The 124,577-nt window shown below is 41.6% G+C and overlaps 2 protein-coding genes and 1 pseudogene across 11 annotated transcripts; 1 reads left to right on the forward strand and 2 right to left on the reverse strand.

Annotated features, from left to right (window-relative positions):
* Nucleotides 1-22,438: 22,438 nt before the first annotated feature.
* On the reverse strand, nucleotides 22,439-25,328 carry LOC124409027 (annotated as a pseudogene).
* LOC124409036 (venom acid phosphatase Acph-1-like) lies at nucleotides 25,168-27,185 on the forward strand. The gene is made up of 7 exons (XM_046886431.1): nucleotides 25,168-25,519; nucleotides 25,587-25,697; nucleotides 25,756-26,000; nucleotides 26,061-26,214; nucleotides 26,332-26,458; nucleotides 26,639-26,847; nucleotides 26,960-27,185. Exons 1-7 carry the CDS (start codon nucleotides 25,439-25,441, stop codon nucleotides 27,107-27,109), a joined length of 1,077 nt encoding a protein of 358 aa, XP_046742387.1. The 5' UTR covers nucleotides 25,168-25,438; the 3' UTR covers nucleotides 27,110-27,185.
* A 6,267-nt stretch (nucleotides 27,186-33,452) lies between these two features.
* LOC124405513 (glutamate receptor ionotropic, kainate 2) lies at nucleotides 33,453-121,660 on the reverse strand. Of its 10 annotated transcripts, XM_046880545.1 has the most exons (21): nucleotides 121,555-121,660; nucleotides 117,471-117,912; nucleotides 77,395-77,556; nucleotides 69,644-69,895; nucleotides 68,214-68,389; nucleotides 67,343-67,396; nucleotides 64,855-65,019; nucleotides 63,742-63,894; nucleotides 59,307-59,510; nucleotides 57,571-57,774; nucleotides 54,598-54,702; nucleotides 53,337-53,594; nucleotides 52,002-52,156; nucleotides 50,072-50,174; nucleotides 46,130-46,327; nucleotides 45,830-46,055; nucleotides 45,518-45,682; nucleotides 41,442-41,542; nucleotides 40,047-40,251; nucleotides 34,689-35,007; nucleotides 33,453-33,579 (listed from the first exon to the last, which is right to left on the reverse strand). In XM_046880545.1, exons 2-21 carry the CDS (start codon nucleotides 117,541-117,543, stop codon nucleotides 33,573-33,575), a joined length of 3,285 nt encoding a protein of 1,094 aa, XP_046736501.1. In that variant the 5' UTR covers nucleotides 117,544-117,912; nucleotides 121,555-121,660; the 3' UTR covers nucleotides 33,453-33,572. The 10 variants fall into 10 exon arrangements, with proteins under 10 accessions (XP_046736501.1, XP_046736435.1, XP_046736426.1 ...); XM_046880479.1 differs by lacking the exon at nucleotides 53,337-53,594 and having other exon boundaries at nucleotides 50,072-50,209; nucleotides 51,977-52,156; nucleotides 67,343-67,387; XM_046880470.1 differs by lacking the exon at nucleotides 53,337-53,594 and having other exon boundaries at nucleotides 34,689-35,004; nucleotides 50,072-50,209; nucleotides 51,977-52,156.
* Between the last annotated feature and the right edge of the window lie 2,917 nt (nucleotides 121,661-124,577).

The raw sequence follows: 124,577 nt of genomic DNA on the forward strand, positions 1-124,577 counted from the left end.
TTTTTTCTGGCCGAAAAATCTTTTGTCTGGGAATCGATCCGTATGACGCTTTCTAGACTAATTCGACGCCCAGGAACTCAGAAAACACATGAAAAATAGCCTAGGACCAGCAGCAGAGAAATGACGATGAAAATCTGCAGTTTTTCGGCTGTAACTTTGCAGGTGTTGCTCGCAGCGTATCGGGACTGCGATTAATCGATTCCTCTCGCAAAATCACGTCGAAATAGTACCCTCAAGAATTAATTGCAGCACTTTTCAAAGTCGTCGAAATTTTCGCCAAAAATGCAAAGGGGTTAGCCTTGGATTTTTTTTGGCCGAAAAATCTTTTGTCTGGGAATCGATCCGTATGACGCTTTCTAGACTAATTTGACGCCCAGGAACTCAGAAAACACATGAAAAATAGCCTAGGACCAGCAGCAGAGAAATGACGATGAAAATCTGCAGTTTTTCGGCTGTAACTTTGCAGGTGTTGCCCGCAGCGTATCCGGACTGCGATTGATCGATTCCTCTCGCAAAATCACGTCGGAATAGTACCCTCAAGAATTAATTGCAGCAGTTTTCAAAGTCGTCAAAGATTTCGCCAAAAATGCAAAGGGGTTAGCCTTGGATTTTTTTTGGCCGAAAAATCTTTTGTCTGGGAATCGATCCGTATGACGCTTTCTAGACTAATTCGACGCCCAGGAACTCAGAAGACACATGAAAAATAGCCTAGGACCAGCAGCAGAGAAATGACGATGAAAATCTGCAATTTTTCGGCTGTAACTTTGCAGGTGTTGCTCGCAGCGTACCGGGACTGCGATTGATCGATTCCTCTCGCAAAATCACGTCGGAATAGCACCCTAAAGAAATAATTGCAGCACTTTTCAAAGTCGTCGAAATTTTCGCCAAAAATGCAAAGGGGTTAGCCTTGGATTTTTTTTGGCCGAAAAATCTTTTGTCTGGGAATCGATCCGTATGACGCTTTCTAGACTAATTCGACGCCCAGGAACTCAGAAAACACATGAAAAATAGCCTAGGACCAGCAGCAGAGAAATGACGATGAAAATCTGCAGTTTTTCGGCTGTAACTTTGCAGGTGTTGCTCGCAGCGTATCGGGACTGCGATTAATCGATTCCCCTCGCAAAATCACGTCGGAATAGTACCCTAAAGAATTAATTGCAGCACTTTTCAAAGTCGTCGAAATTTTCGCCAAAAATGCAAAGGGGTTAGCCTTGGATTTTTTTTGGCCGAAAAATCTTTTGTCTGGGAATCGATCCGTATGACGCTTTCTAGACCAATTTGACGCCCAGGAACTCAGAAAACACATGAAAAATAGCCTAGGACCAGCAGCAGAGAAATGACGATGAAAATCTGCAGTTTTTCGGCTGTAACTTTGCAGGTGTTGCTCGCAGCGTATCGGGACTGCGATTAATCGATTCCTCTCGCAAAATCACGTCGGAATAGTACCCTAAAGAATTAATTGCAGCACTTTTCAAAGTCGTCGAAATTTTTGCCAAAAATGCAAAGGGGTTAGCCTTGGATTTTTTTTGGCCGAAAAATCTTTTGTCTGGGAATCGATCCGTATGACGCTTTCTAGACTAATTCGACGCCCAGGAACTCAGAAAACACATGAAAAATAGCCTAGGACCAGCAGCAGAGAAATGACGATGAAAATCTGCAGTTTTTCGGCTGTAACTTTGCAGGTGTTGCTCGCAGCGTATCGGGACTGCGATTAATCGATTCCTCTCGCAAAATCACGTCGGAACAGTACCCTAAAGAATTAATTGCAGCACTTTTCAAAGTCGTCGAAATTTTCGCCAAAAATGCAAAGGGGTTAGCCTTGGATTTTTTCTGGCCGAAAAATCTTTTGTCTGGGAATCGATCCGTATGACGCTTTCTAGACTAATTCGACGCCCAGGAACTCAGAAAACACATGAAAAATAGCCTAGGACCAGCAGCAGAGAAATGACGATGGAAATCTGCAGTTTTTCGGCTGTAACTTTGCAGGTGTTGCCCGCAGCGTATCGGGACTGCGATTAATCGATTCCTCTCGCAAAATCACGTCGGAATAGTACCCCAAAGAATTAATTGCAGCACTTTTCAAAGTCGTCGAAATTTTCGCCAAAAATGCAAAGGGGTTAGCCTTGGATTTTTTTTGGCCGAAAAATCTTTTGTCTGGGAATCGATCCGTATGACGCTTTCTAGACTAATTCGACGCCCAGGAACTCAGAAAACACATGAAAAATAGCCTAGGACCAGCAGCAGAGAAATGACGATGAAAATCTGCAGTTTTTCGGCTGTAACTTTGCAGGTGTTGCTCGCAGCGTATCGGGACTGCGATTGATCGATTCCTCTCGCAAAATCACGTCGGAATAGCACCCTAAAGAATTAATTGCAGCACTTTTCAAAGTCGTCGAAATTTTCGCCAAAAATGCAAAGGGGTTAGCCTTGGATTTTTTTTGGCCGAAAAATCTTTTGTCTGGGAATCGATCCGTATGACGCTTTCTAGACTAATTCGACGCCCAGGAACTCAGAAAACACATGAAAAATAGCCTAGGACCAGCAGCAGAGAAATGACGATGAAAATCTGCAGTTTTTCGGCTGTAACTTTGCAGGTGTTGCTCGCAGCGTATCGGGACTGCGATTAATCGATTCCTCCCGCAAAATCACGTCGGAATAGTACCCTCAAGAATTAATTGCAGCACTTTTCAAAGTCGTCGAAATTTTCGCCAAAAATGCAAAGGGGTTAGCCTTGGATTTTTTCTGGCCGAAAAATCTTTTGTCTGGGAATCGATCCGTATGACGCTTTCTAGACTAATTCGACGCCCAGGAACTCAGAAAACACATGAAAAATAGCCTAGGACCAGCAGCAGAGAAATGACGATGAAAATCTGCAGTTTTTCGGCTGTAACTTTGCAGGTGTTGCTCGCAGCGTATCGGGACTGCGATTAATCGATTCCTCTCGCAAAATCACGTCGGAATAGTACCCTAAAGAATTAATTGCAGCACTTTTCAAAGTCGTCGAAATTTTCGCCAAAAATGCAAAAGGGTTAGCCTTGGATTTTTTTTGGCCGAAAAATCTTTTGTCTGGGAATCGATCCGTATGACGCTTTCTAGACTAATTTGACGCCCAGGAACTCAGAAAACACATGAAAAATAGCCTAGGACCAGCAGCAGAGAAATGACGATGAAAATCTGCAGTTTTTCGGCTGTAACTTTGCAGGTGTTGCCCGCAGCGTATCCGGACTGCGATTGATCGATTCCTCTCGCAAAATCACGTCGGAATAGTACCCTCAAGAATTAATTGCAGCAGTTTTCAAAGTCGTCGAAATTTTCGCCAAAAATGCAAAGGGGTTAGCCTTGGATTTTTTTTGGCCGAAAAATCTTTTGTCTGGGAATCGATCCGTATGACGCTTTCTAGACTAATTCGACGCCCAGGAACTCAGAAAACACATGTAAAATAGCCTAGGACCAGCAGCAGAGAAATGACGATGAAAATCTGCAGTTTTTCGGCTGTAACTTTGCAGGTGTTGCTCGCAGCGTATCGGGACTGCGATTGATCGATTCCTCTCGCAAAATCACGTCGGAATAGCACCCTAAAGAATTAATTGCAGCACTTTTCAAAGTCGTCGAAATTTTCGCCAAAAATGCAAAGGGGTTAGCCTTGGATTTTTTTCGGCCGAATAATCTTTTGTCTGGGAATCGATCCGTATGACGCTTTCTAGACTAATTCGACGCCCAGGAACTCAGAAAACACATGAAAAATAGCCTAGGACCAGCAGCAGAGAAATGACGACGAAAATCTGCAGTTTTTCGGCTGTAACTTTGCAGGTGTTGCTCGCAGCGTACCGGGACTGCGATTGATCGATTCCTCTCGCAAAATCACGTCGGAATAGCACCCTAAAGAATTAATTGCAGCACTTTTCAAAGTCGTCGAAATTTTCGCCAAAAATGCAAAGGGGTTAGCCTTGGATTTTTTTTGGCTGAAAAATCTTTTGTCTGGGAATCGATCCGTATGACGCTTTCTAGACTAATTCGACGCCCAGGAACTCAGAAAACACATGAAAAATAGCCTAGGACCAGCAGCAGAGAAATGACGATGAAAATCTGCAGTTTTTCGGCTGTAACTTTGCAGGTGTTGCTCGCAGCGTATCGGGACTGCGATTAATCGATTCCTCTCGCAAAATCACGTCGGAATAGTACCCTAAAGAATTAATTGCAGCACTTTTCAAAGTCGTCGAAATTTTCGCCAAAAATGCAAAGGGGTTAGCCTTGGATTTTTTCTGGCCGACAAATCTTTTGTCTGGGAATCGATCCGTATGACGCTTTCTAGACTAATTCGACGCCCAGGAACTCAGAAGACACATGAAAAATAGCCTAGGACCAGCAGCAGAGAAATGACGATGAAAATCTGCAGTTTTTCGGCTGTAACTTTGCAGGTGTTGCCCGCAGCGTATCGGGACTGCGATTGATCGATTCCTCTCGCAAAATCACGTCGGAATAGTACCCTAAAGAATTAATTGCAGCAGTTTTCAAAGTCGTCGAAATTTTCGCCAAAAATACAAAGGGGTTAGCCTTGGATTTTTTTTGGCCGAAAAATCTTTTGTCTGGGAATCGATCCGTATGACGCTTTCTAGACTAATTCGACGCCCAGGAACTCAGAAGACACATGAAAAATAGCCTAGGACCAGCAGCAGAGAAATGACGATGAAAATCTGCAGTTTTTCGGCTGTAACTTTGCAGGTGTTGCCCGCAGCGTATCGGGACTGCGATTGATCGATTCCTCTCGCAAAATCACGTCGGAATAAGACCCTAAAGAATTAATTGCAGCAGTTTTCAAAGTCGTCGAAATTTTCGCCAAAAATACAAAGGGGTTAGCCTTGGATTTTTTTTGGCCGAAAAATCTTTTGTCTGAGAATCGATCCGTATGACGCTCTTTAGACTCATTCGACGCCCAGGAACTCAGAAAACACATGAAAAATAGCCTAGGACCAGCAGCAGAGAAATGACGATGAAAATCTGCAGTTTTTCGGCTGTAACTTTGCAGGTGTTGCTCGCAGCGTATCGGGACTGCGATTGATCGATTCCTCTCGCAAAATCACGTCGGAATAGTACCCTAAAGAATTAATTGCAGCACTTTTCAAAGTCGTCGAAATTTTCGCCAAAAATGCAAAGGGGTTAGCCTCGGATTTTTTCTGGCCGAAAAATCTTTTGTCTAGGAATCGATCCGTATGACGCTTTCTAGACTAATTTGACGCCCAGGAACTCAGAAGACACATGAAAAATAGCCTAGGACCAGCAGCAGAGAAATGACGACGAAAATCTGCAGTTTTTCGGCTGTAACTTTGCAGGTGTTGCTCGCAGCGTTCCGGGACTGCGATTGATCGATTCCTCTCGCAAAATCACGTCGGAATAGCACCCTAAAGAATTAATTGCAGCACTTTTCAAAGTCGTCGAAATTTTCGCCAAAAATGCAAAGGGGTTAGCCTTGGATTTTTTTTGGCCGAAAAATCTTTTGTCTGGGAATCGATCCGTATGACGCTTTCTAGACTAATTCGACGCCCAGGAACTCAGAAAACACATGAAAAATAGCCTAGGACCAGCAGCAGAGAAATGACGATGAAAATCTGCAGTTTTTCGGCTGTAACTTTGCAGGTGTTGCTCGCAGCGTATCGGGACTGCGATTAATCGATTCCTCTCGCAAAATCACGTCGGAATAGTACCCTAAAGAATTAATTGCAGCACTTTTCAAAGTCGTCGAAATTTTCGCCAAAAATGCAAAGGGGTTAGCCTTGGATTTTTTCTGGCCGAAAAATCTTTTGTCTGGGAATCGATCCGTATGACGCTTTCTAGACTAATTCGACGCCCAGGAACTCAGAAAACACATGAAAAATAGCCTAGGACCAGCAGCAGAGAAATGACGACGAAAATCTGCAGTTTTTCGGCTGGTACTTTGCAGGTGTTGCTCGCAGCGTACCGGGACTGCGATTGATCGATTCCTCTCGCAAAATCACGTCGGAATAGCACCCTAAAGAATTAATTGCAGCACTTTTCAAAGTCGTCGAAATTTTCGCCAAAAATGCAAAGGGGTTAGCCTTGGATTTTTTTTGGCCGAAAAATCTTTTGTCTGGAAATCGATCCGTATGACGCTTTCTAGACTAATTCGACGCCCAGGAACTCAGAAAACACATGAAAAATAGCCTAGGACCAGCAGCAGAGAAATGACGATGAAAATCTGCAGTTTTTCGGCTGTAACTTTGCAGGTGTTGCTCGCAGCGTATCGGGACTGCGATTAATCGATTCCTCTCGCAAAATCACGTCGAAATAGTACCCTCAAGAATTAATTGCAGCACTTTTCAAAGTCGTCGAAATTTTCGCCAAAAATGCAAAGGGGTCAGCCTTGGATTTTTTTTGGCCGAAAAATCTTTTGTCTGGGAATCGATCCGTATGACGCTTTCTGGACCAGTTCGACGCCCAGGAACTCAGAAAACACATGAAAAATAGCCTAGGACCAGCAGCAGAGAAATGACGATGAAAATCTGCAGTTTTTCGGCTGTAACTTTGCAGGTGTTGCTTGCAGCGTATCGGGACTGCGATTAATCGATTCCTCTCGCAAAATCACGTCGGAATAGTACCCTAAAGAATTAATTGCAGCACTTTTCAAAGTCGTCGAAATTTTCGCCAAAAATGCAAAGGGGTTAGCCTTGGATTTTTTCTGGCCGAAAAATCTTTTGTCTGGGAATCGATCCGTATGACGCTTTCTAGACTAATTCGACGCCCAGGAACTCAGAAAACACATGAAAAATAGCCTTGGACCAGCAGCAGAGAAATGACGATGGAAATCTGCAGTTTTTCGGCTGTAACTTTGCAGGTGTTGCCCGCAGCGTATCGGGACTGCGATTGATCGATTCCTCTCGCAAAACCACGTCGGAATAGTACCCTAAAGAATTAATTGCAGCACTTTTCAAAGTCGTCGAAATTTTCGCCAAAAATGCAAAGGGGTCAGCCTTGGATTTTTTTTGGCCGAAAAATCTTTTGTCTGGGAATCGATCCGTATGACGCTTTCTGGACTAATTCGACGCCCAGGAACTCAGAAAACACATGAAAAATAGCCTAGGACCAGCAGCAGAGAAATGACGATGAAAATCTGCAGGTTTTCGGCTGTAACTTTGCAGGTGTTGCTCGCAGCGTATCGGGACTGCGATTAATCGACATCTCGCAAAATCACGTCGGAATAGTACCCTAAAGAATTAATTGCAGCACTTTTCAAAGTCGTCGAAATTTTCGCCAAAAATGCAAAGGGGTTAGCCTTGGATTTTTTCTGGCCGAAAAATCTTTTGTCTGGGAATCGATCCGTATGACGCTTTCTAGACTAATTCGACGCCCAGGAACTCAGAAAACACATGAAAAATAGCCTAGGACCAGCAGCAGAGAAATGACGATGAAAATCTGCAGTTTTTCGGCTGTAACTTTGCAGGTGTTGCCCGCAGCGTATCGGGACTGCGATTGATCGATTCCTCTCGCAAAATCACGTCGGAATAGTACCCTTAAGAATTAATTGCAGCAGTTTTCAAAGTCGTCGAAATTTTCGCCAAAAATACAAAGGGGTTAGCCTTGGATTTTTTTTGGCCGAAAAATCTTTTGTCTGGGAATCGATCCGTATGACGCTCTCTAGACTAATTCGACGCCCAGGAACTTAGAAAACACATGAAAAATAGCCTAGGACCAGCAGCAGAGAAATGACGATGAAAATCTGCAGTTTTTCGGCTGTAACTTTGCAGGTGTTGCTCGCAGCGTATCGGGACTGCGATTGATCGATTCCTCTCGCAAAATCACGTCGGAATAGTACCCTAAAGAATCAATTGCAGCAGTTTTCAAAGTCGTCGAAATTTTCGCCAAAAATGCAAAGGGGTTAGCCTTGGATTTTTTTTGGCCGAAAAATCTTTTGTCTGGGAATCGATCCGTATGACGCTTTCTAGACTAATTCGACGCCCAGGAACTCAGAAAACACATGAAAAATAGCCTAGGACCAGCAGCAGAGAAATAACGACGAAAATCTGCAGTTTTTCGGCTGTAACTTTGCAGGTGTTGCTCGCAGCGTACCGGGACTGCGATTGATCGATTCCTCTCGCAAAATCACGTCGGAATAGCACCCTAAAGAATTAATTGCAGCACTTTTCAAAGTCGTCGAAATTTTCGCCAAAAATGCAAAGGGGTTAGCCTTGGATTTTTTTTGGCCGAAAAATCTTTTGTCTGGGAATCGATCCGTATGACGCTTTCTAGACTAATTTGACGCCCAGGAACTCAAAAAACACATGAAAAATAGCCTAGGACCAGCAGAAGAGAAATGACGATGAAAATCTGCAGTTTTTCGGCTGTAACTTTGCAGGTGTTGCTCGCAGCGTATCGGGACTGCGATTGATCGATTCCTCTCGCAAAATCACGTCGGAATAGTACCCTAAAGAATTAATTGCAGCAGTTTTTAAAGTCGTCGAAATTTTCGCCAAAAATTCAAAGGGGTTAGCTTTGGATTTTTTTTGGCCGAAAAATCTTTTGTCTGGGAATCGATCCGTATGACGCTTTCTAGACTAATTCGACGCCCAGGAACTCAGAAAACACATGTAAAATAGCCTAGGACCAGCAGCAGAGAAATGACGATGAAAATCTGCAGTTTTTCGGCTGTAACTTTGCAGGTGTTGCCCGCAGCGTATCGGGACTGCGATTGATCGATTCCTCTCGCAAAATCACGTCGGAATAGTACCCTAAAGAATTAATTGCAGCAGTTTTCAAAGTCGTCGAAATTTTCGCCAAAAATACAAAGGGGTTAGCCTTGGATTTTTTTTGGCCGAAAAATCTTTTGTCTGGGAATCGATCCGTATGACGCTCTCTAGACTAATTCGACGCCCAGGAACTTAGAAAACACATGAAAAATAGCCTAGGACCAGCAGCAGAGAAATGACGATGAAAATCTGCAGTTTTTCGGCTGTAACTTTGCAGGTGTTGCTCGCAGCGTATCGGGACTGCGATTGATCGATTCCTCTCGCAAAATCACGTCGGAATAGCACCCTAAAGAATTAATTGCAGCACTTTTCAAAGTCGTCGAAATTTTCGCCAAAAATGCCAAGGGGCTAGCCTTGGATTTTTTTTGGCTGAAAAATCTTTTGTCTGGGAATCGATCCGTATGACGCTTTCTAAACTAATTCGACGCCCAGGAACTTAGAAAACACATAAAAAATAGCCTAGGACCAGCAGCAGAGAAATGACGATGAAAATCTGCAGTTTTTCGGCTGTAACTTTGCAGGTGTTGCTCGCAGCGTATCGGGACTGCGATTAATCGATTCCTCTCGCAAAATCACGTCGGAATAGTACCCTGAAGAATTAATTGCAGCACTTTTCAAAGTCGTCGAAATTTTCGCCAAAAATGCAAAGGGGTTAGCTTTGGATTTTTTCTGGCCGAAAAATCTTTTGTCTGGGAATCGATCCGTATGACGCTTTCTAGACTAATTCGACGCCCAGGAACTCAGAAAACACATGAAAAATAGCCTAGGACCAGCAGCAGAGAAATGACGATGGAAATCTGCAGTTTTTCGGCTGTAACTTTGCAGGTGTTGCCCGCAGCGTATCGGGACTGCGATTGATCGATTCCTCTCGCAAAATCACGTCGGAATAGTACCCTAAAGAATTAATTGCAGCACTTTTCAAAGTCGTCGAAATTTTCGCCAAAAATGCAAAGGGGTCAGCCTTGGATTTTTTTTGGCCGAAAAATCTTTTGTCTGGGAATCGATCCGTATGACGCTTTCTGGACTAATTCGACGCCCAGGAACTCAGAAAACACATGAAAAATAGCCTAGGACCAGCAGCAGAAAAATGACGATGAAAATCTGCAGTTTTTCGGCTGTAACTTTGCAGGTGTTGCCCGCAGCGTATCGGGACTGCGATTGATCGATTCCTCTCGCAAAATCACGTCGGAATAGTACCCTAAAGAATTAATTGCAGCAGTTTTCAAAGTCGTCGAAATTTTCGCCAAAAATACAAAGGGGTTAGCCTTGGATTTTTTTTGGCCGAAAAATCTTTTGTCTGGGAATCGATCCGTATGACGCTTTCTAGACTAATTCGACGCCCAGGAACTCAGAAAACACATGAAAAATAGCCTAGGACCAGCAGCAGAGAAATGACGATGAAAATCTGCAGTTTTTCGGCTGTAACTTTGCAGGTGTTGCTCGCAGCGTATCGGGACTGCGATTAATCGATTCCTCTCGCAAAATCACGTCGGAATAGTACCCTAAAGAATTAATTGCAGCACTTTTCAAAGTCGTCGAAATTTTCGCCAAAAATGCAAAGGGGTTAGCCTTGGATTTTTTTTGGCCGAAAAATCTTTTGTCTGGGAATCGATCCGTATGACGCTTTCTAGACTAATTCGACGCCCAGGAACTCAGAAAACACATGAAAAATAGCCTAGGACCAGCAGCAGAGAAATGACGATGAAAATCTGCAGTTTTTCGGCTGTAACTTTGCAGGTGTTGCTCGCAGCGTATCGGGACTGCGATTGATCGATTCCTCTCGCAAAATCACGTCGGAATAGTACCCTCAAGAATTAATTGCAGCACTTTTCAAAGTCGTCGAAATTTTCGCCAAAAATGCAAAGGGGTTAGCCTTGGATTTTTTCTGGCCGAAAAATCTTTTGTCTGGGAATCGATCCGTATGACGCTTTTCAGACTAATTCGACGCCCAGGAACTCAGAAAACACATGAAAAATAGCCTAGGACCAGCAGCAGAGAAATGACGATGAAAATCTGCAGTTTTTCGGCTGTAACTTTGCAGGTGTTGCTCGCAGCGTATCGGGACTGCGATTAATCGATTCCTCTCGCAAAATCACGTCGGAATAGTACCCTAAAGAATTAATTGCAGCACTTTTCAAAGTCGTCGAAATTTTCGCCAAAAATGCAAAGGGGTTAGCCTTGGATTTTTTTTGGCCGAAAAATCTTTTGTCTGGGAATCGATCCGTATGACGCTTTCTAGACTAATTCGACGCCCAGGAACTCAGAAAACACATGAAAAATAGCCTAGGACCAGCAGCAGAGAAATGACGATGAAAATCTGCAGTTTTTCGGCTGTAACTTTGCAGGTGTTGCTCGCAGCGTATCGGGACTGCGATTGATCGATTCCTCTCGCAAAATCACGTCGGAATAGTACCCTCAAGAATTAATTGCAGCACTTTTCAAAGTCGTCGAAATTTTCGCCAAAAATGCAAAGGGGTTAGCCTTGGATTTTTTCTGGCCGAAAAATCTTTTGTCTGGGAATCGATCCGTATGACGCTTTTCAGACTAATTCGACGCCCAGGAACTCAGAAAACACATGAAAAATAGCCTAGGACCAGCAGCAGAGAAATGACGATGAAAATCTGCAGTTTTTCGGCTGTAACTTTGCAGGTGTTGCTCGCAGCGTATCGGGACTGCGATTAATCGATTCCTCTCGCAAAATCACGTCGGAATAGTACCCTAAAGAATTAATTGCAGCACTTTTCAAAGTCGTCGAAATTTTCGCCAAAAATGCAAAGGGGTTAGCCTTGGATTTTTTTTGGCCGAAAAATCTTTTGTCTGGGAATCGATCCGTATGACGCTTTCTAGACTAATTCGACGCCCAGGAACTCAGAAAACACATGAAAAATAGCCTAGGACCAGCAGCAGAGAAATGACGATGAAAATCTGCAGTTTTTCGGCTGTAACTTTGCAGGTGTTGCTCGCAGCGTATCGGGACTGCGATTGATCGATTCCTCTCGCAAAATCACGTCGGAATAGTACCCTCAAGAATTAATTGCAGCACTTTTCAAAGTCGTCGAAATTTTCGCCAAAAATGCAAAGGGGTTAGCCTTGGATTTTTTCTGGCCGAAAAATCTTTTGTCTGGGAATCGATCCGTATGACGCTTTCTAGACTAATTCGACGCCCAGGAACTCAGAAAACACATGAAAAATAGCCTAGGACCAGCAGCAGAGAAATGACGATGAAAATCTGCAGTTTTTCGGCTGTAACTTTGCAGGTGTTGCTCGCAGCGTATCGGGACTGCGATTGATCGATTCCTCTCGCAAAATCACGTCGGAATAGTACCCTAAAGAATTAATTGCAGCAGTTTTCAAAGTCGTCGAAATTTTCGCCAAAAATGCAAAGGGGTTAGCCTTGGATTTTTTCTGGCCGAAAAATCTTTTGTCTGGGAATCGATCCGTATGACGCTTTCTAGACTAATTCGACGCCCAGGAACTCAGAAAACACATGAAAAATAGCCTAGGACCAGCAGCAGAGAAATGACGATGGAAATCTGCAGTTTTTCGGCTGTAACTTTGCAGGTGTTGCCCGCAGCGTATCGGGACTGCGATTGATCGATTCCTCTCGCAAAATCACGTCGGAATAGTACCCTAAAGAATTAATTGCAGCACTTTTCAAAGTCGTCGAAATTTTCGCCAAAAATGCAAAGGGGTCAGCCTTGGATTTTTTTTGGCCGAAAAATCTTTTGTCTGGGAATCGATCCGTATGACGCTTTCTGGACCAATTCGACGCCCAGGAACTCAGAAAACACATGAAAAATAGCCTAGGACCAGCAGCAGAGAAATGACGATGAAAATCTGCAGTTTTTCGGCTGTAACTTTGCAGGTGTTGCTTGCAGCGTATCGGGACTGCGATTAATCGATTCCTCTCGCAAAATCACGTCGGAATAGTACCCTAAAGAATTAATTGCAGCACTTTTCAAAGTCGTCGAAATTTTCGCCAAAAATGCAAAGGGGTTAGCCTTGGATTTTTTCTGGCCGAAAAATCTTTTCTCTGGGAATCGATCCGTATGACGCTTTCTAGACTTATTCGACGCCCAGGAACTCAGAAAACACATGAAAAATAGCCTAGGACCAGCAGCAGAGAAATGACGATGAAAATCTGCAGTTTTTCGGCTGTAACTTTGCAGGTGTTGCCCGCAGCGTATCCGGACTGCGATTGATCGATTCCTCTCGCAAAATCACGTCGGAATAGTACCCTCAAGAATTAATTGCAGCAGTTTTCAAAGTCGTCGAAATTTTCGCCAAAAATGCAAAGGGGTTAGCCTTGGATTTTTTTTGGCCGAAAAATCTTTTGTCTGGGAATCGATCCGTATGACGCTTTCTAGACTAATTCGACGCCCAGGAACTCAGAAAACACATGTAAAATAGCCTAGGACCAGCAGCAGAGAAATGACGATGAAAATCTGCAGTTTTTCGGCTGTAACTTTGCAGGTGTTGCTCGCAGCGTATCGAGATGCGATTGATCGATTCCTCTCGCAAAATCACGTCGGAATAGTACCTTAAAGAATTAATTGCAGCACTTTTCAAAGTCGTCGAAATTTTCGCCAAAAATGCAAAGGGGTTAGCCTTGGATTTTTTTTGGCCGAAAAATCTTTTGTCTGGGAATCGATCCGTATGACGCTTTCTAGACTAATTCGACGCCCAGGAACTCAGAAAACACATGAAAAATAGCCTAGGACCAGCAGCAGAGAAATGACGACGAAAATCTGCAGTTTTTCGGCTGTAACTTCGCAGGTGTTGCTCGCAGCGTACCGGGACTGCGATTGATCGATTCCTCTCGCAAAATCACGTCGGAATAGCACCCTAAAGAATTAATTGCAGCACTTTTCAAAGTCGTCGAAATTTTCGCCAAAAATGCAAAGGGGTTAGCCTTGGATTTTTTTTGGCCGAAAAATCTTTTGTCTGGGAATCGATCCGTATGACGCTTTCTAGACTAATTCGACGCCCAGGAACTCAGAAAACACATGAAAAATAGCCTAGGACCAGCAGCAGCGAAATGACGATAAAAATCTGCAGTTTTTCGGCTGTAACTTTGCAGGTGTTGCTCGCAGCGTATCGGGACTGCGATTAATCGATTCCTCTCGCAAAATCACGTCGGAATAGTACCCTAAAGAATTAATTGCAGCAGTTTTCAAAGTCGTCGAAATTTTCGCCAAAAATGCAAAGGGGTTAGCCTTGGATTTTTTTTGGCCGAAAAATCTTTTGTCTGGGAATCGATCCGTATGACGCTTTCTAGACTAATTCGACGCCCAGGAACTCAGAAAACACATGTAAAATAGCCTAGGACCAGCAGCAGAGAAATGACGATGAAAATCTGCAGTTCTCCGGCTGTAACTTTGCAGGTGTTGCCCGCAGCGTATCCGGACTGCGATTGATCGATTCCTCTCGCAAAATCACGTCGGAATAGTACCCTAAAGAATTAATTGCAGCACTTTTCAAAGTCGTCGAAATTTCCGCCAAAAATGCAAAGGGATTAGCCTTGGATTTTTTTTGGCCGAAAAATCTTTTGTCTGGGAATCGATCCGTATGACGCTTTCTAGACTAATTTGACGCCCAGGAACTCAGAAAACACATGAAAAATAGCCTAGGACCAGCAGCAGAGAAATGACGATGAAAATCTGCAGTTTTTCGGCTGTAACTTTGCAGGTGTTGCTCGCAGCGTATCGGGACTGCGATTGATCGATTCCTCTCGCAAAATCACGTCGGAATAGTACCCTAAAGAATTAATTGCAGCAGTTTTTAAAGTCGTCGAAATTTTCGCCAAAAATGCAAAGGGGTTAGCCTTGGATTTTTTTTGGCCGAAAAATCTTTTGTCTGGGAATCGATCCGTATGACGCTTTCTAGACTAATTCGACGCCCAGGAACTCAGAAAACACATGAAAAATAGCCTAGGACCAGCAGCGGAGAAATGACGACGAAAATCTGCAGTTTTTCGGCTGTAACTTTGCTGGTGTTGCTCGCAGCGTACCGGGACTGCGATTGATCGATTCCTCTCGCAAAATCACGTCGGAATAGTACCCTAAAGAATTAATTGCAGCACTTTTCAAAGTCGTCGAAATTTTCGCCAAAAATGCAAAGGGGTTAGCTTTGGATTTTTTTTGGCCGAAAAATCTTTTGTCTGGGAATCGATCCGTATGACGCTTTCTAGACTAATTCGACGCCCAGGAACTCAGAAAACACATGAAAAATAGCCTAGGACCAGCAGCAGAGAAATGACGACGAAAATCTGCAGTTTTTCGGCTGTAACTTTGCAGGTGTTGCTCGCAGCGTACCGGGACTGCGATTGATCGATTCCTCTCGCAAAATCACGTCGGAATAGCACCCTAAAGAATTAATTGCAGCACTTTTCAAAGTCGTCGAAATTTTCGCCAAAAATGCAAAGGGGTTAGCCTTGGATTTTTTTTGGCCGAAAAATCTTTTGTCTGGGAATCGATCCGTATGACGCTTTTCAGACTAATTCGACGCCCAGGAACTCAGAAAACACATGAAAAATAGCCTAGGACCAGCAGCAGAGAAATGACGATGAAAATCTGCAGTTTTTCGGCTGTAACTTTGCAGGTGTTGCTCGCAGCGTATCGGGACTGCGATTAATCGATTCCTCTCGCAAAATCACGTCGGAATAGTACCCTAAAGAATTAATTGCAGCACTTTTCAAAGTCGTCGAAATTTTCGCTAAAAATGCAAAGGGGTTAGCCTTGGATTTTTTTTGGCCGAAAAATCTTTTGTCTGGGAATCGATCCGTATGACGCTTTCTAGACTAATTCGACGCCCAGGAACTCAGAAAACACATGAAAAATAGCCTAGGACCAGCAGCAGAGAAATGACGACGAAAATCTGCAGTTTTTCGGCTGTAACTTCGCAGGTGTTGCTCGCAGCGTACCGGGACTGCGATTGATCGATTCCTCTCGCAAAATCACGTCGGAATAGCACCCTAAAGAATTAATTGCAGCACTTTTCAAAGTCGTCGAAATTTTCGCCAAAAATGCAAAGGGGTTAGCCTTGGATTTTTTTTGGCCGAAAAATCTTTTGTCTGGGAATCGATCCGTATGACGCTTTCTAGACTAATTCGACGCCCAGGAACTCAGAAAACACATGAAAAATAGCCTAGGACCAGCAGCAGCGAAATGACGATAAAAATCTGCAGTTTTTCGGCTGTAACTTTGCAGGTGTTGCTCGCAGCGTATCGGGACTGCGATTAATCGATTCCTCTCGCAAAATCACGTCGGAATAGTACCCTAAAGAATTAATTTCAGCAGTTTTCAAAGTCGTCGAAATTTTCGCCAAAAATGCAAAGGGGTTAGCCTTGGATTTTTTTTGGCCGAAAAATCTTTTGTCTGGGAATCGATCCGTATGACGCTTTCTAGACTAATTCGACGCCCAGGAACTCAGAAAACACATGTAAAATAGCCTAGGACCAGCAGCAGAGAAATGACGATGAAAATCTGCAGTTCTCCGGCTGTAACTTTGCAGGTGTTGCCCGCAGCGTATCCGGACTGCGATTGATCGATTCCTCTCGCAAAATCACGTCGGAATAGTACCCTAAAGAATTAATTGCAGCACTTTTCAAAGTCGTCGAAATTTCCGCCAAAAATGCAAAGGGATTAGCCTTGGATTTTTTTTGGCCGAAAAATCTTTTGTCTGGGAATCGATCCGTATGACGCTTTCTAGACTAATTTGACGCCCAGGAACTCAGAAAACACATGAAAAATAGCCTAGGACCAGCAGCAGAGAAATGACGATGAAAATCTGCAGTTTTTCGGCTGTAACTTTGCAGGTGTTGCTCGCAGCGTATCGGGACTGCGATTGATCGATTCCTCTCGCAAAATCACGTCGGAATAGTACCCTAAAGAATTAATTGCAGCAGTTTTTAAAGTCGTCGAAATTTTCGCCAAAAATGCAAAGGGGTTAGCCTTGGATTTTTTTTGGCCGAAAAATCTTTTGTCTGGGAATCGATCCGTATGACGCTTTCTAGACTAATTCGACGCCCAGGAACTCAGAAAACACATGAAAAATAGCCTAGGACCAGCAGCAGAGAAATGACGATGAAAATCTGCAGTTTTTCGGCTGTAACTTTGCAGGTGTTGCTCGCAGCGTATCGGGACTGCGATTAATCGATTCCTCTCGCAAAATCACGTCGGAATAGTACCCTAAAGAATTAATTGCAGCACTTTTCAAAGTCGTCGAAATTTTCGCCAAAAATGCAAAGGGGTTAGCCTTGGATTTTTTCTGGCCGAAAAATCTTTTGTCTGGGAATCGATCCGTATGACGCTTTCTGGACTAATTCGACGCCCAGGAACTCAGAAAACACATGAAAAATAGCCTAGGACCAGCAGCAGAGAAATGACGATGAAAATCTGCAGTTTTTCGGCTGTAACTTTGCAGGTGTTGCCCGCAGCGTATCGGGACTGCGATTAATCGATTCCTCTCGCAAAATCACGTTGAAATAGTACCCTAAAGAATTAATTGCAGCAGTTTTCAAAGTCGTCGAAATTTTCGCCAAAAATGCAAAGGGGTTAGCCTTGGATTTTTTCTGGCCGAGAAATCTTTTGTCTGGGAATCGATCCGTATGACGCTTTCTAGACTAATTCGACGCCCAGGAACTCAGAAAACACATGAAAAATAGCCTAGGACCAGCAGCAGAGAAATGACGATGAAAATCTGCAGTTTTTCGGCTGTAACTTTGCAGGTGTTGCTCGCAGCGTATCGGGACTGCGATTGATCGATTCCTCTCGCAAAATCACGTCGGCATAGTACCCTAAAGAATTAATTGCAGCACTTTTCAAAGTCGTCGAAATTTTCGCCAAAAATGCAAAGGGGTTAGCCTTGGATTTTTTTTGGCCGAAAAATCTTTTGTCTGGGAATCGATCCGTATGACGCTTTCTAGACTAATTCGACGCCCAGGAACTCAGAAAACACATGAAAAATAGCCTAGGACCAGCAGCAGAGAAATGACGATGAAAATCTGCAGTTTTTCGGCTGTAACTTTGCAGGTGTTGCCCGCAGCGTATCGGGACTGCGATTAATCGATTCCTCTCGCAAAATCACGTCGGAATAGTACCCTAAAGAATTAATTGCAGCACTTTTCAAAGTCGTCGAAATTTTCGCCAAAAATGCAAAGGGGTTAGCCTTGGATTTTTTCTGGCCGAAAAATCTTTTGTCTGGGAATCGATCCGTATGACGCTTTCTAGACTAATTCGACGCCCAGGAACTCAGAAAACACATGAAAAATAGCCTAGGACCAGCAGCAGAGAAATGACGATGAAAATCTGCAGTTTTTCGGCTGTAACTTTGCAGGTGTTGCTCGCAGCGTATCGGGACTGCGATTGATCGATTCCTCTCGCAAAATCACGTCGGAATAGTACCCTAAAGAATTAATTGCAGCACTTTTCAAAGTCGTCGAAATTTTCGCCACAAATGCAAAGGGGTTAGCCTTGGATTTTTTTTGGCCGAAAAATCTTTTGTCTGGGAATCGATCCGTATGACGCTTTCTAGACTAATTCGACGCCCAGGAACTCAGAAAACACATGAAAAATAGCCTAGGACCAGCAGCAGAGAAATGACGATGAAAATCTGCAGTTTTTCGGCTGTAACTTTGCAGGTGTTGCCCGCAGCGTATCGGGACTGCGATTAATCGATTCCTCTCGCAAAATCACGTCGGAATAGTACCCTAAAGAATTAATTGCAGCACTTTTCAAAGTCGTCGAAATTTTCGCCAAAAATGCAAAGGGGTTAGCCTTGGATTTTTTCTGGCCGAAAAATCTTTTGTCTGGGAATCGATCCGTATGACGCTTTCTAGACTAATTCGACGCCCAGGAACTCAGAAAACACATGAAAAATAGCCTAGGACCAGCAGCAGAGAAATGACGACGAAAATCTGCAGTTTTTCGGCTGTAACTTTGCAGGTGTTGCCCGCAGCGTATCGGGACTGCGATTGATCGATTCCTCTCGCAAAATCACGTCGGAATAGTACCCTAAAGAATTAATTGCAGCAGTTTTCAAAGTCGTCGAAATTTTCGCCAAAAATGCAAAGGGGTTAGCCTTGGATTCTTTTTGGCCGAAAAATCTTTTGTCTGGGAATCGATCCGTATGACGCTTTCTAGACTAATTCGACGCCCAGGAACTCAGAAAACACATGAAAAATAGCCTAGGACCAGCAGCAGAGAAATGACCATGAAAATCTGCAGTTTTTCGGCTGTAACTTTGCAGGTGTTGCTCGCAGCGTATCGGGACTGCGATTGATCGATTCCTCTCGCAAAATCACGTCGGAATAGTACCCTAAAGAATTAATTGCAGCAGTTTTCAAAGTCGTCGAAATTTTCGCCAAAAATGCAAAGGGGTTAGCCTTGGATTTTTTTTGGCCGAAAAATCTTTTGTCTGGGAATCGATCCGTATGACGCTTTCTGGACTAATTCGACGCCCAGGAACTCAGAAAACACATGAAAAATAGCCTAGGACCAGCAGCAGAGAAATGACGATGAAAATCTGCAGTTTTTCGGCTGTAACTTTGCAGGTGTTGCCCGCAGCGTATCGGGACTGCGATTAATCGATTCCTCTCGCAAAATCACGTCGGAATAGCACCCTCAAGAATTAATTGCAGCACTTTTCAAAGTCGTCGAAATTTTCGCCAAAAATGCAAAGGGGTTAGCCTTGGATTTTTTTTGGCCGAAAAATCTTTTGTCTGGGAATCGATCCGTATGACGCTTTTTAGACTAATTCGGCGCCCAGGAACTCAGAAAACACATGAAAAATAGGCTAGGACCAGCAGCAGAGAAATGACGATGAAAATCTGCAGTTTTTCGGCTGTAACTTTGCAGGTGTTGCCCGCAGCGTATCGGGACTGCGATTGATCGATTCCTCTCGCAAAATCACGTCGGAATAGTACCCTAAAGAATTAATTGCAGCAGTTTTCAAAGTCGTCGAAATTTTCGCCAAAAATGCAAAGGGGTTAGCCTTGGATTCTTTTTGGCCGAAAAATCTTTTGTCTGGGAATCGATCCGTATGACGCTTTCTAGACTAATTCGACGCCCAGGAACTCAGAAAACACATGAAAAATAGCCTAGGACCAGCAGCAGAGAAATGACGATGAAAATCTGCAGTTTTTCGGCTGTAACTTTGCAGGTGTTGCTCGCAGCGTATCGGGACTGCGATTGATCGATTCCTCTCGCAAAATCACGTCGGAATAGTACCCTAAAGAATTAATTGCAGCAGTTTTCAAAGTCGTCGAAATTTTCGCCAAAAATGCAAAGGGGTTAGCCTTGGATTTTTTTTGGCCGAAAAATCTTTTGTCTGGGAATCGATCCGTATGACGCTTTCTGGACTAATTCGACGCCCAGGAACTCAGAAAACACATGAAAAATAGCCTAGGACCAGCAGCAGAGAAATGACGATGAAAATCTGCAGTTTTTTGGCTGTAACTTTGCAGGTGTTGCCCGCAGCGTATCGGGACTGCGATTAATCGATTCCTCTCGCAAAATCACGTCGGAATATTACCCTAAAGAAATAATTGCAGCACTTTTCAAAGTCGTCGAAATTTTCGCAAAAAATGCAAAGGGGTTAGCCTTGGATTTTTTTTGGCCGAAAAATCTTTTGTCTGGGAATCGATCCGTATGACGCTTTCTAGACTAATTCGACGCCCAGGAACTCAGAAAACACATGTAAAATAGCCTAGGACCAGCAGCAGAGAAATGACGATGAAAATCTGCAGTTTTTCGGCTGTAACTTTGCAGGTGTTGCTCGCAGCGTATCGGGACTGCGATTGATCGATTCCTCTCGCGAAATCACGTCGGAATAGTACCCCAAAGAATTAATTGCAGCACTTTTCAAAGTCGTCGAAATTTTCGCCAAAAATGCAAACGGGTTAGCCTTGGATTTTTTTTGGCCGAAAAATCTTTTGTCTGGGAATCGATCCGTATGACGCTTTCTAGACTAATTCGACGCCCAGGAACTCAGAAAACACATGAAAAATAGCCTCGGACCAGCAGCAGAGAAATGACGATGAAAATCATGAGTTTTTCGGCACAAACTTTTCAGCTATCGCTCGCAGCGTTTTGGGACTGCGATTGATCGATTTTTTTCTTAAAATTACGTCGGAACAGTGCCCTCAAGAATTCATCTCAGCACTTCACAAAATCATCAAAATTTTCGCACCAAATCCAAAGGGGTTAGCCACACTTTTTTGGTCATTTTCGTAGCCGAGAATTTTCGTCACGGAATCAATTTGTATGACCCTTTTTCGATCAATTGGACGCCCAGGAACTCAGAAATACACAGAAAATGAGAGTCGTATCAGCAGCAAAGAAATCACAACGCAAAGATCAGCAGCTCAAAAATGGAGGAAATATGTCTTTCGTTCTTTGGCTGTAACTTTTGACCCGATGCTCGTAGCGTATTGGTACTGCGCTTATTTCAAAATTGGTAGACATAGAGTGAATATAGAATGATGTTTAGTTTTTCGTCACGCGGGCGCATGTATTAGATATTTGCTCTTCTTGTCACAAATGAGTATCCGTAATTTGTATTGATCAGGTCGTCAGAATCATCTATTGATGACAGTGAAAGCAGTCCAAAAAAATTAAAGAGTTTGTGTAGAGAAAAAATGAATGCAAGTGATCAACCAGCTGAAATCTCAAATGTTCCTTAATCGTTCTTTCTCAACATTTTATCAACCAACAGTTGATCTGCATTCGTGTAATGCTAGCAGTCGTCAGTGACACGGTTTGGCGAATAAAATTATTGAATAATTAAAAAAAAATATAAGGAAAATACCGTCTACGATTTCGGACTTTGGAGGTTGTTCGCCATCATCGAGAGAATTTTTGTAAATCTTTTCAGAATTTACAAAACGCTGCAAATTTTCGGCCTAAAAAAAATCATCACTCATATAGGGTTGGTCCAAGAAGTCCGAAAAAATTCCGAAAAATATTTCAGACGTGGAACGATAACACATCAAAAAATGGATCGAATGGGGGACGGTGAGGTCTGGAGGTGTACCGTATTGAGGTGGACAGCCTCATATCATGTGCATGGAGGGCACTGATAATATTTTACTACCATATGACCAAAAATGATAAATATAGATTGGAATATTCGTGTGCCGTTGATATCGAGTGAAAAAACAATGTTTTAAAGGAGAGAAAAATAAAATTCTTGACGAATACATAAAAAATGCGATTAATTAATTTACAAATCTGAAAAAAAAAATTCGTGTTGCAGTCTTGATTTTGAATAATTAGTCGTATTGATTTTGCGGTATCTAATCTTTATTCATGAAAAATAAATCAAACAGACTTTTTTGACAGAATTGATTAGCTTTCCATTTTTTTCTTAAGGTTTCTTATTAGAATACTAAATATATTATAAAATTAGGACAAATGTGATGTAACTAATCTTATCGTTGGGTCAAAGTTCCGTTTTGAATTGAACGAAACCGAATCATAAGTAAGACGTCAATGTTACGCATTATTCTATTATCTTTATCTCAATAAATAAATATATTACAGCATTACATTCATTATTCTGATAGTATTAGAATCACTCCGGGTATGGGGTCGGTTAAAACATTTTTGCCCAATTTAAAAAATTGCCTCCAGATATTTTTGCAGTGCAGATAATAATGCCACTATAGCCTTTCTGCATGAGTGGTCAAATAAGTAAGGTTCAATTAAAATATATTATGAATCGTGCTTAGTTGAAATTGTAGTCGAATATAGTGATTTTCTGGAAAATGTTTCAACCGACCCCAGTCTCTCGTACTTTGGTATTTTAGCGCCAATTCTTGAACCTCATGTGTGAATTCAATCTACTGACATTTTAGCGAAGTCGTTTTGAATAGCGTAAGTAACACGTGAGACACGTGACAAAAATGGATTTCAGATCAGAAAGGAGGTTCAGATGCTGAGTAATTTTATATTAAATTTGGAAATGGATGTATCATATAACAATCTTCGACTATTCAATGCTTCTCCTCCATTCAGCAACCGTCAGTTGTTCGTTCATCGGTGATACCACGGAGCTTGCTAGGACTGAGTCGCCTGTAATGACAGTCAAGTTCCTCCTGTGATGGAATAACTTCTCGAGTCAGCTCTAAGTACCTCTCAATTGGGCAGATGGTTTCACAGCCGGGTAACTGAAGTGTTTTTAGCTGTTCGGTTACGCCAGTCCACAGGATCAGCTGAGGGCAAAAAGATACTTTATGACGTTGACGCGACTGTCGAGAAGCCTCGATAGAAGCGGAAGTACGAGAGAGCTTTAGCGATTAGAATGTTGAAAGGAGAAATTTTACCCTGATGAAACGCTTTCCGCTTTCGTTCCGGAGCATTTCGATCATGACTGCGGTACCGAAGAGCGGAATTTTGGGTTCGCGGATTCCGTGAGCTGCCAGAAAAGCAGAAATAGTAATTCCGTGGCCACTGTAAAGGTAGATCTTCCGTGGATTTCCCTGCGTTCTGTTCAGCCGCATGTTCTCGATGAATTTTTTGACCAACGGTCCACCTTCCAGCCTCCTAATCTCTGGCGTGTAACTTCTAATATATATGGAAGACGAGATCAGCGAACTCGCTCATCTGGTCGAAGACAGCTTGCGTACACCATTCGGGCCAAGCAAGGTTCATTGACTTCTGCATGAGTAAGAGGATTGGTTAGTCCCGGTTACTTATATCTCACGCCTGATTGATTCTTACTTGGATACTCAGAAGACTTTGGATCTCGTAAATCGGTCTCGGACTCGTAATGTTGCGGCCAGTTTTTTCCGTGAGGAATTCAAAAAAATTTTTGTTTCTTGCAAACTGCTCTTGGAATTGTGGAAGTCACTCTATCCGAGAAAACGCCTCTTCAAATTTAAAGCAATCACGTATTATCTCGTTAAATGTTAAAGGCTTACATTTGGGGACAGTATGGATACGTTATACTAACTGTGGACATCTGTGGGCCTGGAGCAGGATGTCGATACTTAGCGGTGCGTAGTGAATGGGGATAGGCATCCAGAGCAAATCGGGGTTCCAGACTTGATTTGCTGAGGGGGGGAAAAGGGCGGCCAGGACCAGCTGAAGTGACGTCTTTGTACGATCGCAGTCTGAGCTTACGGCATGAACGTCAGTAGATACATGAACAGAACCCAGAAAGTCTTTGTACCGATCTTTCAGCACCATTCCGATTCGATATTCCCGCATCTTTCCCGTCTTTAAAGACAAAGCAATGTTCTTGGCGCAAGTCATATTCGTTTTATGCTTAGCAGGAGTACGTGGAAGATTGCAATAATTTGAACGCGTTTCATAAGTTTTTTTTCTACTTTTTGTGAGCGGTTTTGCAACTTACGTTTGTCAATTAGCCAATGCCCCACTCTTCGTAGGTGGAAATATTGTAGATGTCGTTTGGGTACATCTCCGCAACAAGTGGAGTTCTTTCCCCATGTCTGAATAGCTGAAAGAGAAATAAATACAGGATTTAATCATAGGAATAATTTGCTATCTTCGAGAATGATTGTATAAAAAAATATCTAAAGCAGATCGAATCAATTAGAGTTCTGATACTAATCGTAAACGAAAACACAACTGATCAGACAATTTTCTACTTGTTAGATTTTTTTCGTCTTGAATTCTAGTTAAAAGAAGAAGATAGAAGAATAATTAGTTTCCCTGTTTATATGGTCAACTCTTTACTCACCACCTGCACTTGGGTCACCTCTAGTTCGGCCCAATTTGGTGTGATAATTGAAAGCACGATCAGAGCGTTCGCTGCAATGATATTTCCTCGCATCTTGAGAAGCTGAAGTGTGATTAAAAAGCTCGTAATATAATCTCCGATAGTTGGTGGATACATGCTCGTTAATATCTGGCTTCTGAACAAATATTTTTCTACAATGTCAACAGTTCGATCACAGTGCTATCTGGTTGAGGTTATCGCAAAATATATTCATACCAATATTTTGTATGGCAATTTGATATGAAACTGACACATGTCAGCACAGAAATACGGAACCGCGTAATTACGTAAATACTCTGAACCTTATCGTTCAGCAGTGATTTTCTCGAGATCATTTCAATTCACTAACAATGACAAAGTAATTTTGTGTGTTACATAATTTGAAAAATTTCAACTACACCAAATAATTTACCAGAATTTTAAACAGATATGAACATTGCCGTTCAAGATCACGATAATTATAATAATAACAAATCTTTATTAATTTCATTATCAATGTTTGAAGTATGAGGAGTAAGCAAGGAAGAGTAGAGCTTTAATGCGATAATGCGATAACGAGGTGGTGTCGGGCAGCACCGTGAATCATTATATGCATTATCTCTCTTTATCTTCTTGATAATAGTCATCGCCTCGAAATTTCTTTGCAAAAACTGCCCGCAACTTGTCATTGCGAATTATAGGCTTTCTACAAAGTCCCATGTGCGGCCAACCATCTTTTGAAACTCGACCAAACAGCATGCATATAGACTCCGTGATCTCCTCAGGAAGTGCATGTACGTAATTTTGGAACGTCCCCAAGGCGACGTAAAGCCAGTGGCGAGAATACATTTCTATTTCTGGAACTAGTCTGTTCTAAGGTTTTATTGCGCCGGGGTGCGTGTTGAAGGACTCTGAAGAAGTCCCTCAAACTCCAGTTGAGGGAATCAGTTTCCCAAACGATGTACCACTGGAACGTTTATTTTCTTACCTTTAACATAGCGCCGGTTGTTCTTTGCTTGGATCTGAAACTTGTGCAAGTAGTGAGTGCCCCACAATGCTACAAGATCATCCCTCTCCAGAAATGTTTTACCAGTGTTTTACTTTCAGCTATGCAGACATGGCGACCGCGCGCCTCTCGAAAACTCCGCTAAGTGGTACCCAACGGATCCTTACATTAATGAAAAGTACGAACCAGGAGGATACGGTGGATTGACAGGGGTGAGTACAGTGTCGTTGATCGTTTTTCAAAATCTTTTACACCATTGTTTTGCAACAGGAGGGTCGTAACCGGTCCTTCGCCTTGGGTCAGTTCCTTCGACGAAAATATTTTCAACAATTGAACTTATCCGAGTACTCGGAGAGCCTGTTTAAGGCCCGTTCATCGAGCTCAGAACGATGTCTGCTGTCAGCGCAGGCTGCCTTACTTGCTCTGTTTCCGGACAATCAATCGATCCCGATTCATTATCAACGATTTTCAAAGGATCTGCTTTTTCTAGGAGTTTATATCTGTCCGCTAGTTGGGTGAGATTGATCAGGAATAATCTGAGAGGATTCGAGGATACATAAGTGGTGATACTTTTTTTGCAGCGCAGACAAGACTCTAGCCGAAAAAACTATTCAGGAATTAGATGATACGGGAAATTGGAATTCTCTGCGTGAATACCTCAGCCAACATTTGGGTCTCAATGCGACCAGATATCACGCTTTCATGCTTTACGACACGCTGACGGCTCAGGTAAAGCCTGAAAAGAATGAAAACATTATTTCAAGTTTCTGGTCTGTCGTCATCGTTAAATAAACGATTTCGTACTTTCAATGGTTGGCGATAGTTGTCATGAGTGCTTGTCTTCAGAGATCAATGGGGCTGCAACTGCCTACCTGGACGAAAAAGATGTACTTATCCGAAGAGCTTGAAATAACTGCCGCCTACGAATACCTTGTGCAAAGCTACACTTGGAGGCTTAAAAGGATAAATGGAGGTAGGCAGTGAATTCCGTTTCATCATCCCTTCCTGTACTGAAACATTGAAAGTAACGGAACTCACCCATATCAGTCGGAGCTTGCTTCATCTTCGAACAAGTTCCTTCACAATTTTCTCATATTTTCAAATTACATTCAAACAGTTCCATTCGCTTACTGATTGAATCCCACGTTCACAGGCATGTGGATCAGAGAGTTCATAAAAAATATGGATGACGCGGCGAGTGGAAAGAACTCGACCAAGATGCTTTTCTACATGGGACACGAGATCAATATAGCCGGTCTTCTTAGCGTGCTGGATAGTTTTTACCCCCACGTGCCGAGCTTCGGCAGCTGTGTTATTGCCGAGTTACACCGAGACTTTCGAAACGATCAGCACTACGTGCGAGTGGGTACATTGCTATGTACCTTGAAATCCCTTCTTCTCTATTATTCGTCATAGTTCCATTCTCTTCACTTCTTTATACTGCTTGTTTGACTATTTCCCCGTGTTGTTTCAGCTGTTCTACAAAAAACCCGAGGGACTTGCAGAGCTTTACATATCAGGGTGTTCGAACCCCTGTTCGTTGGTAGATTTGAAAATTCTTACCAGACACCTCACCCTGAGGGATCCATTTGTAGAATGCGGATTGACTGTTGATGAACCGTAAATTCATCTTGAGTAATTTTATATCCGTAATTTATGCGACTTATTTTTTACATTCATTAAAGGAAAATTGAGGGAATTTCTCACATACGTGTACATTATTAAATTTTCGTTAAGGAGCCGTCATTTGTAGACGGTCTACTGTTGAGCCTGCGTTTCCAGAAATGAAGACGTTGTAGCTCGATACAAAGCAAAATTGTCGAATGCGAGGAACTGGATTAAAATTCGGAATGTAGAACGTTAGTGTACTGTAATGATAATATATTGAAGTAAATATTTCCGTAAAGGTTTCGGAATATTTGTAATAAAAATTTGATACCAGAAAGGTCTTTCTTGGATTTATTATAATATAAATGTTATTGAATAATATCTTTTGTTATTTGTTGTGCGAGTTTATAATTATCTTCAATCTAACTTACAATAAATTGAATTGGTAAAAAATCAATCCCGACGAAGTAAATTATTCAAAAACCTTTCATTATAAATAAATTTTCCACCTTTTCTATGGGTTAGTGTATCAAAAAAATCATTCACTGTACGTTAATTAAAAATTTCTTAAACACTGATGCTCATGTGCGCCTTATTGCTTGCAACACACAACTGATATCGATGATCCGAGTTGCCTCAACTCTGGCGCTTTGCAATGCAACAATTATTTGCACCAAAGAAAATGATTTTGTTTGTTAACATTAGAGGTGGATTGTGAAAACCAGGTAAAATTATAAAAGGCGTTAGAATGTTTTTGCACTTAAAATAATAAGTAACAGCAACGCTTGTTAAGAATGTCGAGGAGCATTTCTTTTCAGATAAAAGATAACAAGAAGTTATACAATTGCAGGTTGTTAGAGTGCGCAGAGACGCATAGATCCACTGCCAAAGAAGGTAAGTCGTTATAAAAGTTTACCTTCGCGAAATGGTATTGCGTCTGAATGATGTCGACCGGGGTGTCGAAGGGGAGAAAAAGCTCTTAGAAAATATCGAATCTTTTTCCGACATCCTGAGTCTGACGTTGATGCCTTATTATCGGTTTATATATTTTATCTATTGGCCGTATCGCGACTTTTTCAGCTGCCTGTCTCATCGTTGGATACAATTTACGTCGCATTTGTTGTACTCATACATATACATTTGCAAAATGTCTGATAAATGAATGAATAGCGACAAAGGAAATTGTTAAATCAAGAAAAACGAATTCAAATTTCGGGAAAAGTATCGCGTTTCGTTTTTGTTTATCACTCAGTGACTTCGTAGATTGAAGTATGTGTATTTCGTCAGTATAACACAACGATCAAAATAATCTTAAATAGAAATGTTGCAGGTAAAAGAATATCTCTAGGTTCCGGAAACTACTTTTCTGCCTGTTAGTTTTTCTCAGATTTTTTTAATACAATTTTTTTTCCCTTATAATAATATACGATTTGTCGAATGCAAAGAAATCACTTTGCGTGGGCGTTAAATCGATGTACAATATGTATAAAGAAAAACATTTCGGGATATTGAACTATGATATATATTAGCTCGATTTTATTAAATATTTTTTTTTCTTCAAAAGCCATTTCTCACCCCGTCGTCTTGCTTGTAGCGTAAATTTCAGTTCCCTTGAGTTATGAATTATTAATTGGTAAAAATGACTGCGCTGCTACCACAGCCATGATCCATCAAAGGATATTTGAATTTTCGTATTTTTTTTCAATTCAGAGCGAAGAAAGAGGCACCGAAAAATCGAAACTTGATATTCAATAAGATACTCGTCAATTTTCGAAATTACTCATTTGTTATTAATGTTTATTAGTCCCTTGTTTTTGGTCTGAAATAAAATTTCAGCTCGATTTTGTACGAATTATGTGACAATGCCTCCCAATCTCATAAATTAATAATAATAAAATCACATGATTCGTACAGAATCGAGCTCAAATTTTATTTCAGACCGAAAAGAAGTTCACCGGAAGCCCAAGGCATTAATGAACATTATAGTACAAACAGATTCCATTCAACGTGTAAATCATCGGCGACGCATCTTGTACATTCCGTATAAGATTACGCAAACTTCTGTCCCATTCATCAGGATCCGATTTACTCTTGGGTAATAATTCAAAATGACGTGGCGCCATGACGACAGGACGATGAATCGCCGGGGCGGGAATTTAATTGTTCGTAGTCTCGGAGATAAAATTGCACAAGAAATTGCGCCGAAAGTGACACATTGAATTGAGCGATGAGAAGAAAAGCAAGGGAATTAGAACTCAGAAATGGCAAAAACAGACGAGACGAGATGAGGGGGAGACGCCGACGCATCGCGGAGGAAAAAAAGTTAGGAACAAGTAAGAAGTAATAGGAGAAAACAAAAATCGGGCTTCTCTTGTAGCGTGCTGATTTTTTTTTTCACAAAATTTATTTCACTCATTTTAGGGCTTACAAAGGATTATTTTCCAGTCTCACTGCACGCGTTGCCTTACAAGATAAGCTTTTTACTCCATTCCTGATAAATTGATTGACTTCAAGGAAAGGATAACTTGAAGGAGTGTAAGAGAAAGAAAAAAAAATTATGTAACAAAGTGAACATGATTTGACGATGACGGTTAAAAATTCTGCTACACTATAATCAGAAGCGTCATTATAAATTAATTTGATTCCGGTTGGGTTAGTCCTGGCTTGGGTGGATAATCGCAAAGAAAAAGATTGAGGCAACAGACAAGATGGGCTCTGCTCTAGTTTATATACGAGACGTGGGTAGACGTACAAACTAGACAAACTCGAGATGGATCTACTCGGAGTCACCGTATAATACGCTCTGCGATATACCGGGTGTCCGCAACAGAAATTTAACATTCGATCCAATTGAGCGTGCAAAAATATGCAAACAGAACATTAGATCAATGCGAGAGACAAACAGCTGCTGTAAATAACAGAAAAGTAGAAATCTATTATTCAAAATTAGCGCGTATTACCCAGAGTGCAACGTGAGGTGATTGATAAAATTTTTGGCCTCAATTTCAGCGACGTTTCCGTTTTTTTTTGGGTTTTTACGAAATCGGTAAGTTATGTGACGAATTTAAGGGAGGACTCAGCATCAATGGGTCGTTAGTGCCAACCGCCTGCAGTCTTTTACAGACCCTTCGTTCACCTTTATTCAGAGTTTTTCATTCGTCCTGTTATCCGCCCTCCGTCTTTTTCGGCTTTTCACTTAAGTTCTCAAGCGGGGTAGGGTAATCAGGCAATTAACGCGAGCAATCAAATATCAATTAGCATCGAATTAAGAACCTTTTCTCGAAGAAAAGATGCGAGTGAAGGAGAAAGGGATGGAGGAGGAACTCACCCCCCTTTGAAGATAAATCCATTGAATTTTTTTCACCGAGTTCCTGCTTTCACCTTTCGCCCTTCGCATTTCTCGCTTTCAGGCATCGATTCCTTTTCTTCCCACTCGATATCCTTACTCGCATATTTAGCATCTCCAAATTGTACCTACAGATATTGATTTTAGGCACATTTCTGTGCTAAGAGAAAGTACATTTTCAAAGTCAATACGTGTGATATAATAACATAATGTAATTAAATAAAGCTTCAAGTTTTCTCTCTTCAATTTAAGTTTACCTTCGCGTTCATTAAAACGATTATTAAACCGTTTATCACTCTGTATAAAAGTAGGAATAAAAAGAAAGAGCGAGAGAGAGAAAGAGAGGGAAGAAAGAAGAAATAACGTCTCGTAACTTTCCGGTCATTACGCAAGGCAGGTACTTTTATACAATTCTGTGTTTTTTTTTCTTCAACCTTATAATTAATTATTCCTTTTACGTTTAATAAACCAGACATTCTCGTTACAGCGGAATAATTTGATTGGCACATGCCTCGCCGTGCTTCAGTTAGGTAACAAATTGTTAATTAATTTTTTGTTTGCTCCCACCAGCGTGAAATCTAGCTGAAAAAGCACGAAAATATTTGAGACCTAATTTGTCGTCTTTCCGTCGGCCGTAACAATGTTCAAAATACAGATTAAAACACACCTTTCATTATTGTTGAAATTCTTTATTTTGTTATAGACAAAGTATCCAGGATCTCCGCGGGAGTTTTCGGCGAACATTACACGACACCCTTCACACAAACGAACGTATAAATTTTAAACAAACGTAATCGTGGAAATGGAGAATTGAAATTATCCAATTGAATGTAGGCCGGTTTCATATAAATTCTCGAATCTCTATCCTCTTTGCAATGAATTTCATAGAAGCCTTTTGAAAAATGTGCCATCGAAATGCATTGAACTTTTTACCTTCCCGGTCACAGGACTGCAAAACTTCACTTCTTTTTAGGACTTTTTTGCAGCTATTTTCCACCAATTTCCTCTCAAACTTTCGCTTGAAACGAAGAAGAAATTGTTACCTGCGTTATCGGTTTATTACGTTATCCACACGCAGCTGTTTTTGCACCCTCCTTAAATCTCAATCATCTGTCAAGTCTTCTTATTATTCTTCGATTCAGATTTATCGACACACGTGTCGGATTGTAAGGAATTGTTTTGTTGTTATTTTTTTTTATTTTTTGTCGTAACTTTTGTCACTCGCGGAGTTGAACAGCTGGAGTTAAAAAATAATCGACTTAGTTAAATTTTCACCAGAATTTTGATATCTCTTTTTCGTTGCACGAATTATTTTTTTTCATTTTACTTTGCGTGTGCGCGAGTTAATCGATTATTATTTTCTTCAAACGTTCGAGTTATTTATTAAATTTAAAAAAATTCATTGGCATCATAATTATTTATTACACTCACATGTGTAGGTGAAAATGTGAAAATAATTATGACGCGTGGCAGATCGATCACACGTAATTATTTTATAAATAAATCCTGATTGAATTTTGGCAAGATTAATTATTATCTGTAAACATTTTATGATCTTACTCTCGGATCGGAAATAAAATGATGACGTTGTGTGTGTGTGAATAATTTTTGAACAATATTATACAATAATAACTTTGATATAAATAAAAATTATTTCATCGGTATAACCTACGTAACAAATTTCATATACATATATATGTGTGTATATTATATATTATATGTACATATATATGTATATAATATATATATATATATATATATATATATATATATATATATATATTTATACATCATACTATATAATATAAATAATTTATTTTATGAATATCACTCAACACTGTAAATCGCTTACAAGTATTTTCTTCCTCCACGCCGTGACAATCATTCAACTAATTGAATTTCGCAATTGTGTCAAAATACTACTAAAACACTCTTCGTTTTCACCTACGTCGTTAGCTAAACAAATTATCGTCTTTTATACGTCTATACTCAATTCTCTCTTTTATCAACTTACTAGTTACCTTACATTTCATAGAGTTTCATTATACATATTGTTTATACAACGTTACAATTACTGTACAAGACACGCGAATTGGAAAAAGACCAGCCTTACCGTTCATACAACAATATACGCTGCAGCAAATTTTTTTCCAAAACCAGTTTTTTCAATTTTTGTATTTTCTAAAATGTTTTTCAGTGTTCGTTGATTTCTTTTCTTTCTTTTTCCTTTTTTTTTTTTTTTTTTTTTTTTTTACAAATTCACGTGTTATTATTATTATTATTATTATATTCATCCACTTCCTAACCCACATTATCGCACATTATCCATTTTATACAACAGGTAAGTGTATTATGCAACGTAATACACGACGTTATTATAATTTATTTTAACCAATTAGGTGCACTGAAGTTCGTTGCTAGTGTCGTTTCGATAATTTTTTACACTGTATTATTTGTCGTAAAGAGAGAGAGGGAGAAGAAACGAGAAAAAAAAAAAAAAAACAACAACTTTGACTAGCTAATTATGAGACTTCGATTTTTGTTACAATATTTGTCGTTTCTGTATTTGATTTCTCTTCACTTTCACTTCCAGTGTCTCTGATTTTCTTTATATATCCTTGCGTTTCTTCCAATTTCCATTCATTCACCATTATCTTTTTTCTGTTTTTTTTTTCTTTCTTTTATGTTCACAACCCTGCGGTTGATTATCCGTGCAATAGGCATTGAGCATACCTACAATAACAATGCCGAACGAATAGGAAGAGTCTCAACCTTCACCCCGCAAATTACGAATGAACGAGTTCAACACTTCGGGGAGGATTCACCCCCGGTTCATTGCGAATAGTCCGAGTGTTTAATCGGCAACGTTCCCGACTCCTCGCCACCGATTTTCACCATCTGCTATAAGCACGTCTCCTTTTGGTCCACGTTGACGACAAGGGCCGAGGCGCTCGAGGGGATGTTTTTTTGGACGGGAACCCCGGTGGGCACCTCCTCCAGTATTGGTCAAAGGGTCGTCGTCCGCGAGACAGCGGCCGATGGGGGTGGTGGCGGGGGCGGCGGGGGCGAAATCACCACGTCGGGTTCACCGGCCAGGTCGCAGTCGAACCTCCAGAGAATGCTCTCAGGGTGGTCACCTCCTGCGGAAATTATTCGAGGGTCAGTAAGCGTCGAACCGACGTTTCGTACTCTCGCTCTGCCAACTTTGGATTGCTTTTGCTCTGCGGGGGGCGGCGAGAAGACACTAGAAAGCAACTATGCAAGCTCTCCGATGAGACTTGAGGGTGCAGAGAACGGTTCAAGTCGGAACTCCGAAGCTCTGCTAGCAAGCTTGTTAAATTTTTTCGAGTGCGAGTGCATCCAATTTTTAATCGACGATACCGAAATAAGTTTTGAACAAAAAATATGTTTTACGAAATTGGAAAAAAATTCGACTGGACGAATAATTTTAATTAAATTTTAATATCATTTTCTAAAAATTTCACAATTTCACCCCTGCATCCAAATCGTAATTTCATCTAAGAGCATGCGTTTCAAAAAAACTGACGTGGGTGAAAATTTGGAGAGATCAGACTGTAGACGAGTGACAAAATCAAATTTTCAAAGACGTGAAAATCTATTTAACAGTATTCAAAAAAATTCTATATTCCATTTGTAAAAAAGTAAAATTGTAAAAATAAGATCTTAGTATATATTATTAAAAAATAAATTCTTCAGAATTTCGAAATACTCTTAATTATTTTGACGATTTTATATTATTAAATCTTTCTACACTGTACAAACAGTTTACATATTTCATGTTTATATACTTGAACTTTCTCCATTTCAAAAGTTTGATAAAAACATTATCCCGTTTTCAAAAACTCGATATTACGACCCTCCTATTTTCGAATCTTCCAACATTTTCACCCCCGCCTTAAGAGATAACTCGAGGCTGTAAGAATCGGCGCTATATCGCAGCTGAGTGGGTATTTCTCAGGTTTGCAGAATCCACAGGGTGTCTCATCTTAACCAATCCAGTAAAATCTCAATCTCAATCCAGTCAAGTTCAATCAAATCAATCAAAAAGTAAAAAACAAAGTATACCGTTAAGTTTAAAAAAACCCCAAATTGACCTTCCTTCCACCCCCCTTCTGACGTTGCAACATTTCTCCGCAATTACTTATTGTTAGTCACTCAGACTTAGTGTTCTCGATATAACATTTGACTGGATTAATTGAAATTAGACACCCCGTATAACATAACTGACCTTGAGCCAAGCCGATGCCGGAAGAGTCCCGCCTCAGCCTCGGGGGTGGAGGCTGATGATGCTTGTGCGTGTGAGTGTGAGAGTGGCCGTGGGCGTGGGTGTGATGCCCGTGGGTGTGGGGCGGCGGGGGCGGGAGGAGGGGGGGCGGCGGGTGAGTGTGCGTCGAGGGGGTGGTTCTGGTGCAGGACTGAGGTTGCAGACGAGGTGGAGGCCTGTGCTAGGTGTTGCCCCCGACTCGTCCAACCCCCCTGCATGTGTCCGCTGCTTCGAAGCTCAATGACTTCTTCATCTCCGTCATCGGCAACGCCCCAGCCTCCTGCTGGGAATCATTTACCAGTGTTAGCCATATCGAGCCGTTCGTTAGATATTCGCGGGGGTAATCTGGTTATTTTTCAATTGATAATTAATTGTCACCGTGAAAGTTACCGAGAAGCGTGTTTATTAATTAGGGTGTCTCTTATTTAGGGTGTTGACGAATTTTTGCTGCCCTACTCTTCAGATCAATTCCAAATAATTGGAAAATAATTACCTAATTTTTTCCAGAATTTCACCTCAATTCTAAGATAGTCCATTTTGTGGTCGAAGTTTCTTATGGAAATAAGATGGGATAAACTTTTTTTCTCAGTATATATTTTATTGTAAAAGTAATGATGTTAAAAAAAAATTTGTAACCGTGAGGTTTTAGTCGGCATTAGTGCTACTGTCGTCTGGGAAAAAATTCCCATAATCGTAACACGCAATCTCAACGAATTGCACACCCTTGAAATCTGACTTTTTTTTGCATTTAGAGGAAGTGCAATTTGTCTAGATTTGCTGGTATCGTGATTTCAAATTTTTTTAAAGATATTAGTACTAACGCCCACTAAAACCTCGGAGTTACAGATTTTTTTAAATATCATTACTCTCGCAACAAAATATATACCGAGGAAACAACTTTTCCTCATGTTACTTCCATAAGAAACTTCGACCATAAAGCGGACTTTTCCAGAGTTGAGATAGAAATCTGAAAAAATTAGGCAATTGTTTTCGAATTATTTGAAGTTGAGGGTGGGAGGGCGAAAATTTGTCAACACCCCAAATAAGGGACACCCTAGTGTTTACGGTTAGGACGTACAAAAAAAAAAAAAAAAAAAAAAACAACTCTCCCTCGGTATTTTAACTTTTTGTCTTTGCCAATAATTACGCTTAGTTTTCGTGAACGGAGCAACGAGAGGGTGGAAAAAACCGAAATCGATATCGGTTAGAATCGATGATTCATCCGCAGTTGAAGGATCGCGGTTTATTCATCAGGGTGGAAGATTCTCTGGGAGGAAGAAAATTTCCATATGAATCTGGCAACGACGCGACGACGCGACGAGTAGACGGGATAAAAAGCGGCGTAAACCGACGCCCGAATTTGCTAGGATCATCTTCTTAGTGACACGTGTTTCCGTTGTTCGATGTTTCACAAGTACAAGACACAGTCTCCTGCGGTTATCCCATAAATATCTTTATATCCTTCACCGTGAATGCGATCTTGAAAATTTTACCTTCCGAATGATTTTCAAACGAAGAGGAAAAACGAATTTCTCCAAGAATCTTCTTCGCAGGGATCAAACCTGAAGAATATTTACAGTTAAATCCCTACTGAGCGTAGTTTCTAAAGGTATTGTGTGAGATTAGTCTGGTTCTATCGACGTCGATGAATTCCGTGAAGCGAGGCACCTATACATACACACACACACACACACACACACACACACACACATAGCTAACAGGGAAGAAAGGATAAAGAAAACTTTGATCTCTCTTTGCACTCGTCCTAGCAAGGCAAGGCAAGCAAAAATAAACAAAACAAAAATACAACCACCCCCACCCTCCCTTCCGCCATCTAAGAAAAAAAGAAAAAAAAAATGCGAAAAGAAAAGAAGATACCAATATATACGTCGTATATTGCGAAAAGAGCGAGAGTGCGAAAACGAGACAATAAAATTGTGCTGAATAAAAGCGAAACGCTTCGAGGGAAGTTCTCTTATATATATATGTATATCTATTGAAACTTGATAACATTTAACGCTTGACGGGGTCCAAGTTCACCCTTTGTTCTCTGCCCATGGTACTCATTGTTCTCTTGTACTTTATATTTCTTTTCCCACCGCGGCCCGTATTATCGCAAAGACAAACACACAATACGTGAGTACTTCACCCGCTCGTTTGCTGAATATATGTATATAAATACATGTATGTATATATGTATATTTCAGCACGTTCAGAATTATCCCAGGCCTGAAACCCTTTGCAGAATTTTGGAAGAGAGATAGAAGCTCGTATACTTTATGGGTGAAACTTTTCTCGTCTTTGCCAGGAACGTAGCTTTTATGTATGTATGTATGTATGTATAGAGAAATCAATCGAAGGGATCAGCTGCCTTTTTTCGAGGTTGAAAAATCGCCTCTGGTCTTCATGAGAAAATTTTTTACTCTTTTTTTTCTCACTCTCTCTCTCCCTCTCTCCTTTTAAATCTAATAAATTTACCCTGAAATTTTTTCACCGCCATTTATATTTTCCATTTTTAATTCGCATCTATGAATATGAATAATAGTAGGTTGAACAGAGAATAAAAAAAGATAAGAGAGAAAAAAATAAATAAATAAATAAAAATAGAACTTGGCGCTGAAACGTGTATTTTTCTTTCGAATTTTTTTTTCATGAATATAAACTGTTTCTCTTAAAACTTGCGAGTGCCGGCTCCTTGGCTCTCATTAATTTTAACCGTAAACCATAAAGCGCTCTTTCTCCCGTCAGCAAGGACTGGCGCCTCGACTTCATCAGGTTTTTTTTACTACAACGCGACTCTAAATTTCATCCCTAAACTGGGGGATCTTGGCTTCCGTATTTCGTTAGCCTACCTCTAATTCCGGCGGAAGATTACTCGCACTATTTAATTTTCTCCTGTTCCCGTACTATTCAGATCAGTCGAATGGATTAGAATTTCGGTGATGAAATTTTTCTCTCAATTTTCTTTGTTCCCAGGTTCGCTCCGTCAAATTAGCTCAAATATAATTTCAAAAGGGATGATAGAAGAATATGTTTTTTCTCACTCTTAATCAATCACCTGCAAAGCTCGCAATTTTGACAAGAATAGAATAACAAGAATTTTCAAGGTAAAAGGCAATTCTGCGAGACGAAGCTTTCGGCACACATACAAGAATTCGCGGTCGTGTCTTCCTCAATTTCCGACTTCATTTCCGTTCCTCTCTCTCTCTCTCTCTCTCTCTCTCTTTTCCTCGACTTCGACCGTGTTTCGTCGAGCAAGTAAGTAAGTAAGTAAGTAAACGCCAACAACAATTACTTCGATCCGAGCACCCGGCAACTTCCTCCGCTGCACGCCTTCTGTTAAGCTATGCAAATTCCTGCCATTTCGAATATCCTCCTTCGCTCCTCCGCGCTTCCCTCTTCCGTTCAGCTGAGAATGCAGCTTTCCACCTTGCATGTGCAATTATCAAACTGGAAAAGGCGATCCTCGAGTTATTTCAACCGAGAGCCACGATATGAGTATCGCAGCAGCGAAAGCCGTGCAGCGCAAGCTTTTCTCCGTTATCATAGGAGAAAATTCGAAATGTATAATCAGGGCAGCCGCCCATTGTTTCGCCAAAAGGGTATACCTACTCCGTCTGGGAAAACAACCCTCCGGTTTAACATTTCCACTATTTTTATACCTCCCTCTACTCTTTTTTTTATTATTTATTTTTAATATGCAGAGGCAAGAAAAGAGCGAGAGAGAGAAAGAGAGAGAGAGAAGGGGGGGAGGAGGGGAGGGGGGAGGCAATTCTTTTCAAATTTTATCCTTGGCCCCATTTCTTCTCCGCCGTTCCGGATCCGGATTCTACGACGATTTTCCCCGAATCTGTCGACTCCGCAGCTGCCGGCCTGTTTTGAGGCTGACAAAGCGTTTCCTAATAGCCTGGCTGCAGGCAGTGATTTATTTGCAGCTTCTCGATTTGTCTGGATTTTCAAAGGCACCGCGTTAAACTCGAGTGGCGAAAAACGACTTGATTTTCAAATACATCTCGCAATTTTCTTCACGTTCGCAAGTTGAAATTAAACCTGTTAAGTTTACACTTCTCGATAACTTTGGCAAGTGCGACAAGTGAGTTGATTAAATACGTGTTCTAGTTGCAAGTAGTTAAATCAATTCATTTCCAATCTGTGCTTCCAAAAAGAAGTTAAACAAAAATTTCATCAAACACGGATAATTTCTGTGTAATTAATATATAACATCATAATTTTTTTTTTTTCTCAGCGCATGCAATCGAGTCGCGATTATTACTATGATGCAAATTCAAGCTGCACACCGAATGTTCCATGTGTATGTAAAAATGCAGCACGGGATAAATCGAAACAAAACAACAACAAAAAAAAAAGGTAACTCATACCGTGTACGTATAAACTAATGGAAAATTTTAATTCTTGTTGCTAAATTAAATTGCCTCGATAACTTCTGTAATTTCATATTTGCCAATTCTGCGGTAAACAGTGTCTGCCTACTACGTTATCCCGTTCTGCATGATTGGATAAATTAATCCATCGCTTACACAAAATTTATACATTTACATATATGTAGCCAATATTTAGTTAATATACAAACGACAAGTTATATTACACAAAAAAAAACAAACAAAAAAAAAACGAATATCGGAACGAAATGCGAACAATCTATAATATACACAACCCCAATATGCAATAAAATATAATATATTGAAACATATAAATATATATATATATATATATATTGTAAACGGTTACTTTCATCGTGCAAAATGCAAAATAGTAGAATAAAATTGACTGAAAACTTTTTTTTTTCCATCCATACGCATAAAAAGTGATGCGTAGTATGAAAAAGAAAGAAATAACAGTCAAAATGCAATATGCAAGTTAGAATAAAATTGCGTTCTCTCATTTCTTGCGAGGTAAAAACTGCTTTTTATTTTCCATTCTCGCAAGGTGAATCAAGCATCAAAAAAATTTTAAAATAAAATCATGGAAAAACGGATCCAACGATGCGCTTAGGCACTCTTCCATCGCGATAATACTCCCTTCGTTTACTCTTCCCGTCATATCCGCGACGAGTTCCCGTGGATCCGACGACTCGAGGTAGAAAAAAAAAATCAACGACCGCGAACAAACAAGGATCATGTCCAAGTTATACGTGCGTAGGTACGTACATATGTGTGTACGCATACGTGCAACACACTCATCCGTCTATAAAGTAGTATTTGTAGGTATGTAGGTATATGTAGGTACGTGTAAAGACGGGCGAAGGGATGCGGATGACTCCCACGGGAACTCGCTGCGGGTCGGGCAGGACGCGACTTACACCATTTAGTCGAGGCAGCTCGATGCTGGGTACGTATGTGGTTTCTTCGCGAGCGCAGTATCTTCCTCTTCGAATCGAAGCACCAGGGCTGCACCTCGGACATGGAAGATGGCCCTCGCGGGATATCCGCTGTTTCGTCGCAGGCTTCTGACGGGAACCGCATCTCACCGCGAATCTTAATTCCGAGGCCATTTCGGCGCAGAGTGACTGCGGTTTTTTTAATTTTTTTTTTCGGTGGGTTTTTGTTGTTGTTTTGTTTTTTTTTCATTTTGTTCAGCAGCAACAGCAGAAGCAGCGGATGCGATGCAACGATCAGGAACACAACGATATATATACACGTACACATACACATAAATTTCAACAGTTACTATCTCATTAGTAATACACATGTGGGGTGGGGTTGGAGTTCAGAATTTGAAAAGTTCCGAAAGCGCCTGATTTCTGATTATTTGGTGGCGAAACTTGAAGTATAAGGAAATCAAATCTTTGAAAAAACGACAGAGTTTCGAATGGTCGGAAAATCAACGGGTTACAAAGTTCTGAAATGCTAGATTCCAAAAATTCAAGTTACGATGGAGCGAAAATGGGAAAAATAAAGTTTCGATAGGGTAAAATTGCGAAAATTGAAATATACTCACACAGTGTAGTTTATTCAACGAGTGGGGGTAAAAAATGAGGAAAACCGGAAATCAGAATCACCAGGATTCCGAATGTAAAAATATCGAAAATCCAAAAGAAAGAAAATCAAAGTAACCGAGCTAGAAATTCACGGAACTGAAGATCTTCGATCACTCGGAATTTCGATGTTTCGGGTTTTCAAATTTTTTTTTGAATTGTCAATTTGAAACCATTCGAAATTTCGATCTTTCGTCAAAGTTTGATTTCTTTACTTTAAGTTTAGCCACCAAAAAATTCAGAATTCGGCACTTTTGGAATTTCAACCCCACCCCACACACACACACATATATAATATATATATATATAATATAACGATACAATTTGTATAAGAAATAATGATAATACGGACACGGCACAAGACGATATTTATACAATTATTTAAACAGCGAGACGAAATTTATGAAAAATAAAATTGAATAATTATCGTGCAAAAACATATCGTGTATTATCATTACAAGGGAACTGAAACTGTCTTCATTATTTTTCTCTCTCTTTTTCTCTGGATGTGTACTCACAAGATTATCAAATTAAATTAATAACAGTTCCCCTGTAATATATGTCGACAAAAAATTGGCGATTCCTGAATTCATTACGATTCGATAATAACTCGCCGATTTTGGGTCTTGCATTTTTTTATTTTCACATTTTGAAATTCACCGATCGGGCTCAACCTAAGTTGAAAACGAAGCAATCGTGCACTTCCGGGTTTTGATACTCACCCTGTCGGACTGGGCGTGCTTTTTCGAGTTCCAGCAGAACTCGAGAATCGCAACGAGAATCGCGAGGGCGAGTCCGCAGAGCAGAACGACGAATACTCCACCTGGAACAAGGTATCTCGGGTTTAATATTCGGCTGCAGCTCACGCAATCCTTACTTTCGTGCGAACCGTGAACCAGGAATAAGGAGAGAGAGAGAGAGAGAGAGAGAGAGAGAGAGACAGAGAAGTCTGCCTGGTTCTAAGCTTGCGGGGGAGGATTCCCCGCCATTAGTCAAAATTTACAAAGACGTTCGGACCTCACGATTTGCATTCAAATAACCGCGTTCCGGCTCTAAATTCCTCTTCGTGCCTGCACCCGGGGTTCAAACAGGCCCAATTTCGGCGTCAAGGGTGCTCAGGCATTGATATTATAACTTGAAACAAAACTCGGTGTAATTTGCGAGTGCACACGGGATCGGTGAAGGTTTCTAAAACTTTCCCCGGAACGTGAAATTTTGTTGTTGTCGAAAAAAAGGGAAAAAAAAAAAAAAATTAAAAAATTCACCCATTTTTCGGCTTTTGTATCAGTTTCATAAATTCATGTATTATGTAAACTAGGAAAAATTGCTAAAACAGCGATATTTTGTAGGTCGAGAAGAGGCGTCGACGCGTCCCTTTAATTTCGGAGACCCTAGGGTCCAGGGGTCGCGGATTAATTGAGTTATCGAGTGAGGGGCGACGGTGGGTCTCTCTTATACCCCGTCGAGGCTTTTCATCCCTTTATTGAGGTGCGGCGGTCTCCAGGAAGTCGGCGTCGTCCGTCATTCGGCGATGATTCGAACGATTTACTGCCAAGCTTCGGGCTCGCGGGGGTGGCGTGGTAAAAAATATATAGGCGGCTTTTACCCGAGCGCGGTTATATTCGCGATTGAGATCTGTTAATGCCCGTCGTTGTCTGCGAAGAGGGAGGGAAAATGGAAGAAAGGCGGGAAAGGTAAAAATAGGCGGATAGAGAGAGAGAGAGAGAGAGAGGGAGAGAGAGAGAGAAAAGGGGGTGGGAGTGGAGAAAATTGTAATATGATACAGGTGCTGATATCTCCAAGTGCGCGTGGCTTTCCCCGGGTATAAAAAAAGCAGCAAAAAGAAGAAGAAGGGAAAAAGAAAACGGCGAGAAGAGCAAAAAAAAAAAAAAAAAGAGGGAACTTATGGTACTTTGAAAGATTGAAACGTCGGCTTTGCCCGGAGGATTTCCGTACACCGGAGGGGAAAATGATCCGTGTTAAAAGTACTTGTGTCTATATCATGGGGGAGGTAAATTTTCACCGCGTATTAAGGCCACGTGCAGCCCGGATGTAAGATTCGATTTCGCCATGGTCGAGAGAGCCTGCGAAACCTCCGATCGATCCTTGTTCCTACATTATTGTAAACCCTTCGTTCTATGCCTTACACGCTGTACCTTATATACTTTAACCTTCCAGCCTGAAACGTCAGTTTGGATTTAATCGCGTGTAAAAGCTTCGTCGGTTTGTAGGTACACGCTTTTTGCCAACCGTTAGATTGTTCAGCGTCGTACGGATTTTCAACAATTTTACTTTTTCTCTTGAACGACGTCCCCGGTTTTCGGTGAATAATATTTCACTGGAAAGGAGAAAAAATATATATTCAACCAAGTATATGTATGCGACGTTTCATTCCAACTCAGTAAACGATTGACCCTGACATTTTTTATTTTCAACGCGAATTTGATCCTAGGAAGGTACAAAACCTCTGAAAACCTCCCACATAAATATAACGGAAGTGGTGAAAAGAAAAAAAGAAATAAAAGTCATTTCCACTCCGAAGTTTGTGTGACGATTTTATAAATCGAAAACCAAATAATTTCATCAGTGGTTTTTGAGAATCAAATGTTAATTCGTTCGAAAACGGTTCGTTCGAAAAAAAGAAGAGAAAAAAGATCGCAAAAATTTTTGTGAGAATTCAGGCTTTTTATTATCATAAGAAAAACCCTTGGAGAGAGAATGAATATTTTATGGTAAATCCTTTACTGAGTTGGATCAAATTACCGCATAATATATACTTGGTTAAATGTTTTCTACAAAAAGAAAAAAAAAAAGATCGACCGAAGCTTGCATGAATAAATCTCACAACGATTTTTTATAATTTATCGAATACATCTAAAAAGCAAAACTTTCGTTAAGACGTTGGAATTCGAATTCCGCGAGTCAAATCTCGCCGCTCGATTTGTTTGTTCGAACTCGCGACGGTTAATTATCGGCAAAACGTTTGAATCCGCGAGTCGAAGGGGTAGAAATAACAGCATTGAAAGCCGTGTAAATCGAGAGGGGTGATATTGGCGAAAATGTCGAGTTTGTAATATCTCGGTGAGTTTAAACGGGGAATAGGTATAAAGTACGGTTCGCATGGCGCGGAATTCGCGGTTTGAATATAAATCCGCGTCGCCGGAAATCACGGTACCTACTGTAGGGGTGAAAGATTTTACCTCGGTCTTTGGCCCGCCCTTCGGGACGAGTTCCGCGCCCTTTGACCCTGCGGAATATTTTAGGCTCTATACCTATACAGTCTCGACGCGTACCCCTAAGCCGGGAGAAAACCGTCAGGCTCCACCCGCTGGTTGCCACTATGTATTCATGGTGCGGGCGGGCCGCGACTTTATCAAAAGTTGCCCATTTTTCCGCCGTCCGGATCCGCGACGCCGTCCCCCCGCGGCGTCGCGATGCGACCACCCCTCCCATGCATCCGGGTGAAACCCTACCATCTTCGTGTCCCACACCCTCGGCGCAAACCGCAATCGATATCGTCATTCTTCGTGGACCGAATCGCAAACGTCGATTCTGTTGCTCGTGGTGAAATTATAGGTAGCGATGTGTATTGTTGCAGGTTGTATTTGTGTTCATTTTCATATTGCGGGCTTCTGATTGCTGTTATATCGGTGAGTGGAGAAAAGTTAAGGGTGGATCGGGATCGTGTTTATGGTGCAGGAATTAAGGTGACTGTTTAATCATGAGGGGCGTGAATTTTTTCGCCCTTTTTATTGAATCGAAATTTTGAAATTAGGGTTTCCACGCCGCACATCACGTATATGAACGAGAAATTAAGAAATTCGAAATGGATAATATTTCGCAATCGTTATTAAAAATTTTTTACATTTTTTACCGTTAAACTGATGGATGGGTACCGTTTAATTTCGTCAATATACGTGATGGAGAAATTTTACTTTTAATTTGCTAATCTTATTCTTCATGCGCAACACTCTGTGTAACTAAACGGAAAATTTTCTTTTCGACAAATTTTTAATACTAAAATGATGATTTCAATTTCATCCACACATATGCTAACGATTTTACGTTATTCACAAAATAAATAATTCAGTTATAATTTCATAATTTTTTCTTTCAGTTAAAGTAAGAAAATTTAATCCACAAGTAGAAAAAAAACCAGAAACAATAATGTATGTCCTATAATTCGAAGTTCCAAGGAATCAGCTAAAGGATGTGCAGGAAATATCCCAGAAAATTCAGAAATTTATAGAAACAATTTCAAGTTCTGTCGCGGTAAGTACAAGGTGCGAAAAGGTTGGGTGGATGGGTAAATTTGCATAACTTCAGGATGTCGTGATTTAGGCGATTGTCATCGCGAAGCCGGAAGTGGAAACTTTCACTTCCGTTACCGACGCCTGACCGAGCGTACGAGCCGAGCAGGTACCTGCACATCCTGCGACAAGCGGTTTTCCACATCATTAAAGGTACTTCAGACCGTTTCCGGTTCACCAAAAGGCTTCAGGGTTTCTCCTCATTGCGCGAAAGACGAGCAAACAATTATTAAAGAATTTGTACGTAACGAATACGAGAAACAAAATGCCGTGTAGCGTATGAATAGAAATCGCATTTTAATTACAGAAAATAACAGCGATGATGATGATGATGGTAAAGTTGAATATCAAGACTGTAACACGTTCCTTAGAGAAAAGATGGAAGTAAGGAAAGAAATGAGTAGAAGACACGTCGACGTGCATGCGTGTTTACCCACGTGTGTAGGTATAGATATGGCATAAAGTTGAAGGTGCAAGTGTCTCCTCACCGATGTTCTCGACGCCAAGAGCGTTGGCTTTGCTCTCCTTGCTCTTCTCGTCCCGATTGCAAACGTCGCCGGTGTTTTTCCACCACTTGTCGTAGAGTATCTGAATCACTCCCTTTTCCTGTAGCTCCAAGATGGCCAGAGATATTTTATCCCGCCAGGGCGAACCTGCGGTTGAAAGATCAGTCGTGAGGGGAGCAAAAAAAGGAGGACAAGAAGCGGTAGCAGACGGCAAAAAAAAAAAAAAAGAAAAAAAAAACCAGTAAGAAAAGAAAAAGAAAAACTGCCGCCGGGGTGCGGTTGGAATTAGCGAACCTTTCGGCGTCGCGATCCCGTATCCTTTGCTGTCCAGGAGGCCACCGATTTGCGTGAGATTGCAATCCCTCTGGACGGCGTAGTCGAGCATCGTGGACTCCATGAGGAAGGCGTAGTCGCCCTCGAGGACGCGTTTCACCCCCTCCTCGTACGTTGAGACAAAAACGGCGGGCTTCTTGGACTCCATGAACCGCCACATCTTCTGGTAAATACCGATCTTCGAGTCCTGGAAGAGAGAGAAAGAGAGAAAGTGACGTAAGTGGAGTGCAAACCGCGATTCGATTCACGATCGCTACTCACCCTGAAGAAGGTCATCGTGCTTCCACCCTCCAGGGTACCGTAAGAAATCTCAGTCTGCTCGGCGAGGTCGGCGGCGTTCTCGATCGGGGTGATCATCCTCTCGACCGTTAGAAAAGCGGCCAGATTCGCCGTGTAGGAGGATATGATGATGAGGGTGAAGAACCACCAGATACCACCGACGATCCGAGTGCTGGTCGCCTGTCGTCGCGGAGGAAGAACAGAAAAAACTGGGATGCAGCAGAGGCCGAATTCTTGGTGGAGAGGCGCGATCCACGGACGGGAATTACGTCATCAGCGACGTACAAGGACCGTCTTTAAAACGCGTCCAGATAGTCGTGACGATGTTCGACGATCAATCGAGGGACATCGGGAACGATATTAGGGAGACTCCCGAGGGGAAATTCGGGTCGAGGAATGCCAATAAAAGCTACCGCCGTCCGTGAATCGAGGACGGTTTGTAAGGAGAGGACAAGTTCCTCGCGAGCTTCGAATTAAGAGGAATTTTTCGCAGATAGATCTATTCCGATCCTCGTCCGCTCGCGACGATTCCATTCACAATCTCGAGGTGTATGGACGACTCGCACGAGGCCTGGCAGCCGAAAACACTCCAGACTCAAATCTTGGTGAAATAACGACGAGGGAAGAAGTCAAGTCGACGATAGCGAGCAGCCCGCAACCCTGCATGTACATATCCAGAACCGCAGAGCCGGCTTGGCGAACTTTAAGGTTGATAAATTCACTGAGAGTAGGTAAGTTGAAGGGTTGACTCGTTTTTATCTGCTGAAATTTGGCGTGGCTATTGCATGTTGATGGTTGAGCAGTCTTCGTGATGTTCGTCTGTTTTAGGGGAGCTTGATGGACGCGAGGATCAAGGAGCGGGATGGGGTTGAAGTTCCGAATTTGAAAAGTTCCGAAAATGTCTGATTTCGGATTATTTGGTGGCGAAACTTGCGAAGTGAAGATATTAAACTTTAAAGAAACAACAAGTTTCGAATGGTTGGAAACACGATGGGTCAAAGTTCCGAAATTCAAGATTTCGAAAATTCAAATTACCGCAGAGTATAGTTTTGAAAAGTAAAATATACTCACACAGCGTAGTTTAATCAACGAGTGGGTGCGAAAAATCGGAAAAATTGAAAATCAGAATGATCAGGATTCCGAACGTAAAAATCCCAGCCAGAAATCCACGGAACCAAAAATCTTCGATCACCCGGAATTCCGACGTATTATATTTTTTTCCCCATTTTTACGCACTTTCGGATGTTCGAACGTTGGGTTTTGGACTCTACGAAACTTTGACGCTACTTCAAAGTTTTATTTCTTTACTTTGAATTTCGCCACAAAAAAATTGGGATTTTGGAGCTCTCGAAACTTTTGACATCTGGAATTTCAACCCCGCTCCCAGAGAGCATCTCTCCAGTGATAAGGACCCGAATCCCGGCACCGTTCCGTCGATAACGAGAAACAAGTTCCGAAATTCATATTCCAACATAGCGATACCTATTCAACAAAAAGGAGGGAATGTGGATTTTTTTTTTTAAACATACGAAAAACGGACGATCAGATAATCGGAGATAAAGTGACACTGACTGAATGCATGAACTGCAACTCGAGGTGTATAACATTAATGTATTCCCTCTGGGAATCGTTGATTCGTTTTTTTTCTCTAATAGGTACGTACAGTATTCGCGGGAGCGTAAATACAACTTTGCAAAAACGATCCAAGCAAGGCGGGTGTTTGCAGCGTTAGCTTGCAATCACGGGGGGAAACTTGGTCTGCAGTAGTTCGCGAAACGCGCCAGCTTCTCCTGTCACTTCCAGACTGAACGCGTCCCGTTTCATTTGGTTTATTTTTTAGTAAAAACGCGCTTCGCGCGGAAAGCCTGCCGGCAAAATGCGCTCCGAAGTCACAAAGCTATTGTATAACAGTGTTGCAGTGCGAGAAAGTCGGTATAGAAAGTGCATAGACACGCGGGGATTTTATTCTTTCGCAATTCCATCAGCAGCTCGGCTCTCCTCCTCCTTCTTTTTTCGATTCCGCGTTTCTCTCCCCCGGCTTTCTGCGATTTTGTTAAGCTCGTTCCGCCATTTATTTCCCGTTTCCCATTTTCTTTATAACATTTTATCTCGAGGTATTATTACAGAATAGGGATGGATACAGACGTACGGATAGATAGAGTGGAATTAGATAGATATAGTAACTGCGAAATTGAACAACGCGGAGACACGGAATTGCGCGTGAAATTCCCTGCATTTGGATTTTTACCTCATCGCTGAGTCGAAGTAGAGGAAAAGGGAAATAAATTGAAAAAAACAAATCGTACGAGTAAATCATACGGATGGTCTGTACGAGAGGAGGTGTAAAATAAAAACGTTTATCACTTTTTATCGACCAGTGCTTGTTGGTTCGTTCCTTCTCACCACGCCAATTTACTCGTGATTTTGTTATGCACATACACCGATAAAACAGAAAAAGATAGAGAGAGAGAAAGAAAGAACACAAAAAAAGAAAATAAAAAATATGCATCGATATAGTGGCTGCAGAATTACCCCAACAACGATTCGGGGGAAAGAATGAAAGTAAATTTGAAAAAACGTGTGGCTCAAGGCGTTTTCGTTTCCCGATCGAATATTCATCGTCTAATTTGGTGTCTGGGTTCCATCTTGTTTTTTTAAACCGCTGAAGATTCCTCTGAGAAAATAGGATCAGGTGAAGAATCGAAGATAGGAAAAACAAGGTTGAGAAAAATAAGCTGTCCGATAGACAAATTTAGAAGGGTGGCTCGGTCCGTCATCAGCTGGTACGTGCATGCAGGGCGTTAAATGTGACATTTCGAATATCAATATAAAATTGAAATTCGTTTAAAAAGCCATAATTCGAATTCCACGATTCTGGAGGAAGTTATGAATTGTAATTTGGCGCCGGATGAGGATCGGCGATCGTTCGGTGTTCCTTATATTGCAGAGTGCAGCGTACAAGCAACCGGTGCCCGGATCCTGGAGGAGAGACCAACTGGCGCGTCGTGAGTTTCCACGAGGAGCATTGAACGAAAGTTTCCGTATTGAAAATTTGATGCTCGGCTCTATCTTATTGTCTGCATTTAGATCGAATCACCGGCGCGTAAGTTCAGCGACTTGCAGGTATAATAACGTTTGATATGCGAAACAACGAAGCGGATAGACATACCTTATATGCATATTGTGTTATGGTATACATATAACTGCAGAATATCGAGCGTAAATGCTGAATCGACGATATTGTACAATACATACGTGATATTGTGTACCGATATATGCATATAAGCGCGACTACAACAACGTATAAACGGCGGAAATAACGAAGGATCGAGAAATGCGAAAATGGCAGCTGGTCTGGGTGAAGTAGGAAGTCGGTGCATCGGCAGAATACTTGAACACACGTGTTGTGAAAATAGATATTTGATTGTTGAATTTCATCCCCGTATGTATAGGGAGGTTGGCGAGAAAAACGCGTCGATCGAACGTCAAACTGGGGTTTGTCAAAATTTCTAGTATATATGATACGCGAAACGGCAAAAAGGTTCGAGGTTTGAGTGAAGCGAGACTTCAAACGGCGTCGAGCAGAAAAAATTTCACGTTGAGGTAACTTTTTGATATCTTTCCCCCGAAGCTGCGGTTTTAACAAACGTGGAAAGAAAATTTGTTCCAAAGAATAACGAGAAAAAAGATAAAGAAGAACAAAATGCCGATGGATTTAGAAAAGAAAAAAAGTTGCCAAAGCCTCCTTGGCGAGACTCGCATTTGAAGCTGACCGGAGTGAGTATCAGAAATGGGCGGATGTCGAGGGGCGAGGACCGGATGAGGAAAGTTCGTCGAAGGGTGTAAAATCGAGTTGGTATCACGGATATTAGCCGACTCCGCGGTGCGGTGTTGTACGCTTGTTACACGCTACGGCTGCATTACCTTAGGGTTGAGGTCGCTCCCTTGTTGCATTAGCGTCCCGACGGTAAACCAGAAGCTGTTCGCCAGGGTGAAGTCGTTCACCGTTCTCGGCAACGGGATGTCGTCGCTGTCCGGTTCCAGAGCGCTCACATGACCGCCCTGACAATTATTTTATAATCTTAACTACGTCAAGTAGTTCATCGTCAGAGATTCGCGGCAGGATAACGCTGTTTCATATTATTTTCCATCAAATTTTTGCCGAGTCTAACGATAATGAAAGTTGAATGGGAAAATACAGGCACATAATAAAATTTGGGTGTAATTATTTTTTGGTGGAAAAATTAACGTTATTATAATAGTATTTTGGTATCGAATTCGATTTTCAAGATTTACAAAAATTTTTCGTTTCTTTTCACAACTCGGATTTAGGGTGAATAAACGACAGGAAGAAAGCTTGCAGAAATTTCTTTGGTGTTTGTCTGTGAGTTGGATGGTCGATCTAAAAAAAAGTGAGTTTACCCAGAAGGTAATTAAAACGAAAGCGAACCTGTATTTTCCCAATTAACCCAGTTCCGGAAACACATAGCAGACGCGTTGATCCGGTTTGCCCACGTGTGGTTGAGATTTTACTTTGATGCTTCTCCTCTGTTTTCGTTCCCATTATCCCACCGCATGAGAAAGCTTGAGGTAGAATGACGTTACCTTGTAACGCGAAATGGATTTGAAAGTAAGAAAAGTATACGAAGAACTAGGGTTCCAAAGTTTCTTGCAGTTTTCGAACACCCTGAGGTTACCGGAATGCAGACACGCGATGTCGAATCACACGATCGTGCAGGTGTGAAAAGTGAAAAACAGGGATGAAAGTATATAAGGAACGCAGAAGTTGAGAGATCGGGGATGGATTCCAGGGTGAAACTCGTACGGAAAGAGATGTCGTTAGGATATCGGGTCGAACACGAGTTCGATGGACCGTCGATATTGCTCCCGGAAAAGTTTTAACGAACCAAGAGGGCGACGTACGCAGTGTATAAGACGTGTGTGTGTGGGTGTATATAAAATACAAAACTGTCTTACAGTTCCGGGAAATACAAGAGCGGTGTGTGGATAGACAATGGAAAACGAGGAGAATAACGATAGAAGCGAGATGCGAAGCATTCGAGAGGTCGAAGCCTAGACGTAAATGGAAAGAGAAGAAAAATAAGGAAACTCGAAAAACGAAGGGTAACGAACGGTGTAACTAACTCCGAGTTGAGTCAAGAGAGAGAGAGAGAGAGAGAGAGAGAGAGAAAGGAGGCTGGGATCGAAATTAACTTCGCCCACGATCATAAGCTCCGGGGGAATCCTGGTCCTCAACAAATTTGAATTATTCATTCGTTCATTCATTCGTTCGTTTGTTTATTATTTATCTTTTTCTCTGTCTCCTTTAATCTTTTTACCAGATTTGTGCCTTTCCCTTTTCATCCCTCACCTCCTCGCCTTTCTTGTCATCTTCCCGTCTCGATATCGAAGCTTTCATCGTCAATTTGTATCTTTCAGTTTATCCCCCATGCAAAGTCGAGCTGGATTAGGGTGAAAACCGACTTGGTATCCCCGGGGCGTGATAATAATAATAAAAGTAGAAACAGAAGAATAAATAAACTTGCAGAGGCGTGAAGAGAAATCGAAACAGAAACACCCACACAGAGAGAGAAAGAGAGGTAACGAGTGACAGAAATATGCGAAAGTGGAAAAATCGCAAAATATAAAAAACGCCTATTTCGACTTCCTGTATCTTCAGCCCCAATTTCTCGGGATTAACAATCCGTGTCACGTTGTTGCACAGGGTGTTCGAAAATTGTGAAAGTCTTCTTTTGTTCGGGATAAATAATCGCGAGCAAACCGGATTCGGGGGGTGAAATTTTTGCAAACTAGGGTCATCCCGCCTACCTGTAGAGGGCATTTGCAGCTCGGACATGGCGGCGGCTCGACCCATTCATAGGGTGAAAATCTCGCCACGATCCAAATGGTGAGTGAAACAATGACGTAGGCGCCTAGCATGGAAAGCCATATTTCTACGGCGAGCGGATTCATGAAGGAGAAGAGACGCGACGGCATTCTCCCAGAGACCTGCGACAATTTTAAGGACTCTGGATCATCGTGTGCAAGCATTCTAGATCTCGATCATTCGATCTCGCAGCATTGTATTGGCTGCAAGTATGTTTGAAAGACAATTTTCACGGGATTTTCAAGGGAAATTCGCTGATGACGATGCATGGATTCGCGCGTTTCGATCCGATCTTCGGTTCGGCAGGAATTTAACCCCTGAGCTCTGCCGCCTCTGGAAATTGTATCAAATATTGAAGGGCGCGTTAGGCAAACTACCGGAGGCTGGCTATTTGCATTATAACAACCGAAGGTTCGCACGCTAAATAGGGATTCGGTTAGCCCGAGGATCCTTGAGAAATAATTACCCGCCTCCACAAATACCCAAACCTGAGTTTAGTGCTCCGCGAGATTATAATCGCGACCAATCGAAACCTGAGGAGCCGAATCGCGCCGGAAATAGCAAGTTGGATTATTGACAGATGAGTGATGTGAGTGATAAAATGAGGATTTTGTTGGTTAATCCAAAGTGGAATGTGAACGCACGCTGTTTGCGTTTCAAATTTACGTTTTATTTATGAGCTACGATGATTTTTGTAACTGAATGAGAGTAAAAATGCTCCGAAATTTTCAAACCGAGTTTATAGATATCGATTTTTAATTTCAAATCGCTTCGAATTGATGAAAAAATCTATTAAACACCCTCTATTTCATTACAAGATGGATTCTTTTTTTTTTAACACTTATTCGACACAACGATTTTTCAATCAATATCCACGTAAAGTTGAAAACTGTAATATTCAACGATATCAACGTGGCGATAAAAATAAGCAAGTGCCTTTTGATTGGCAGGATTGTAAATAAAGTGAGCAATCGCGAGGTAAAGTTACAGAAATAATTTTCAAGCAATCTCAAAACAAAAATGATCAGCTAATCTCTCTCTCGAATTCTATTATCACCATTTTCTTCCTCTCAGATTCTGACTCGCCGAGCCTCCAGCAACCGATCTGTCATCTTTCAAGACTGAGAAATCGTGCTTGATCGATCGGATCGAGACGCGGATCGAAGAATCAAGATCGCAATGTCACGCAGCTTCTGGTTACCGATTCTTATCGCGAGAACCTGAAATACAATCGACACGGAAAACGTTGGACGGTTTTGACTGCAGGCCTCGTTGAGTGTCGGCGGATGTCGTTGAGTGTACCTTTGGGTTGAGCCCACTTCCCTGCCTGAGAAATGTCCCAGTGATGAACCAGAAGCTGTTGCTGACGCTGAACTGGTTCTCGACTACGTCGCTCTCGGCGAGGCAGGGGTGGGGGTTGTTCCATTCGTAGGGGCTGAACCTGGCCATTACGAAGAGGGTGAAACTGACCAGCATGTAGGCGGCCAAAACGTAGAGCCAAATCTCGACCGCCAGGGGATTCATGAACGAGAATAACCGGGTCGGCTGGCTTGTGGGCACCTAAATTTTCATCAACTAAAATATTTTAATTACAAAACGAAGCACACCGACTTTTACGCGATCTTTTCTACATACATTCGTGGATCTTCAACCCCGGATAATTTTTTCTTCATCAAATCTTCGTTATCGTGATTGTTTGAATTAATTTTCCCCCCACCCTCGACACTGTCAACGTTGTTATACCTAATCCCGAAGAACAACACTCGTGGTTTCAATTTCCAACGGTGTAATTCCGGACGACCGCAATAATCGGCTGAGTTGGTAATTAATATCAACGAGTCAATTTGTCATTTAAATGTCGTGTATCCAACCGTGAGGTTGTATCGTATCGAGCGACGTCGTCTGCAATAAAACTGCACTGAATATAACCGCGCATCGAGTTAGCAGCTGACATATTAACCAACCCGTCACGATGTGCAAGTGAATTATCATCGCTCGGTTTGTTCCCTGTCATTTGCAGAAATTGATGATACCTAGCTTAAGAATTTAAAATTAACAAAAGTGAAATAAAAAATTTTATATACCTAAGTATTTCGAAATTGCGATAAATAAGTTTTTGTTTTTCATGTTAAGAGAAGATCTTATTTAATCGATAAATTTATTTGTCACTCGTGAACCTTGATTTTATTCACGTTTTTACCTTATCCTGCAAATTCTTCAACAAGTTTTTCCTATTGTTAATCGCGACGGACGTTGAATCGGGGAGTTGAAATTCTTTTTCGAAAACATTTTTTCACGTCTCAGACAGTTAAGAGAATTGTAGAAAAAGAAAAGAAAGTTTTCCTAAGTTCAGGGAGACACGGTCGTATCTTTTCCGATTCTACATCAATAACAAGATCATGACGCCGCAGCTTCATCCCCAGCTGAAATACGTGATCTCAATATTCACAGTCCAACTCCATGTCTGACCCATGAAATTGGAATGGAATGATTGAAAAAGTTGCTTCGTAGGATAAAATTTGTAAAACGAGACGAATTCACATACGTGCCGAGTTCAACTCACCTTGAACAATATTCCGATCCCCAGATTCATGAACGGCTTTGTAAAATCGATTACACTTTCCCTCGCGTAGTTGATCGTCATTGAAGCTACGGCCAGATCAGCTCGCTGAAAAATATGTATAGAAAAAAATCGACGATCAGTTAAATTTCGACGAATTATAATCTAGAGAAACAACGATACCCCAAATTTTTTTATTCTTTTTCTTTTTTTTTTACATTCTACAGTTTTGTTCTAGTTAGAATTGCAACATTGTGCAACGCCCAGGTGAAAAAAGTGCTGCAGCTGCACCAGCTTATGCAGTTCTATTTACGCGCAAGGGAAACGCATTGCAAAAATTGTAGGACTGGAAACTGGAGCTTGCAGGGCCTTTCAAATTCGTTCTTCACTTTTCTCAGTTTCTTCGGTCTAAGAATAGATTGCGGAGCGAGTGAAGAGGCGCTTTTCATACACGCTTGTATTCATTTTTTATTCAAATTTCAAAAACTGGAATGCTCGACTGCAGGCGGAGAGACTGTAACGTAAGGTAACACACAGCTGAAAAGTAGCAGCGTCTCTATGCCTGCTTTAATAAAGTTATATTTCCCTCGAGTTATTTTTTTATTTTTTACGGATAGAAAATTAAAAGTAAAAACCGTCAAAAAAGGCCAATTCACTTTTGCCAATTTACACACATACATGAGTAAGTAATGGGGAGTTTTTCTCGTTCCTCGCTCCTTTCTTTGATCTCGCAATTAGCCCTGGTGTACCAACGCAAAGAGCCCCGACTTTCAAAGTCTCGGGTACAAACGCGGAAAAAAACTGTCGTTTAAAAATTCAAGAGCCTTTTCATACCCCGAAGCAGCACGTGATTACAAACGGTGAAAACAAAACCTCTCGATTATCACCGGCGAGTGGCTTGCGTTTAATTAATTAGGTATTATTATTTCAATAGCAGGTGTCAAAGTTTTCAAGTACTTACTGGTATTCTTCGATCATGAATTAGTTACCGAATACTAACAATTATTCAATTAACGAAGATAGAATTCAGTATTCCAGATCGTTTTTTCTAATTCCGGAAAGTGTGAATTTTAGTTTTCAAAATTTATGCATTTTTATCTGTCAAGATAATTTGCAAAAAAAAATAACCATAACTGGTAATTGTAACATGCATTGTTGCAAAAGTTAATCACCAAGAGATTATATAATTCGTCGATTAGTAATCCGTGTTTATTATACCTACTCGCTTCATAGATGTTAATTATAAATGGTCGTGAAATTTAGCGAGAGAAATTTTATTGAAAAAGCTTCTCAGTGCGAATACAGAGCCTTGAGTTACCTCGAGTTTTCTTCGCAGAGTTCCCTTTTCAAAGCTTCTAAATTTTCGTTTTTCATCGCAAAGTAGTTGGTTATACACGCTGCGCAGCGCTGAATGCAGCGCCTAGTGCAAGTGTCTCTTATATAGGGAAAATCTCACAGTTCGAGTTTTCAGATCTTGAAGGGTATTCAAGATTTCAATGGTTGCGCGTCTGGTTCGTGTATTTATGAATAAAAAAAAAGGCAGCATACCGATTTTCGTTTCTGCAAGGGTTCGTTTTTTTGATCCTAGATATTTTGTAAATAGATATTTTCAAAGGATCACAGCTGGTGATTCGAACCTCGTGTTATATTTCTTGTTCGTCCTGAAAGTCAGCGCGATTCTTTTCGAGAACTTCTTTAACGATACAAAACTAAGGATTTCTCGTCCCCTTAACTTCTCGCTTTCGCCATCACATGCGTATACTAGCGACGGCCACTAGGCTAAAAATAATCTCTGCATTGATTAATTGAGTCGAACAAAATAATCGAACACAAGTCGATTGAATCGGTTAATATTAATCGATCGATCGATTATTACGTATTTTTTTTTTAAACGGTGCATATGAAACTAAAATTTCGTAAATTTCAGCGCGTAGTCTTAATAGTGGAAAAGTGTTTTGATAATTCATAGTTTCATTAAAAATATTTTTCAATTTCAAAATAATCGATTGCTAAGCAGTGTCAAAGAAAGTTTTCCCCTTTTTTCGCCTGTTCATTCTGGACAAATTTTTATCATTTTCACCGTATAAATACCGAGCGTGAACTTTCAAGCGTCTAATGTTAAAAGCTCGAGTTCGGTCGATCGGCACAAGTCTGATCGTCGCGGCAGGGCGCGCTTTAGAAAGTTCATTTTAAAAGTTTTCAACGTTTTCGACTGGGTGTTGAACCTCCCGCATACATATCTATGACACTTCCCGTAAGGGGGAACAAATTTAAAAAAGAAAGACGAGCAATTTGCTTGCGGCAGGTGGTCAGAGATCTTGTTTAATAACAGAGAGCTTTTACAATTCAAATGAATCTCGTTACGAGGGAAAGGATCAAGTGAAATTCGTGAACCGTAGCCAATGAATCGTCTCCCTTAAATTTCGTCGAATATTTTTCCATTCTCTCTCTTTTTTTTTTTTTTTTCTAACTCTCTTTTCGTGGTCGATGCGTTTTACACGTAAATCAGATAATGTAACACGTGAACGAGGCGTGTATATAAGCTGTACCATTTTTACAAGCTTATACCGAACGTTTTGCATAACGAATTTAATATCGAGGAGAGAAAGAAAAAGGGAGAGAAAGAAAGAAAAGTGAACTGTAAAGGTAGGAAGAGAAAAAAAATTTATATCAGCTTCTATCACCGAGAGTATTTTGCATGCGAAATTAAATCAGATTGCTTCAATTTTACTCTTGTTCACGTTACATTATTTATATTTGTCCCCCTTCGTTCCCTCCATAGAATTTCGAATATCTCTTTACTATCTTCATTTTTCTACCCTTTTCTACTCGTTGTCTAGAAATAGTCTCTACAGAGATTCGTATTATTGTACACCGTATAGAATTGATCGTTGCCTGATTTGTGGTCCAAGTTGCAAAGAGACGAAACGACAATAAAAAAATACAAAAAAAAAAAAAAAAAAACACCACACGTACCTTTTCCATAAGCTCGCGAACGATTCCATTCCACTCCTTGGTTTCCGGATCGTATACTCCGTACATGTGATCGGGAACGAGTCGTATTGCATATTGGAATCCGACCTGGCCAGCGATCCACTTTAGAAGGTCTATGCAGAAGCCCTCGAACCTGGCGTTTCCGGTCAAATTCTTGTCCTCCTTGACCATGACGTATGGCTTCTCCTTGAACGAGAAAATTGGCAATTCGAATGTTGGATATTTCGAATCAAATCCAGTCAATTATCGATACATCGGAGAAAGAGGGGCAAAAAATAAGTAAAAAATACAAAATAAACCGTATTTCGGAAATTATGGATAGCGAGAAAGTGCACAACGACAAGTCGATTTTCCTCTCATCCTGTCGTCGCGGAGAAACGGAGTTCGAGCTAATATCGAGTTCCACCCCTGTGCCTTCGCCTTCTACCTCTCCAAAGACGACACATCCTATCCACTTACGTCTGTATTGGTTTCCCTCCAAGTGTCACCACTTCGCTGGTAGCATATCGAGTTTGAATTTCGAACGCGAATAAGGAACGAACGACGGAAATTCCGTGTCATACCTCCGTAGGTATAGGCAGGCACCAAGTTTCGACTCAGGACTGCGGGATTTTACCCCAAATTGAGTTACTACAACTTAAATTACCTCCAAGCGAATCGACAGCCCATCAGGGACATGGGAGAGATTTTAGTAGGTATCTGGGGGTTCTGGGTTTCACCGAATTACTTCGACCAGAAACAGTCCTGTGAATTGATATACTTTGAGATTATTTATTAAATGATAATTTTCAAGTCGGTAATCGTTATTGTTATTATTTTTGTTACTTTTCTTTTTTTTTTTCTTTTTTTTTCTGAATTCAGAAAATAAGTGCGATATAAATAAGAAGCGAGATGTTTAACACGACTCCTCAAACGGTTCCGCGTAAGTAAAGCAATTAGGAAACTTTCCCCGTTACTCCTTCTCACCGCGGTGATTACTCCACTGAATTTTCTGACTCAAATCGGTTAGTTTAATTCGTTAAATTCTATTAGCTTTATCATATTATTATGCATTGCCAAAGTTACAGAGCGTGTAATAATAATGTCGTTGAAAATTATAGTCAAACGTACAGTGTGGCAAAAAAAAGTAAAAAAAAAAAAAACGAAAAAAAAGGGAATTACAAAAAATACAAAAATCATTCGAGCGCGTATCAATCTCGCCGATTGGAGAGAAGCCCTGTGATTAGTTACAGCGTCCGTTGGGAATCGTAATATTTTCGGCAAAATAGCGGCGGTAATAAAAACGGAGGCAAAAAAAGAAAGAAGGGATGGAACCAAGGTAAATAATAAAAGAGAAAAAATATTCTTTCTATTTTTTTTTTTTTTTTTCAACGATCCACTCACGACATGCGAGCCTCGCGTATATACACGTTAATTATAAATCCAATTTCACCGGGATTATTTTGGAAAACCGCGGGTTTTTTTTCCCGGCTGTAAATCCCCCGTTTCATCGAGGCCAGTCTGTAGCTTGAGTTTCTTCGCCTCGGCGTTTTTTAAAATTATAAATCCAACGAGGCGATAAATTTATCGAAACCGTGGGTTGCAGTCGGATGAACGAAATTGGATCGGAATCGCCGTGTAGAAATTGTCGAATTTCTAAAGTCGGTGGATGATTTAAATGGCTTTAAAGAAATCGCAATGAATTGTCATCAATCAGTAAATTTGAAATGCGAAAATACCTCTCTGGTCATGACGACTAAGGTGATGTTGGTTGCGGTTGTCTCGTAGAAGGCTCCGACATCCGTTACGTTGACTCCGCTGCCCGGCTTCCATTCTCCAACCTTGACCAATTCCTCCCTCTTCAATTTTAGAAGATCGAGTTTAAAGTTGTTCCGCTTACCCTCGTTGAATTCGACGTGCCCGGTCAAACCGTGGATCCCTGCCTGCAAATCGAAAATCCAATCTCTGTCAATGCGGGTCTTCAAACTTCCTGCAAGAATTTTTAATGCGACGAAGCTGAGGTTGCGCAGATATTTCATTGCTTTTTTTTTTGATTAATTGGCAATCAACCCCGAGACACAATATTAATATCGTTTCCTCTTCCTCTTCCAATATCATACCCTATATATATATATATTTCTTTGCCACAATTCCTCGCCAATTTTTCATTATAAATAATATTTCACTGCTATGTATATATATATTAGTTATATATATATATAAAAGTTGCACGATTGGCCGATTCAGGGAGTTGAAAAAGTGGAGAATTACTGAATTCATCGACCCGGTATATTTGGTTTGCATAAAGGGACTCGTTACATTCGTTTCCCCCAGCTGCTGGGCAAAGGATCGAGGTTTAATTGAAAATCCGCACCTTCTCTTCTCCCCGCGAATCGGTTTGTACCTTTTCATTAAGTTTTTGACCTAGGCGTGGAAGAAAATAGCGAAAAAGTAGAATCAAAATATTGATCAAAGAGAAGATAAAGATGAGCTAAGTGGTTGCGGGTAACGGTTCGATTTCAAATGACAAATAAATTAATTGTGTTTATCGCGAATTTCGATTTTGGCGGCTTGAAATCGGCAAAGCTTTCAGAAAAAATTCGTGACTCAATGTTATTGTAAACCGACGATACAACGAAAGTTTCGTATCTTTCGAGGCGAGGAAGACATCGAATGTTTTATAAATTTTTGGCAAAGCTATCCTTGAAATACAATTTCAACGCATACTCCGAGATTAAAGCGCTAAGTCACAAGGTTGTGTTAATAGTCTTGCCGGTTGCGGAATAGCTCATCTTCACAGCTGTGCAAATCTTTGTTTAATTAAACCAAGACGACGGTGTTTACCGCGGTTCACAAGTTACACTTGACCCGCGTACAACTTCCGCGCAGGCATATTTAACCTCTGGTTTATGCACTCGAGTCAGTATTTGCGTGTCTGAAATTCTCGAAAGTCAAAATTGCATCACATTCTTCAACGCGTATGACAGCGTGGAATTTTCGCCACTTTATTAGCTGAACAAAGAAGAAAAGCAGTAAATTGAGATTGTTATAAAATACTGATTATCTCAGTTAAATGAATCGGTTGAAACTAATTCGTACATCATTACATAAAAATTTTTCTTACCTCATTCAAACTGAAAGAAGCTTCAATTTTTTTTTTATAAAAACATAGAAATACTTCAGACAGAGAGAATTCTTTTAATTAAAATGCTAATATTCGCATTCACATTCTCACGGTAATTGCCTCGTACGGTAATAATAAATAATAATAATAATAATTCAACGAAGCACCGAATAACGAGAGATAAAATTAATCAGCATCGCCGCCGCATCTGCAAGCACCGCAAGGATTATTATCACATATCGTGCGTTCTACGTATAAATTTAATAAAATAGCGAAGGAGACAATCATTTTCTGCTTTTCATATGCGGTGAATTTCCCTGAACAATGTATGATTCTTCCTTCTTTTTTCAATTTTTTCTTTTCTTTCAACTCGCCGAAATCCGAAGCCAATTATAACTTTTATGAAAAACCCTTGACGGCTTTCCGGTTCGTCCACGCGTTTCAATCCATTCCCGCAATTTTTGTTTTCGACTTTCCGCTGAATTCTTATGGCTTGTCGTTCGGATTCAGTTTCCTCCGGATGATTCGCCCGAAATACGTTTCTTTCTTCTCGTATCTTCGATTTATATGAATTCCGTTCAGTCGTGTCTAGAGTCTTAAATCTTTACGATTACATTGTTCACTCGCAGAAAACAATTTCAAACACACACACACGTGTGCTAAATTTCTTGTACCTAGAATTTTCCTTATCCGTCATACTTTTGTCTGAACTAGAATACGAGTCAAGGAAAACTTTTTTCCCGCTCATTTATATTCCTCAACGATGGCTTCTTTACGTTAAACGATTTTTACGTCGATTTACACGCTCGGGATAAAATTTCTTCGCAAAATACAATGAAAAAAAAAACGAATAAAAAAAGGTCAGCCTGCATATCATTCAAGGATAATCCGCTTGTTACAAGTCTCGAGAATTCCCGATTCGCTTGCAAATTTGTCGTCTTTTTTTTCCTTTGATTTTATCGCATAACGCAGGATTTCTGTAAACAAAAAAAGCTCGGCATCGCGGTTCTTTTACCGCTTTATACGACGAAGGAAAAGTTTGGAGAAAGATTTGGGAAGCCGGGAGGAAATTTCCGTCCTCGAAATTCTCCCGCGTGGTAAGTTGCATGGGATTTGATCCCGTTTCCATCGGGAATCCCGCCGCCGGCTTCCCGTCTTTGACAATCAGGATCCAGCCGTCTCTCGACATTTGACCCATCGCCCGATCCTCTCGAAGGATCGACTGCCCTGCAGAATGTAAACGGATGAGGAGCCACGGCGATGCCAGGATTTCGACTACCGAGAGAACCGGCTGGGAAACCGTAACGACCTTCAATTTGCGTATTAATTATTATCGCAAGCATCCCCCGTGTCGCTTTGGGGAGAATTTCAGCCTCTTCTCGCTCGATTCGCTTTATTAGATTACCCAAAATCCCTTTCGTGCCATCCAAACAGCGGGGAATAATTGATTCCCTCGATTACAGATCGCATAATCTTATCTCCCGATCGATACAAAGATTCGGGATTTACTCCAACCGAATTTTGGGAGCTACGAAAGGACTATACTCGATGAGGAATATTGTCTACAAAAAAAAAAAAGAAAAAAAAAATTCAGTAAAATTTAGAATTTAATAAAAATTCAGTTGGAAAATGAATTCTCGAATAATATGACACACGTATGTACGTATGTATGTATGGCGGTGTATACATACATTTATATAAATAATTGAATAATTCGGGGAGAATTTCGTTGAGTACTCGGTGCTTTTTCAGAAATTACATGTTGCTGAAGAGTGCGGGGGGGGGGGGAGATTTTTGTACGGTGAAATATCATTACGGAACTTTGAAAGGTATTGCGAGCGAGCAAACGAGCAACTCGACGTCACGTCTCGTCAGTGGAGCGAGTGTGTCGACGTAAAGTGAGTACAGAGTAAAAGAAGTAGAAAAAAGTAAGCTATGAGGAAAAAAAGTGAAAGAGAAAAAGAAAAACGATGCCGAATGAGGCGAAATAAAGCAAGTAGAGAAGAGGAAAATGCCGTCTCTCGAGGACGTCGAGGTAGAGGACGAAAAAGGTTGCGGATCTCAAGAGGCTGTTAAATAGGCCTTGAAAAAGTAGAAAACAAACTTTTCCCGGTGAACAAGAAAGTAAAATAACCCCACGGAGCTAGACGAAGTGAGTGAGTGAGTGAGTGAGTGAGAGAGGGTGAGACACGGGGGAAAGGGATAAAACTGAGAAAGATAGTGGAGCAAATGAGGAGGAGAAAGAAAAAGAAAAATAAGTACCCACCATCGAGTGACTCGCGAAGCGATTCCGGATCCCCGTAAAAGACTTTCTTGTTATATTTTTTCTCCCGTGTTCTTGATTTTACTTTTGTCCTTTCTCCTTTGACAGCAAAGGGAAGAAAAAGGTAAGAAAAGAATAAGGAAAAAGAAAGACAGTTAGTGATTGAAAATTGCGATTCTCGAACTTTCAAGGCAAGCAATAAGAGCCAGGTGACTAATTGGCAAAACGTAGGCGACATTCGTTCGAATCGTATTTTCACGTCTCTCTGTATAATATAATTATTATACCTACGCAGATTCGTTGATTAAATCAGAGGGTAAGATAAATAGGCTTGAAAATCTGAGCTTCGGGAAGATTGTTATAAAGCTGAGCGAGGATTTTCAAGGCTGGCTCAGATCTCGCGTAAATCTCAGCCCGATTAAACTTCGTCGTTTCTCGGCTTGCCGAGCTGTTATAGGCAGATGTAAATAAGAGAAACCTTTCAGACGGATGTGGAAGAGAGGTTAAAGGTACGGAGAAGGAAAGAAAGAAAGAAAGAAAGAAAGGAAGAAAACAAGGGTCGACCCCTTCCTCGAGCGATTCTCAGGGGAAGTTATTCGCCATATTTTCATCTCCTATACACGCATGTAACATCCTTCGCCGTTTCAGCCGAGTTTTGCATAGCGTTTCAAACATGCAGCATACATTTCCATTTATTTTTCTTCTTCGTCATCGCATCTCGAGAGAAAACGATGCAAAAACGATAATATTTGAGGTGTTATTATTTTATGTATATAAGTATACGTACAGCGTTTATGTAGTTGTAGAGCGAGAGACCATCGTCCCAAGGCTCTTCCTTATCGCAGGACAAATTCGCCGGCCTAAGGACGTGGCTGCGATCCAAGGAGGCCAGACCGTGGGCAAAAACCTGAACACTGTCGTACATGAGCGCTGGTTCTGCCTGAAACACAGGTTAACACTGAATACATCGACCGAAAGTAAAGTAAGAAGAGTCTGTTCGAGAGTGCAGAAAAAAATCTGGACGATTCATCGTCCTGTGAGTGTGAGAATAACGCCTCGAGCTTCCAGGGAACATGAACGAAATATGCGAGAAGTTCGGATCCAGTGCAAGAAGAACGGCGAGCGTCGAGTGCTCAACGCTTGTTTCGTATTCCCCGGGTGTGAATTCGTGCTGATTTAAGCGGAAGCAACGAAGCATTGTCACCAGACAGACGGGGATGCTTTATGGTTTGAACAGGTTTGGAATGGAATCCTGCAACGGTGGTGGAAACTGAGTTAATTGTTGAGGTCGGTAGGACGAGTCGAGGGTGTTTAGTAGCTGCAGTGATTATCGAGGCGAGTCCTTGCGTCGATTCCCGATTCCGTTCGGAGCTTTTGAGCCGTTGTCTGTGCAGGGAAGCTCGGACTATGCAAGTTGGTTGGTTGGTTGGTTGGTTGGTTGGTTGGTTGGAAACGTGATGCGAATGCAGAGCGAGTTGCGGGCGCTTCGGAACGAGAATAGGAAATCGAGGGTACGGTTCAAAATCCAGTTCAAAATCCAGGCTGCGGTCATCGACGCCTGCATTGGGATTGGAGACCTCCGGCACTCCAGGTTGCAGCTTAACCGGGACTCGCGAGCTTTCCACCTGGAGAGCTGCGCGCTCCAGGATTCCGCAGACTTAATTACAGCGAGGAGAACAAAGGAGACGTCGCTAGAAAGTTCCGCCCCGTGAAACCCCTGCGCAATCCACCCTTAACGGGTCTTCCTCGTCTCCTCGAGTAGCCGAAAAATTATCTTAGTAGCAGGAGTAAGGACGACTCGAGAGCGGGATTTCTTGATCTTGATGATATACGATGTAGGAAATTTCTACAAATTTTTATACATATATACACATCAACGTGTCAGATTGTACAGACTGACCTGAATGACTCCGGTTTTGTTTAAAATCGCGTGACCAACCGGCTGGAATCTCTCCATCTGTCTAAGGACTTCGGCTACTCTGGGTTCCTCGACGTCTACGAGACGAAAGGCAGTCATGTTGACACTGTTGTATTTGAAGTCCTCGAGGTCGAAGGTTTCTATATCCTGAAAAATGAGATATATACATATATATATATATATATATATATACAGATAGAATGAATAACAAAAAAAATAAAGCTTCACGAGATGTTGGCACATTCTGACGTGAGTTTCCAAACAGATTTAAAGGGGAGGGAAAGGGATATAATAAAATTCGTCTGGTGGGAGTTTCACGAGCCGCAAAGGAAAAAAGTGGGACAACAAACAAACAAAAAAAAAAAAAAAAAGAAAGAAAAAAAAATGTATTATTCAATATTCAGAGATGAAGAGGAAATCTGGATGGAAAATCTCAGTTATATAAAACGGTGCGTACGAGTATTTCCGAAAAGGACGTCTCTCCGAGTATTTCAAGGATGAGTCCGACTAGCCTGCAACGAACCCTCATCCCATTTCACCCCTGCACTAAATAAATAAGCGGTGACAAGTTGGCGTGAAATATTTTGCGGCGAAACCGATTCCAATAAGGTAGCTAGCCTCTGAGCTTGTGCACAGCTCGTAGATACCTCGATAGCATCTATCGAGCAGTTCGACCACTGCACAGCAGTTCCACCCCTCCACCCTTTACCTAAATTCTCTATTTCACCCAGGAATTCGTTTTATCGGCTCAAATTTTCCCTCCCTTTTCCCTCCTGGAATGATCAAGAAAAAATATACCGCCGTATTAATTCCTCTCAGCTCCCCCCAGTCAGATTATAACCAAAGTCTAGCCAAATATTTTCCACAATAGAAAATGTCTGACAGGATATTTCCGCGATATTTTCGAGGTTTAGTACGCCGTAGATTTTTTCTCGTACCTCCGGGTGCGTTTTAAGACTGGATGGATGCCCCGCGGTGTACCAACACACTCGAATAAACCAACATAAGACGTCGTTACAGGTTCCTTTATTTTCTAGCAAGACGGTCTGGATACGTGGAGGCTTCGCGAGGAGTCGTGAATTCCACTTGTTTCCAGGTGCAATAAGCTCACCGTTAACTCTGAGGAACCAATGAAGATAAGACAGTCCTGCAATGATCTCCCCCTCCCAGGACTTATTGTTAATGATATATAAATAATTCGTATTAGGTACGAATTTATAAAAAAATTTTGAGATTTTTTTTTCCTCTGTTTTCTTCCTACTACTAGAGTTGACTTCTAATCTCTGTGTTAAATATATGTATTAATGGTCGTCTTAATATTTGTTTATATATTTATTTACCCTGATAAGTTGTTGTTTATCATGATTTTGAGTATATTTAGAGCTACGAAAGTAGAAGAGAGAAATATTGAACAAGAGTTTTGAAAAAAGTAGAAAACGCCACGATAAGTTTAAGACGAATTCTATTTATTTTATACTGAGAAATTCAGTTTTATATTCATTATATTTATTTGTTTATGCATCATAAAAATTGTTGAAAAAAACTGTGAATATGCGTATCTCGTATGAAAATAAATCTCAATGTACTGTAAAAAAAACGCTATATTTTAATTCAACATACTTAAATTGCTAAAAAAAAAAAACAATCACCATTATTACTCAAGGGGGAGATTAAAAGTTATATTTCTCAGGCCTGTGCGATTAATCCAAGATGCGAAAGTGACGTAGAGAAGCCTTTGGCCTCCGAGTTTGCACGCGCAGTATGCAATTTTGGCATTGTATCACAGATATTCAGAGTTCGATCGTTCTGCATAGATCAAGCACAATGGATATGCTTGACGGATAATCAGAGCTTGCATAGGCAATGCCGCGGGTGAAATAACTTGAGAATCGCGATACTCAATGGGGCTTGAATCAGTGGGTCAAGTATTTTACATTCTTTCTTTGAACCTCTTTTCAACCGATTTCCCGCCTTACGGTGATCAGGACAAGATAAGAGGAAACCGAGCTTGACTCTGAAGACCCACTGCAGTCAAGAGGGAGTAAATTTCCATCTGATATCCTTCTGCAGGAATGATAATTATAACCAACCAAGCTTACGTATTATATAATATTGCTACTGGCGCCTCCTGTGCAGGGAAATTAAGACCGGGTTTTTACTCCGTTGATATAAAAGAGGGAAAATAATATTCTGAAAAGGGTGTTCAATTCCAGATTGTACCTTTTGTTCGCAGAGGGATGGGAAGTAAGAAATAAAAAGAAAAAGAAAAATAAAAAGAAAAACAAGAAAAGTTCCTCAAGGAAAACTCGCAGTCTGGGCTCTTGAGTGATCCGGAAATTCAAGCACGCGAGGAAAGTGAATTCGAGAAATTGGGAGGAGAATTTTTTTTTTTTTTTTTTCCAATTACAATTCGTTCGGTGTATATTATATATACATATACATACATATACATATATATGTATATACTTACAAAGGTTGTGAACATGTAGTGGTATCTGTAGTCGTTCATTTGCAGCTGAAGTATCTGAAGCAGAGAAGAAAACAGAAAAAAGAATACGTAAGCGTGAAAAACGAGAGAGAAGAAAAATTCGTACCTATACATATATATACAAAAAGAAATTGCCTTGCCCCCCCCCCCTCCCCCCTTTCCCTCTCCCTCGTCCTTTCTTCAGTAATTAATTAGTATGCGAAATGGTATTATATCATCATTGTTTTCAGTGCTGCCGATCAGAGAGGAATCGAGACGAGGCAAGGGAGAAAATGTTGACTGCAGGGCGATGGTAAGTAAGTAAATCGAGTGGATAAAGTTGAATTAAGACTGGGTAAGAATAACACCGGGATGATAATAATAACAAGGAGAAAGGTGATGGGCTGGAGAGGGTGGAGGGGGTGGAGATAAAGAGGCTGCAGCATTTTCGTCGGGGATCGAATTATCACCGAATCGTAAACGGGGCGTTACTCGATCTCTTCATTAATCTCCAGCAACATTCGCTAACCGTCCTGGCAGCCGGCCTTAGAAGGACTTTGAAGAGGGCGGCGATCCTTGGTGGATAACGAAGAGGGGACGAAGTGAGAGCGAAGGTACCGAAGAGCCTCCGGTCAAAAAGCATCCCTTGAAAATAGCGGGCGGTTTATTTTCCCATCTATTCGTCTGCTCGTCCCGTCGTACTATCCAAAAACGAAATTTGCCGGCGCTCTTTGAATCTCGAGTGAGCTGGCGAAAAAGCTCAAGTAGGGATTTCGTAGCTTGGTGGGAAAAAAATTTTGTGTGTCTAAAACGGGGAGGAGATTTTTTCAAGTGAAAAAAAAAAAAAAAAAAAAAAAAAAGCGCGCGTTCTTACCGCTCTGAAGAATTGCTGCATGTGCGCCGGATCCGTGTCGACGATAAGCTTGTAAATCTCCTTGTGACGAACCTCCCTGAGAACTTGTCTGTACGAGGATGGTCCCGCCTGTCGGATGTACATCTCCGCCCTCGTCGACGGCGGCGACTTGACAAGGTCCTGGAGCTTGAACAGACCTGTAAAAGCGAAAAGAAGCAAGAAGAAGAAGAAGAAGAAGAAGAAAATGAGAATGAGAAAAGAGGCTCCCCGCAGTTTGGACGTCTACCAGAAAATAGCGACCCGGAGAAAAGCCACTTTGCTGTTGTCATATCTCGATTAGTTTTCCACATCCTCTCCCGGATCCGAGGGATATAATCTAGACGTATGTATACATAAACCTCGAGCCAATGCCCGGAAGCTCTTCGTGCCGTCATTGGAGCATTCGGACTTGATCGATGGTTTTTTAATCAAACCGGAAGCCGGTATTCAAGCCATAGACTCGCGGTCGAAGAAGCGCAGGGCGAACAGTCACGTAGTTTGAAATCCCCTCACGTTCTCCCCAGATTTTTCTGTCACGTCTTATTCGGCCAGCTTTAGTGCCGCTAGTTACGAGGAGCCGCTTCGTACTCTTCCTGTTTCATTTTCAAGACGACGACGTAACTTGCCGCACACCTTCGGCAGCAATTCAACCACCTCCGGCATAAGGAATAGTGATTATACTAATTATCGTCGTCGTTGGCGGAAGTTGCAATCGAAACGTCCTGCAGGACCTGATCCTGCGGGATAGGAACCGGAGAAAGGACATCGGGTGAAGAGACTACGTCGAAAAGAAAGCGGCAAATTTCACACTGGAGAACCTCGAGGGATGCGAGGAACTCTCAGGGCTGTTAAAAGAGCATCGAGATTGAAAAATAATAACCATTCGCCGCTTCGGTCTCCGACCAAACCCGTCCAATATTTCTCTGGTTGCTCTCGGGCGCGATAACTGGGATGAACAACTATGTGTCCCGCTGAGCAAAGACCAGGAATGAGGGGGAGGAAGGGGAGGATGAGGAACGAGACTCCCCCACGTGGGGGATTTCGAGTTAGTGTCTTGTTGCGGCGAGATTTATGACGGCGACCTCATCCTTCCAGCAGCGACTCCCTTCATGACTCTCCGAACCTTGAGAGCCCGGGAAACCGCTTCGCCGGTTCCATTTTCGTGCAAATTTTCCCCTCTGCAAATAGTCGGCGAAAAGCAGTAGGACGCTGCAGGATCACAGGCGTGGGAAACTTGAGCTCTCCGTTTTTGGTTCCGTTGCATTGATTTTTGATCAGTTAATACAGAACTAAGAGCTCGGTTGATTGATAAGGAAAAACTTTTTGCATCATTTGCAGTGAGTTTTCGAATCCACCAGAGGCTGCTCGGAATATTCCAATATGCGGTTGATTCGGGATTAGAATCGACTTACCGTAATCTTCCTCGTATATAATCGCCACTCTCGTCCAGTTCAGGAAGGACATTAGGTCCTTGAACGCTCTGTTCAGGTGATCCTGGGCTGGGTAGAGGTTTATACTGAACTCTTTGAACGTCGGCTCGAAATCGACTCTCGCCTCCAGGTGCGGCACGTCCAATGCCTCGCAAATACTCTGGATATGAGCTCCCAGGAGAGGATCGGACGGGCCGAAGATGCCCTGCACCGATCTTGAAAGCTGTTTGCAAGCTGCAACGGAAAGAGAAAAAAGTGTTTAAGTTTTCGTTTCGTAGTAAAATGGTCGCTTTCGTTAAATCCTTTTTTTTGTGATCCAATTACGACAGCAGGAAGTCATAAATCGAATCAGGTGTTCAAAGAAAAAATTGAATTATTTTCTAAAAAGAAAGAATCCTGGCGAATGAATTTCGCTTCCACATCCTCGATGTTAACTCTTTCGTTTCAGAAAATCGAGGATCCTTTTTTCCAGCGTTACGCGCCCGGCACTCGATTCCACGTGTTCGTCTATTCGCGGTTTCGCGATTCGCCGAGCTGATAGGGCAAACGCAGTTGGTGAAAATCGATGATAGTTACGCGGGTTCATCGTAGATAAGGTCGGCGAATTCCGGTCGTCGGTTCTCCTCAGCCGGACGTGAACCAACGACCCGGCGCGAAGTCGATAAATATTTTATCATCCCGCAGGAGAAACGCGCGGATTGACGGTGGTTTTATGCGGCTTCTTCCGGTCCATTCGTGACCTTCGCTCTCGACTTCACCAGCGGAGGAATCCCTTCGGTTCTTTCTTCGGATAATCAATTCAGACCGTCGTTGCGATACGACCCTCGAGAATGAAGCTCCCGGGCGTTTCAAGGAGGGTAAATATTCTCGGCAGACAACAGCAGCATTGCCGCTGCCTTTCATCGAGAGTCTCTGTTTCCCGCAGGTGGCCAAAAGGCGCTATTAAATGCGCCATCATGGTCTCCCGGAATTTATCCCGCTAAAGTTCCCTTTTCCCTGCAGAAAATCCCGATTCGTATCCAATTTTCATACCCGTTGTTGGCGAGTTTTGCGAGAGAATGGCCAAGTTTCGGATGGCTGAGATGCTCGCCGTTTCTGAATTTCAGGGGGTGGGGGGGGGGGGGGAAACTGTTCGCTTCCCTCCCCCTTTTTTTTCATCTCCTTATTCTCCATAATCATATTTTCCATCTACTTCCTGAACCCGCGCCTACTCGGTTCGAGGAATCCGAGTGTGGATATTTTATTTGGAGAAAGTTTAGACTCTTTCTTTTTCTCTCGCATAAAAAGCACGTATCATTTAATTTCTTTATTCCATTTCGAGGAATGAATGGGATAGAAATATTCAAACGACCCTCGCTCGTCTGGCGAATGAAATGCACATGAAAAGTTTCACGCTATTTTTGAAATCGAGCAAACGCGTTGTCGTTGCTGCAGAACTTCTTTGCAGCCGAAATTTGCGCAGTTTTGCTTAATCGGAAATGATTGTTTTTTGTCAATTGTATTTTTTCAATTGTACTCCGCACGACTAGAGATTCACGATCCAAAATTTCTCGGGGGTTGTTAGGCTGCCCCTTTACTACATGGTAATAATCTTAACCCGTCCTTCGTTGTGCAGACCCAAAAGTTTCCAACTTGTAATAACAGTAAACACGAGCTAAGAGAGCAGATAGCAGAGAAACGCCGGAGAAATAACAGGATTTAGGCTCGTCGGGTAAAACATGGCGTTAGTATGAAAAGGAAAGAAGGAATAAAGGATGTTGCGACGTTTTCTCATCCTTGAGCTGCATCGTCGACAACACAAGAAGCCTGAGAAGTTGTTCGGCAAAAAAGGGCCCTTTCAATTCCGCGAGATCTAAGGTGAGCAAAAGTCGGTTTAAGGTTCACAAGATGTGAGAATTGAAAGGAGAAATCCTTTGGAGGACGAAGGAGTGGACGATTCGCTTTTAGCAAGGACTCGTCGGGAATAATGTATAAAATAATTTCCATATCTCACTTGGAATAAGGATGGGAAAAGGAAAGATATGTAGGTATGTATATTGTAGGTATAAGGGCCGTAGGCTGAACGTACAAAACTCGAGAAAAACTTGTGTGTTTCTTATCTTCCTTATCCCTTCTTTCCCGAGGCGTTTAGAGACGGTCTCTCGTCTCGAAATCTCTTCAAATAATATGCAAAATACATTCAATGCGAAATGGAATTTTAACTTTTTTTCCAATTCTTATAATCCACAGCACGAGCAGCGACTCAACTGTAGATGAACGAAGGATCAACCGCTGCACTTACTTCAGGATACGTAAAAAACTGTCACCAATTAACCGAAACACTAGACTTTTCGATATCAAAACTTTGGAAGAGCTTAATAAAATTTTTGAAAAAGCTTTTCGATTAAAAAACATGCATGAATCTGTATTAAATATAAATAATCACGAAGGGTCATAAATTGTGGGATGCAAAACACTCGATTCGTCTCAAAAAACGATAAATATTGTATGTACAAATCGTGTAATGAACACAGTACCTAACGTAAACTCTTTATAACCGAATTTCTAAAAACTCGTAAGTTTTTCTGTTTCATCTCAATAAAAACTTCCTGGCGATTGAGAATCGGCGTTCGGTTTATTTCCGAGGAAAGAACGGCTGATAGTGAACGGATTTTCTACGTCGAGTACATTTTTATTTACCCAAGCCGCCGTATTTCAGGGGTTGGGGGTGGTGGAGGGTCGTTACACGAGCTTGCGATCCGCCCTAAACACACGCGAAACGTAGGGCAAACAGCACAGGGCCGGGTAACTCGAGTCCCAGCATCCTGGACCACGTAGATTTGTGCAACAAGAATCCTTCCGAGACTTCCCTCGTATCTTCGTCCCCGGAACCGGCCCACGAAGCTCCTGACTTATGCAAAGGATACGCACGCAGAGTAGAGAGTAAAAGCGTCGCCGGGCACAACCCGGAAAGTAAGCTCACCCCGTTCTGCAAATTTCATATCTCTTCTCAGCCTAGCTCCGAGAATTTCTCGGGATATTTCTAGGCGGAAATGAGCGTATATAATTAATTACAGCGACACTCTCGAGTGGAAAAGGTGACGTGGAATCAGTCGAATGAAACCTTATTATTGCGACATACCTACATGAAAAAATAAACAAGCATGTAAGAAGAAACACGGATCCAATTTATTTCCCCTAGTTCTTTTCCCATTTTCTTTTACCACCAAACATTTTCCCCCTTTACACCATAACCTGTCGTATATAGCAAACTTTGAATTTGCAAGGTTTTTTTTTTATTTCTACGAAACTTTCTCCCTAAGTGTGTGGGATTCTTTTTTTTTTTTTATTTTTATTTAGGTTTTTTTTCCTCCGCTTCTGTGCTTTCAAACGAGATATTGCAAAAATCTCCCCCATTTTTATATTCATCCCTTTTATATTTCTACATCCATTTCGTCACGACTCGTATATTTACATCTGGGTTTAGAATTTCGGTTGCATAGATACTTTGCACCTTGTTTATCTATAGCCTGAGTAGTCATGTATATAGATGTCTATCTATATTCGGTTTTTAAGCGTTCCCTTTGCTCCACGGTTCTGAAAATAATCTCAAGTTGAATTTTTGGTGAAGAGAGAAAACAGAAATTATTATCACTGAAAACAAGGCTCGTCCCGAAGGATGAACCGAAGCTGGTTATTCAGAGAAAGGGAGGAATACAGGGGAATGGAATTTACTCTCGGCGCTTCGCGCTCACTTAGTCTCTTCGAACGAGCTGCAAGCTCCGAGCTTTTACCCTCAGGTTTCTGGGCAATAGTGACTAATTTAGAACGCCTTTAAAGAAGGGCCCGCCCGGGCCTTCTACGTCTGAGAATATATCTCACCTGGGATAAGCTCAGGTTCCATTTTCCACCCGACGTACAAGGTCACCGACGTCGAAGAGGCGCTTTTGGTTAGGCCTCTCTGCAACGGCATGAAATTTGTGGGCGTATCTACGTCGGGCTCAAATGAGACTCCGAGCACTCAGCGTATTAACTAAAGTCACGCACAATTAGCCACCAACCACCAGATTCTGCAGTAACGGCTGCCTCGTGGACCAAACGTGTATATATATGTATATATATATATAGGTATGCATAATTTTACGACCCCGGAAAGTCCCAGTTTCGCGTTTCCGACAATCTCGGGACTCTAATCATTCCGGTTCTTTCAACCAACGACCGAACAACCCCGCGGTATCGTTAATTATTTTCCCCTGGCGGTTATGACGCTCGTTTTTTTTTTATTCACCATTTCGCATGCACTGTTTCCAAAAATTTCAAAAACGTCAAGTACGTACTTCGGTGATTTATATTTGCGGTCAAAAAGATTTTTCTCACCCTTTATCGAATATGATCGGACACTGATTTTTTAAATCTGTCAATAATTCGAACCAGAGTGAAGTGCACTTTGGAAGCGTTGAAATACTGTCGAGTTTTTTTTTAACTATTCCTTTTTGGATCCTTTTTTTATTGCTGTATCGAAAGTTTCGCTTGGCTAAAGTCGAGAGCTTGGATTCGAAGGAATAGTAAATTTCACGCTTTTCTTGGACGTGTAATATTAATATTTAATGATAATAAATTAATCAATATATAAGGCAGGTATGTATAAGTATTCGAAAGCTCTCTGTTCAGCTCTTGACGGGAGCAGAATCCACAAAGCTTTTCCGCGAGGTTGAATGTAGGTAAAAGTGAAACCCCCGATGGCGGCTTAAAAGAATCCTGCATTTCCGCACGCTACCCTTCGTTATATTTCGATCCGATGCTTATATTATCTCCACCCATCCGACACATCGAGTTATTGGTCGAATTTTATAAAAATCAATAAGGGAACTCGGGTTACGAGTAGGTTATAAAAAACACTTTCGTCCCACGTATATACACATACACACGTCGACAGGAAACACTATAAAACCGGCGATAAATTCGGAGATAGTAAATAAAGTACTAAACAAACAATTATATGATGAAATGGCAAAATTCCCCGAGATTCAGACGTCTACAATAATGAGTCATAAAAATTATAATCATGCCTGTAATAATATCTCTTCGAAATCGATCACCAATAGCGAAGGTAAATTTGCTAAAAAATATCGTTGCTAATAAGACGTTCGTAAAAAATTATACATATATATTAATATTTTTTTTATTAAAATGACGAGAACGAAAAAAAATTCTGTAAAAGTTTGCGCTTCGAATATTAGTTCTTCATCATCTTGAACAATATTTTCACGTTGACTAACGAAAAAATAAATATCCATTTTTTTTTTTATCCAGCCTAATATGATGTATATGTATATGTATTATCTCTATAGATATAATGAATAGATGTAAACCATAGGTGCGGTGAAACTTAGCACTCTACTTGGAGCAATAACGAGGTTACGGTCGTATAGCTATAGCAACTGGTATCGTGCAGGGGTTCGCGCCACGCGCTCATATTACACCGAAGTACTGGGTTAATTTAACGATAATTATGCATCGTCTATATAATAATGATAGAATAATTACGGCTTCGTATGTACTATACAGGGGGTGAAGAGGGGTGGTGGATATTGCGTTTCCCCGTATGATATACGGTGAATTATGTACAGTGTTTAAGAAAGAATCGACTCTGTTTAACGATGAGAAGTAGTTTTTTTCCTTGGAATCATCGAAATATGCAACCTGTGTAGAGTTTTTTTCTCGATAAAATGAGTAAACGAGGATGGATGAAGGAAGGAAGTGAAAGAAAAAAAAAGGCAATAAAATATTGAAGAGGCTCCATGAATAAAATCAGGATTTCGCTCTGAGGCGTGTCAGGACCACTCAAATCTTGCTCACGTATTTCCCTCTGCTGGCGCGGGTTTTTGTACGTTTTAAAGAAAAAATCGAGGGTGAATTAAACCCCGAGCGAACCAGGACTGCTCTTGTTTACTTATTTTTACTTCGTTTTACTTTTTATCATCTCGAAATCCGCGCGAATATTGCAGACGAAAGAACGGATGTGTGGGGGTGGGAATAAATCTGGTCTCCAGGATCCTGTCGGGACGAATCTGGAATTATCCTCGTTTTACTCCTGCTGCAGATTTTCTCTCCTCGAAATCAGGTGCTCGGGTGTATCATCTTGCTATTTATCGTTTCTTTGAGCCGCAATAAAATTATCCCCAAGCTGGCAATTTCGAATCGGTTATAAAACTTTCGAGGCAAAAAGAAGCGAAGAAAAAGGGGCGTTAAGGAGAAACCGGTGGATAAAAGTCGTTAGTCCGAAACTCGGTGAGAGATAAAAAGAAAAAAAAAAAAGAAGAAAAATAAGCGATTCGGTTTATAAGGTGATAATTAATTTTTTAAACGAAATTGTAATTAATTTTTTTCTGGCTCAATCTTACCCGCCTCGTCTTAGGAAAATTCGCTTTTCATTTGACGTGAGATAATCAAGAATGGATTCACCCTTTCTTCTCTTACTTTTATTCAAATCGTTTTCACTCTTCGACACGGTCCTTTTCGTCCCTTGAAATTCCGGGTTGAAACCGTTGAACTTTTCCCGCTTAATGATATTCGTCAGAGAAGCGGTTGGGCATTTATTATTCTTTATAACAACCACGATCGCTGTTGTTAACCGAGGACATCCCGCAAGCCCAGCCTTACGGCTTTTTATCGCCGTTATTCCTGCCCGTTATAGCCCGAGGGTCCGTTTTATACATTCCCTTATTGCGAATATGGGGCAGCGACGCGGTTTGTTACATTTTAGTTTATTATTATTCCCTCGCAAACGTGCACGCATACACACACGATCGTAGTTTCGAGTCCTGAACAGGCTCGACAGCCTTTCACCCCGAAGTGAAAAACGTCATGAACCTTTCTTCGCCCCTTTTCAAGCACCTATAATTACCTTCGAATAGCGTCAAGTGCAGGGACGAGCTTCAGTGAGTTTTTCCACAACGTCAGGTTTCGTTATTACAGTATACCTGAAGAAATCGTTCGCAATTAGCTTGACAAATATCTCGCGATTTATTCTAACGCCGGGGAAATAGTTGTCCGCAATTTAGTTCACCCTGTAACCGTCGGCCCTGTAATTGACCGTTACTACTGCGCCCCTGATGTTCCTCAATTTTTAACTCAGTCAAAGATTATGCGTTCTCGTAATTCTTACTTTCACAACAATTTGTCTGTCTGTTTCCTCTCAGTTGGTATATAATGCGAAAACAGTCCTTGCAGTGGTATATAATTTAAGTGAAAAATACATCAGCTTGCGAAGTTTTTGTCGGTAGAAAATTGAGGCGAAATTGTTTCCGCGCACCTTGTTGTTGGTTTATTATTTTATTTGTTCATTTATTTATTTTTGTTGTACTTTCCATCCAGGCGAGTATCTCTAACCAAACAACTATTGTTAATTATATCATTTCTCTCGCGCAATTCATGCATAGAAATTGATAATCTCATACCTCGAGTATATAGTTAATAAAAGAGAAGAGAGAAAAATAACTTTGCTTCCGAGAGAGGGACTTTCAACATCGTTGGGGGTTTGAACAGCAGTTTAACTAACTTGTGGAGTAATTAGTAGCCGAGCTTAGCGACTGACGTGCCGCCATCTTGCAGCCCCGTGGCATCGGGATTTCAAGATCTTGGCGGTTTTGCCTCCGACCATTTATAATTTCCCAGTTAAAGATTTTTGTAAGATTCGAGTGATCACGTGACCGACTTTTTCGATAAATCGATTCGAGACAGGACTGACTTACCCTTCTTGCTGGTACGGAATGAGTCGTCCTTCGGGACGTATTGGATGTCATAAACCAGCGTCGTGTTCGGCAGGACACTTTTGTCCTTGTTGATCCTGTAGACAGCGTATTTGAACGCCAGCTCCGACGGGCTGTCCTTTTGGTCCTCGGTGAAAATCGCACCTGTAACAGTGAAACTCGCATTAGTAAAATGAAAATGACGAAATCCTTGCGAAAAAATCCCTCGCGGTGAAACAGGATTCCCTGGGGGAAGTGATAACCCTTCGTGGTCCGAAGCCGAGGGCAAGACTTTTACGGAGAGAGAGAGTTTTAATTGAATAAAATTAGCAATTACCAATGAATGTACTCCAACAATTTTCGGGCTGCTGCTGCTGTTCATGCCCCTTGTTACGTAGATATCTACCCTGCGGCCAGTAGACTGTGAATTGATAATTGATTTCCACCCCTGACTTCGCTCCTTAATTTTAAGACGAAGAAAAGAAATAAAGAAGCGAGAAAAATTTGACCAAATTGGATGAGATGAGTGAAAAAGAAATGAGAAATTGCGAGGATAAAGTGACTCGGTTTTAGTTTCCAGCCCTGAACGAGTTGATTCGCATTTGGACCCCTACAGGTAATCATGTCCAACCGGAAATGAGGGAGGAAACGTACAAGGAGCGGGATAATCGGGGAACGAGCTAAGAGTGAGACTATTTGTGCGAGGAAATCGCGATTGTATTGGTGCAGGGTTGAATTCCTAGAGTATTTCTGCAGCCCTTAGAAGAAGGTGAAATCGATTCGTCTAAATTCGCGTTCCCCTCGAGCTTCGGAGAGTCCAGAATGTGGAAATAGGGAGGAAGAAAAACAACATAATTCTCTGCCCTCGAACAATTACTTTATCGTTATGCGAGTGGTCGGCTATACTGCAGCTATTGGTCTAATTTATTTATTGCATTTTTGTTTACTCCGTATCCTTATCCCGTTTCCTATCTCTCTCGAGAATTGCGTGGACTCGTTATTTACCTCGCGCGATATCCCGACAATTTATTTTTCTCATCACCCTAGATTTTTTTCATAGAAAACTCCAGCAGACTCGTTATCACCTCAAAAGTTTATCCAGTTCCGAGTACTTCGAAATTCCATTTCCTACAGGGACGACGAGTCCAAGAGAAAAGGCGAGTCATTATAATGATGAACTTTTGCACAGTTTGTCGGGGATTTCGAAAGTGGATATTCCGATGCACATAGGCAAAATATGGTTGCCGGTGAGTTCGCGAACTGCACAGCGAGAGAAATAGACGTTTCCACGAGTAATTCGATGTTATAATGGTCGGTAATACTCTACGGTGAATTCCCATCTCGGCTTTCGTACAAGTAAAATGCAAATAAACCTTAATGGAAAATGTAGCTGTGAAAATGGATTCAGAGTTGTACTAACATAAATATATATATGTATATAAATTTACGTAGAGTAATTCGTGAACTTGCACGTCAGGTGTTGAAAAAAAAAAAAAAACCTCACGAATCACGTATTTTTCCTCAAAAGAAAAACAGTGTAAAAAATGTAGAGGAGAAAAAAAATAAAAAATAACAAGAATAACGTAACGTTCGTCACGTCTTTGACACAGCTGTTTGACATCTGTAAACGTGTGTCTGTGTGTGTGTAAAAATATTTGACTCACCGCCAATTGAGGCAAAAATCGTGAGCACTTCGCGAACCTCGAGTGTAAAAAATATGCAAAAAGCGGTATAATCGTTGTAGCTTTGAGAGCTTGTAAACCCGCGTCGTTAATGACCCCAGAGAGAGAGAGAGATAGATAGAGAGAGAGAGTGGCATCGATCTATCCATCGTTAAGGGAAAGTGGCTTTGTGAGGCTGGAGAAGCAGGACTGCCCGCAGTTACTTAATAATTACACTCTCTGCAAAGCTAACGCGGTAATTGAATTTGCATGAAAACTGACTTTCCTCTCGGCCCTCGAGGTTCGCCGAGGCCGAGGCTGCAGGTCGCAAACGACGACCTGTAAAATTCCGCCGTCTATTTCTCTCTTTCTCTCTCTTCACCGTCAATAAGATTCTTAATTGGGTTTAATGAAACCGAGTCACGTCCTCGACCGATAATCGCCTCTTCTCTGCCATTTGTACTTTCGGCTAGGCTCCTGTTTTTCGTTGTTATTCGTATATTCGAGCACCGAAATACCACGGATCAATGCCTCGTGGAACCTTAAGCCAAGTCGACCTGATCACAGTTGGAGTTTTTACCTCTGCCGGAAAATTATTAAAACGTTTTTTATTTTTTTTTTATTTATTTTTTTTATCCACTCGATGCGACAAGAATCCAAGTCTGAATATAAAAATGTACTCGACTTCGAAGTAATGTTCTTCTTGACTAATAATTCGTAAAACTTTCAGGTATCACAACACGTTTAACTGATTTTCTTAACGAATTAAAAAATTTTCTTCTCAAATTTGAAAATCTTACAAGTATATATTATAGATGAAAGGTCGCCTGGCTTAAACGATACATTCTCTAAGACTCGCTGTAACAAACCGGAAGCAACTTCTGAGAAGAAAGGCTTTTTTTCCCAAGCTTTCCTAACAACCCCATAACTTGAAGCTGCGTCTCTCTAACACATGTCCATGTATATATGTGTGTATACTCTCGAGTCGTAAATTTTATATATGATGTAGCAGGCATACGTAAAACAAAGATCTCGGTTCAAAATAGGTAGGTATGTAGATGCTGAGAGAGATAACGCAGTAAAATTCTTCGCTTGGGTCGATTTTTGGCAAAGTAAAAGCAGAAAAATGATGATTGGGAGACTTTTTTTTGTTAAATAGCTTGCAAAGTCGTTATATATATTTATGTATATAGACGTCCGGGTGATCAATGAAGGAGAAAAAAAAAAGAAGTAGAAAAAAAAAATCATTCAATGAATGAAAAAAATAACCAAAAGAAGAAGACTAAGACGAAGGAAAGAATAAAGATCCAACGTTTTCTACGCTTGAATTTCCACCGTCGTTTTCCGTCTAACGGTCCACGTCGGATTGCCTCGTTCTAGAAAACAATCTGGGGATAATGGTCAGTGGATTTCGCGGTGTCGTAGGCGTATCAACGTATACGTATACACACTGCGATCCACGCACTTCATCACGGCTGCATTTCGTTCCGGGAACATTTCCTGGGATTACAATTCGGCGATTGATACGAGCGCGTGCGTAAAAAACGAAGCAATCGGGGAGAAAATGTAGTTTTCGGAGAAAATAGTTCAACCTGAAACCCGATGGTTTTTCTTCCCTTAATTTTTTCAGAACAATAATCATTCAGTCAAGCTAACGAGAAATAAATAAATGAATGCATCTACATGACGTAAAAAAATTTCACCTCATATACACTCCATGAATCGGGAAAATCGTAACAATATCATCAAGACGTGAGGTTGAGAATAAATACCTAATTAATATGGAGACAAATTTCTGTCACGCGTTGGAAATGGAATTTCATTTTTTTCCAAAATCGATATAGATACAACGAAGCGATAAGCGTCAGAAATTTTTTTACATTTCCTTCCACATGGTGATAACACCAAATGCAAATGTCACTCCCTTCGTTTAGCCAATTTTTTTTTTCTTGTATTCCGCGAGAGAAGAGAAACCGAAAGAGAGAGAAACGATCGGCGAGTCGCAGCCGGAAGTGCTACATGCAAGTCTGGTCGCTACTTTGCCTCCCTTGTTTACGTCGTCGTATCTCAATTTTACTGCCCGCGAGAAAGAGGGGTGAAAGGGGTGAAAGTGGGGCGTCGCAAACCGGGATGATAAGAGCCGCCGTAGCATCTCGATTCGCATGGCTGCAAGCGTCTGGAGGAAAGTGAAAAGGGAAAAGAAAAAGAAAAAGAAGGGATGGGAGGAGGGATGAGACCTCGAAAGATTAGGAAAGCACCGGTGCTAAGTCGAGCTCATACGATTCGAAGAGTGCTTTTCTTTTCTCGCTTTACCGACATCCACTCGACTCTCCATTCGCATTACCGAATCGCTCGATCCCACCCTCCAAACGGACTGAAAAACGCTCGCGATCATCTCTCGGTCCATTTCGTTCACATAAATCAGAAACGCGGTCAGGTATTCACCGCATTTTGTCCGTCGCGATAAAATGGGCACGAAATCACCGCTAATGAGCATCACGCCGAAGCTGCGAAATGAAAGAAACAGGGTAGAAAAAAAAAAAAGTTACCCAATTTTTTGAGCTTCCAATTTTCTAGGGATGTTCCAGTTCGATGTGGCTTAAACCAATAAAAAAAAAAAAATAAAAATACAAAAAAAAACTATATTTCCATTCTTTCGTAATCGTGCAGTTGCGTAATTATTATTGATATCCTGATATATTGAATTCGTGAAATGGGAAAAAATTCCATCGACAGGATATTGGCCGGAATTAGCGGATATACTATATGGGAGCTTTTCGTCCGTCTGCATGCCGGATAAAATACAGGATGATTCAGATTAGTACGTGTATAATACATGAACGTGGAAGAGGCGAATATACGATTAATGATACGCGTCAGTGGCTGCCTAAGCGACTGTGACGTAATCGTTTCGCTGGCCGATTAAGCATAAATTTGCGTTAGCCAAATCGATCGGCAAAATCTAATAGGTGCGGGTTGAGGAACGAGCTTCGTCCCAAAATTCTGGCTGTAATCAAGTATATATTGTGGGCTAAAAAACAGGAAGCGCACAAAAATTTTGTGAATCGCAACATTTTTTCGTCACAAATTATTTACCTCCGAAAAACCTAGAAACGCGTGAAATTTCTCCGCTCGAGATTCAAAGCGTTTTATGAGCAGCGGCTGCTTTAACCTGTACGGCTCGTCGAGGGCCCACATTTTCCGCTTTCTCTTTTTCACCCCGCCTCGATTAGAGACGATTAGGGTAGATTAGGGTCGACTTGAGAGTAACGAGGCATCGCACTCATCGCGCGGAATTCTGACGGGAATTCATCTGCTTTGTCCAGGTTGAAAATTTTTACACCCGATATTCAAGAGCTCCAGATTTTAGCCTGGTGAAAAATTTTTGCAAGGAAAAAATGCTGGACCAAAACGCAAAAAAAAAAAAAATCGACACTGAACACGAGTTTAGAAAAAAATTCTACTAAAGTAGATAGACAATTCAATATTCAATAATCTTCTTTTTAGTTACTTAATCCTTGCAGACGTTGTTATAATTTATTTATTAAAAAATAAAAAATAAACAAACACTAATAATAATATCAAGTAACGAAGTTATCGTTTATTTGTTATTCGACAAGCGTTTACTGGCTAATAATCGTTCATGTTACGCGCACGTTATGTGTCTGGATTTCTCGGTAAGCGTTCGATCTCTTGTCAAAGCCGTGAGCTTTGCAGGTGTATCCTAATCCCTTCAAACAGTAGATAATTGCTGCGGTACATCGGTAAACTTCCAAAGTGTGTATAATACAGAGGGTTCAAGTTCGGATCTCGGGGGTTCGGTAAGCTTGGGCAACGTAAGCCGCGTGCGGGGGTTGAATTTTGTTCGAAGTATCGACGCGTGACGAGCGGGTAAAACTTTTGAGACAAGAAGACAAACAAAAAGAGAAAAGAATTTTTAAGCAACAAAATCAAAGCAGCGTTCTTCGAGGGGTGAAAACGCTCCGATTACTTAATCAGCCTGCGACTTTCTCTCTCTCTCACTTTCCGGCAAGTTTCTTATCACACCTGAAGACGGGGCGATGTTTGGAGATACTTTGGGCTATTAGCTTCCGGTTAATTACTCGGTTTCCTAATTTTAAGTTTCATCTAATTAGCCGCTCTCCGTCTGAGGCTTTCAAACCGCCACGACGAACGTCAACAGGCCGGTCATTTCTGGGGAGCTGGCTCTCGTAATTAGCCCCGATAAACCGCGGATCCTGCTCTGACGGTTAATGTAACGGGAAACTGTGATTGAAACATCCCAGGCCTGAGATGAACTCCTTTGTGCGTCGCCTGTTTCCTCCGGGAATTCTAGCCAGCCGAGGCTCGTCATCAACTCGTCTGCTGGTCCTTATACATATTTTGGTATTTCGGTCTGAAAAGCCAACGTTTCCTCCTCCTTTCATTCTCTATGCATATACAAGTATCCACATTCAGACCTTCGACGCGTAAAATTCCCATTAATTAATAATTAACAAGAGAGCAGGACAATCAGTACGAGATTCGTACAAATTTTCAACGTAACTAAAATAAAAGCAAAAAATTTCTTTCGCTTTACTGGTGAAAAATATCTTTTCTATTTTAAGATCTTATTTAAACGACGGCTTTTTGATACGTTGAAGATGTCGACCGTCCAGGTCTACCCGACAAAAGTAAGTTATATGTATATCCGTCGATTCGTAGGTTGACTCGCTTTCCTTTTTTTTCTTACTTTCATTTTAGTGTCTTTTTGCCTTTTTACTTTATCCGGAAACCCCGAACCTGCCAATAACACGGATACCGCAAACGCGGGGCTTCGGGAAAGATTAATGGTGGTATAAAAAAAAAGAACAAGAATAGAAAAAAAACGAACAAAAAAACAAAACCAAAAAAAAAAAAGAACAGAGAACAAACCACAGTTTCAGCCGCTCTCGTAGCGGAAAAAAATTATTGTTTTTTCGTTGCACGCATGCATTATTAGGTCTCGTTCGAACATTTTGCTCATTGGCTTATGTATGTAATGTATGTATGTACTACACCGGAAAAATCTGTGAGAGCTGGGAGGAAACAAGAATGAAAAACAAAAGGCATAAAAAACAAACAACAACGGGATGATAAATAATGAAAGTTTTTTTTTTTTTTTTCTTTCCGTTTTGTTGTTTCAATTTTGTATCCTGTACGGAGACAAATAAAAAAAATTAATCTAATCCAGTGTGCACCTATTACATATGTATGTATACTCGCATATATCAACAGCGTATGCATATCACCTAGCGCTTTATGTACAATATATAGGTATATATGGATGTATACATACGTAGATGTATAGTCGTTCCGCGTAAAATTTCATTTATATTCAATTTAGGTGGATATTATAGGTATATGTTGCCACCATTACGATTTCGCTCTCGTCTTATTACATACAATATATATATATATCTGTATATATATATACATAACTTCAACGGCGTTTGTATAGTTAGCTTGTATTAAATACGAAGTGCAATTTATGACGGGATTACATTCATAACTGGCAAAGCGTTCCATTACTTCGGATTATGCTCGGATCTCCTGTCGGATGAACGACGTCTCAATTATTTCCCGAAAATTCGTTACTCCCCTCCCCGCGCACCCCCGCCCATCACTCGTATCTCTTTTTTCATCCCTCTCGAAAAATGGATGAAACGAAAAAGAAGCAAAACAGCTTAAGAAAAATCCCTCCCCTATCTTTGCATGTTGAAAAAAAATTATACCCGATATACGTTTACGAATTTTCAGCTAAACATGTGGGTATACTATTCCCTTATGGCTTATCGCATACCCTCGTGTAAACATATTATAGACGTGAAATGACACGAAACTGAAGCGAAATGAAACTGGTTTCTCGCAGAGTATTCGCCTGCGAATTCGGTTTGATCCGAAACCGGATGAAACGTGGCGAAAGGCTGCAAGAGCAACGCGAATGCAGGGGGTTGAATCGCGATTTTGAAAATGAGTGGACGCGCGTATATATAAGCTATGTGCACTGGTATATAGACACATTTATGTACCTATACATATATCTAAGCGATATATCAATTAGGACGGTTCGGACAATGAGCGCGCATCCATCTCTCGTCCTGGGGAACGGGAAAAACAATAAAGAACAATAAATGGATCGCGTCTCGTAACTTTAACTCCCCAAAGCTCCATCCCTCGCACGTCCAATATCGTTTGATCGAGTCGAGTTGAGTCGAGCCGAGTTCAACCCGCTCCCGGCTTTCGATCGAACCAAATAAATTAGAACCTGACTCTCGCTGTCCACGTATCACCCAATTTTACTCGGACGATCTCTCTTGAAGGGATGAAAGTCTTTTGCTGTTTTTCAAAACAAGAAAGAAAAAAACAAACAAACAAACAAACAAACAAACTAACAATTCTTAGATAAATTCACGCGGATGAAAACTTTTCCCTTATGTGCATGTTTGTGTAAACGTTGTGCAAATTTCACCCTTAGGAGTACAGAAGCCATATGTATAGTTTGACGATAGCGAGTTTAAGGGTGGTTTGCAGCTTTTGGCCAAGCAAACGAATTTACGACGGTGACCATTCTCGGCTTCTTCTACTTCGTCCCAGAAAGAAACGTTTATCTTTTTTGGGGGGTGCTGAGTTACGGCTGCGATTCGCACGGGGTCATCTTTGCCCCATGAAACCTGCTAGCTGATTGTATTCATCGCGATGGCTGTTCCCGCCGGTCATGGAATCGTTTCACGTTTTTTTCCGAAGGAGAAGTTTTTTCGCCTGCGATTTGGAGACACGTGTAAAGTTTGGGGTAGAAAATTCATGCATACATATTTGTCGTTGCTACGTCAAGTGTCGAGCAGGCAATCATCGAGTTTGACAGCCTGGATTTCGACAGTTTTATTCCGCCACATTCATGTGTAGGTACGTCATATCCTGGGAAAAAATCAGCAAAAAGCAGCGTTTCGTTCCCCTTGCGGCAAAAAAAAAAAAAAAATATCCATATTGTATAATATGGTTTGTATTTTGTTATACGATCGACTGCCGATCCGAATGATTTTTAATTCATTCATTATACGGGACTTATTGATTTACCAAGTTTTCATCGAGATTTGCTGAACTATAAGATTGCAGAGAAATTGAGACTGGATATTCATGGAGATATTGAAAAACTAATTACACGAATGTCGAGTTAATTAATCGACGAACTTTTCCGTTACTGTAGACTTAAACTCACAATTCTTCTTCAACATTTATAGCGAATGGTGCAAGTTTATAATTAATTCAGATCAGCGATTCTTCGAATAAATCTGACGATTCGAAGATACTAGAAAATTACGGATATGGAGCGAGGAGATAGAAGAGCATAAAGAGACGTGTACCGACTTAATATTGTATTCGTGAAAAATCGTGGGCGTAATCGGAGTCGGAAAATTGCCAGCGAATTTCCAGAAATGGATCTTGGATGGTTTGCAATCAGTTACAGCCTGTTTGGCAAATATAGAACAGTAGCCACCAATAATCACGTTAGTTCCAATGGCTGTGGAAGGCAGAAAGTGTATATAAGAAATTATGAATAGTCATTGCAGCAGGGGGATAGATAGTAGAATATATGTATATAAGCCAGTACCAAGCTCCGGGAAACTTGGAAGTTGGTGAAACTTTTGCCCGGAAACTTTCTATCTTTCCCCCTCTTTCTTCCACTTCCCGATTCTCTTCCAAGGATCGCGCGAATACCGTCAGATAAACTTAATTACGTCTCAATTATATATAACATCCCCTTGCACTAGACCAAAATAAGAATCGAGAGAATCTTAATTCTCGTAGAGATGCGAATAAAAAATAAAGAAACAAAGTTTCTCGAGTTCCCTTGTAATCGAAATTCAGCCGGCCGCGTTGAAAAGTTTTTTGTCGTCTATAAAAGCATTTAAAAAAAATTGACAAAAATGTTGGAATTTGCGTCAACATCCGTTCTTCGAATCTTTACTTTACCACGGAAATATTTGAATGAAATAATTACCGGCTTGCAAAATGGCTTGCCGGATTTTGTTTTTCCAAGTAATTTTCCACCATTTTCCGAGTGTCTCTTTTCTCTCTGCTGTTCAGCGATTTTATCGCGAATGAAACGACGAGCAGCTTATACCGGGTATTTATTCCTCGTTAGTTTTATCGCGTAGATGGGTAACGACGAAGCTGCAGGGCTGGGGGATTACAAGTCGCGGATGAATGGAAAAAGACTCTGCAATCCGGCGTCGGCGTCGGCGTCGGCGTCGGCGTCGGCTGGAGAATAACGGATTACTTAATTTTGCCCATATTCCCCCTTTCACGAAGCTCGAATAACCGTAACTCAATTCCAAGAGCACTCCTTGGATTACGAGCAGCGTTGCGGGGAGGTTTGATCGGCTCCAGTGTGTATCAACCCTTATTTCCTCGTAGACGCACCTCGACGCTTTATCTATATATATACATACAAGTGCGTATTTATTTTATCTCGCGTTACACCATAAATGTGTTTTGCTACGTAGCTCAGTTCTGCCCCAATTCCTGAAGGGTGTGCGTGCGTGAGGGAGGGAGGGAGGTGAAAAGTGGGCGAAAGAAGAGGGAAGAAAATTAGGACGAGAGGAAGGAAAAAATTTCATTCGTTTCTGGACGCGCTTTAAAATATTTCAGGCTTCCTTAGATTTTCAAGAAGACGTACGCGTGACCTGAATATGCGAGATGAAAGCAACCCGCCTCGATTAATGAAAAAAGCAGGAGGGCAGGCGAAGAAAATCAAAGCGAGAAATGCGATGGAAAATATTTCAAGTCAACTTTCAATTTCTCATAAAGTGCGAGTTCGATCGCTTATCATTATAATTGGCATGAAATTTCGAGAAGAGCGATTGGCTTAATCGGAGATAATGAGGTCGGCGAATATCACTTCAATTTCTTGACGCACGCCTCGACGGTCAATAATAAATAATTAGCCTCATACATTCCTGTCGTATTTACAGGAAATCTTTGACTGCTTTTTATTTCCATAAAATTTACGATCGGGTAACGAGTATTGAAATGGTAATAAAAATTATGAATACAAAAACCAAGTGGTGTTTACTAAGGGTGGGTATAACGACGATCCGCGTCTTGATAATAATTAAATAATAATTTGAAAAAAGTGACGATAATTTCTGTCTAAATTCGATGTGTTAGTCACGAGGGGTGAAGATTCGATTCCGAAGACAAGAAGCAGACGAGTTTCTCTGGGATTAGATACGGTTTTGTACCTGTATGGGGTTATTTATTGTATACGTATTTTATTTTCTTTGTTTTTTTTTTCGCCTCGCAGGGGGTTGGAAAGACGAATAGCAGCCACCCAGAAGGGTTTACAGGTGAAGAAAAGGAACGTACTACCCGTGTCGCAGTAAATTGAGTAAATTTAAACTCACCGAAGCGCAAACAAGACTCGTTTGATCCGTTTGTTCGGCTGTCGCGCACGTCGCTTCCCGTTCTTTCGTCGACTTCCATTGCTACGACATCCGGAACGACGGCGCAGCTTCTCTTTCGACATTTGTCAGTCGAAAGAAGAGCAAAAGAAAAAGGTGAGATAAAAAAAACCATCAAAAAATGAGGCGAGAAAAGGGGAGAGAAACGTAAGGCAGCGTGACTCGCGTTGGGCTTTCGTAAAACGAAACGAACCCCAAGGTGGCTGTTCCAATTTGCGAAAGTGAAAAAAAAAAAAAAAAAAAAGGAACCAAAGAACACGTGGATGAACGGAAAACTAAGTTTGTGAAACGAAGGTTAAATAAAATTCCATAAAAAATGTATGTATGCATCGCATGCTTGTTGCGTATGTTTATATTATTATATTATACGATACTCGACGTTGTTGTCGACGTTGCAGAAAAGTTTGGGTTACGCGGAAACCTGCGAATCGCGGGGATGAAATGTTTTTTACGAGATGTAGAAAGGCGAGCGACGGCTATCAAAAGAAACTTCATACGTATATATTTTTATACCGAGGGGATAAAGCGGAAAACGAACAGAGGGTATAAAAGAAACAAAGAAAATCTTTTATTCACTGGATCGACCCTTTCGCCCCGATTCCCGAAGCTTTTAACCCCCACCCCCTTAATTATTTATATCCCAATTATAGTACGATTCGTCATGGTTTATTCGACGAGTGGCAAATACAAAACACCGCTGCAGGGTGGAGGGGCGGAGGGGGTGGCGGGGATGGCACGAAACATTCTCAGCTTATTATTACGTTCTTTCTCACGATGTCTACTTTAACTCATTCTTATTCTCGGAAACATGTATTACCTAATTGCTTATGACAAGGAAAATACCCGAGATCAATTCTGTGATATTCTAGACAAGTATTTTTTCCTCATTTAATTCAGCCGTTTACGGTGTGGAAACCATGCGTAAAAGTTTACCCTCCAAATATCGAATTTTATTTCATGATTTCTCGATAATGACGTAAAATTTTTTGATGACATCAATCTGACATTATTAACTATCAATTAAGACGATACCTAATATAGGTAATATTTTTATCCTTAGGTAAAGCAGCCCTTAATTTTAGGGGTGATTTTCACCCTTCAAACGTCTAAATTGGCAGATCAAAAAAAAAGTATCTAACATTTTTTCGTGCACTACAACGTATCACAGTCGACGAGGTGCATTTCGGGTATGTTTTTCTTGTAAGTTTTATAAGCTTTAAGAATCAAACTTATTCATTGCAGCGCTTTTTTCACAAACAAAAAAGTAAACAAGTAACCAAATTCCCGGCTTCCGGTAGATCGAGACTCACCATAATGCATCGCGCCCAGGTGTCACCTTGTATATTTAGGTGGCTGCCGACTTAACTAAGCGTATCGACGAAGGGCTTCTCCGCTGGCTTCACTCCTGTCTGACCCTCGCCTTTCCCCCCGTCGGCACCACCGCCACTCGTTTCGAATTTACCCCCCGGACACGCCATTCCCCCGCCTTTTCCACCCCAGCCCTCCTCTTCCATGCATGTACACACTGTCAACGTCTCGTCTACCGGGTGACACGCGATGCAATCGTCTAGATTTTTCCCCTCGATCACTCACTCCGCCTATCTTTAAACTAGAAAAAATTTCACGATCTAGATCATCGCCGCGGTTTCCACCGGTGGAATTCATTCGCTTGTCGATAATCAATGGAAGCAGGGTCCCACCAAGTCGCTACGTGTAACGATTTGAACGGTGTCCCAGTCCCTTCGTATTATCTTAAATCTTGGATAGATCCCTCGGGACGTTTTAGCGTCCCGTGCAGAATCGCAGGACTGGGACAGCTGTGTGGGGGGGGGGGGGGGGGGGGGGAAGGTGGAAGACGGACGACACTCGAATTCTCGGCCCGAGCTCGATGTTTCCGTGAAATTTATCCCGTGGGAGTGACTCGAGAGGTTTGAGAAAATTTCTTAATTTGAATGGGCGGTTTTCATCCCAATTTTCCACCAGCTTCGCGGTTCAAATCCGAAATTATAATCCGTCGAAACGTTGTATGAAATTTTGAAGAAATCCGTGTTATTCCCGGTTCTGAATTTTTGATAGCCGAGCCAGCATTAGCACGGGTTATTATACCGCCTGAAATGATCCGGTTATCTTATGCCCACCTTCAGCATATTCCGCTTCCCGTTCTCATTTTAAAGACAAAGTAGTCACGTGCCGCCTTCACATTCCTGTAATTCCGAGTTGAATCCTCGTTTGCAACTCTTGAATTTTTGCGATGATTTTCCGCATTCGTTTATTGCTAAATCCGCTCCGGCTAAAGAATAATAATTTTTTATTTTACATGGTTGAATTCGTGCAGCTGGTAGTTGATATCTATAACATTCATGTATATGTAGATCTCGCGTTAATAAACTCGTTCGAAGATTCTCGTTTCACGAGTGGAATATGATGTGTATAATCTGAGAGATAAAAAAAAAAACAACAGAAAAAAAAAACAACAGAAAGAATTCACTGAAAATTTGTCCCAAGAGCTCAATAACAGCCTCGGTCACCGAGACTTTTTATTATACGACCACGTTTTATCGTGTGAACAGATGCAGATTGTACCCACCCACCCACACACACGCACACACATACACACAGCTAGACGCACGGATGTATCTTACATACATGACGTACCGGGTTCAGCCCATCGTCAGTTCCACAAAAAGTTTCCGCGAAACTGTTTTAATAAAATCATAAAATAATCCATCCACTTTTTTATGCGACGAGGCTTGCGAATTTTTCATCAGTTATGCAAATTCAACCCCTTCGCTCTTTTCTTTACACGTTGAAAAGAAGATTCGACCCTGGCATGGCAGCGCGGTTTTTTCAAGGATGTTCAGAAATGTTGAAAACTTTCCACCATGCAGGGATGAGCGTGAATTGAAAACCAAAAAAAAAAAAAAAAATACGTTAAAACCTTGCAGATAAAACGTAAAAAATTTGAAATTGCCAAATCAACGGGACTTGAAATAAAATCAGAAGCTACGTGTCAGACAATCGGTGCGAAGTTTGTAGGCAGCCTGTCGAAATTCAATTTTCGAAAAAAATGGGGTAAAATTTTGTCTTCAACCGTTTCGCTTTCGTCTCTATTAATCTGTCCCCAGGGTCAGCGACGGATCGACGGATCGGTAGCATTCAATTGGCAGAGGGTACCTCGGGGGTTGGTAGCATTGAATTTTGGAGCTCGTGGTCTCGTCGAAAAGTCGTCGAAGGGTTCAGGATTCAATCGATCCCAAGGGTCCTTGAAAAGCGGGATATTTGTGTGTCCCAGAATTTAATTACGGTCGAATTTCCGACACTGCGGAAATATGCGAGCGAAATTCAAGCGTGCGTTTCCTGCAGTTTAATTGCAAAAGCTCCGCGCGCTTCTCGATGCTTTTTGCGGTCCGATCGACGTCGATCATTCAATCAGCCGACCAGTGATGGCTCAACTATAACGTCACACCGCGTCGAATGCGGGAAACCCGACGACCTCGTGTCGGATCAATTCGCTTGCCAACTTATAGGATATCCGTCGGCTCTCCCTGCGCTCAGGAAAATGTTGCTTCCAGTCTTTTCGTCGCGTTCTAATACGTTTCTCAATTTTTTTTTTTTTTACATCTACGATATAAACTTCGGTTCAATTGAAAATCAATCTAAAAATTGTGAATCTCAAAATTAAGCCAGAGCTTGAATTTTTATTCACGGTGATATAACGATTCTGCGAACTGCATTTCTGACTTGTGCAGAAAATTGGACTTGACTTTGCAACCTTAATTCATATCGGAACAAAGTTAGTTGAGAATGAATGCATCAGAGGAATTGTTGTTCGAGCTTTGACCTTCCTCGTCTTACGTAAAAGAGCATTTTGTACGCGCCGAGTTCTGTAACTTTCAACTTATTCAGATTAGCTTGAAAGTGTATTTGCAAGGAACTTTATTGTATCTCAATTGTCGACTCTGACGCATCGCGCTGTTTCTTCGTGAATTTTCCATTACATCCATTACATATTTCTGAGGGTTACGATTTCGTTAAATTTTCTTCTCAACTTCCTCCGCGTCCGATTTTCTCCGGATAATCACTCGAAGGTTCGAGAATCGAGCGTGAAATTTCGCGGTCACACATCTTCGGCTTCGATGGCGTACGAAGGAAACTAAAGAGTATATAAAACCCGGGTCTTGAAGTAAAGCGAAGTAAAACTGTCACGTAGAGAGTATCGTTCATAATCCTCGATGAATAATGCATGGGTCTTGGCGACCGAGGACGACGCGAAGGAAGATGAAGAAGAAAACGAAGAGGAAGAAGATGGAGAGGATGGAGAGCCTCGAATCCCTCTTCGGCGCTTCGCGATCGGCCAAGGAGCTTGCAACGAGCGAACGATATCCTCTTGGCTATCTGGCTCGGTGGAAAACCACGTTAAATATTTAAGGAATTCTGGCTCCACGTGTCGAGACTCGAGACTTCGTCGGGAGTTTTGAGAAGATTTGAAACTGGCGGGTATTTTCTAAGCGGATTTCGCGGCTTCGTTTCACCCGAAAAACACGCTGCACGCGGACGGTTCTCCAAGCGAGTGAATCGGAATACGCTATTCCGAAAATAATTTTCGTACCCTGCTTTTCAATTTCTCCAAACTTTAAGTTTTTCCGTATAATTCGGTATAATTTCCTTTTCACGGTAAGCAAAAGTAAAAAGGGTCGTATAAAAAGAAAAAACCGAAAAAGAAACTTGTCGAAATGAATTTGCGAACGATATAATTCCACTTCTGTTCTCGCAGTTTTCTTTTCTACTCCGCAGGAAGCTTCGTAAGGCTTCGAACGATATCGAGAAATTCTCGATATCAATGCGTGCACAAATTTATTTAAAAATCTTATTTTACAGGATCTAAAAATCGAATTTTGGTTACCAGATTTTAAAATATCGTACAACCACGACTTTTAACGGGGAAGAGACACGCGGGCTGATAATTTATCACGAATATTGCATCGCGATGCGTTCAGATGTTCAGCTGTAAGCTGATGCTGTATAGCCTGTAAATTTATTTGGTCCAAAATTCTCGTAAATATTAAAAGTCGCGTCAAAGAATCTTTCCCTCTTCGTTGCTCTCGACTAACGGATTGCACACCTACCTCAACCCCATGCATATTACATGAAAACTTGATACGCTCTTACCGCTCACCATCCTTACCCTCCACCCCTAAGAAAGGTCAGTTATGCGAGTTGCCCGAAGGGGATAAATTCTGTAAGACGGTCCATCGCAGGTAGAAATAGTAGGTCAAAAGCGAACGAGTGGAGTTGAAGGGACTCCGAATGGAATTCGGATGGAATCTATTTCGTCGTATTTAATTTCTTCCCCGATGCTAAAAACGAGGCTTCAAATTGTCCGCCGGCGGCGGTAGCGAGGAAGATGATAGCCGGCAAATGGACTCATGGTGGTCAGAAGTAATGTCTTAATTTCGCGAACCCGTTTAATGGGGCGTAATGCCGGGGCGATTGCAGCACCGCGACGCGGGGTTGAAATAATGGGAAAATCTTAGTCGAGATTGAAAATAATAGACCCTCTCGGCCGAGCTGCGACCCGAGAACCTCTCGTCTTGAAGAAAATAACTGTGTAATCGATATACTTGTGTGTATCCGTAAACGGTGTACAAAAGATATTGGAACACAGTGATATAAACTTATCGGCGTGCCTCAATTTTTCGTCCACTGAAGTGGAAACACGAGGCAAAAGGTATCGCGCCGTTTCCATTTGGCGTCTCAATTATTTTTGCTGGTTGGAAAATAGATCGCGAGGAAAAGTTATCAGCGTTAGATTTTATTTTATGAAAGGAGTGTAACGAGTTGACCCAAGGAAAGGCGTCATTATTCTTAGTTAGTTTTCCAAACACGCGACATCCGAGCATTATAAGATTCGCCTAACCCTGTCCATAAATCAAGCGACGTTCGGATAACCTCGAGAAGAGATCTTCTCGCGAGGATTTCGGTGGGACAGATGGATAGACGAGAACATGGGCGAGGGTTAGTCGGGAAATCTGCAGTGAAATCCGAGAGAGCGAATTGTTTCTGTCCTTTGAAAGATACATCGTTTCGAAATCTTCTCGTGCCTCGGTTCGCTTGTTGGGAAGACTTGAGCCGAGGAGTGCAAGAATAAGATTCGACGAAGAAGAAGAAGAAGATGTTGAGGTCTGATATGGCGTATACGATAAAGTAATAACGATAATGACGAGGATAATAAATATCAAAGTAACTTTCTATAAGTCCAAGGCAAGCTTTGAGTTCAGCTCTCACCCTATCTTTGAGAGAGATTTTCCTCTCTCTCTCTCTCTCTTTCTCTTCCCTTCAAGGGTCCTTGAACGGGAACGAAGAAGTCCATGGATTCTGAAGTGGTCTCATGAAGGAAGAACGGAAGGAAGGAGTCAGGCAGAAAGTAAGAAGGAAGAGGATCGTGGGAAGGAAGGAAACTGGCTGCGGCGAAGAAGATATTGGCGGCGTTGCCGCGAGGTATGCGAGGATCGCTTATAACGTCTGAAGAATCAACCCTTATACATAGCGGGAAAGATGCTGTCTCTGGCATATCAAATAACCCGATGGTCCGTAGTGCCGAAGAGCGAAGACGAGAGTCGAGGATAAGGAGGATGAGGGATGAGGACGGCGTTTGATTCGGTGAAGATCTCCTCCCCAATAATTTTCCCATTCAACTAACACGGGCTGATTGAAACACGGGACATGCGGCTGTTCCGTACCGCTAAATAGCTGCCACGAGTGTATTTCAACGTGTGCCGAAGAGAGTGATAGAGAGTGATAGAGAGAGAAGGAGAGCGAAAGAGAGTGAATTCAACGCTCGGAAACTCAGGCCAATTTATACTCCTTCGGTCCGGAAACTCGAGGAATTCTGATTCAATTAGTAAAGTCCATGAAATTACTTTCCGGTAATACCTCGATCCCTTTGCTTCGAGGCGTACGAATTCTTCAAAGACGCCATTCAGTCCGCAAAAGTTACTCGCCGAATATGTACCGGAAGGAAATGTCGTTCGAGACTCTGTTCTGGATCCTGCCGAATGTCACCGAAAGTACAGAAGCAGGGCTCGATTCCTGGCTCTCTCTCTCTCTCGGTCTCTGTCGGCGATTTCTCGCTCTCTGTATCCACGCCTCCGTCCCATGGGCTCCATAACGAATCGACGTACCGTAAACCTCCTAAACAAGCCGTAAACCAGTAACCGAACACCCCTCGAGTCCAGAGCCAGACGGAAGCTGCCCTTAACGGTCTATATAATTACCGGTGGTGACGTCGAGGTAACAAAGTGCTCCAGTGCGACTTGCGGAACGGCCACGCGAGCCTCGGTTCCAACCAGGTTGCAACAACCACGTACGTCCTGGGGATCGCAGCGAGAAGCTGATACTGTCCCTGTCTCTGGGTGTGGTATTCGGGCAGTCGTAGCTTTGCTATCGAACTTCTCTACCTCTCGGGAACTAAACAAATCGATAATTTCGAGTGCTTTAAACGAGCGTTCCAACTGTCCACAATTTGAAGCCTCCATACCGCTGCTGGACGAGTGGAATACACGTAATACAAGATCTCCTGGAATATCGGCGGTTTATTTTGAAGTGACAGTTTGAAGCGTTTTGGCACTTTCGGTATGGAGGTGTTAATTTAAACAACGATTGCTAGCAAATTGTTTCTTGGCATGGTCATTTTTTTAATTCCTTGTTTGGAGTTTGGTCAATTTCTACCCTGAACGCGTTAGTTAGGAAACTAGATACATAACATGTTTGAAACATTAGTTTTTCACTGTGAGAAGTTATATCTTGAACTCGATGCAAGTTATAAGTGTTTCAGAGATGTTCGCTTCAAATATGTTGAAAGTGTAGCTTAATCAACTGGCGAAGCTACACGTTGTATTTTCAAGACAAAAAAATCAAAGCATCCCACAAAGCAGGATGTTCATTTACAGAAATATGTGTAAAACAATCATTTTCGTGCTTGCAATATGAATCTAAAAAAACCAGTTAAAAAACAGAATCCCCAATAATTCGCTACCATGATTCTGTTTCTAAAATGAAAAAACTCATGCATCTTAATTTGTTCCTCAACCACGAGCTTCCAATTACAGAAGTACATCAATGAACCCAAGCGAGTCTGCAGAACGCGTTCTTGTTTATTGGTCACACGGAGTTGGTCTCATTGCGATCACCGATGATCAAGACTAATTACACCGACTGTCCAGAGTCGGGGGTGGCCGGTGGAGAACAGAGATGAGAGAGAATTCTCCGCGCGTCGAGAACAGGACAGGTTAATTACCTCGCGGTGACTGTCGTAGAGGCAAACAAACGGTTATCGGAGATGCCAACGCACCTGGCTAGCCGATGCACGAGTCCTCAAGATCAACCCCCCGCATCCCGCATTGACCACGGAATAACTACCCCGCCAGCAGACGATTTACCGAGCGTACAATACCGAGAGGTTCACCCCTTCGTTGCTTTCACCATCCCCATCCGTGTCTTTGACAGATATTCCAGACACGATGGTTCAACCACCGGCTCGGATCCCATCTGTACCCTGAATCAGCAAGTAGTTTTATATTCGAGACGATGGAATTCGAGATCTGGATTCCAATCAGTGATCGGTAACGGTGATCGCGCTTATCAGACCGAATATCGACGGTGCTGTAAGGCCATGAATTTCGGGCCCAAATCCCAGCTCGACTTTTCCGCAAAATGGAAGGCCCGGAATGAAGTCACTTCAAGTCAAGTGGCCGCACTCTCCGACGTCCATGACACCCCGTAAAGCTCCGAGTTTCAAGACGAAAACAAATATCGGTTCCACTCTGTCGCGTCGAATTGAATTTTCATTTCCATCCTCTGATTCTGGTGTCCAGCAAAGTCTGTCGGAATTATAACGAACGAAGAATGAAGGCGGTTAATCGAATGGAGAATTCTGGTCCCATTTATGCCGACACACATCTAACTATCCCTTCCGAAATGGTGCCGAGGTTTACCGTTGAACATAAATTGCATGCCATGTTCCACCGTCGAGGGCTTATCAAGGTGGACCGATGCGGTCGGTATTACGCGGTAAATGGCCGGCTACGTACAAGGAGACGTTGGATATTTGGATTGGAATAACAACAGCTCGAGTGAATGAACCAAGACTTTTCCCAGCAAGCTGTGTCGGTCGAAGAGCAGCTTGCACCCCTTGAACTTTGAATCTCAGCCACGAAACAAGGGAGTATTTCACGCCAGTGTTCCTCGCCGCTCGTTATCGCATCCCCAATAATTATAATCCGATCAGACCGGGCGGTTACGCGTGTATGGGATCGACCTAAGCCACCATGAACTGATTACAGGGCCCTAAATCAGCAAGTGGATTCGGGGATGACGGAGGGCCGGAAGTGCTGACGACCGCCGAAACGAGTCCTGTCTATCGCTGCTCTGCCGGTGCGTGGATGGTAGCAGAACTGACTTTCAATCCCTTCGATTTTCCCTCCTCGGTGATGGCTTCTGCAGGCGAGAAAATCACGCGGGATAAATCACACTGAGAATTAAAGCCAAGGAAGGTACTCGACGATCAGATGTGGTACAGAAAATTTCGCTGCAGAGTGCTCAAAAATTTTGCACCCATTCATCCCCCTCGTGACGTGCTATTCAACCCGAAACACCCTGGTCTTCAAGCCCTCTTCAGGCTTGTATACCGTCTGATTTTCAACAGTTTTCCGAGGTGTGATTTTCCTCGCGGAAAATTGGCGAGACGGTTTTTTACTTTGCGGAGATTTTGGGAGATTGCATTTTTGGTAATTATACACGAGAAGAGCAAAAATTATTTCAGTGGGCACCGGATTCTCTGGGATGTCGTCAGACTTTTGAGGAAAATATTGATTCTGCATTTATTTACATGTCGAATGAGACAGAGTGGATTGAAAAAAGTGTGTAGATTTCCATGCAGATTTTTTCCCGAATTAATTAAATAACTCGCGGGTTGAAGCGCAAGGTGATTCAGGCGAAACCGAACGTGGATTTTATACTGAGGATTTAAATCTGAGAATAGTCAACTTCGTATCTCAAAATCGTTGAAATGATGATGACGTAGCAATTCATCAAAGCACATTGCAATTTCGATACGTATTTATATTCATAGAACAAATATTTGTAATTAGTATCGTCACTGTTACAGCTTCGATTTTGCAATCAATAATATAGTCGGGCAGTGATAAATCGTTCGAGTGCAGCGGAATTTGACGTTGACGAAATATGCTACATCTGAAACATGGTAGCAACAGTTTTGATGTTTAATGCGAAAACTCGTTAAAAACGTATAATTTCGTTTGACTATAATTTTAATTACGACGAAGTAGTAAAACCTAGAATGATAATTAGGAACATTCAAACTCTGAATAATCTCCAACAATTTCCAGTGAAACGATCTCTGGCTGTTAACAAATTTAAAAAATCGTCTGTGGAAAAAGATAACAATAAAAGCGATAAGTAAGCAAGAAGGAAAAATGGGAATTTCAAAAAATTCCATATCGCGTAAAAGTTCAACCCTTATCGCGTAAATAATTGTCGAATGATTTTTCCGGCGGCCATGATGAGTAGAGAGTCGTTATCTTCCTTCGCAATAAATTTCCCAGCCGGATAGGCTTTCCCGAATTTTCGCATCGCGGTATCCCACAGCGGAGGGTTCGAATACAGGTATATCTCATAACGGAAATGACCGAGATCGGACAGGACAGGGTCAGTAGTTAGAAAGGGAGGAATCGCTGGTGCCAAAGCGATGCTGCAAGATGGATGCGCTGGCGATTTCCTTGAATTTTCAGGAGATATTCGACGTGAAAAATTGTATTCTTGAACCGCGGTTTCCGAGTTTCGATGAATAATAAATTCGATTCTGAATTCCCGACGCGATAGTTTGTCTTTTGATTTAAGTAATTCATTTTAGGAACTTTCTAAACACCGAGTAGTCGGTTTAAATACATCAGAATCTCACCTCACGACCAGCTTTCTTCTGATTTCTTTTTTCTTTTCGTTCTATTTCATCAGCTGAGGTTCGATTTCGAAGAGTAGGGAGCCTCGAAAAGTGGCGTGATTCATTCGGCTGGATCGATTCGGCAATTACATGGTAAAGAGAAGAAACGACCCTGAGCGTGAGGCACTCGACAAGTACAGTTAAAAAGTCAAGTCAGCTACTCGTGGAAAATTGCGGGACTTTAGCAAGTGTCACGCGCCCGATTCGCGATCGCGGTGTGAAAAAAGTAAGATAGGAAGAGGCGAAGGGAGGAAAGACGGGGGAGAAAGGTGAGGAGAATTTTCCAAGACGACAAAGAAGGACGGCTGAGGGGTTGAAGGGGGAGGAAATGATTCGAGACAATTTCGCCAAGCTCCGAGTGGCTACTTATGCTCAAAGTGGAACAGACGTCGTTCCACGCCAGACACTTTAACGCGGTGATATATAAATTATATATATATATATCAATTTGAAAATCGGTACAATCTTACCGAGATGTAGTAGATATATAAATTTTCGATGGCAATTAGCCGCTGGCAGAGTTTCTCTTTATAATTCGCTGTTCTTTCTTTTATTTTATTTTTTTTTTTTTGCACAAGGAGAAAAGAAATTAGCGGACGAGTAACTTTCGAATTAACTCTTCGATTTTCGGAGAGAAAGATTACCAAGAAAAAAAAAAAAAAAAAAACTTGGGGAATTAGTTTTTTTCATTTCACGGTATGTAGTTGCAAAATGTGGGTAGGTAAACCTGCTTTCACACTTTGTGCGGTTTTTTTCGAATATTTTTTTTGTCTTTTGCTTTTTTTTGCACATCCCCCTTCATTTCATTACTGAATCTCCTCCCGCGGCAGCTCCGCGCTTTATTCCTCCCTCGTAAAAGCCATATTTTTATCGCGTTGTAATTAAAATAGCTCAGCTATCAACGGACGGGATGGACGTTCCCTCGGCGAAAGATATTTACGTGTGATAATTGACGTTGAGGCTGGTGCTGCAGAGGTTGGGGTGAAATGAAAATCGAAAAATAAAGAGAGTGACGGAAGAATAAAAAATTGAGAAGAGAAAGGAAAAGAGAAATAAACAATAATGCACGAGGGGTAAAAGCAAGGACAATTTTCGGGGGCGTCGATTATACGGAGAATTTTGTTGCTGTCGTTAATTATAAATAACGACAATAAAAGGGCGTGCTAAATATTATACGAGAAAGCTGAGGGCGATGAGAGAAGTTTTTATAATAAATTGTTGTAATTTTATTCCTCATCTGACAAAATTCGTTCGAAGAGCTCGTTCGGCTTTTTCGCACCCCCCGCGGGGTTGCGGATGGCAAATTTTAAGGCACGAAGGCCCGGAAGGGAGGGGGATGAAACCTCGTTTCCTCGTTTATTGTATGCGGACAGGCCAACTCGCTACCTTTGAATCCAAGGGAAAAGGCGAAGCCAAATTCGAATTTAAGGGCGCAAACTCCGCTCGGCACTCAAACCGAACTCGGTATACACGGCATATCCTGACTGTATAGACCTTTATATGTATATATATCGGAAAGGAATTACTCTGAATCCTTCACAAATCCGTGAATTTCTTCGATATATTCAGAAGCAACGCGGTCGCCTCATGATACCCAAAATATTCCTCTTCAACTGATGGAAGATAGTAGTAGAAAAGCAGGGTCGTAAACTCGGCCTGCCATTTTCCATTTTCACGTACCACAGAGGGCGAGCTTTCGACGGCTGTTGACTTTTTTTGAGCTTTGAAAAACTGCTAATAACTAAAAGTGGAAAGTGACGTATAAAATGGAAACAGTCGTGAAACGTAAGTTGGGTGGGAGGGATGAAATAACGCTGAAATAATAGTTCGTTTTAACCTGAAGTTTTCTGCACGCCTGCATTTGCCTCGGGGGTGATTTTAAAACGATACTTCACTCAACGTTTCGTCGTTAGTTTTACTACGATTTTCATCCACTCTCGAGAATGTTGGATAGTAAAATTGTTTTACAACTTTACTATCGTCGTTGGTTGATGCGTGGAACTTCCACTGGATGAAAAGAGAAAATAAATGTTCCGTTTTTCCAACCACCGTTGCTTTATTATCGTCAGGCATTTAATATTTCCTGCCCTAATCTCGCCCTAGTCGATAAAAAGCGATCGTGTTCGAAATTACGCGATAAGAGAAATCAATGATAGAAAAAAAGAGGGAAAAAAGAAAATAAATGCTAATGATAATGATAATTTTAAGCTGTAAATTCCCCGTCATTTTACAGGAACACGTTCCCTCCTTTTATATCAGGTCGAAATTCATTTAATAAACCCACCCGTTAATCGGAATTTTCAATTCTCACGTGGGAATAAGACGAAGAAATTCACTTTCCCGGGGAAAGGAAGAGGAATTCAGAAACGAGGAAAGGAAAGTAGAGGAGAATTTAATCGACGAAAAAAAACGAACACAAGGGTAAAATATTTCGAAATAATTAAGGATCGAAGTTCTAAGATCTACAAAAGGTTTTCGGATCTGAATTAGACGATAATTCGTCCGTTGATTTCCACCCCTTCCGGTAACCTCGAACGTCGATAAAAAAAACAAAAAAAAACAAAAAAAAATGGGTAACACGTTCTCGAAAAAGCGGTGAAATGACACAAGCGTGAATAAGTGTATACGATAAAGATGAAAAATAGGGTTGAAAAATATATGTGCAATTTGCTTTTGCGTGCTATCTCCCGGCCACTTAATCTGGCAGCGGTGGCCCCCGGAAGCCTTGCACCCCTTGCAAACAGATTATAAATCTTCTGTTTCGTTCGCTTCCACTCGACACTCACTCGACGCAAACGCTCACTCGACGTTCTCGGCACTCCAGCTCGTTTACTCAAGAGATTTCCCCTCCACCCCTGGTGCATTTTCACACCCCCGAGAAAAATAACTGATATTTACGATCGCAAGCAGTGCGTAGTAATCCCGATGCGTTTTTTTCAAATTTTAGTGGAGCAGGTTGAGAGGGTGGATGGCAGGAGGTAAGGAAGGGAGGGGGGGAGGGGAAAGGCGCTAAGGGAGGCCGATAATTCATCAAGAATACGCGGGGCGAATTCGCGAATTCGTTGAATCTATAATAGGTCGCATAAAATGTGAAGCTCGTGGTCGCGAAGAGGAGCACCCCCGCTAGGGGGTGAATTTCGTTAAATTCATCTCGCCCCAGTCTCGTCGGCGCCGCTTGAACGTCCCGCGCGTCTATAAAACCAGCTCCAACTTCTCGTCATCAGCTTCGGCGTCGTATTTCTACGACCTCGACTGCGACGACGCCACGGGGGTGGAAACGGGGCTCAAAAAGCTCGCGATGCGTTCACCCTGATCAATTTGTCGACTCGCAGCGGGGAGATTAACCAATAATCGATACGATCTTTTTTATTCGACTAGGTAATCTGTATTTTTCTATGATAATATACTCGCCGTCTCATTTTCCTGTGCAGCCTTATTTCTTGGCGCGATCCTCATTCCTGACTAGCAAAGCCAAGTCTACGTCCATTCAGAATCCACCTGCTGAATTCTGTCTCGAAGTTAGTTAAATCAACGAGCTTTCTGCTGACTTGAGAGTAAAAGCGCATCGAAATCACCATGTTTATTGATTCGACTACTTTTCAAATAAATCGTGGCACTGCAGTTTTTTTCGACATCCGTTAATCGCTTGGAATTATTTAACATGATTATTTTTCATCGGCGTTTAAATTATACGTGTAACACGTGAAATTTTTGCAGTGTCGAGTTGTCGCGTTGAGCGCTTTTCACTCGGTTTAATTATTATTAATTAACGTAAAACTGAATTCATTTTCATTTCACTTCTTTTCCTTTTTATTTTTCATTGTTTCCGTTTTTTAACACGTTATTACCTACGCGGTAGAAATTTATTATCGTAACTTTTTAATTGTCTTAGGGAATAAAACGTGTGGAATAAAATTTTTCACCGTTAATTGACGAATGAGGTAATAATATAAGGTTTCACATAATTTCGAATAAAACCACAAATTATTTCCACAAATTTCTCCTCCCATTTCCCTTATTTAAATCTCTATAGAAATCAGAGTGCGAAAGACTTTAAATCTCTGACGAGATTCGGTTTAATCAAACGAAAAACTTGATTGATTTCCTATAACGATCTTATCAATCTTCTCCAAAGGAATATATTACCTTTCCATTTAGAGTATTTTTCCACCCGGTCTGCGCGCATTCTGTAAGCTGCAAGGGTTGATCCCTGCAGGCAGGCCAAGGGATGAAGACGTCATTGAAAAGCCACTTGGAGCCGGTTCGTCTCGCTTTCTATAGAGAAACCGAGGCAGGAAGTGGATGGAGCTGGGCGAAGAATCACCGGTGAAAAATGGCCGCCCATATCCCTGAGTAATTCCAAGTCCATCAGCGACGGGGCAACCGCCTCGTGACTATGGTAATTCAAGGAGTTTACCTTCCCCGAGAGCCGCGTGGAGAGGAGGAAAGCAAAGGAGGAAAAAAATGGAGATAATATAAACTGAAAGCCACCCGACCCTCGCCTCAGGATCACGCAAGATACAGAGGCTGATTACCCGTGTCCTATTAGCCGGATGTCTGTTATACTCGGGCTCATATCCGGCGGAGCTGAGTTATTCCGGGGAGAAACTTTTTGCCGATTTCAATGAAACGGCGCGCCTGTTGTTGGCAAACAAGAAACGTTGTGGGATGAAAATCAGCGAGGATTTAGGGATGTGAAAAAGTTGTCGAGACGTTATGAGCAGAAACTTAGTTTTTAATCGTTTATGAGAAGAAGTGTTGAAAAATTCTTAACTATTCTCTGAATCACAAGTTATAAATTGAACCGCTGATTTTTATTAGTCCGTGACAAATTTTATACATCATTGATGAATCTTGACGATGTTATTGGCGAAGATAATCGCTCGAAGGTAAAAGCAGAACGAAATTCCTTTGAAGTTGGATTAGTGCAGAGTTTAATTAACAAGACTCGAAGGTTCGCGTTAAACTTTTTCCGAAATATTTGCATCCATGGAGTTTTAGACTGCAATAAGCGCAGCATTCGGAGAGTTTTTTACTCTCCGCAATGGACTTGCGTTTTTGGCTTGGGGTTTCTTTAAAGCAAAAATGAGAAATGAATTCCTATGCGGGAGCAATTGGCACACTGAATTTCTTCCGTACCGGGAATACAACAATATTTTTCTTCGGGTAAAGTGAACCGCGTGTCGAGGAGATAAAAAAACTCGGCATTTTTCAAACCCCCAAGTTGTGTCCTCTTTTCCGCTTCCGGAAGCGTCGACTTCTCCAACTGTACGTATCCGAACTGCAGGAGTAATCCAACCGGAAACTCGCATCCTTATCATTTTTCAAACTTTTTACATTGCAGCACTGCTTCGACGTGAGCTCGGGAATATCTGCGGCTGCAATTATACTCCACACCAAAGTATATTTCGCACTTCCAGTAGACGAGGGTAAAGCAACAAGATCCTCGTTATTCGAATCCCTATTCCGGTGTGAAAAAGGTCCTTCGAAACTAATCACCAACGTTTTGTAGAACTCGCTTTCAAATTTTTGGGGAAAAGTATGAAGGGTGCGAGCTTTTCGGTCGCTTCTCGGTGACGAGAGGCTCGCCGAAATCAACCCCGATTCTCCCAGCTAGCCGACAATTAATTCACGAACTTTGAGCGTAACCAATCGAGCATGGTAGAGAATCAGGAAGAGCCTTACAGCGGGTTGTTCGTTCGCCTCTTAACCTCGTTTCGTATAGATGACCCGGGTTAATCGAATCATCGGGGGTGTTACAAGCGTTATCAAGAGGACTCAATCCGCAAGGTCGATGGTTGGGTAGACAGAGTGTGGTACTAAGGTCGAGAGAAGCAGCTGCCTATGTTAAGGCGGCTTTCCTTCGAGTGTCGAACATCGATCGTGTATACCGAATGAATTAAGGTCACCGTCATTCTCCGTGTATAGGGGATGGGGGTGGGGGTGGAATATGAGCTGGCGTTTCCTCCTCTTTCCTTTTCGCCTTTTCCGACGACAAGCGACCTTGGGAATTTGGAACACCATGACGATTCTCCATCGAAGAGTTCGGGGCGACTTACGCCCCTGTAAATCGCGCCCAGTTACGGGCCTGACTGGGGGAGTCTCGGCAAAGATAACGCGAGCTGAAGCCATTTAGATAAAAGTGAAGGTTATATTAAATTTACACCCACCGAGTCTCGACCCGAACTCCGATTGGCCGACAGTTCTGGGGCTCGGATGCAGGCGGGGCGAGTACGGGAAGAAGATTAGCGAAACGAGGGCCAAGGAGGCCAAACAACTCGACGACGTCGAAAATGTTGACGAAGTTTCGGATTTCTGTCCATCGGAGGCGGAAGAAAATTCATACGTCTATACTTTCCACGTACCAACGGCACGATAGCGATTATGGATGAATCGACGTTTGTCGTGAATCTTATCTTCGTGAATCTGAGCTAGTGTTTGATCTCCAAGAACCCTGGGGATGATTTGGGGGATATTTTAAATTTGTGAAGAAAAAATCTACCTCTACGTAAAATCCGACGAGTCTGACTCGTCCTCGAGAGTTTCCGACTCGTTCTTTGTGTCAAATAAATTTTTCCTCCTATAAGCTTTTCCCCAACTTCGGAACCTCATTGTTCGATGCTTCTTTTTACCACGCCTGTTCAACTAGCCGCATAGCTTCTCTCGCAGGTTTTATAAACTTAACGAAAAGTTGGCTGCTAACTTCTTTAAATTATATAATCGCTACGCGTGCTTGAAGAGTTCCGTACTCTTGTGAATAATTTTCATGGGATTTTTACGGGAAAAGTGCGGTGGTCTGGCTAAGAATACGTAAATATATTCCCAGTTAACGAGCTGTTAACGTGAGGTAATCACGTGGCAATTATTTTCTAAATTTTCACTCTCTCCTTCAGTTTTTTTTTTTTTTTTATGAAAAAATAATTTTAGGTCAATGAAATTCGATATTTTTGGGAAATATCTTGCTTCTTTTCGTGTGAAGTAAACAAGCCGTGTACCGCGTGTCAAAAATAACATAAGGAAGAAGCCGTATCTGCGGAAAATATAATTAACAGCTCTACGAAAGCCGCGAGAGTCCAAGGGGCGGAATTTACGTACATCTGGTAAAAACATGACAAGGATACGAAAAAAATTTCCTGCATCGAAACTATTCATTATAGTATTTCAACTTGAAGTTGACCATTCAAATAGTTCTCGTACGTAAAAAATTTATAAAAGTATAAAGTAATATAATCTTGACTCATTAGCGAAGTCGAGTTCGGAAACTGTCTAATGGCTGCAGCTGCTCGTTGAGAGGAAACGCAAGCTACAGAGAGAGAGAGAGAGAGAGAGAAAGTGTGAAAAAAGTAGAACGAAAATTAGAAGAAAAAAAAAGCAGTTACCGGATAAGAGACAAGAGAAGAAGAGAGAGAAAAGGGAGAAAAAACACTACCAGCTAGGCTAGTTTAAATGCAAGGATTTGCTTTCGCAAAGGCGTTCAAATGTAAATGAGAAACTCTCGAATGAGAATTTTTACGAACGAACTCGAGACACCTACTTCCACCACTTAACTGTATAGTAGCTATACATACCTACATATATATACACCTATATACCTTTATATACATACATATATATATATGTAGGTAAGTTACGTAGGCATCTAGCCAGCTTGAAAACTTTTCTCAAAATATATAACCGTGAGAGCTGAGCGGCTCTTCGCAGGCCAATTAAACGATAATAATCCTTCACTTTTCCACAACACGTTGCTGATGGGTATATTTTCCCCAGAAAAATTACGCCTCCTAAATCAACCTAAAATCAACCACCGTTTTTTCCGTTCTACAAAGCTCGATTGCGTTTTTTACTCCGATATTTTTGTTCCGCTTAAGGTTATTTTTATTAGATATAGATAATCAAGGGTAAGTGAAATATCGGTTATAACTTGATGGTGTGTACTTATTTCTATTATATGTTTATCCATCGTTTTTCCGTGCTTGTAATACGTGCTGAAGAAATACTCGGCTTCAAGAGCTGTGAAGTTGAGTCCGACCGACAACGCCAGAAATTTATTTCACGAGAATAAGTCACGTGTGAGAAAAATGAAGTCCGAGGAAAATAAATTAGAGAAAAAAAAAGAAAAATTAGCCAGCTCTTAATTAACGCTGTCGCAGGTACGTGATATATACGAAATCGAAGTATCGGTTAATTGGAATATAAATTACTGGTCACGATAAGCGAAAGACGGTAATGATTGAAAAAAAGAAAGCAACGAAATTTTTGTTGGATATTTTTTGGGAGGAGAAGAAAAAAAATGTCGCATCTTGAAAAATTGATTGTTTATACCGTTGAGGGATTTTTTTCGCCCGTGATAGATTCCGAAAGTTTTTTTTTCCGATTGTCAATCATGTCTGTCGATCCGTACATGCAGACAACTTTGGACAATATTTCTTTGCAGCTTAGCCTGTAGAGGCGAGCTCCGTCGAGACAAAACCCTTGGAGGAATGAACTTTAACTCGGTTACGCAAGGCTGACTTGGCGGGTAATTCGATCGAACCATGCCCGCGGCTATTCGCGCATCAAAGGATTCGACAAGGCCCGGAGAAAGGACCCCGAGATTCAAAGAATCCCCAGAAAACTCCCAGCAGCAGGCTTGATTATTGCGGCAAATCTAGTCGCAGATTAATATGGTCCCGATGAATCGAGTCCGACCGACTGATTGTAAGCTGAGTTTAATAACTCATTCGCCTGGATTGCGCAAAATTTATATTAAAAGAAGGAAAAGAAGAAGAAAAAAAAATTAAAGCAGGTACCTAAAGTAAAAGAGAGAGGAGGAAACTGGGAAAGTCAGCGAGACGATAAAATCCTGAATTTATAGAGTCCGAGGTGAGAAGACGAAGCGAAGTGTGTAGATATTATATATCTTCTTCTTCGAGTGTTCTACGCCTGCGTATAAGATCCGTTAAAAAGCTCTGAGCTACGTAAGGTTGAACAATAAAGTTACTCGGCGACCGTAAAAGGAAACGGCAAAAGGTAAACGTCACGGATCTTTGAAAAGATTAGCTTTATTACTTACTGCAGGAAGAGTGGAGAGCGGAGTAGTTGAAAACTAGAAAGTGGGTTGAAATAACGAGAAAAAGGGAGAAACGAGGGAGGCGTGGATAGTCGAGATAGGAATTAATTGCGGAGCTTTCGTCAGCGATAAATGAGCCCGTGCGTACCTCGGCGTTTAATCAACCCGACGGAAATCCGAGTTTCCCATTCAATTCCCACCCGCCTTGAGCGCCTGTAATTAGCTGTTTTTTTCTCAAAGCGCAAAATTTCAATCCGCGACTAATTCGACCGCGCGCGATTCTTGCTCGATCATAATTTTCCCCCCTTCAGAGTTCTCCGGACTGCAAAGTGCTTGCTTTCACCAGGTTTGACTTCGCTGACCTCTCTTGACCGCACGAAATGCCTTTGATGAAATGCTTTGATCATTCCAATACCACCGATTCCTCATTAAATTCCAATGGCGAACCTGCCAATCACGAGCTTTTCACTCTCCGATTATTCATCCGAGCTTATTTCAATTTCTCAGAGTAACGTCAGGTTAATTTCTGTGTTTTCCTAATTGAAAAAAAGTCAATTAAAGCTTCACAAGGTTGGTCAGAGGTCTTTAAAGCTAATCGAAAACACGTATTATCTTCAGTTGTAGTAGTTTCCATCCTGCCAACTGACTTAATACTTGACATATGACACTTAACCGTGGAGTGACGTGAAATTTCTGAGCGGTGAAACTTGAAAGTCGAAAGTTCGTAGCCAGAGATAGAGAGAGAGAGAGAGAAATTTGCAAATCTTACGATCTGGATACGCGGAAGTAAGATGATATGGCAAATTTCGTCGGAGTGTAGGTACATGGAAGCCAGGTTATACCTAAGCCCTGCAGATTGGAGTAACGCAAGAGCCAGCTAAGCGCGTTATCTTCGGTAATAACGATGCCCAAGTCTCGAAATAGGTACGCGCTCAAACTATTCGTTATCATCACACCAGATTAACCTAATCAAAAGCTAAACTGTAACAGCGATCCAGAGTGCATTCCTCACGCGGTACGAACGGCTTCATCCCGAGCTTATACATATGGATGATGAAGCGGCGGTTTGGTCTCCTTGTTTAAGGGGATCGGTTAGCTAAGAATCGATGCTTTTTATTCTCTAATTTTATTGCGATCTACTCTAACGCGAAAAAAAAATCGGAGGTTCTGAAAAAGTTAGTGTTAATCCCTAAAAAAAATTTATTAAAAACCTTGGAGATTCATTTGATTTCGTTAAGAAATTTGATTTTTCAGCACCTAGTCATTTCAATATTGCCACTTCATGATCGTAATCAATATTCATGAAATATTGAATATTTAACTTGTAAATTTGTAGAAAAGTATGGTCTTCTCAATAGATCGAATGAATTAGACTTTCAACAATTTTGAAACAGTTTGAAATGTATGATCGATATCCAAGCTGTGCGTTTATAATTCCAGTACTTTCTATTACCGAAAATATTATCCACAGAGATCTGGTTACCTTAGAAATACAATAATTTGATGAACAAGAAGCTTGCAACTTTGTCGAGAAAAAATAAATAAAAAGCGGCGGATCTTTGGCAACCTACAACCTCCTCGAGGAAAGTTTCTTTACTTTTCATCTTCCACGAGTGAAGCGCAAGCTTTCATCAAGCTAGTTTCCTCGTTAATTAGTTGCAGCTTTGTGGCTGCTACTGTTTTCACTACAAAGATCGCGCGCGGCGTTTGATCCGGCGTTAAATTACCGCTGATATCGTTGCTTTCGCGATCTCGTTGGCGCGAGTTTGCGTGAGTCTTCATCCGGTATCGGAGCGTCGATTATGGCGCGGTGAACCAGAGCTTGGTCAAAGGACGAAGAGGAAGAGCGTAGTAATTGTGCCCGGGTTTAAACCCGGGCGGAGGTTTGGATAAACCGCGAGCCGCTGACGGATCATTCGCCCCTCATTCCCAAAGTGGAAAAGACCCGACGCTAAGAGAGAGAGAGAGACTTTGAGAGTATTGTAGCCCCGTTAATTGACGCCCATTAAACGAATGCGGAAACAGAGTTTCGCCGTCTTTCTCTAGCTGCGAGCTCCGAGCTCGAGAAGTTTTTTCAATGAATTTCTGCTGAATTGATACTCGGCCTTTGTCGCTAAAAGCCCCGGGATAACGATCATCGTTATTATTATTGTCGCCTCGGTGCAACGACGATAATTAGGCGAGAGTGTAATTCTCGTGAAAGAGTTTAGCGAAGACGTCTTCACCGCCTCTCCTCGGATACCCAACGAAATATTGGATCTTAACTTCTTGGAGAAGACTGCCGAAAGGATACGCGCTTCTTTAAGGTTGTTCTGTACCGAAGCTGGCAAGGAACCGGGTTCGACAGGCTGATCTCATCGCCGAAATGATTCCCAGCACCACACCCCGCCCGACAATATCAGCCTGCTAACCCTGTCCTGATGTATTTGATTTACTTTACCCTTCCTTAGGGAAATAACAACTGGATTTAGGCTGGCTATCAGCCAGCCCTAGAACTTCTCGTTATAGTACTGCAGGCTCCAAGTTTATAGAGAACCAAAAAACTTGACGATATAAATTTTCATTTGAATTTATTAATTTCTTCTCGAAATATTACCATTTTTATTTGATTTTTTATAATTTTGTTATTCAAATAATTGAAAAAGTACTGAACCAGCTATTAAAGCAAAAGTCTGATCAGTTCTAAGTTTGGAAAAGCCGCATCGATCGTGACCAAAATTATTGAAATCGCGCGTGAAAATGATTGGAGGTGATTCTGTGATTCTGAACTTCATTTTCGGATTGATTACAACAACTTCATTCCTTTTCTGAAAACGAAGAAACGGGAAGTTGAATATTGAGATTACGAAAAGATCAATCTGGTGTATAATGTGTGGAAAAAGGGATGTCGAATCCTGTCAATTTTTTGGCTCGCGGTAGGATTGACGGACCGTTTCGACGCCGGTTTCCTGTTTCTTATCCCCTTTCCTCGACGGTGTCGGCGTTCAATTATTGATTTTGTAATAAACACCGTCACGACGTAAGAAAGAAACACGTCTACACACACATTTGTCGAGAGCATATACCTCCGTTTTTTTACTGCGTGCAGAGTTAGAATTGCTTCCCAATTTTAGGGTGAATTGTTTTATTCTAAGCCCTGCGTAATCGATCAGGGAAAGTTAATCGGGGAAAATAAAAGAGAAATGGAATTCCAAATTTCGGGACTTCATATTTAAAAGTGCAAGCTTTGGCATTATTCGCACCTTAAGATATCTCCACAGCACAAGAACAGGTTATCTGAAATCCAGAAGACTCTATTTCGCTCAATATAACCCTTTTCTCACACCCTTTTCGATTCGTTTCTCCCCACAGTGGTGGTAAAACGGTACATATATATGCGTGTGGGTATATACATACACACTGATACAGGCCGTGGAGAATGAGTAAAAGTAAACGAGTTGACGGTACGAAGCTGAATTCCAGCCCGAAAAGAACCGCGGAAAAGTGTTTTTGCAGAATTGGCGGATTTTCGCCCGGCGGGCGAGCCGTTTCAACGGGTGTCGAGAAAATCGCGTGTTATCTCAACTTTATCGCACTTCGTGCTAGAAGACACGTCAAATCCTACGTTGCAAAAAGAGTTGTTCAAAAAACGAACACCGAGATAAATTTCTTCCTGCGATTACAATAAAAATTCCTCAACTATTTTCATTTTCTACCAAAATTAAAAAATACAGTTCCACTGAAAAAATGAAAATTAGTTCTTTAGCCGTAACAATAAAATATTACAACAAAATTTTCCTCTATAATTCAAACGATATTCAAAATCATTTATATAATTGTAACGATACCCATATTTTTATACATATATACATATTCCGAATATGAATCGCACGCGAATCGTCGCAATAAAAGATCAAAGCATCGAGGAAGCACGAATTCGCATCGATACAGAGAACTGCACGATAAGTAGAGCCGTAAGAGAATGCAGGGATCATTTTCCCTGTTCCCTTGGAGTTTCCCGGTTTTCCTTTACCGCTTCTGGCTTTTCGCCCGATCGCTTATCCCGCCGTTCTCGTTCTTCGCTAGGGGGGGGGGGGGGGGGGGCTTTTCTCTCTGCACGAGGACGGATGAACTCGTCCCCCAGGGAACCGCATCGCGGAGTTCTTTTGGCCCGGAATTCTGGATCCCCGCCTAATACGGCACCTAGACTACAAAATAACCGACCGAGTAGGGAAGTTCGAGCCTCTCTAATCGCGTTTAGTTTCTTTCTCCCCCTGAAACGATGCCCGTTTTGGGAACAATGGAGCCACTTTGTTGCTCTCGATTCCCGTCATCGAAAATCGTTGAGGATTCTTCGTCGTTCGAGAAAAGACATTTTCCGGTATAAGTGGGGGAGAAATAAAAAAAATTGAAATGTTTATTGATATAGCGATGGAAAATTTTGGGCAAAATCTTAATTTCATTTTTCTTTTTCAAAAGTGTGGGTATCGAATGAATTTTGAAGTACGGATCTATATCAGGAGCCTGAACGATGTGATTGAAAAAAGCAAATCAGGTGAAAGGAAATGGCGTGGAATAATTAGGTCGAGAAATGTCAAGCGCAGCTGTGAAATTACATTCTTGGACATTGCGTAACGAAAATCTGTTTTGCGAGGTCAAAATAATAATTACGGTGAATCGCGTGAATCAATACTGAACAGGGTTTCAAACTCAATTGTACGTTAATTGAAATTTCAATGCTGTTGATGTCGAAACACGTGTAACCGTTGAGGGTATGACCGACACGTTTCGCGAACACATTGATACCCTGGATTAATAAATACGTCCGATATAATCCGGCTTCGACAAATCCAGCATGCAGAGCTGGAGAATCTCTCGAATTCACAAAACACCTCTCCACGTTTGTCCCCCCGAGGGGGATGAAAGCTCTGCACAGGTGGTGCCGAACAGACGCGAGAAAATTCGAAGCCTAGCTATCCCTCCACCTCCCTTTTCATCCCCCGACACAAGTCCTCGATTCTAATAACTGCAGCTTTCGATTTCAGTATTGTAAAGCGACAGGCAGCAGCAGCAGCAGCAGCCACGAGGACGATAACACATATCATCGGCGTTATTCCGCAGCGTTTTGCACGCAGATTTCATCGTACATTTCTCACATCACATATGTAGGTACGTTATCCATGTACATGTATGTACCTTATACGTACCTACACTCGCGAAATTAACCTACTTTCACGGAGATATCACTCGGCGGGAAAATCCCAGGAGATTTACGACTAGGGGATGAAGTTGAGAAATATATACATATTGAAAACGTGTAAAAAGAAGACGTAATAAGAGAGCAAAGTAAATAAATGATGAAGGATTCGATCTCGAACCGCCAGCAGAGGATCAAACCCGCTTTGAAACTCTGTCAAACTGTCGTTTGAAGCTTTTAAAACAGCTGTATAAAATTTTTAAACTCTCTCAGAAATCGCCAACAGCCACGTGATACTTTTATCCAAACGCAGAACGCGCAAACACAGAAGGTATGTGATACGTACGCGTTTATTTTCTGCCTCCACCTGCATGCGCCCCGGATCGGGAAGTTGATCAGAGGGATACATATGTAGGTAATCTGAGATAACAACGGAGCTCGCAGGGGCGTTGAAAAACTCCTTAGTCGTATCGTTAAGTTAATATTTTAGTCCCAGAATTTCTCCGCAGCTACGAAGGTGTGAAAAGGGGGTTAAATTTTTTTGTTCCGCAACCTCCTCTACATATATATATATATATATCTATATATATACGCAAAGGAAAGAGACGAGGAGATTTATTTTCTCTGTCCGTTATCTCGGGGACGAATCCTGCAGCTGCGGTGACGCTGAAAATTTTATGAAGACCATTTGAAAACGCGGTATCCGAGGGCACTTTTTTCATTCCCCTATTTTTTTCCTCCCCCTAGTTCGAGCGGAGCACCGAAACCCGTGAATTCACCTGCTAATTGCCTTCGTTATAAGGAAAGCACGTGATTGAGGAAACCTGTGGCGAGTCGTTCGGCCTAAATTTTATCACCGCGTGTGTACGTTGTGGGTATTCCAATCGTAATTCCGGCTTGTTTCGAAACAAATAATTATCAAAAACGAGAAATAACAAGTTTCGAATTCGATGAACAACGTCGATCGCCACTGGAGGGTTATTCGATTGTTTTTTCTTGTTTCTTTTTTTTTAGGTCAAGCGCTTTCCCAGCCAAGATTTTTGAATACGGATATGGAAAATATTGAAAGCCCCGAAGCACTTGAAGAGTTTTAAAGGTTGGTTTAAAAAACGCGTCAAATTTTCCTTTATTCGAAAATTCGAATTCGAATTCGAGAATTTACCTCGGGAAGATAAGAAAAGATCGCAGCATCGCGAGAGTAACAAGACGAACGTGAAACTCGAGAAAAATAAAGGAGAGCTGAAACCTCGGGCACACAAAGAAAAGCGGAAATATCATTCCTCGCAAGCTTGCGCAGATTTCTAATTTTTCCATCAACGATAGAGATCCACAATTATTTCGTAAATTATACCTGACCAATGTTCAAGCTTTCCATCATTGTGTTTTTATTTTACCATCGTTTTATTTTCATTTCGCAGGCTGTTATACAATATTATAAGGGTCCATAATAATTATTTTCACCAGTACTTATCGTTTCACGTAGATTTCGCGTTACGCTGAATTCTAACTCCTTATACACGCAGAGAGAAATTCCTTCTTCCTTTCACGCTGATTTCGCTGAAGTTCAGAGGTCAATTGGAACGAGTTGACATCGGTGTATATACATATATATATATATATACTTAGGCACGATTGATCGAAGGTATTGAATTGAAATATACGGGAGACGGGAATTTTTATTTATTGATTTACTTTTTTCTTCATTTTTCATTTTTCTACCAACCCTCGAGGAAATATAAATATATTCCACACCTTTTTCCCGTTTTCTCCGAGTTTTTCATCCTCGAGTTTCTAGGGCGCGCTGGTCTTCGCGAAGCGAGAACTGCTTTTCGTTCAGGTAAAAGGTTCGGGAATCCCAGCAGATACACGGTATAAATAAACCGATGTACCTACTATCGGCTGTGATTTCGGGGCGAAGACGAGCTCCTCGAGGAGTTCAGATTTCCCGACACGCACCTCGCAGGTCCGAGCTAAAATGATGCCCACCCGATTTATGGCCCCCAATGGCAGCCACGCCGAACGGTTTATTCGATAAATATTGAGCGAGCACGTCAGGCACGGATGGTACTACATAAAAATACCGTGTATAAACGACCCTCAAGGATTCCGGTAACGTCGCTCATGCTTCGCTGTGCTTAAAGCAAAACTGCAACCCCCGAAGCACGCTATGTGAAAACGAGATCGCGGACAATGGAAGAGAGAAGCCTCCGGTCGGGTGGGTGGATGGATATGTACGAGTATAAATTTAAGTTCGCAGTATTCTTCCTACGCTCAGCAGAGCTCTTCGCTTTTACCAGAAAATCGTGATGTGGAACGTGGATAAAAATTTCATGCCAGACCCTCAAGGGTCGCTGGGGTTGTATTATACGTTCTAAACAAAACTGTGCCGATGAGAAATGAATTTTTAAGACAGTCTTGATGCTTCTTATGTTATCAAAATTGGAAGTTTCTTTGCTGGAATTTAACGCTTTTGGATTTTCATCCACATTGCGGAATAGTCACTCTACTTTTGAGCCGTGATTATGAGACTTTTGGAGAGAACTTCTTCTATGGTTAGACGTACATCCTGAAGTTCCTGAATCGAGGATTTAATAAATATCGGAAAAATGATGACGAGCAGGAAATTCTCGGTATGTTTAAGTAGGAGAATGAAGAGAGCTTTCGAAGAAGGGTGCTGCAAAAGAACATGCCACACCTTCCTAGAGCTTCTAAGCATATTAAAATTCTTTGGTCCACGTTCCCGGGCGTATAAAACCTTAATGCCGTTAGTACATAATAAAGCTGGCAAAGTGTCTCTCGATTCGTTTCAAGATTTAATAATGACCACGTCAGAATCTTTTCTCCGATCCTACGGCGTGCTGTTGGATTTTATACGCACGGCACAATAAGAATCGATGCCAACATTAATTTAGGAAGAATTCGCAAGGCACACGTGCGTCCGCATTTTAATTCGCGCGTTTTCACTATCAACCCTGGAATTCAAATATCCCTTCTCCTCCGCTTTCAAATAACATCGCTATTTTTTTCTCAAAAATTTCTTGACAGACAGAATCGTCATATCGTATTTCCGAAAGTAATGAAAGAGGAATTTACAATTTAAACGCGTTTTACAATAATCCTAAATCCTAGGAGAATTATCAAGTCGAAATCTTCGAAAGCGTTTCAAAATCCAGACTAACAATTTCTGTTTTTTGAAAATCATTATAACCGACAGAGTAATTATCTCGGCAGTTATTTTCGCCGAGGGTAAGAAATCCCGGATGCTGCACAGCTGCAGAGGTTCAAATTAATAGTCAGCTTGTCGCGAGGGGCGGAGTATTGTGGCGTTTCTTTTATATCCGTGACCCCGTTGCCTCCTTATATTCGTTATATTCATAAGTCAAGAAACGAGACGAGCGGTCGATGTTACAAGGCGAGAATCGCGCCTCGCACAGTCGTTATTATATTTACACAATAATAATTAGCGCAATTTTCATGGTCTAAGAAACGATTTCGCAGGATTTTTGACTTTTGAATAATTTCAAAATCCAGCAATCACGCTCAGAATTTTCTTCAACTTCAAATCAGCGTAATTAGATTTATCTTGAGGGCGAATTTCGCACCCCTAGTCATCCCCGATCGCAAAAATTGTCAAAATTCAAGACATCTTTAAGCTGCTTCCACTTGAGAATAAGAATTGAATAATTCAACTCACCGATTCTTATGACTGGAGGAAGCGACACGGCAGTTGTCACCAGAATAACGATGATGACGTACTGCAACGCCATTTTGTCCACTTTGTAGAATATCACAGAATTTGCGCACCGTCACTCGCGCCACCACTTCAGCTGCATCTTAACCCCCGAGCCTCGTTATTTCCGTTGGAAATAAAAGAACCGATGAAATTAAACAGCGAAACAAAACTGCGTGCACCAATCGAGGGAAAAATTAAGAAACTTGGGAAGAATTTTTTACGATAAACCCGATACTTCGCGTCACCAACACTTGAACTTCGAATGGCACATGCTTAAACCGTCGACTTTATTCCGTTGAAAACCAGACAGCCGCACACACCGAGCATTGTTCTTTTTTTGGTGAAAAAAAACCTAGGATGCACCCTCGAAGACATTCACCAGGATTCCCGACATTCGTCGCACCTGAAACAGGGTATAATGAAATTAAAAAAGAGCGGACAAAGTGAACGAAGAATAATGGGAAGAAGAAGCTGCGAGAAATAAAAGTATGGAAAAATGTATTAGCGAGTTGAATTAAAACAGCTGGCAAGAGATCTTAAAGCCATTAGAGGAGCATATCTGCGTCTCGGAATTTCCATCGTTTCCGTCTGATCTTCTATTTTAAACTTTCAAACAATTCGGCCCCCTCTCCAATCTCTCTCTCTCTCCTTCTCTTACTATTTCTGATCTTGGTGCATACCTTATACCTCGGAAGATATTTGCATACACGCAATTACGATTAAATTGGCGGAATAATTACTGCGAAAGAATTTTATATTGAAAAACAAAAAGCAATGCACAATGCAAACCCACCGAAGCTCATAATATAAAGCCCTGGTTTTACTACACTCTTGTATAATTTACATACGAAACGTGAGACACGGAGTTGGAAAAACCCTCATGGGAAAAATGAATATGGCCGTAGGGTGGGAAAAACAAACAGAAAAATCGTGTACATCGTACCTAGGAATATAATTATTCAGCCTGTATGCAGATATTTTGCGACAACAATAACAACAGCAAAAACAACAGAGTATCAATAACAACAACAATAAAAACAAGAACGACAGGATGGCGTATAATGAATAAAATATTTCCGGTTTGGGACCGGTTGAATTACACGACGAGCGGAAAACTGCGCTCGGAAATTCTCCGCTTGATCATTATTTTCTTCTTCATGTATAAAATAGCGGTGAAAAACGGGAATTTTGCACGATGCTTGCTGAGGGAGTCGCTGGCTATCGCAATGAGCGTATCTAACACCCCCTTGGGGGTGGTTGAGGTCGAAAACTGTATCCATGAACTGAGGGTACGCGTGTATTTAATTACGATGACCAGGAACGAGAGACGCCTCTTTTTTTCAACCCTCGATGTCTGTTTTCATCCAAATCACGCTCCATTAATCACGTTTCGCGTTGCATTATAATCCGCTTCGTGTTATCATCATCTCGACCACAGCTGCGTAACTGTTAAGCTTTCATCCGCCAGCGCTGATAATGAGCCTTTGTGTACCAAATCCTCGACTCCCTCTGCTTATGCGTTTCAGTTTTAATCGAAACGTTGTCGTTGGATGAGGATTTCGGAAACGGCAAAGATATTCGTTGGGTATTCGTTAAATCGCAGCTTCACATATTTTCTTGAAATAATTTTTTTAACGTCAGATCGAACCTGAGAATATTTCGCAAAATAATTGCCGGGTTCAGAAAGGAATCCAACTTTTAGTGATGTGCAAATTTTTACCTTGCTGTTACGTCGCATGCGAAACTCACGTATCTACGGTTTACATTTCATTTATCTCATACGAGTTCTGAGTAAACATGTGTTGTTTACTCGGTCGGATCTGAACGCGTTCAGGACCATTCGATACATATTTGCGAAATCACATCACCGCGAAGTCTGTGTAGAAAATATATCTTGCATCTGCATATGATTCTCCGGTGTACCGATGAAAATTTCTTGACATCAGCAAGTTATCACGATTCTATAAAAATTTTGTTCGTTCCACGATTCTAAGGATTTCCGCTCGCCTAGTAATCGCGAATCGCAAGGCGGGTACTCTTAAGCTGAAACTTTTCACCCGACTTGTTAGCAGTCACGCAATACGTACGCGTGTTTTTGTGCTTGACGCGTTAAAGAAGTGAGCGAAGTTTGAAGTTTCCTGGCAAAATATGTATACCGACATAAAACGATGCGGAAACGGCGAATTAGTATAAGGTACGCAATCAAACGGCACGCTTAAAACATCTCGGCGAACAGGGGAAACAAACAGCGAATGCGAGTTCGCGAGGGGCGAGTGGAGGGCGAAGTTACCCCGTTCCTAAATTGGGTTAGTTGAAATCCCTTTACGGCAACTCTAATAGCGGGGGCGTGAGTGGCATGTAACTTGCCCTCAAGACCAGCCACCATCGGCCTTACGTACCGTCAAGGCACCCGACTCCCAACCAACCCCTTTGCCACTAGCCACTCGAACTTCCCTCAGCAGCAGCAACGCGCCGCTCTCCTCCTGCAAGTCCTGCAAGGATATGCCGAAAGACAGAATCGGAAACAAGAGATTGTCCAACTTTTCATCAAAGTTAATTAATTTCTGCGCTATTTCTTCGAGGAGTTGATTCATCCCTTATCGAGTTCCTCCAATTTGCAGGAGAAGATCACCCCAAACCCGAGATGATGCAACAATTGTATACATTAGGGTGGCGCAAAAAAAAGTATACATGGTATATAAACTTGGCTCATATTTTCTATCGTCAATTCTTGTCGGAGTAAAATCATTCTCGTAGGTATTCTCAGATCGGGAAACGATTTCGACGAAAGTATAGGCACAAGAATTTTCTCAATTTTCGTTTTTTTCTAGCCGGTTGGATAAACTTTTTATTCACATTTTCACGCCTCGGCTTTCCGGCAGCGCGATGCTTGAGGGAAGGCTTAGAGATGGAGAGGGTGAGAAGAGGAGAAGAGGCCAAAGGTGTCCAAACCCTCGTAGAGAATTATGCAGTGTAAACACAAGGGAGTCGGTGCGTTTCGCACGGATAGACGCACACCAAGGCCCCGTAATTTTTGATATTAGGGGCATATTCAGGCGCCGCAACCGAAGCAGCCTCTCCTTCAATATTGAATTTATGTTAGGCCGGCCTCGGGGCGGAAGAAATGCGCCCCCGAAGCTAGAGGGTGGAGAGATTGACGGATTCCGCGAAACGGAAGACCGGATTCCCTTTTCTTCTTTTCACCTCAATCGACGCGGCTTTCGGGCCCAGATGTCCTTTATTTACGGGTGAAAATCTCACGATTTTCAAAATGCGTAACACAGATAGATCAAGGGTTGTTTTTCCGGGGTTCGCACGACGCGATAGTCTCTCGTTCGAACTTCATTTCCCCGTTTCTTTTTCTCCTCTCTCTCTCACCCCCACCCTTATTTTATCCTCACGGAATTAGACCGGGTCGACAAAAGCTCGACGGGGTTGTCGCTGGCCGTTGGAAAACTCGGGGAAATCTAATCTGGACCTCGTGTTGGGGAAAACTGTCGCCGCGTGCGCGTTCCTCGACTCTGCACATATACGCACACTCAAGATGACACTTTCGAATCTTTTTTGGGACGGTGTTTCGGGCCTTCGGGATCCGCGCTTTCGCCAGCACGATTCATCCCCCAGGGATCGGGCGAAACGCGTGTCTTCTGCACCCCGGATCCCAGACTTTTTTCAATATCGTACACGCTGCTGCTGCTTTTTTCGGCGTCTGCATCGGGGGAGGAAATTCGACGCGGGACGTCCTTCGGGGAGAAAAACACTGTCCTCGGGATGCACATCATCGGAACAATGGACGGGAAAGTTGGAAGTTTCTAAGGACTTTTTCAACCAGTGTATTATATGTATACGTATATGTGCAGGTCCTCGCGCTTTTAGATCTCGAGTTTGTTGTTTCTCGAAACTTTTTTTGCCTCCGTTCAGCCGCCGGATCGAAATAGTTGAATACATCGACTAAGTTTTATAATTGTTATAATTTTGTTTAGGCGATAAGAATAAGGGAGAAAAAATAAGGGATAAAAAAAAAGATAAGTTGCTGTTTACCTACTTATTTTCACACATATCCTTGTATCCTTGACGTACACTGTAACAGCTACACGCAACCTCCCTCCGTCTCAGTGGTTTTAAAAATTGCAAAAAACCGACCCTCGTTAAACCATTTTCCCCCCTTAAAACACGGTGTAACAATTACGTAAAAATATTATCGAACATTGCTGATTTAATTAGTGGCATGAAACGCGTGCTTCTGTTAAAACTTCCACAGACTTGAAATCTACCTCCACCTTTCAACATTGATTCATAAAAATTACAAAAAATCTAAAACGGCGTAATTTTCTCCACCGCGTTCACGGTGCACCCTTTATTTTTTTCCCTCGCCTCACTTCCGGTTCCTCGCTTCTTCCAATAACGTGACCCGGCTTGCTGGCTGCTAGGGGTGGCAAATACGCACCCTGTCACCCTTTCAAACACGCGTACCGTCGTTCGCGGGCGACGCGCGGTCACTGCTGCCTTCTCTCACCAACACGCGCGCACACCGACGCCCGGCGTCGGGACGCCTACCCCGCCTGCGCACCCCGACCGAGACTCGTTCCTGACTGCGTTTCGGCCTCGGGGGTGCGAGACTCTCCGCCTCTGGGTTAGTGGGCATCCGCGACCGCTGGACGCCAATATCCTGCGAGCAGACAGATCCTGCGGTCTTCCTTCACCGCTCGAACATCCCGTCAGAATTTTTTTGAACCGTTTTTACGACGCTAAGGCCCAGAATCTGGATATTCTTCTTCGGGATGGTCGGCCCAAGGAATGGCGGAATTCGGTTTCAGCCAAATTTTAATCGATTCGAGAACTTAAGACTTTGCAAATATATAGACCTGATGGAAATTTGTTTCGCGAAATCTGTAGCACATTTTTTTAGCTCTAGGAAAACTTGGCGATTTGCTCTTTCAGCCAAAGTTTTTGAATTCTAATCTTTGAACAAAAAAGTTTGTAAACAGCTAAATATAAGTAGTTGAGAGTTCAGTGATTTTTAGTTTTCTTTTCTAACTGTTAGTATGATGACTGTGGATTCGATTTTTACCCATTTCAACGGCCAAAATTTTGAAATATCTAAACACAAGTAACAACTGATTTTAGGAAATTGTTAAAGTACTTCTTCGGCTCTGCAAGAATTTGCAAATTTGATTTTTGATCTTTATCGTCAGCCCAAAGTCTCTAAATTCTATTTTTATCCACTTTGCCCCTTTTCCGACCTTAGGAATTTGGAGACCCAGAGATGCACAATAAAATTTCATAAAAGTGTATCGTTTTTTAGCTTTTGAAAATTCCTAGCCGTCCTGCAGCCGAAGCAGAGGACTCGAGGAAGGCTGCGGCCGCGTTCTTTCGAACGGTGAGACCGACGAGTAAACCGGAGCCCGACGACCTGGCGACGTCGAAACGTCGTTGTCATTCCTTTATACCTACTCCTGCAGTTACCCTCGTTTTAACACTTCAAGAAAATGCTGCAACTATACTATAAACTTCCACGTCACTGTGCGTTTGCTACGTCAATTCTTTTCCCTCTTTGTATTACTATTTTCCTATTTCCTCAATTCCACCCCAACTCCAGGGGATAAACCAGGACGAGTCCATTTGCTACCCGATAAATTTGTGGTAAATAAAAACTTGCGCGATACTGATGTCCTTGTAATTCCTCCTTCGTTACAGGAAGTTGGGACCAGTTCATTTCTGCAAAAAATTTGTCGAATTCACGATTAAAATAATTCCGAAAATTCGCAAACATCGATTCATCGAAATCTACATTCTCTGGTAAAACCTGGCACCGATGGATCCGGGCGAGGATTAAGCGATCAAGAATGTATCTCGGACCGTCGAGAACGACTCGAATGATCTCTTGACGTGAAAATCCCAACCCGGATGCTGCCTTTGTGTGTGATCAAGTAGGCATTGAACGCATCGACGAGTCGTCACGATTTAACGGGTCGAAAGTGATTTTGTCTCTGTCTCTTTTGTCTTTCTCCGAAAATAATCAGCGGGGGATTAGACGTTGATTATTTATCAATTTGCCTGTGCATCGGTGATTTCGGTCAAATAATTCCTCGCTTCGTGTACGCAGAGTGAATTAACACGAATGCGGTCTGCGTGACCCGAGTGGGTTGCCGTTTAAGAAGGAACTTGAACCAGCTCCCGGGTATCCAGAGGGAAGGCGAAACAAAGTTGCGCCGGGTGAGCTTCGCGGCTTCCCAACTTCAGCCCGCAAATTAAGGTTGTGTTAATTTCGGGTGGAACGGCGACAAAGTGACTGATAAAAACTCGAAATTAACAATAATTAAGACTCCAGCTATATCTCTCTTTCACCGGCACCGCGCCGCGTTTAATCGGGCTAATTTCCCGCGGCGGCAACTCGCCTGATGCCTACATATTTCTAATCTCGGTGTAGCGACTCGAGAAACCTCTCGCGAATTTTAAATTATATTCAAGAAAGAATAACCTAGACGAAAATTAGCTCCGCTTTTTCAAACGTTTTATAAGTGGAAGGTTAAAAGAATTGAAAAAAGGAATAGTTTAAACAATCAACGTCAATCTCATTGAAGGTTTTAATCTTCATTTTGTTGAAAGAAGAGTATCAGAAACGGTTAAGAAACACCAGCGTTTTATAACACAGGTCTGCAGCCGAAAAACTGCAGAAAAACTGCAACTTTTACTCTCTGAAACCGAAAAAAATACTCAAAAAATTCCGTCACAAACGTTTGTAGTTTTATTTATAAAGTGGAACTCCCGTCTAACTCGAAATCTGGTATCCTATTCATGATTATAAAACTCCTGTGCAAAAGTAATTTTTTACTTTTATATAATACGTATTGAAGTCAGACTCAAGAATAAATACGGAGAGAAAATAAGCGGAATGGTGGAAAAATAAGGGGAGGAAATTCAGGGAAATAAGCGTGTTCGCAGAAGTATCAAAGAGAAGAAGATAAAGTGGTTTCATAGGAAAAAAGAATGAACTCAAAATGTTAAGTATCAACATTTCATGAAAAAATTCTTCCTTCAACTTTGTAATAAATATTATTTACTTCG

This window comes from Diprion similis, chromosome 1 (assembly GCF_021155765.1).
Source record: "Diprion similis isolate iyDipSimi1 chromosome 1, iyDipSimi1.1, whole genome shotgun sequence".
NCBI lineage: Eukaryota > Metazoa > Arthropoda > Insecta > Hymenoptera > Diprionidae > Diprion > Diprion similis.

What these genes read in the sequence shown, in the direction of transcription:
- LOC124405513 (XM_046880545.1), bottom strand. Translation starts at nt 117,543, where the DNA reads ATGGCGTTGCAGTACGTCATCATCGTTATTCTGGTGACAACTGCCGTG. An exon ending in TCTACAACTACATAAACGCT is followed by an intron (nt 59,511 to 63,741) that starts GTACGTATACTT and finishes TTCGATTTGCAG; the next exon opens with GCAGGGATCCACGGTTTGAC. An exon ending in CGGGATCGCGACGCCGAAAG is followed by an intron (nt 45,683 to 45,829) that starts GTTCGCTAATTC and finishes TTTCAACCGCAG; the next exon opens with GTTCGCCCTGGCGGGATAAA.
- LOC124409036 (XM_046886431.1), top strand. Translation starts at nt 25,439, where the DNA reads ATGTACCACTGGAACGTTTATTTTCTTACCTTTAACATAGCGCCGGTT. An exon ending in ATCTGAAACTTGTGCAAGTA is followed by an intron (nt 25,520 to 25,586) that starts GTGAGTGCCCCA and finishes TTTTACTTTCAG; the next exon opens with CTATGCAGACATGGCGACCG. An exon ending in ACGATCAGCACTACGTGCGA is followed by an intron (nt 26,848 to 26,959) that starts GTGGGTACATTG and finishes GTGTTGTTTCAG; the next exon opens with CTGTTCTACAAAAAACCCGA.